This window comes from Martes martes (assembly GCF_963455335.1).
Source record: "Martes martes genome assembly, chromosome: 14".
Taxonomy (NCBI): domain Eukaryota; kingdom Metazoa; phylum Chordata; class Mammalia; order Carnivora; family Mustelidae; genus Martes; species Martes martes.
The window spans coordinates 73082576-73226754 of record NC_137902.1 but is presented as its reverse complement, the minus strand read 5'-3'; the positions used below and the strand labels follow the sequence as shown (position 1 = coordinate 73226754).

The window sequence follows — 144179 nt, the reverse complement described above, 5'->3', positions numbered from 1 at the left end:
TTTTGTGACTCATACATGTAACCTAGACATTTGAGACTGGGATTTTCCATATGTGATCGCTAATGTTGTTGTCCCCCGTTTACGGATTCAGAAACTGAGGGCCCCTCGGTTAGTGGCCTGTCCCACGGCTACAGAGTTCCCACACGGAGAGAAGTGGGGGTCACATACTGTTGACCAGAGGGGCTCCTTTCCTGACCTCATACTTTCTCAGAGATCTCCTCGACTCATTCAAGGTCAGAGAAATTGTGAATTCTCACTATAATGCCATTTTCGTGTTCTGAGCCTCTTCCCTTTTTATGACTGAAAACACACTCTACCCTGTCGTTGTTGAAGCACAGGTACGGGGCCGGCTGGGATGACTCAGAAGGGGCCCCACTTACCCAGCCATGAATGTCAGCTGGGGCGTCAGGCCTCAGGAAACCTCGGTAGCGGCAACGGAGAGCCCTTCACGCTCCTTTGGCCAGCCCACCCTGAGACAGTCAGCACCGCCCCCCCCCCTTCATTCTCAGCATCCTCACGGCACTCTACTGTTAGCTCTGCTTAGAACGTTCCTTCTTCAGGTTCTTGAGTCCCCGGGGGGCTGGCTTGGTGTGTCGGGCCCCTGAGACCCCCGCTGCGCCTGCAGAGTCCCATAACTGAGTGCCCTCTGTTTCCCTCTGCTCCCCTGTGTTTCCAGGTCCATCATCAGCAGAAGATTCTTCTGCATCGTTGGCACGCTCTACCTGTACCGCTGTATCACCATGTATGTGACCACCCTCCCGGTGCCCGGCATGCATTTCAACTGCTCTCCGAAGGTAAACCGGGCCCTTGTCCATGTGTCCTGTTGCCCAAGGGGCCTCCGACTAAGGTCAGAGGAGACCATTGCCTTGGAATGTCCTCCAAGCCCTGCATCCTTACTCGGGAATGTTACGGAGTCACATGGAGGGCACACGCGCACCCCCCCTTCTGGGACTCTCCACGCCCACCAGTGCACCCCAGCTGGGAGTGTACATGGTCCCTTAGTGTCCTGGAGGCAGGGAGGCCCCATGTGTGGGTGTAGCTCTCTGGTTTCATGCCAGACGTTTGAGATATTGTTCCCTTGACACAGATCCAGGAGCTTTTAGATGCTTTTTGCTGCTCTTGGACAGAAAGTTTGGCTTCCTGTGGTAGGTCTCCCTTCCTTCTATTAATCCCGCGGTGGGGATCTGCAGAGCCAGAGACACTGTCCCTGTTCCCTTGCACCCTCCCCCACCCAGGCAGGGTCCCTGTTCCCTGGGGGTACATTTTGCCCTGTCGATCTTCTCAGGTAGCACAGAGACCTGCCCTTAAAAGAAACCCCAGTCCTCTCTCATTGACTCTGTCCGTCAGGTCCACAAAATGCTCCTGACCCCCTAACCTAGTTGTGATGCTTCCAACTAGGGAGACCACCGGGACTTTTGAAATAGTTAGCTATTGATACAGAAGATTGATTCAGTTTTACAAATGTTTCCGGCCACTAAGATCTGACGCGGGAAGAATGGCAAGAGGCTGGCTTCCTTGACCAGGTCGGGAGGATGCAGGGGACGCTGTGGTGCGTTGGGAATCATTTCTTTGCGTCGGTAAAACACCCATGTGCTTTCATTTCTTCCCTTTAACTTTTGTTCTTTCTGGAAGAGTCTGTCTGCTAGAACTGGGAAAGAGAGTGGAAAAATTCACCAGGTTTTCAAAGTGGTGTCTTTATCATTTGAAATTTCGGATGCCTCTAGGTTACAGGCTTCACTGCGTCTCCTTCTTTCTTAGACTGAGGTGTGTGCTCAGGAAGGTGGCTTCAAACTCTTCACTGAACTCTGGAGAAGCCGCATGGAGAATGAGTGGTCCCACGATCTCTATCTGCAGCCTCCCAACCCACCCTGCGCATCCCATCTTGCTCCCTCTTCCTCCAAAGAAGCAGCCTCACGTCTTCTCCAGCCTCTGCGAGAACTCTCGAGCGCTGCCTTGGCTGCTGGGTTGTAGGAAATGTCTTCTGATCAGTGAGGGTCCAGTAATGGAGACTCTTGGCGGGAGCCTGGCTTGATAAGCCGCGTGTTCTCAGTAGTCGGTGGACAGTTTCCAGTGTTTGTCCAAGTTGAGTTGAACTCCTTAAAGGAGTCTGTGCATGGGGAAGTTTCTCCACCAGGGAACACGGCATGCTGGGCCCAGCCCACAGTCGGGTGTGACGTGGAGGGGTTGTGCCGTGTGGACGATCTCCTGAGGACCTCTCTCTGCCACTCCATCGAGTGGCCGGCCATCCCAAGCTTGGTTAGCATTGGCGCTCAGAGAGCCCTCCTGAGTCACCGGCAAATCCAGCCAAGGTCCTGTGGCTATAAATAGTTGTGGTTTTTCTTGGTAAAGACAGAGGTCACAGCGGGAACTGTGCAAGAAAAGCCAGACTGAACATGCCACTTGTGTATGTGTGGTGTTGCCAGAAATCCCGCCCTGGGCCATCCTTACATGATGGTCATTTGGAAATTGGAATTTTTTTTAAGTAGAGGAACACAGGAGGGAATGGAACGTAAGCACAGCTTAGCAAAAACAGGGACTTGTTAAATCTAATTACTTCTTTTGTAGAACAGGCTCTTGGAAGAAAGGATTCAGAAAACAATTTATATTCTGAAAACGTTCACATGTATCTCTCGGAGTAGAGACGCTTGTGTGGGGAGCCTGTGTACGCCCAACACCCAGATCCAGGAGCTCTCAACACTTGGCTGCATTTGCTTCATCTCTTTTTTTTTTTTTTTGGAACTATTTTAAAACAAATGTCAGACAATGTCATCTGATGGTTATGTGCTTGAGTAGGCATCTGAATATTTGGGGCGTTTTATGGATAACTCTGATGCTGTTGGTATAGTCAAACATGGGCGATTCCCAGTTCATGGAATAGCTTGATTGTTTTAAAAATGCCTTTTCAAAAGAAGGGTTTGTATAAGTTAGTAGGAGTCAAGGTTTTTATGTTTCCTTGCTGTGTCTCTTCAGTCTCTAATTCTAGGGCAGCCCTTTCTCTTTCTTTTCTTCTCCCCATCTGTGGCTCGCAGATATCAGATGGGTGGTTCTGTGTCATAGCCCACGTTCTGGATTTTCCTGTTTGATTCTTTGTCGTGCCGATTAGTGTTTTTCTCTGCTCCATTTCCTCTCTAAATAGAAAGTGGGCTCTGGAGACCGCTACGGGCAGGACGACGCCCCAGATGAGACAGGATGATTTCCGAAGCCGGACGGAAGAGGCGGGGGAGGCCGTGGAGGCCGTTGCTGCCCCTGGCCCCGGCGGCCCAAGCCCATGGAATCCAGTGGCCGGTCCGGGCTAGGTCGCCGCCCCGGGAGCCGTGGCGGAGGGAGAGGGAGCACCGGAGAGGGGTCCCAGAGGCCCGGGGCTCACCGGTCAGGACCAAAGGGAGCCTCCCCGAGAGCCATCCCAGCCCAGTGGCTCCCTTCGGGGTCTCCCCACAGCAGCCTCCCCCTTGAACCATTGCCCAGCGAGGGGGCTTCTCAGCCCGTAAAGATACAGGCTGAGTCATGGGAAGAGCAGAGGTCGGAGGCAGGGGCTCACACTGCTGCGGTCCCGCCGTGCGGCACTTGTGTTCGCTGCTCAGGGCCTCTGGGCCTTGGTGGGCGGCACGGCGCTGTCCCAGGGAGTCTGAGAGTGAGGGCGGCCACACGTTGGGGGCTCTGTGGGTGCAGAATGGCACGCAGAGGTCAGAAGAGAAGCTGCTGTCCTCACCGTGCTCCGTCCCCCACGACTGACCTGCCCTGTGACCGTTCGCGTCCCAGTCCTGCGTGGCGAGTTGGGCAGCACAGACCTTTGCGGTCGAACGCGCTCGGTGAACTGCCGTCCCGTTAGGCCCTGTCGTGGGCGTGCGTCATTCCTCCCTGGACGCCGGGCTCTCGCCGTGCGGCCGCGATGGGCCGGGGCCGGCAGGCCGGTCGAGGAGCCCTGCAGGTCGCTCCCGTTGTTCGTTCTCTGGCTGGCACCGCGCTTCACCCAACATCCTGTTGCGGTTGTGAGAACTGAGGAGGGAGGAGAGTGGGGCCTCCTCCCAGCTTCGCTCCCGCCCCAGAGACGAGCCACGGGGTGGCGGGCGCACTCGCTTCCCATGGGAGCTTCTGGGCCGCGCTTGTCCTGTGGCCTGGGGACGCGGGACGGGCCTCCAGCGGGGGCTGCCGGGCTCTGTGGCGGGGGTTCGCCTGTTCGGCTCGCCGGAGCTTCCCTGTGGGGAGCACGTGCCCAAACCAGAGCGCGCGCTCGTCGTCCTGCTCCTGCTCTTCAGGATTCACTTAAAAAAGAGCCTAAGAAAACAGAAACCACAGAAGTATTTGAGAATTCGTCAGTGTCCTTAGCTTCCTGCAAGAAAGTTTTTTCTGTTGTAGCAAACTCCAAAAGGGGAGAAAAAACAAACCACTTACCCTGGGCCTGGATCCAAACAGCCTGAGGCCGACGGGGGAAAGAACTTTGGCTGTTTCCAGCTCTCATCTCCGTAGCTGCAGCAGTTAATCCGCAGCTCAGTTTAGAGTGAGGTTCTGTGGTCTCCATGGCGACCGTAGGTTTGCAAACCTTGGAACAGAGGGGGTTTCATCAGAGCAGGACACGCTGTTTTTTGTGCCTTCTTCTTGAGCTGGGAAGAGCCCCCGGATGACAAGGGCTGTGTTTGGGCGGCCTCTGGGGTAACGGTTCGGCGGGACAGGAAAGCACCAAGTGAGGACAGAAGGGCCTTGTTGCCTCTCTTGCTGTCAGTCGTCCTGTGTCACCTGCACAGGAGCGGTCAGGCCTATCCTGCACCCTGCAGCTGAGTGGTGCTGGTCCCCAGCCTCCTGGGCCTCCTCTTGGGCCTCCTCTCTGGCACCAGTGCAGGCTCCAGGGGGCGGGGCAGGGGGGAGGAAGGCCACACAGTCTTGGGAACCACGCGAGCTCTCTGGTGCATTCTCAGGCTCTCCAGGTGCAGCGAGTGGGGCAAGCTGCCCTCCACGCTCTTGGGGTTGTGATCAGCTCCCACCCTTATCAGCACTTTTTTTTTTGAAGATTTTGTTTATTTATTTGACAGACAGAGATCACAAGTAGGCAGAAAAGCAGGCAGAGAGTGGGGCGGGGAAGCAGGCTTCCCACCAAGCAGAGAGCCCGATGTGGGGCTTGATCCCAGGACCCTGAGATCATGACCTGAGCTGAAGGTAGAGGCTTAACCCACCGGTTAAGGGCGCGCCGTTAACCTGGGTGGCTGCGAGCCACCCTGGCGCCCCCTTATCAGCACTTCTGTTGCCAGAACAGCTTCATGTCATCCCGTTCAAGTGTGTGGAACCTAAGTGTTCTGTGCCTGATTTGACCTCATTTTCTGCGCACCTCCCCGTTTCTTACTGTCAGCATAACCTGCCCTTTTGTTTGTTCTCACTTCTGTTTCTTGCACAAAACTTCCTGAGCCTTCCCCATCCCAGACTCTTCTTCACCTTCCTCTGTCTCTCTCCACGATTCTCTTCCCTTTTTCAGGGGCAAAAATAAATAGAAATATGCTAAATCATTTTTTCTCTCTTAAAAAGATTATTTTTTCCATTTTAAAGAAAGTACACATTTATTATAGATACCGTGAAAAAATATAAAAAAAGGAAAATTTTTACCGTCACTCCTGGCCCTGTTTACTGTTGATGCTTCTGTATATTCGTTCTCCGTGTGTATTTGTCTTACATGTTTCTGATCGTGCTGTTTGTACGGTTATTCCTGTTTCCTTATAGTTTACACTTGATACATGCAGTTTTACCTGATTTTATAAACCTTCAACTTCCTAAATTTTTTTTTCTAAATTTTTTTTAAGATTTTATTTATTCATTTGAGAGAGAGACAGAGACGGAGAGAGCTATAGGGGGGAAGCAGGCTCCCCACTGAGCAGAGAGCCCGATGTGGGGCTCGATCCCAGGACCCTGAGATCATGACCCGAGCAGAGGGCAGAGGCTTTAACCCACTGAGCCACCCAGGCACCCCAACTTTCTAAATGTTTTTTTGTTTTGTTTTTTTCCTGACTCAGGCTCCATGCCCAGCGCGGCGCCTGATGCAGGGCTCGATCTCCTGACCCGGAGGTCATGACCTGAGCTGAAGGCAAGAGTCTGATGCTTAACCATCTGAGCCACCCTGGCGCCCCCAAATGGTTATACTGAAGGGCCATCACCAGGGGACTCACTCTCCCAGACTGTGAGGCAGGGAGATTGTAGATGATGCCCAAGCAGGTCGATTATTTCCTGAGCGAGTATTTCTAGAGAACTTGCCCTGTGTGGGGTCAGTTTTGAGGATCCACAGATTTTGATACCACAGGTGTCCCCGTCCTGGGCACCCAGATGTCGTGACAGACCCGTGACCCAGCAGATCGCTCTGACTTGCCGAGCCCTGCCCATGGCCGCATGTGGCACCTCCAGAAAGTGGCAGACACTGCTGGGTGTCGGCTGTGCCAACGGGATGCCCTCTGAGCCAGATCTTAGAGGGACGAGCAGGAGTTTGCCGGGGGAGTTGAGCAGAGGAGTGGGGAGAACAGGAAGGGTGTGGAGGGGGTCGAGGGGAAGGAGTGACCCTGGTGTGGGACCCTGTGGCGAGTGGTCAGAGCTAAAGCCAGAGGGGGACGTGTGGGCAAACCTGAGAGGGACGTGTGCGCAAACCTGAAAGGGTCTTGTCACCCTTAGTAAGATGTAGGCTGCAGGAAGCCAGGAGCGATTGGAGGAGAAGGAGGAGGAGGTTGGGGTCTCATGTGTCCTTTAGAAGGACCCCCGCACATTACGGGAAGGACACTGGAGGGAGGATGGAGGACCCACAGTGATGCCAAATCCTGTGTCCCTGTTCCCTGCCACACGTGATCCCTGTTGCACTGTTGGATTCAGTCCTCCCGAGGGAGCCAGGGTGGGAGGGGGAGATGGCAGTCGGTTCAGGGATGCTCCACCGGCCCGTTGCCCCCCAGGTACCACGGGTTCTCAAGCAGTGCGGCAAGGAGCTGGGCTGCTTCTCTGTTGTGTGTGTGAGGGAGGCAGGTGAGGCTGCACTGGCGTGGGGGTGTGGGCAGGGCAGAGAGGGCCGTGTCTGGGGGACATGGGGCAGGGGACGGAGGTTTCCAACATGGCGGCAACCATCGCGTGTGAGGAGGTCACCAGAGTCAGCAAGCATCCAGAAGGTATTCAGAAGCCTCAGAGACGGCGGTGTGGATGTCTCCATGAAACATTACCCATGTGTGACCCGCAGGTGGGTGGACGGTGGGACTTGCATCCTGAGGGAGGGGCGCTGGAGCTGCCTGGACACCACCGGCCAAAGCGTTTGCCCAGAAGCCATATTTCCTCCTGGGCAGGTTCCCACCGGCCAGCTTTGAGATGGTTGGAGGATCCGAGTAAGATAATGGCAGTAATTGATTATAATACATTAGTAAAAACCCTTTTAGAAATTAGCATTAAGGGCAGCTCCTAGATGGAAAAGAAATACTAGAAACAGAAAATTACCATTTGCAGCGACTACGGTAGTAATTCCAGCAGGAACCAAGAATGGGTGCCGAGGCCACTGAGTCAAAGGTTGGAGGCATCATATTTACGTACATTAAGAAAAACACAAATTAGGGTGCCTGGGTGGCTCAGTGGGTTAAAGCCTCTGCCTTCAGCTCAGGTCATGATCTCAGGGTCCTGGGATTGAGCCCTGCATTGGGCTCTCTGCTCAGCAGGAAACCTGCTTCCCCCTCTCTCTCTCTGCCTGCCTCTCTGCCTACTTGTGCTCTCTGTCAAATAAATAAATAAAATCTTAAAAACACACACACACACACAAATTGCTGATTAATTATAGAGGGACAGATGTGTATTCAGTGGGGAAATCTGGCAGGCACTCCCACAGCCAAGTGACCAAACCAGTCGCAGGCAAATGGTATCAGATGCTTTTCAGTGCGATGTGCTAAAGGAGGACACACCATTTCTGTAATAGTCTTGCCAGTCACATCAACTTGGCCTTGAGCACAAAGAAACAATCCAGTGGAACCAAATCAAGGGGCATTCTAAAGGAAACTAGACTGGACTCTTCAGAAATATCTCTGTCTAAAAGCAAAGGCGATGTCAGGGAGCCCTGAGATGTGTTCTCTGGCTGGACCCTGGATCGGGGCGTAGATGCTTTGAAGGATGCACTGAGACCTTCGGGAGCCTGAGTCAGGATATCTGCAGACTGTGGTCCTCTTGCCTCCTTGTTACACGTTTAGGCCTGTGGCCATGGAAGACGACGTCCTTGCTTTTACATATGGGATGAAGCATCCTGGTATATCCAGCTTGTCCTCACCTGGTCCAGGAGAGAGGAGAAGGGGAAAAAAAAAGCCAACGTGACAAAATGCTGATAATTGATGAGTCCAAGTGAAGGGTCTGGGGCTGTTCGTTGCACAGACAATGCCCGCCCACAGTGGCTCCATGCTTGCCATGCTGGGAAAGCCATGCGCCTTCAGTGGAAGCCGTGCCTCCGCTTACGTGAAATGCATGTCATTTCCTAGGCTAGCAGTCCTTTCTGGTGAGGCTGGAGCCACGGCGCCTGGGCAGCCGCTCTGCATCTTGCCGGGGGACCGTCCTCAGTGTCATGCGTGAGGCAGTCAACACTTGGTCATAAACTGGGCTTCACGTTAGATGGTTTTGCCCAACTGTAGGCTAACATGAGCGTTTTGAGCATGTTTAAAGTCAGCAGGGCGGGGTGCCGGGGGGCTCGGTCGGTGAAGCATCTGCCTTCAGCTCACGTCACGATCCTGGGGTCCGAGGATCGAGTCCCACGTCGGACTCCCTGCTCAGTGGGGTGTCTGCTTCTCCCTCTCCCCCTTCCTCCCTCTCGTTCTCTATCTCTAATTAATTAATACAAAAAAAAATTAAACTGAATCTAAAATAAAGTCAGCAAGGCTGAGCCATGAGCTTTACTGGGTTGGTTATGTAATTTATTTTTGACTTAGGTTATTTTCAACTCACTATAGGTTTATTGGGCTTTGACACCATCAAGTCGAGGAAGATCTGTACCCTGTAGATCTAGAAGTTTCCTAACAAAAATCTGAGGGAGTTCTTTTAAATTTTTTAAATTAAACTTAAATTTAAATTTTTAAAAAGATCTTTACTTCACAAACAGGTAGGGTGAAAGGATCTCAACACTTGCAGCAAAGATAATTTTCTTAAAGAGGTAATCATGCCTTTCTGCAATGCTGGATTTCTTTAATGGGACAGGTAGGAATTTCGGTGAATGGAAATCCATAGCCAACTTTGAGATTTCATGAAGCTTTGATAAGTCACCTTACGAGAGGCCATGAAAAAAATAGTGAAGTTTTACTCAGGGGGGTGAGGGGAAGGGAGGCTGGTTGGGGATTAGTGTTTCATGGCTGATAATTATAGAGACATCCCTCCCCCAAAATAAAAAAGCCAGCCTAGTAGAAGAGTGAGTAGATGCATTTGATAATGGAGAGATTACAGGGAGCTAAATCCTTCAGGGCTTAATGGAGGGAAAAGTCATTTTTAAAGTTGCATATATGAGTTCTAAGAGGATGTCTACGGTGAAATCTCTGTACTTCAGACCAGTCAGACGTGAATACGATATTTGTGGGTGAGACAAAATCTTCCCAGGAATGAAGTAGTTCCCACGTGGAGGAGGAGTTCAGAAAAGCTTCTCGTGACCCCGGGTGAGAATCCGGGAGGGCCGCGTGTTCGGGGAGCACGTCCCGGTTTCCCGTGCTGCCGCCAGCTGGGGTAACACTTGATGATGTCAGCGGTCACTTCGGGCGGTGAGGGCTGAGGGCGAGGAAGGGGGCTTCTTGCCACCCCCTAGGTGGGAGAAATGGGAAGCTAAAATGGGCAGAGTGTTTGTCCAGAGCCCCTGGACGCTCTAGCCTGACCTGGGTCTTGGGTGGGCTGTGCGCTCCTCGCTGCTCCCCGACAGCAGACTCGGAGGCACTTGGAGCACTTAGAGCGTCGCTCTAAGAGCAGAGCAAGAGCAAGCAGAGTTCAAGTCCAGGTGGGAGCACCTTGTTTGAGGAGGCGGGAAATGCACTATCAGTGCAGGAAAGAGTTCCCTGAGGATAACTTCTGTAGGAATGGGGAAGTTTTTTAAAAGGAAAAAAAACATTCGGTGGTTGGGTCGTGGGGGGATCATTACCGAATACTGGTATGCACCTGTGTCTCAGTGATGTGTGTGAAGCTGATGGATTTCGTGAGAATGGCAGCAGCCTGGAGATACCTTCGGCCTCTGTCACTTGGCGAGGTGTTTGCAGCAACAACGGGCTCTCTGTTGGGACGCAGAGGCAGGCGTACTGGGGTGAGAGGAAGGATGTGGATCTGATCCCGGGCGACTCACTGCGTGAAATGGAGAAAGAGCCTCTCTGTTTATTTGCCTATCTGTAAAATGGACATAACTTCTGCACCAACCACCTGCCAGCCGGGGGAGGAGAGGACGAGAGAATTCATGGGAAAACTCTGTGGTAAAGTTGGAGTCTCTGTACCGGAGAAAGCTGGTACGTCTTCTTACGGAAAACCACCCCACCACTCCCTGTCAGGCGAGAGTGAGGAGGTCTGAGAGCTGGTGAGGGGCTCAGGTATGAATGATGAGGCCGCTGTGGTCCCCAGAGCATCCATCGGGCTCGTGGGTGCGCTCCCCATCCCGGGAGGGCAGCGTGTGCCTCTCCGTAGCAGGCTGCCCAGGACGGGCTGGACGTGGGGTTCCACGTGTCCCTCTGTTCCTCGAGGCTGGGTTCCTTAGCGGGTGCGGACTGCCGCCTGCCTGTTTCCGAGCAGCTCTCTGCGCACAGATAGATTTCTGTGTGGCGGTGAGGTTGTTCTTCAGGAATAAGACAAAGTTCCTTGCCCTGGTGATAGCAGGTGGATTCACTGAGTGAATGAATGCGTAGTTGGGGAGAGAGCTGCCTGGTCGTGACTGTCGAGTGGGCATGACAGCAGGATGTCACCTCTGTGAGGTCCCGGGCTGCTCCAGGAAAAGTTACTTCATGTAGATCCAGGTCCTGGTTGGTGCAAGCTGGGGAGATGGGGGTGGCCCGGCAGGGTGTGGGTGGGGTGCAGTGTTCCAGAGGGTTCGCAGACGGTGTCCAGGACCTTGGGCCCCCTTCCCAGCCCCAGCTCTGAGCAGCCGGGGAATGGGACCTGCTGTGCTGACCTCCCAGGGCTGTTGGAGAAGGGGCGGGGAGGGCACATGGAAAGTGTCCGCTCCACGGCTCACTTTTAACCCTTCATCACAGTTGTACCAAAGCCACTGATCTATGCTGCGTGGTTGGATGGGATTTGGCTCCAGGTTTCCCCTCTTGGGCCAGTAGGGGGTGAAGCCTGGTGCGTGTCGCTGCTCTCCACGTGCAGTCCACGGGGCCGTCTGCAAACCAAGTTACTGTCAGAGCGCTGTGTTACTCGGCACTGAAAAGAACACTGGGTGTTTGTGGGGTTTTTGCGTTTTTGTTTGTTTGTTTTTACAAACCAAAGGCTCCCTGGTTTCTAACTGGGCTGGAGTGGTCTGTGTTGGAAGGAAGGCTCTCCCGCCTGGGCATTCTTTCATTGCCTTGTTCTTGCTTAAGCATTTGGCCAGTTTACTTAATTTGTGAGCCATTCATTAGATACTGAGGAAAATGGCTTGATTTTTACCAAAAACGGACCTTCCTGTGTCCCTAGGAGACCATGATTCATGTAGTGTGTAGATCTGAGACCTCCTTTCACAGCTTTGTAGTGCCCACTGAGAAGGTGATCGTGTGACTGTCCCGCCGAACGTCTCTGCTTTCAAAAGTGAACATTCAGAAGCCTCTCATGGGGAGGAGGGGTTATAGCCAGACCCGTGGGGGCACACACTCCACGCTGTTCCCCCTGAATCCAAGTCAAAACCACTAAGCAGAGTGTACAGAGCAGTGTTTTGAGGACTCTGGAAGATAGTAGCAGGCAGATTGGGGAAGGAAACCAAAATGAGAAGTGGGAGAGATAAGCCATGAGTTTCCTGTTTTTTTCCCTCCCATATGTCCCGCCCGCACCCCGAGGCCACCTGAACCGCAGAATGGCAGACTTCCAAAACAGTCCCTCTCTTTCCAGCCCAAGGAGCAGCAGTGGAAGTCCCTTGGGGACAAAGAGTGGGAGGAATCGTACCATCTTCCCTGCAAACCCTGTGAACGTATGGAATGTACATTCTAGATTTTCTAAAAAAAACATAGTTGATTATCCCAAATGTGTTATGCTGCCCTCAATAGAAGAAGATGTTTGTGAAATACACTTACTGCACAGGCATTGTAAACTTACTCTTTCATAATTTATTAAGCAGTTACAGGGGTGCCTGGGTGGCTCAGTCCCTTGAGCGTCTGCCTTCTGCTTAGGTCATGATCCCAGGGTCCTCGGATCAAGCCCCGCTCAGCGGGGAGTCTGCTGCTCCCTATCCCTGTGCCTGCCGCTTCTGCTCGTGCGTGCGCTCCCTCGCTCTCAGATGAAAAATAAAAGATCTTTAAAAAAAAAAGCAGGTACAGCCTAGTTCAGTGTCTTTGAGTCCCTGTAGTGCGAGCGCAGTGCATCCCTGGAGATTCTGTACATTTCCGTATATCCCAGAGTTATTTCCTGGGACTCCCGGTGTTTTCAGAACGGGCGGGGCCTGGGCTTGGACTAACCAGGGGGACAGCTAGTTAATAGCTTTTACTGGGTGGATTATTTCCAGTTCGTTGCTTTTATAAATAGTAGCACAGTGTTTGTGGGTAAAGCTTTCTCTCCTGTTTGGGGTCAGTCTTGGAGGCAGACTCATAGAAGCCGTGTACAGGGGTCCCAGGCCGTGCCATTCAGGTTGCTGGTCGATAGGATGATGAGTTTTGCGGGGGACTTCGCCAATCGTAATAAAGCTGTGAGTCCCGTGCTCGCTTTGGCAGCACATATACTAAAATTGGAAAGCTGTGAGTCCCCAGGCTGTAGGTAAGGAGGTTGTGGCTTAGACTGGTCCAGCCCCTGGGGCTCACACCGCTGAGTGGTGGGCGAGCCCCGTCTGCCTGCTCCCGTGAGCCCCTGGCAGCCCCAGCCAGCGTGTCCCCTCCTCCTCACCCACCCATCTGAGATGGGTGACCCTGTGCCTGCCCCCACAGTGGCCGGCTTCTGTGAGCTTTGCTAACTTGACACAGGGACAGTGAGCTCCCATTAACGTCCATTTGTATTTCTGCTTGTTTGACAGACTTATCTGCCTCCAGTGGCTCATACCCCTTTGTCCACTGATAAACTGTGTTTCCCACCGGTCTGATTCTCACTTGATTTATGTGTGTGATGCACAGAGAAAAGATGGTAACTTGTTTCTGCTGCCATCGTTTTGCAATTTGTTTTTTAGTTTGTTTGCTTTTTTAAACATCATTAAAATTTTTTACGTGGCTGTAACCATCTGTCTTCTTTTCCTGTTGCCCACCAAGCTTAAAGAGACTACCCCTCTCGCAGAGATTTGACCGACGTGGAAAGATAGTTATAAAAGAAAGCCTAGGAGTTTTAAGGGCACTTATAAGAAATGCACATTAATTTTGGGTTTTTTTTTTTCTTGGTGTTATGTTTTACTTAGAACATCTCCCTCTTCCCTACACGTACAGGTTCCCCACGAATATTTTCATGCTAAAACGGGAGGGCACGTTATGGGGTGATGGTACCTGAGAACAGGATTTCTAGTGTAGCAAACAGAGTTTTAGAAGGACGGCCTAAAGTAATATAAGATGAAAAGCTTCCTAAGCTTCTTTGGCCATCATTCTCCTCCTTATCCATTGTTGCGACAGAACTGGGCCAAATTTTCAATCAAAACATTGAAAAAAGTGTCAGCACGTTTATACATGTATACAGTCTAAACTATAAAATGGTTGTGCAGAAGTTGTTAGGAAAAACATTAGCCGCCCCCCCCCGCAACCCCCCAACTCCAGCCCGTGTTCCTAACGCACTTCCAGCTCTTTTAACTGAACCTGGTAGTGGTTACCTTCATATTTTTTTCACTCTTACAGGTGCGTGTGTGTGAGTGTGTGTGTGTGTGTAGGTGACACGGCAGTTCTGTTTATTTTCCGGTGGCGATCTTACTGATGGACGGGGAGGCCGGGACTGAGGTTCCTCGGGGCCCCAGCCCCAGTTCGGCGCCTTTCCTGCCCTGCCCCCACACAGGCCATCACACTTCTGTCCCCTCTTCCCTGTCTAGTTTTCTCTTCTTCTTTTTTTTTCCTTTTTTTTTTTAAATTATTTATTTGACAGAGAGAGATCACAGGTAGGCAGAGAGGCAGGCAGAGAGAGAGGAAGGGAAGCAGGCTTCCCTGCTGAGCAGAGAGCCCGATGTGGGGCTCGATCCCAGGACCCTGAGATCATGACCTGAGCCGAAGGCAGAGGCTTTAACCCACTGAGCCACCCAGGCGCCCCTCGTTTTCTCTTCCAATTTAGCTCCCTGCTCACTCGGTGCTTGCACTGTTAGTGTGTAAATGCTCTTTGTCGCCAACTCATGCGGTTCCTGTAATTACTTTTCTGCCCACTTTCTGTTCACTGTAGTGTTACCAATTGTCTTGCTTCTTGTTTTCTTAGTGGTCTGTGTGCACTGTCTTTGCCACGTGGGGGCTCTTCATTCAGGGCTGTCGGAGGCAGGAGGCTCTGCTGGTGTCGCCTCCCCGAGGACGACCCCCCCCCCCCGCCTCCCAACACACCCCCTGCGCTGTCCATGCTCACCGCCCCTCAGCTCTCCCTTCATTGGCGTTCCAGCAGGTCCCGTCTCTTCTTTTTTCTGCGTTTACTCCTTTGCTTTACGGAGCATATCTTTGTAATTCCCTGAAAACAAGAGTCCATAGGTGGTAGATACTGTGAAATCTTGTGTGTGCATAAATGGCTTTGATTTATCCTTCACTGTAAGGCAGTTAATAATGTGGCTGGGTATAGGATTCTAAGTTGGAAATCATTGTCCCCCAGAATTTGGGGGCATTCTTCCAGAGCATTCTGTTCTCCAGTATTGTTTTTGAAAAAGCCTGACTCCTGGTGCTTGGTTGAAGCTTATTTTTAACTTCTGGAGGCGTTAGGGTCTCCTGCGGTAGGTCTGTTTGTTGCTGTTGAGCTGCGCGTTCACTGACCTTCTGGACATGGAAATCCATACCTTCTGTGTGGTGTGTTCGACCTGTCCTCCTAACTCGAAATCTGGATACATGTTGTTAAAGGGAAATTGTAATAAAACACATATTTCCCAAAGCCTGGAATACCATCAGTGAGATGCTGGAAGGGATCATGGTGATTAAATTGGGCAACTAACCAGACTTTAAAAGTGTGCTGACAAGCATAAAATACAGACAGGCACACATTTAATTTGACAGAGCAAATAAAAATTGCAATGAGCGAGTCGTTGAAGCCACTGAGGACTCCCGTGTGTGGCCCAGACGTGTGCCGGAGACGGGTGGGTTATGTACGAACTCTTCTCACTCTTACGGAAAGGGAAGAACATGCAGTTCTACTCACGTTATGTGAGAAGACTGAAGGCACGTCCACCTCAGTCCCTTGTCTCCATTCGGCCGCCGAGGATCGTAAACCAAAGTCTTCTCGCATGTGAAGGCTCCAGTCTCCAGCGCTCCCGCTAAGTGAGCGGAACAGTTGTCCCCAAGCCGAGTACCGAAGTTTTCCCAGATGTTTTTGGTAGTATATCCATCAGTGACTCTCCCTCTATAAGTGTGATTTTGAAAGTTGGGTTAGTGTCTGCTGAAGTGTGCTGTAGAAAGTGCTAGTAGCTTCTAAGGAATGTTCTGAAGCCACTTGCTTCATCACAAGGCCCGTACCCCTCCTGAGCGCTGTCCGAAGAACAGCGGACGTTGAGCTGCAGACTTCACGGGAGGTTTCGTGTCCCCTCGGTGTGAGCTCCTGAAGGCAGGACGCTGCTGGGCGAGACTGTGCTCAGCACCCACACCGGCCACTTCTGTGACCAGAGGTGGCGGAATGAATGCTGAAGCTGCCTCCCTGGGGTTAGCATCAGGTCCCAGAGGCTCAGGGCTCCGTGTCACACTGACTGTCCCCGCCTCCTGCTTCAGACACCCGTCCCAAGTCTGGGTTGTCCCTAGGGCTTCTGACCCCCCAGCTATAAATTGGAGGTTCCGGGGACCCTGTCCTCCAGTTTGATTAATTTGCTAAACGTTGCTCACAGAACTCAGGAAAACATGTTAACTTACCAGATTTCCAGTGTGTTCTAAGAGGATGTGACTTAGGACGCTCTGGGCGAGGTGTATGGGAAGGGGTTCAGAGCTTCTGCACTCTGTCTGGATGCACCTCTCCCCCCAAGGCCCCGTGTCTTAACTCTTCACCAACCTGAAAACTCTCTGAACCATCATCTTCTGGGTTTTTGTGGAGGCTTCATTCTGTAAGCAGGGTGGAGGAGGCCATTGGCCATGGGTGACCACCTCCGCCTCCAGCCCCTCCCCTCTCCTTGGAGGTCCAGCCCCCTGGTGGTCTGGTCGGCTCTCCTGGCATCCAGCCCCCATTCTTGGGGGCTTGGAGTCACCCCGTTGACGTGCACGCTGATGTGCTGAAAGGGGCTTGCGGGGAGTCACTGAAGAAGGACACCTTGATGTCAGGAAATTCCCAAGGTTGTGCCAGGAGAACAAAGTCAGAGACCACATCTGTATTTCTGACTAGAAGTCACCGTGTCACAAAGCCTAATTCCTGACAGTAGCGATCATGGCGCGCTTCCATGCAGACCAGTAACGAGTCTTGTTTTCTCTTCTCCTACCAGCTTTTTGGAGACTGGGAAGCCCAGCTGCGGAGAATCATGAAGCTCATCGCCGGCGGCGGCCTGTCCATCACCGGCTCCCACAACATGTGTGGGGACTACCTGTACAGCGGGCACACGGTCATGCTCACGCTCACCTACTTATTTATCAAAGAGTGTAAGTCATGACACCTGTCTCCCCCGTTCTCTGTGGAGTTTCCTGTGAGGGGCCAGCCCCTCGTGTCCCCACAGTGGCCCCCAGAGTGACCTGTGTGTGGTGGGGGAGGTGACTTGATCCCTCAGGTGTCAGAGTAGCGTTGGGGGTGCATTGGAGCTGCTGGAAGGAGCCAGAAGGATATCTCCTGGGACCACGGGCAGCCGGTGTCGGGCCGGGTTGGATGTTCTCAAGCTCCTGGCTCCCCGCTAAGCACAGGGACAGGAGGGGCACAGTGACGTCCCTCATAGAAGCCGTGGGCTCGGGACACTAACTGAGGCAGGCACTGAATGAGAAATTCCCTTTAAAAAATGTACTTAAGGGATGCCTGGGTGGCTCAGTTAGTTGAGCGGCTGCCTTCGGCTCAAGTCGTGATCCCAGGGTACTGGGATCGAGTCCCACATCGGGCTCCTTGCTCGGCGGGGAGCCTGCTTCTCCCTCTGCCTCTGTCTGCTTGTGCTCACTCTCTCTGACAAATAAATAAAATCTTTAAAAAAAAATGTACTTAAAATATTTTATTATGAGACATAGAAAAAATAATACTAAATATGCCCCTGTCCACTGCTCAGGCTTAATAAACAGTGGCATTTGCCATTTCTGTTCGTTTAACCCATTAAAAAGCCAATAGAAGGTAACTAGGTGATGGAGGCCTCTCATTCCTTCCCCTCCTGTTTTCCTCTGTCGTTTCCATCATGTTTTAGTGCTTTCGCATCATGGTTTGATGGTTTGTCAGATCTGCTTCATGGTATTATGTTCTCTCTGGTCTTTCTCCATTTGTCTTCGCTGCGATGATGCAGGTGGGACAGGCTCTGGCTCATCATAACGAACCACGGGCTGTTTATTTTTCTCCTTGTAGAAACTGCAGGTGTTCTCAATATTTTACTGTTAAAAACTGTCTTTCGATGAGCATGAGGCAGTTTCCACGAAGAGTAGTGAGGAGACCCGGGCTGCCAGACCTCGGAGGAGGGATGCACGCATTGCAGTCTGGATGTGTCTTGGGAGTGAGCGTGTGGCACCGTTCAGAGCGTTGGTGTGGTTGGAATTCAGAGCAGTGGTAGTAGTGAGAAGCCACAGATGAACCGATCAGTAGGAATCAGATCACGGAATGTACCTTGAACCCCGAGAAGGAGTCTGAACTTTGGTTCTCTCCCACGCAGAGGCCATGCCTTCCCATTTCCTCCTCAGAGAATGAGGATCCCCTGCTGGGACGGGTGCAGGGTGGGTGGAGGGGGCTGGGCTGGAGAGCAGGGCGGGAGTGGGGCACTGGCTGCTGCTGTAATCCAGGGAAGACGTGAACCCCATTGGCGTTGGTGTTGGTGAGATGTGGAGGGAATGGAGAAAGGTCAGCGGAGAGCAAGGTTGGCTGGGAGCGTGGGGGACCACTGAAGAGGCAAGGCTTGAGAGCCCAGTTTGGGTCTTTTTTTTTTTAAGATTTTATTTATTCATGAGAGAGAGCGTGCACAAGCAGGGGGAGCAGCAGGCAGAGTGGCAGAGGGAGAAGCAGGCTCCCCCTCCCAGCAAGGAACCTGACATGGGGCTGGATCCCAGGACCTGGAATTGTGACCTGAGCCGAAGGCAGACGCTTCTCCACCTGAGCCGCCCAGGTGCCCTAGGCCAGCTTTGGTCTTAAACTGAGATAGGGAAGACAGGAGAAGAGGAGATGTGCTTCAGGGCACTGGGAGAGGGAACGTAGGTGTACTTCTGCTTACTCTTGGCACATGACCAATTCTCACAGCTTCTGTTCTGAACGCTCAAGGCGCCATCTTGCCCTTGTGCAGGGATGAGCTGGCCTTGGGAGTGGGGGCCGGCAGGCCTGGTATAAGCACTTGTGTGGGCACTTCTGCCCCCTGCTGGTTGTACTGCAGTAGAGGCTAAGCCTTATCCTTGAAGGAAACCCAGGGTGCCATGTTGGGAGACTGGGAAGACTGGGGTCACAATCACAGATTTTGAGTCCTGGTGCTATCATGAGCTCTGTGACCTTGCGGCCCACCTTTGACCTCTCTAAGGCTTGGTTCCCTCAATTTTAGAATGAACTGCTGGCAGCCACTCTCTGGCTGAGGGAGAGGAGAGGTGGTAGGAATGAAGACAGGCAGCATACACGGACTACAGCAGAGTTGCGTGAGGAATTGTTGTGTTGTTAGAGTGCAAATACAGATTCTCCTGGGACTGGACTATAGAGCCCCCGCCCCTGCCCAGCCACTCCCTTTAAAGCCACAAACCTCCCTTCCCCTTCTCTGCTTCTGATCCTGCTTCTCCTGTTTAGCTTTTTAATTTTTTCTTGGCATTTAACACCTTCTAACATAGCGTATAATTTACTTATTTACTGTAATTAATTTGTATCATCTCTTCTCCATACTGGGAAGGGATCTGCCCACGGGGCAGGTTCTTTGCCTGTTTTGTTTGTTTATCTCAATAGCTAGAGCATCTCCCGTCCCGTCCAGAGCACATAGGAGGTGCTTGGTAAATAGTGGTTAAATGGAGGACTAGTTCGTGGACCCCTTAAGAATCCAGTAAATGTGAACTTTCTCCCCCTGGGTTGGGAGGATGGATCACATGCAGATGATGTTCGTGCATAAAACGTCAGACCCTCTTCAGCCCATGCTTCGAGAATACAAGGTGGGAAGGCCTGCACTCATAGAGATATTGATGCTTCCGCCAGGGGGCTTCCAAATCGGGGTATGGACAGGTGTTTATCTGACCCTGCCCTGCCTTGAAGGCACTTGGACCCAAATCCCCAGGCATCTGGATCCTTTCTTATTCCCATTTGAGAAATGGAAATCTCAAAGACCTCCAGGTTAGGGGATGGTCCCAGAGCTTGGAAAGCAGATAAGACAGTTCTGTCAATCATGACTGCCTAGTCCCCTTATAAGGGTGTCTGGACCAATGGTATTGATTTTTGTTGAGAGCGTTAATTCCAAATTATTCACAAGTAAATTGACTTAAATGTCGGTTGCCTTTTTTTTTTCTTTTTTTGGATAGAGCATGATGTATCGTCCTGTCTGTTGTCCTTTTAAACTGTCTTTATGATAATATAAAGCAAGCGCTAACCCGACAGAAATTACAGTCTGATCAAATCATGAAATACGCGTCTGCCATTCTTGCCTTGGTTACGGAGAAGCAAAAACCCTTAGATTTGCTGCCACATGACGTGTTTCCAGAAGGAGAGGTCTACATTGCTGGGTAGTGGGGTGGGTCCCCTTAGCGGTGCTGGGACAACGGGGCCACCGTGAATGTCTTGTCTTCGCAGACTCCCCGCGACGACTCTGGTGGTACCACTGGATCTGCTGGCTTCTCAGCGTGGTTGGGATCTTCTGCATCCTCTTGGCGCACGACCACTACACTGTGGACGTGGTGGTGGCCTACTACATCACCACGAGACTCTTCTGGTGGTACCACACAATGGCCAATCAGCAAGTGAGTGTCCCTTCTCACAGGGTCGCAGCCCCTCTGCCCACCCCCCAGGCCCAGTGGTGCACGCACCATCCACAGACAGTGTTGGTTTCTCTCCGAGGGGTCGGCATCTCGGGTGGGGTTGTCCTTCGTGATGCCAGCCCACTGGAGAATAAAAAGTGACCAGGGAAGGTGTGGGTGCAGCACCACAGACATGGCGTCCTCCCTGCACAAGTGCCCCATCTTCCCCCCACCCCGGACTAATGGCTCAGCTGTGCCCATCCAGTCTCCATCCCCCCGCCAGCTGAGTACGGAACGTCCATCACAGGGAAGTCACCGAAACCCTGACTGGAGGATACACTGATGGCTGCGAGATGGCGTGAGGCCCGGGATGTCCGTGCGCTCGCAGAATTGGCGTTGTTTTCCTGCTGGGCTGGGGCCCAGTTAGCAGAGTGCACGTGACAACGTGCGTGTATCACCAGGCACGTGGGGGCGGCTCTGGGGTCCTTTGCGACCTGAAAAGGGACCGTCCGGACTCCAGGTGGAGGGTGGTTAGCTGAGCGTGCGTGTTCCTCTTGGGGCTGGGGCAGTGGCGCGTGCCCCCTGACTTGGTTTTCCTGTCCTTCTCCCAGGTGCTAAAAGAAGCTACCCAGATGAACCTCCTGGCTAGGGTGTGGTGGTACAGGCCGTTCCAGTACTTTGAAAAGAATGTCCAAGGAATCGTGCCTCGCTCGTACCATTGGCCCTTCCCCTGGCCGGTTGTCCACCTCGGCAGGCAAGTCAAGTACAGCCGCTTGGTGAGCGACACGTAACGGCCGTAGAAGGCGGGCGAGCAGGCGAGGAGCTGTCCAAAGTGCTAGAACTGCACAAGAGAAGATGCCATGAACACACCTCCCTGACCCCGTTCTCCTTCAGCAGTTCCCTTGACTTAACCTATTGAGTTACCTGGTCAGCACTGTGATCTTTTTTTCTCTCCAAAGGACCTGCGTTGGACAACAATAAAGAAAATCTAACCTATCATGCACTGTACACATCTTCCTGTTCATAAGTTTGGGATTTCCATAACCTGCGACCACCATGTTCCTTTGTATATGATGCAACAGCATAAATGTAAGCTTTTATATCATCAGTTCTGGTCTTTCCAGGCACATCTGGAAATAAAGCGTATTATTTTCTTGGGAAAACATACTTTTCATATCTCTTGCCCCAAAGATTGGGCTGTAAGCCATTTTCTAGCAAATGTCTCTATGAAGGTTTCTAAGTACCTGAATGGGGTTCGATTCTGAAATCTTTCTACCTGTTGCACCGATATTCAAATAAAAATGACAGACACAGAAAGGTTCGGTAACTTTGGGTTTTGTAAAAATCAGCAGAGAGAGTGTGTCAAAAAGTGCAAAAAAAAAAAAAAGATTCTGTTATAAAGTGATTTTCTAAGTATTTCCTAACTTTATTTTTCAAAATAATGTTATGAAAACCAAATTTAAAGATTTTTACATGTCGGAGAGAAGAGAGTTAAAATTTAAAAATGCTTCTTGGGAGAGAAATTTGTCTATGTTTATAGTGCCTTTCTTGTCTTGATTGTATGGTCAGTAGGCAATCTTAAATGTTTTTATTTAAAATAAAATATTCCATGGAAATATAAATGTATGTATACACTACTAAATTTTGCATTTATAGCTAAATTAAATCAGAAGACTGCTTATGGTTTTTAAATCGCTATGAATTAGAGAATGGGGGAGTTAATTAGAAGGTCAGAGCCTGTTCCCATATTGTGAGCAGGTGGCAATGACACGTACCACTTAAATTATTTTATCATCTATTTGGTAGTTCGATTTTAACTATACAATGAAAACAGCCATGAATACTTTGTTTTTAAAAAGAGAGTTTTGAAAATGATCACTTAACTAAAACTTGAAAGCTCTAAATTAGTTATCCGTACTCTCATGACAATTTTGTTGGTGAACAACAAAACAGAGATCTATTTCTTTAAAATATATTTGTGCAGAAACTGCATGTAACTCGAAGTTTTACTCCCAACATGAGTATGTTTGGGGAAGTATTCTCTTCTATACTTGCCAATGTGGAGAACAAAATAGTTTTTTAAGAATGAAGAAGTATATATATCCATTCTGTATTTTACGCGGCAGAATTATCTTCCGTAGGGTTTTTTTGTGAATTCACAAGGTGATATTTGTATTGTAAAACAATAATGGTGAAGGAAATAAAAAAGGCTTTTAAAATTTTGTTTGTTTTAAATATTTGTAAAGTTATTATTCCAGAGAGTACACTGATATCTTAACGGCTTACCTAGATCATAAATTAATCAAAATGCACTTTTTAATAAAACCTGATACTTAAAATAAATGGCTGTTATTTCTAATGTGTTCACATCCTTCCTGGAAGTCGTCAACAGAGTCATTAAAGAAGACATAAAACGCTGCGTTTTGGATCTAGGGTTTATTCTGAGACAGGGCCTGTGGCAATTCTGTTTCTATCCCCTTAAGGTTTCTGAAAGCATACAAGTGTCTTTGCAAACATACGTAGACAGAATGGAAGGTGAGTTAAATTCGAGCTGCAGCCTGCCTTGGCTAGAGACGTCAAGCTGGTGAGGTTTCCTGCGTGGGGCTCTGGTCGTGTGTCTCCGTCCGAATGCAGGATGGCCTCTGGGGAGGCCTTTTGACCAGAATTCTGGGATGGGTCTTTCGCTGGTACAGCCTTTCCCTGACCTTGACTGTCAAGCAGGTGCGGCGCATCGAAGGGGCAGGAAACTTAGGAATGAAAATGAAGTATTGGGACATGTTAAAAATTGGATCTTTTCTTCCTGAATCAAGTAGTTAAAAAAAAATGACCACAGGTTTGCATCCTACCTATGTACTAAAGAACTTCATGCCTGACCGCCCTGGGTTCATGAATGGATGTATCCCGTGGCTCCCCGATCTGCAGATCCAGGAAGGACAGAGAAATCTCGTGTTCTAGAGGATCATAGTCCACTTGATCATGCCTGTCGGGTTGTAGACATGCGCGTTTTTGTCCTTCCATTTGCTAAGACGAAGCCCTGGACAGTAGCTCCTTTGTTTGGCTCCCTTTACGAGGAGGACATTTTACGTGTATTATCTTGTTAACCCCAACAAAAACCATGAGGTAAGTAGTTACTACCCCATCTTGCAGGAGGGGACTGATCGGAGTTCGGTTTCCACCTTCTCCCCAGCACCCTGTGCTCCCCCAAATACTGTGAGTGTTCATAAATTCTATAGGGTCAGGATCAGCAGTGAGAGAATCGGTGCTTATCCTGGTAAAGCCAAGTGGGACGGACGCCTCTTACTATGAACCACATCGTAAGAAATCCACGTCACAAGCTGAGAGACTAATTTGCCAATTTCTTAACTGCTAAATGTTTTATTTGAATCCCAAATACCTAATTGATAAATGTGATCAATAGCTCATAAACTTTATAAGATAAAATGAGGATCCCTGTTAGCTTTCATTTGACCTTCATTATACAGAAAGTCAACCAGGAGGGCGCCTGGGTGGCTCAGTGGGTTAATCCACTGCCTTCAGCTCAGGTCATGATCTCAGGGTCCTGGGATCGAGCCCCGCATCGGGCTCTCTGCTCAGCAGGGAGTCTGCTTCCCCCTCTCTCTCTGCCTGCCTCTCTGCCTACTTGTGATCTCTCTCTCTCTCTGTCAAATAAATAAAATCTTTTAAAAAAAGTGTCAACTGGGTATTGGCATAACTAGGGTATAGAGTATGCTACTTGGATCACTTGGATGCTGATATTCTTTCTTTTTTTTTTCTTAAGATTATTTTAGAGAAAAAGTGTGCAGTGAAGAGGGGCAGAGGGAGAGAGAATCTCGAGCAGACCCCCCACTGAGCGTGGAAGCCAATGCAGGGCTTGATCTCAATACCCCGAGATCACAACCTAAACCAAAACCAAGAGTCGGACGCTGATGCTGACTGATAATCTTTTTTTTTTTTTTTTCTCTCCCTTTGGTCAGGAAACTTAACTTGAACAAATCCAGACTTGATATTCTGCTTATCAGGACCTTAAACTTCTCCTCTGTCTGCTGGCTCAGTAGAAGTCACAAGAGAATTAAACAACCTGCTAGATCCAGACTCCAGCCCGCTGAGGTCAGAGATGGGTATGATCCGTGAGTGACCCACTTAGTGAAGGGAGGTTGCAGGAAACTGAAAGGAGGGAGCAAGAAGGTCAGGATCGAGGGGAGAGTGTCATAAGGACAGTGGCAGGCGGCCATGGCTCACCATTGGTGAAGACAGGAAGGGAGGATTTATCACAAGAGCTAATGTGTGTGTTGCATGTGTGGGAAATCCTTTGCGTTCTCTAGTGTTGGCCTGGCACTAGTGTCGTTGAGCATCTAGCAACTGAGAAGATGCACGCGACGGAATTAGAGATGCCCTTGAGATTTTCTGGTTTACCATTCACAGTGTACGTATCCCATCCGATCAGCAGGAATAGTACTCAGCCATTCATTATTCCATCAATGCGTCATGGTTGGTGAGTGCCAAGGTTTGAGAGTCTCTTGAGAATTCTTGGGACAGGTTTACTAAAGATTTGAAGACAGAGGGGCGCCTGGGTGGCTCAGTGGGTTGAAGCCTCTGCCTTCGGCTCAGGTCATGATCCCAGGGTTCTGGGATTGAGCCCCGCATCAGGTTCTCTGCTCCACAGGGAGCCTGCTTCCTCCCTTCTCTCTCTGCCTGCCTCTCTGCCTACTTGTGATCTCTGCCTGTCAAATAAATAAATAAAAATCTTTGTTAAAAAAAAAAAAAGATTTGAAGACAGAGATTGACGAGATAGATGTACTCCCATGTTTTTCAAAGCTAAAGAAGTAGAGGGTCCAAATTCAGAGGCCTACGCTACCTCCTGTGTCCTGGTTCCTGTGTCAAAGGATGTCTAGGGAGTGGCTTGGGGGCCAAAATGGCATCCCAGGCGAGGACAAAGGAAGGCTCAGACACCCAGGAGGGACTGGCCTAGAGTCCCCTCCCAGCCCCATGGTGGCCTAGAAGCTCGTGTGTTGTGACGCTCTCTTGTTAGATGTATATACATTAAAGTTGCTGTGTTTTCTTGGAGGATTGACCCCTTTATCGCTCTGTCCTATTCTTAATAATATTCCTTGTTGTGGAGTCTGCTTTGTCTGAAATTAAAATAATGACCCCAGCTTTCTTCTGATGAGTGTTCAGCATGGTATCTATCTTTCTCCACCCCTTTATTTTTAATCTCTCTGGATCTTTCAAACTGGGTTTCCTATAGACAGAATATATAGCAGATAACCAGCCTCCTGTTTTTAATCTACGCTGACAGTCTCTGTCTTTTTAATTGGATATTTAGACCTGTCACATTTAAAGTATAATTGATAACACAGTTGACCCTTGAACAATAGGGGTTTGGACTGAGCAGGTTCCGTGGATTTTTTTTTCAATCAATTACTGTAAATGTACTTTATGATTTTCCTAATATTTTTTTCTCCAGCTTTATTCTAAGAATACAGTATATAATACATAGACAAAATATGTGTTCATCAGTTGTTCATTATTGGTAGGGCCTCTGGTCAACAGTAGGCTATTAGACAAATTTGGGGGGAGTCCAAATTTTTATGAAGATTTTTGACTCCTGCCTGCCCCTCCCCCCTTCACAATAGTCCATCTGAGTTACCGTGTCAGTGTTTTTAGTAATTTATGTCTTCAGTGGCTTCGGCCCCATGTAAGCAGATCCCAGCTGTGACTCTGGATACTCCTGTCTCTCCAGATTTGGGGAGTGGCGGTTGGCTCTGTTGGCCCCAGTCCTCTGATGGCTCCAAAAAGAAGTCATGTTTTGCAAAGTTCGTCCAGCCTTTTGTAGTTGTAAGGATGGGAGTGGTGACGTGACTCCAAAGCTCTTTGCTTGTTGAAGATGAAACCAGAAGCCCTTGGTGACCCAGTTTTTGTTGTCAAATCAATTTGGAAGACAACGAGTAAGCTGTTGTCTGAGGAGGGCCTTTAACGTCTGGACATAGAAATTTGTGTCCTAATGACAACTGAAGAATTAAAAATAGAAACGGCAGTTTGAGGCTGCCTTAATGACTTCCAACTCTCAACACACAGAGTGTCCAGAAGAACATGAAGGCAACTGACACTGGATTGGGGAACGTCGGGGGTACATTCAGGTACCTGCACTGCGAGCTTACTTGCCAGAGCCCTTCACGTGCTCCACTGCCCCTGCCCCCCACCAGCCCAGAGGACCTGGGACGCACCAAGCGCTAAAGCAGACCCAGAATCTGGAGGAACATGAATGACTTTCTCTCCTTCTTTCTAAAGAACGCTCTTGTGGTTCATTGTCTGAGAGTGCTGTGGCCTGTCCCGGGCTGGTACCTGGGAAAGATCTGGTTAGTAACAAGTAAACTGTTATTAGCAACAAATATAATCGCTTACGAGGAGCATCAGAATGTTCCGAGAAAGTGTCAGGTGCCTACAGTCCAGAATGCTTGGTCTCTTTTTGCCAGAGGGTTTACAGTATGTTCTGTTGAGTTAGTCAATTTCTTTCTTCTCTCTCTATCTTTTTGACTTGGACTAAGATAAGTTCTAAATAGCTTAACTTGGTGGCTCAAAGCATTTTTTCAGTGTGAGCAGGAAATAGGGCAAGTGGTGGTGTTCTTATACCTGTTCTTACAGTTCTTACAGCTGTCCCGGTCTGTAGTCTACCAAGAACTTCAACCAAGGTATTGTATGTACTTTATTTCACACCAAGGGCTTTGTCCAACTCTTCTCTCAGGAGTTGGCTTCAGGGCGCCTGGGTGGCTCAGTCGTTAAGCGGCTGCCTTCGGCTCAGGTCATGATCCCAGGTCCTGGGGTTGAACCCCGCGTCTGTCTCCCTGTTCAATGGGGAGCCTGCTTCTCCCTCTCCCACTCCCCCCTGCTTGTGTTCCCTCTCTCGCTGTGTCTCTCCCTGTCAAATAAATAGATAAAATCTTTAAAAAAAGAGTTGGCGTCTAAGCTGCACTAGTGCTCAGGGAGACGTAACAAGTCACGGTCACATAGCCGGGGCACTTCCTGAAAGAACATGAATCATGAGGCCATGACTGCAGGTGACCCATGTGGCAGTGTGACGTAGGGTGACGGGGGGCACGCAGACAAGTTCTGTGCTCAGTAAACAGCCACTAGTGTTACACGGAGGGAAGTGAGCTGGAGACATGAAGATGAAGCCCCTGGGAGCCTTGGTAGAAGTCCCAGTCGATGGAGAGACTGGCCGCAGCCAGAGAGGGAGCTGGACCATGTGTGAAACCAAACCGAGACTCAGCCTTTGTTTAAACTTCTGGGGACATTATCAGGAGCCTGAAGCCATTCACGGCGTACATCTTTGGTAAGATCCTTGCTTCACTGTCCTGAGCATCTGATGGGGTGCACTGCGGTTGCGGGATGACTGGTGGACTCTTGACATGGCACAACACAGCCTGGGTAAGGAGCGAGGGGAGAACGAAGCACAAATGTGGGTCTAGCTCCAGGGTTGATTGGCGCTTAGATCTGCTCCCCTGGCCGGCTCTGTGTTGTCCCACCGAGGAGCTGGTGGTGTTTTCATGGCTTCCTGCTGGTAGTATCCACAGGGGGCTTTGGCAAAGCATTCTCTTGAATAACGATCCTGTGGCCATGGAAAGGCACACAGTGGGTTTTCCACTTGGGATGTGTGGCCATGCTCCCTGATATCTTGGGATTTTCAGGGGAAGAAATAACTTGGGAAAAAGCATGATCTGTTACAATGAACGTTTGTTTGGAAGTCTCTGAAATCCTTGGCTTTGAGTTGCAAGAGGCCATGGCCAGTCATTGCCAGGTTGATGGGAAGCACGTTCATTGCCAGCCCGAGTCGTCCGGGAGCCTTCTGACCTCCGGCTGTGGTGAGCCGTGGGCTTCCTCTCTGCAGATGCTCCATGGAGCCGAGCAGGCTCGGTCCAGCCCGGAGGCGGGCAGACACACTGGCAGGCGAGGGCTAGCGGCATTGCTCTGCGAGTTCCTGGGGTGAGCGTGAAAAGCAAATGACACCAAGACGGGCTGGTTCCTGTTAGTGCTGCAGGCACCTGTCTGCCTGGAAGTGTCACCAGCCCGGGGGCATGGGTGCCCATTGCTGTGCTCAGGAGCTGACCCCAGCTGATCCCAGAGCTTAATCTCTGCCCTGGGGGCTTGCAGGGACCGCTTCGAACCCTGGGGCCAAGAGGCTGCCTAATGAGGTTTCCCTGGGGCTCCTGGTTGCTGGGCAGAGCGAAGCAACTGCAGGAGGGCAGAGAGATCCAAGCAGGGGTAGGGCCACAAGTCCTGCTTGTGTTCGTGCGAAATCCCTGGTCCTCATCGCACCCAGCACACAGCAAAAGGGGTCGGGGTGGGGGCTGGGGACGGAGCAGCGGCATCGTACCTCCTTCGGGAGAGAAAATGTCAATGTATTCAGCACACAGAACCCCCACATACTATTAACATTCACTGAGTGTGAATTCAAACAAAAAGTCACCGAAATTAGATGGGAACGTATCCGAAATGTCACTTTAACACATGCCAAGTATGAAGAACGGTGACAAATGGGCTTCCGGTAGATCCCGGCTATCGAAACTGGCTTAATTTCTCAAGATATTCAGGGTTTAATCTCCAATTAAAATCAGAAAAACAATGAATTCGTGCAGGCCCCAGGAAATTCACTTTCCTCCCGGGAAGGAAGAGGGCCCTGGTCCAAGTCTTTTTCATTTGGCAAAACTGAGGAGGAACGGCTGGCAATCTTCCCAACCGCCAAAGGAGGTCAGAGGAGGAAAGGCAAGCAGGGCTCACAGCGGAGGCCTGCTGCTTTCTGTTCCGGTTTCCAGCAGGAATGTGCTTGCTGGCGGGTGCGGAAGCCCGGACCCCGGAGGGCAGGTCAGCCTTAGGTCCCGTGGAACACCAGCTTCTCTGTCTCACAGGTTGCTCTTCCAGGGATGTTTGCTTTCGATGGAGGGAGGGAGTGGGATCTAAGTTCGGGTTTAGACACACACACACGCACATGAATTTAGCATTCATATCAGCATATTTCAAGCTGTAACAAATCTTCCCTTAGAGAAACATCCTTAGATTACGTGAAACTAGTATTTGGCAAATTTATGTGGCCTTAAAACCCATTCCATAGGGGCGCCTGGGTGGCTCAGTGGGTTAAAGCCTCTGCCTTCAGCTCAGGTCATGATCCCAGGGTCCTGGGATCGAGCCCCACATCAGGCTCTCTGCTCAGCCCCTGCCTGCCTCTCTGCCTACTTGTGATCTCTGTCAGATAAATAAATAAAATCTTAAAAAAAAAAACAAAACCTTCTATTTTATCATGAAAAATTCTTTTTTTTTAAATTTTTTTAATTTATTATTTTCATTAACATATAATGTATTATTTGCCCCAGGGGTACAGGTCTGTGAATCATCAGGTTTACACACTTTACAGCACTCACCATAGCACATACCCTCCCCAATGTCCATAACCCAACCACCCTCTCCATACCCTCCCTACCCCCAGCAATCCCCAGTCTGTTTTGTGAGATTAAGAATCTGTTATGGTCTGTCTCCGTCCCGGTCCCATCCTGTTTCATTTTTTCCTTCCCTACCCCCGACTCTGCCTCTCAAATTCCTCATATCAGGGAGATCATATGAAAATTGTCTCTGTTTGACTTATTTTGCTCAGCATAATACCCTCTAGTTCCATCCACATTGTTGCAAATGGCAAGATTTCATTTCTTTTGATGGCTGCATAGCATTCCATTGTGTATATATATCCCACATCTTCTTTAGCCATTCATCTGTTGATGGACATCTAGGTTCTTTCCATAGTTTGGCTATTGTGGACACTGCTGCTATAAACATTGGGGTGCACATGCCCCTTCGGATCACTACATTTGTATCTTTAGGGTAAATACCCGGTAGTGCGATTGCTGGGTCATAGGGTAGCTCTGTTTTCAACTCTTTGAGGAACCTCCATGCTGTTTTCCAGAGTGGCTGCACCAGCTTGCATTCCCACCAACAGTGTAGTAGGATTCCCCTTTCTCGGCATCCTCGCCAGCATCTGTCATTTCCTGACTTGTTAATTTTAGCCATTCTGACTGGTGTGAGATGGTATCTCATTGTGGTTTTGATTTGTATTTCCCTGATGCCGAGTGATGTGGAGCACTTTTTCATGTGTCTGTTGGCCATCTGGATGTCTTCTTTGCAGAAATGTCTGTTCATGTCCTCTGCTCATTTCTTGATTGGATTGTTTGTTCTTTGGGTGTTGAGTTTGATAAGGTCTTTTTAGATTTTGGATACTAGTCCTTTATCTGATATGTCATTTGCAAATATCTTCTCCCATTCTGTCGGTTGTCTTTTGGTTTTGTCTGTTGTTTCCTTTCTGTGCAAAAGCTTTTGAACTCAATGAAGTCCCAATAGTTCATTTTTGCCCTTGCTTCCGTTGCCTTTGGCGATGTTTCTAGGAAGACGTTGCTGTGGCTGAGGTCGAAGAGGTTGCTGCTTGTGTTCTCCTCAAGGATTTTGATGGATTCCTGTCTCACATTTAGGTCTTTCATCCATTTTGAGTCTATTTTTGTGTGTGGTGTAAGGAAATGGTCCAGTTTTATTCTTCTGCATGTGGCTGTCCAGTTTTCCCAACATCATTTGTTGAAGAGGCTGTCCTTTTTCCATTGGACATTCTTTCCTGCCTTGTTGAAGATTAGTTGACCATAGAGTTAAGGGTCTATTTCTGGGCTCTTTATTCTGTTCCATTGATCTATGTGCCTATTTTTGTGCCAGTACCATACTATCTTGATGATGACAGCTTTGCAATAGAGCTTGAAGTCTGGAATTGTGATGCCACCAACTCTGGCTTTCTTTTTCAACATTCCTCTGGCTATTTGGGGTCTTTTCTGGTTCCGTATAAATTTTAGGATTATTTGTTCTGTTTCTTTGAAAAAAATTGATGGTATTTTGATAGGGATTGCATTAAATGTGTAGATTGCTTTAGGTAGCATAGAGATTTTCACAATATTTGTTCTTCCAATCCATGAGCATGGAACGTTTTTCCATTTCTTTGTGTCTTCCTTAATTTCTTTCACAAGTACTTTATAGTTTTCTGAATACAGATTCTTTGTCTCTTTGTTTAGGTTTATTCCTAGGTATCTTATTGTTTTGGGTGCAATTGCAAATGGGATCGACTCTTTAATTTCTCTTTCTTCTGTCTTCTTGTTGGTATATAGAAATGCAACTGATTTCTGTGCATTGATTTTATATCCTGACATTTTACTGAATTCCTTTACAAGTTTTAACAGTTTTGGAGTGGTATTTTGGGTTTTCCACATAAAATATCATATCATCTGCAAAGAGTGATAGTTTGACTTCTTCTTTGCTGATTTGGATACCTTTAATTTCCTTTTGTTGTCTGATTGCTGAGGCTAGGACTTCTAGTACTATGTTGAATATCAGTGGTGATAGTGGACATCCCTGCCATGTTCCTGACCTTAGGGGAAAAGCTCTCAGTTTTTCCCCATTAAGAATGATATTCGCTGTGAGTTTTTCATAGATGGCTTTGGAGATAATGAGGAATGTACCCTCTCTCCCTACACTCCGAAGAGTTTTGATCTAGAAAGGATGCTGTACTTTGTCAAATGCTTTTTCAGCATCTATTGAGAGTATCATGTGGTTCTTGTTCTTTCTTTTATTAATGTATTGTATCACACTGATTGATTTGTGGATGTTGAACCAACCTTGCAGCCCAGGAATCAATCCCACTTGGTCATGGTGAATAATCCTTTTAATGTACTGTTGGATCATATTAGCTAGTATTTTGGTGAGAATTTTTGCATCCGTGTTCATCAGGGATATTGTTCTGTAATTCTCCTTTTTGGTGGGGTCTCTTTGGTTTTGGGATCAAGGTAATGCTGGCCTCATAAAATGAGTTTGGAAGTTTTCCTTCCATTTCTATTTTTTGGAACAGTTTCAGGAGAATAGGTATTAATTCTTCTTTAAAAGTTTGGTAGAATTCCCCTGGGAAGCCGTCTGGCCCTGAGCTCTTGTTAGTTGGGAAATTTTTGATGACTGCTTCAATCTCCTTACTGGTTATGGGTTTTTTCGGGTTTTCTAGTTCTTCCTGGTTCAGTTTTGGTAGTTTATGTGTCTTTAGGAATGCTTCCATTTCTTCCAGATTGTCAAATTTGCTAGCGTGTAGTTGTTTATAATATGTTCTTATAATTGTATTTCTTTGGTGTTGGTTGTGATCTCTCCTCTTTCATTCATGATTTTATTTATTTGGGTCCTTTCTTTCTCTTTTCTTTTTAATAGGTCTGGCCATGGGTTTATCAGTCTTATTAATTCTTTCAAAGAACTAGCTCCTAGTTTTGTTGATTTGTTCTGCTGTTCTTTTGGTTCCTATTTCATTGATTTCTCCTCTGATCTTTATGATTTCTCGTCTCCTGCTGGGTTTAGGCTTTCTATGCTGTTCTTTTCCAGCTCCTTCAGGTGTAGGGTTAGGTTGTGTACTTGAGACCTTTCTTGTTTCTTGAGAAAGGCTTGTATGACTATATATTTACCTCTCAGGACTGCCTTTGCTGTGTCTCACAGATTTTGAACAGTTGTATTCTCATTTTCATTTGGTTCCATGAGTTTTTTCAATTCTTCTTTAATTTCCTGGTTGACCCATTCATTAATTTCCTGGTTGAGCATCCTTTAGTAGGATGCTCTTTAACCTCCATGTATTTGGGTTCTTTCCAACTTCCCTCTTGTGATTGAGTTCTAGCTTCAGAGCATTGTGGTCTGAAAATATGCAGGGAATGGTCCCAATCTTTTGGTACCAGTTGAGACCTGATTTGTGACCCAGGATATGATCTGTTCTGGAGAATGTTCCATGTGCACTAGAGAAGAATGTGTATTTTGTTGCTTTTGGATGGAATGTTCTGAATATATCTGTGTTGTCCATCTGGTCTAGTGTGTCATTTAAGGCCTTTATTTCCTTGTTGATCTTTTGCTTGGATGATCTGTCCATTTCAGTGAGGGGGGGGTTTTAAAGTTCCCTACTATTATTGTATTATTGTTGATGTGTTTCTTTGATTTTGTTATTAATTGGTTTATATAGTTGGCTGCTCCCATGTTAGGGACATAGATATTTAAAATTGTTAGAGCTTCTTGTTGGACAGACCCTTTGAATATAATATAGTATCCTTCCTCATCTCTTATTATAGTTGTTGGCTTAAAATCTAAATTATCTGATATGAGTATTGCCACCCCAGCTTTCTTTTGATGTCCATTAGCATGGTAATTTGTTTTCCACCCCCTCACTTTAAATCTGGAGGTCTCTTTCTGTAAAATGAGTTTCTTGCAGACAGCATATTGATGGGTTTTGTTTTTTAATCCATTCTGATACCCTGTGTATTTTGACTTGGGCATTTAGCCCATTTACATTCAGGGTAACTATTGAAAGATGAATTTGGTGCCATTTTATTGCCAGTAAGGTGACTGTTACTGTATATTGTCTCTGTTCCTTTCTGGTCTACTACTTTTAGGCTCTCTCTTTGCTTAGAGGAGGCCCCTTTCAATATTTCCTGTAGGGCTGATTTGGTGTTTTCAAATTCTTTTAATTTGTGTTTGTCCTGGAAGCTTTTTATCTCTTCTTCTATTTTCGATGATAGCCTAGCTGGATATAGTGTTCTTGGCTGCATATTTTTCTCATTTAGCGCTCTGAATATATCATGCCAGTTCTTTCTGGCCTGTCAGGTCTCTGTGGGTAAGTCCGCTGCCAATCTAATATTTCTACCATTGTATGTTAGAGACTTCTTGTCCCGAGCTGCTTTCAGGATTTTCTCTTTGTCACTAAAACTAGTAAGTTTTACTATTTGATGGCATGTGGGCCTATATTTATTGATTTTGAGGGGGGTTCTCTGTGCCTCCTGGATTTTGATGTTTGTTCCCTTTGCCATATTAGGGAAATTCTCTAATATAATTTGCACCAATATACCTTCTGCCCCTCTCTCTCTTTCTTCTTCTTCTGGGATCCCTATTATTCTGATAATTGTTTCATATTATGGTATCATTTATCTCTTGAATTCTCCCCTCTTGGTCCAGTAGTTGTTTGTCTCTCTTTTGCTCAGCTTCTTTATTTTCTGTCATTTGGTCTTCTATATCACTAATTCTCTCTTCTGCCTCATTTATCCTAGCAGTAAGAGCCTCCATTCTTTATTGCACCTCATTAATTCCTTTTTTAATTTCAGCTTGGTTAGATCTTAGTACTTTTATTTCTCTAGAAAGGGATTTTATTTCTCCAGACAGGGTTTCTCTAATACCCTCCATGCCTTTTTCGAGCCCGGCTAGAACCTTGAGAATCATCATTCTGAACTCTAGATCTGACATATTACCAATGTCTTTATTGATTAGGTTCCTAACCGTTGGTACTGACTGCCTCTTGTTCTTTTTTTTTTGTGGTGAGTTTTTCCACCTTGTCATTTTATCCAAATAAGAATATATGAATGAGAGAATAATATACTGAAAGGGTGGCAAAGACCCCAGAAAAAAATGTATGCTAACCAAATCAGAGAAGACCCCAAACCAGGGAGAGAAGAAAGGGGATAAAAAGAAATTATACACACACACACACACACACACACACACACACACACACACATATATATATATATATATATATATATATATATTAGACTAGTGAGTAGAACAGAACCACCCATTTGATTTTGGGTGTATTTTGGTCTCTTAGAAGAAACTACCTCCCAAAATTTTAAAGAAAGAAAAACTTATATATACAAAAATAAGGGTAAACACGATGAAGGGATGGAATATGACTGTAAAGATGAAAATTTAAAAAAAAATTCTAAAAACAGAATTGATAAGTTGGTTGGAAAAAGAAAGAAGAAAAAAAAGGGGGGGCTGGTAGAGAATGTGCTCAGGCTGGAGACTAGAACAAAGCCCTGTGCTAGATTTAGGGTATATTTTGATCTATTAGAAGAAACTGGGGATGCCTGGGTGGCTCAGTGGGTTGAGCCTCTGCCTTCAGTTCAGGTCATGGTCTCAGGGTCCTGGGATTGAGCCCCATGTCAGGCTCTCTGCTCAGCAGGGAGCCTGCTGCCCCCCACCCCTGCCTCGGATTCACTTCTCCGCACATCATACCTTTCAGAAGGTTGTCGATTTTCTGTTCCTAGAATTGCTGCTCTGCTCTTCTATCTCTTATTGAGTTTGTAGGTGTTCAGAATGGTTTGGTAACTCTCTATCTGGACTCCTGCGACCTGATGTCATTTCAGTCTGCTACTCCTCTGCCATCTTCTGTCACTTCATGAAAAATTCTTTTTAAAAATTTTATTTGTTTATTTGATGGAGAGATAGAGAGAGAACAGAAGCAGGGGGAGGGGCAGAAAGAGAGGGAGAAACAGGCTCCCTGCTGAGCAGGGAACCCAACTTGGGACTCGATCCCAGAACCTTGGGATCATGCTCTGAGCAGAAGGCGGATGCTTAACCAACTGAGCCACCCAGGCACCCCTGAATCAGAGATTCTTAAAAAAAAAACAACATAGATTTGTGCTCGCTTTGCCAGCACATATACTAAAAATTGGAATGAAACAGAGAAGATTAGGATGGCCCCTGAGCAAGGATGACAAGCACATTCTCAAAGGGTTCCATATTTGGGGGTGAGCACCGGGTGTTGTATGGAAGTGGTAAATCACTGAATTCTACTCCAAAAACCAATATCACACTGTTTGTTAACTGACAAAATTTAAATTAAAAAATGTAGAGAGTAAAAATATTTTTAGAAACTCTACTGAAGTATCACATACATACAGAAAAGGGCATATAGAATAATTCCCACAAACCAGATAGAGGTTGGTCACCAGGCTCCAGATGGAGGGATGGGTGACCTGTAACAGGGCAGCCTCCAGGAAATGGGCCATATCACAGGCTATCCAAATTACACGTGCACACCTAACAGTTGAGGCCAAGTTGAATTCAGTGGGGTTTCCCACCAAACATGTAAGGAGTACCCCGCACAAAGGAAGTCAGACTTCCCCATTAGAAAGCCCCCCTCTTCTCCCCTGGTTTCCCTGAGACCCACACCTCCTCCTGCAGCCACTCCGTCCACATGGGTCTTGCTCCCATAGTCTCTCTCCAAATCCCCCTCCGCTTACCCAGGTCGCTGTGTGAGGCCGAGCCCCCACATTGGCTGAAACAGCCACCACCAAGGGTCCCTCAGTGTGTCCTGGGTGATGGGGGTCACCCGCTGTCACAGAGTCGCCCCACCGTGTGCCCCTGGTTCCCACGTGACGGACTGAAATGGGAGAGACCAGGAAATAAGCTGTGTGACTTTGGGCGCAGTTACTTGGGCCTTGGATGTTATTTTATTTGTGTAATGGGTAGAATAATGGTAGCTACTTCCTAGCGAGGTTGTTGGGGTGGACTGTAAAGGGCTCCCATGGATTAAGGGGGCTCGTGTTCTGGGGTTTATGGGATAGCGTCTTTCCAGTTTCCACCCTACGCGGGAAGGAATGCTTCCCACCGAGCACTGTCAGCGGAAGCACGAAGATCGCCCGTGTCCCCGGAGCCAGGGGCAGACCCAGAGGGGGCCACCTGCTGGGTCCCCACCCAGAGCTGCCTGCAGCCCTCAGCTGTCCCAACACGGGGCATCAAGGCAACAAGTGGCCTTGCACAGGGTTTATGAGGGAAAGCATAGTCTCCTCCAGACATCAATACAATTGTAAGAACTCCAATTAGAATAAAGTTTGAACAACTACGTAGGAACTCAGAGTGAGAATAAGCAACAAATGCTATTTCTGGTTTTTAGTGTAGGACGCAGCACCGGTTGGTAGACCTCAGGTCGAAATAAAAATGTGGGGGGAGGGGTGCGTCACAGAGACCTGAAGACAGCTAGTCAGCTGGAGGTGAAGAAAAATTTGGACAAATCAGAACAGAGTCAATAGCTAAGGCTTCTCTTCTCAGAAACTGACCTTTGGAGATACTTTAATTATTGGGATATTACATCAAACACCAGTGTTTCCCAAAGCTCATCCATTAGTGCATAGCAGACATGATTTTTCCCCATAACTATTTCAATTGTACTATTTTGTTTTAAAGATTTTATTTATTTATTTGACAGAGAGAGGCAGGCAGAGAGGAGGAAGCAGGCTCCCCGCTGAGCAGAGAGCCGGATGTGGGGCTCGATCCCAAGACCCTGAGATCATGACCTGAGCCAAAGGCAGAGGCTTTAACCCACTGAGACGCCCAGGTGCCCCTCAATTGTACTATTTTTAATTAGTATTTTTCCTTCAATGAGTTCCTTTAAAAAAAAAATGGCTTTAGCCTCACTCTGTAATGTGTATTTCTAATTGGCATCAAAGCCACTATGTAATATGTAACCATCAAAAGAAAAAATGTCCACTCTGGGCCACTGAAAACCTGTCACCCTTTGAAGTATATTTTCTCCTGTCATTGACTTTGCAGATCGTGGGTCACTCCCAGCCGATCTCAGCAAGCTCACTTCATAACGTCCTGAGCTAGAGAATGTCTCCAGAGACATTTTTCAGAAAAACCCAACACTTGGTTCTCATGAACCAAACCCACGTCCCTCACAGGGTTCCCCTCTCAGCCAAGGTCGATGGCGCTCTAGCAGGTCTTCAACCTAGAAGACAGTGGAATCACTCTTGCCTCCTCCTGTCTTTCTCCCACCCTTCTGAGCCCGACACGGAATCCTGTTGGGAACAGATTCCGTGTTGGCCTTCACACACGTTCCTGGTCTGACCGCTTCGCCTCGTCTGCACCTCCAGTCCCCGTCCAAACCTCTTGGTTGGGTGTCATGAAACCCTCTACCTCGTCTCAGTGTCTCCAACTCACCTCTCAGCGTGCATTCCCAATGGAGCCTGGGCCATGGATGCACCCGATGGTGCCACCCCTCCGCCCTCGGATGTCTGACGACTTCCCGCCAAAGCCAGAGCAACATCCGAAGTCCTTCAGCCCTTCCTGACCGCCACGCCCTGCCCGTCCACGCCACGCATCTTGGCCCCACGCCCAGCGGCTCCTCTCTCTTGGTCGCTGCGCTCAGGGCACCCTGGCCATCTTCTCCTTCAGCCCAGCAAGCACATTCTTGTCTGGGGAGCTTTATGGTTGCCCCTCCTTTTTCCAGGAATGCTTCTCCTCTGGCGTAAACATGGCTTTATACTTTCTCCCGCTTCTTCAGGTGTCTATTAGAATATTACCTCATCAGAGAGGACTCCTCTGATGTTACCGTGTTCAACAACATTCGCTCACCCTTTATGCTGCTTTCTTCTTAGCACGTATCACCGAACAGATGACATTTAATTTCATTTTTTGTCTGTCTCCCCCCATTTAGAACGGAAGCATCATGAGAAGATGCTTAGGACTTTGTTCTGGCCTGAAAAAGTAGACTTGGTAGATAGTTGGCATTTAATAAATCCATGAATAAATATTGGGCTGCATAGATACTATCTGACCATTATGGGCAAGGGTCTGGGGCCCAGAAAGAGCAGAATCGGGTTGGGAGCCCCACCTGCCCCAGCTCCCGTTCCTTTGTCCTAGAGTTGTACATAAGCTTCCCATTATATGGGCAACGTTCTTCCTGATTCATATGTTCATTCATTATTATGTAACCATATTACATGGTGCTCCTTTCTCTGCTGCATGGGCTGCTGCCCACTACATGAATCACTGAATAAAGCCAGTAAGATCTTCAAAGTGGGCTCAGTTGAATTTTGGGTTTTTGTTTGTTTTTTTTTTTTTTAACAGTTTCAAGAGCATGCGCTCCAGGACACATAGAAGTGATGCCTGGCCTTTGTGACCCAGACTTGGAAGTCACATGGCAGAGTTTCCATGTTGTCTGTTGTCCTTTTGGGTGGTCACAACCCTACCCAGCTTTCAGCAGGGAGATGACACAGATCCCCACTTTTCCACCAACGGAGCGTCAAAGAATTTGCAGCTATGTTTTTGGAGCTGCCTCAAGCGGGTATGACTCAGTTCAGAGGGGAGTAGTTGGGGAAGTATTTTGAGGACAAAACTTTGAGCGGGGTGAGGGGTGGGATGGGGCAAGTACGTTTCAGAGCCACCAAGAGACCCAGATGCCAGTGTGGGAGACAATGGGAAATGCCAAAGGCTTGGGCGAGGGGAGTTTGAACACCTGCTTCAGGAGTCTCGTCTTTGTTGTGTAGACAAGCGGTGTCTACACTGTCTTGCTTACGTATCCCTAAGGGAATTTCGAAATACACGTTTTTGGGTTCATATCCACTTCCCCCCCATAATTTAAAAGTAATCGCAAAGGTCAACAGCAAAGGTTTTCCACCTTCTTTCTGTGACAGCCACGGTCCCTGCGGCTATCTCCCTCCAAGTCTGTGCTGGAGACTGGAGGAGCTCCCGTGGGGAGGCGTTTTGGGCCAAGAACACATGTGTGCGGGGCACGTCTGCTCACTCTGCCTGGGCCAGACCTCGGTGAGTGGCCACTCCGGGCTGTGGGGGCGCCAGGACAGAGCGAGGTGGGCAGCCGGCGGAAGAGCTGGCCGGCCTCGCTGCAGAGCGTCTGTGCGCACAGCCCTCAGCCCATCCGCCGACATTCGGGAAGCATTCCACAGCGGGGCTGCTGCTATTGTTAGCATTGTTGTTGTTGTTGTTGTTGTTGTTGTTGTTGTTACCCATTCAGTCTGCAGGCTGTGTTCTGTGCACGCATGGGTGTGCATGCCCTGCGCTGGAGCTCAGAGGCCCCCAAGGTCGAGGCACTTTAGGTAACGGAGGCCCCAGAGTCTTTTAGCCTTTTAGCCAATTAGAAGCTAATAAACTCAGCCGGCAACTCGGGCGCCCAGGTCGGTGGGCTGCGGACGGAGGCTGTGCTGAGCCCTGCACGGCTCCCCGCGTGACTGTCCATCCACCCCCACCCTCCAGGGACCCCAGGGTGGACCCCGTGATGCCTGAAGAAAGCCAGGGACTTTCCCTGGCCCGAGAGGCAAGCTTCTGTCCCCGTAGCTGCTGCTCCAAGCGTCCCCAACAATCACTAGAAAGTGGCCTCAGCTTTAAGAAGTCGAGGCGTTTGCTTGCTGTGCGGGGACATGGGTGGATGGTCGCCGACTTCCAAGAATGGATCGAACATTCGAAACCTTTGCTTTCTTTTTCCAGGGATTCTAGAAGCCACGGAGACTAAAACAGAGGCCATACTGCAGGAAATAAGTTTGGTTTTGTCCTGGGAAGGCCACGGGGGCTTCCCTAAACTCCCAGACTGAAACGCCTACTACCGATTTTTTTATGTAGTTACAACCCTTCCAGGCAAGTGGGCCCTCCTCCGGGCCCAGAGCATAGCTCCCTCATTCAGAATGAATCTAACTCCCATCTCCGGGGGACTCTGGTCTGCGGAGTCTCCCCTGGGTGCTGGGTGTTGGGTGCGGTGGAGACCAAACGTACTCTTTCCCAAATCAGACAGGAGAAGCAGGTGTGCCCGAGTGAGTGCATGCCTCCTCCCCACGTGTGTGCATGCACGCGTGCCACGTGCAAAGTAACGAGCTCCAGGTGTGACTCCTGGGGCTGGGGCCGGGTTTTTCCACCAGCAGGCTCGGCCGGGGCGCCTTCTGCTCGGGCGTGAGTCAGCACACAAGTAGTTAAGTTGACAGCTGGACTCCCCGGGCTAGCGCGCAGTCGGCCTCCTCCGGGACTTAGTCTGCAGCACTGCTCAGCAGGGGCAGAGCCGGGTCCTGACCCCCGGGCTCTCCAGGAGGACTGACTGATGAGCTGCCTGGGAACAAAACAGCAGCAGGTCTAGGTACGTAGCGGGGCTTTGATGAATGGTGTTTTGCCTTCTCCCCGGAGGGTGGAGCAATGGGAGTTCCTGGTTGCCAACAGACTCGGGTGTTTATTGAGCCCCCTGTTTCTTGGGGCTAATAAGTCATAGATGGGGAGGGGGGAGGGGAGCAGAGTCTTCATCCTCAATTATGTTTCCCTGGCCCAGGCTGTAGCCCTGGCAGGTTTCCTTAATTCTGTCTGCATTCCTGGGCTGGGAGATCAGGTCATTTGAATGTCAGCATTAGAGGTGGGAAGTCAAAAGGACTCTTTCTTGTGTTTTTTTTTCCGTCAGTCTTCAGATCTACATTCAGAGATAGGGATCTGGTTTCAAGAGTTGTTTGCTGAGTTGGTGAAGTCGAGGGGCAGAAACCCCACTTTCCTGGCCTGTTTTGGATGGCACGATTTCTATCAGCAGTCTTAAGAAGCAAACTTCTCCGAATTTTTTAAAAAGATTTTATTTATTTATTTGACAGATGGAGATCACAAGTAGACAGAGAAGCAGGCAGAGAGAGAGGGGGAAGCAGGTTCCCTGCTGAGCAGAGAGCCCGATGCAGGGCTCGATTCCAGGACCCTGAGATCACGACCTGAGCTGAAAGTAGAGGCTTTAACCCACTGAGCCACCCAGGCACCCCCAAACTTCTCCAAATTTACCTGAGTGAGAACATGTTCTCGGAGGTGCCCCTTGTCTTGCTTACAGCCTAACCTCTGCTGCCTCAGGTGTCTGCAGTGTGACCTGAAATCACTTTGAGGATCCCAGTTCTTGTAGTGAGCCTACTCGCCTGGTTCACCCCGGTGTTCCCACCCCTTTAGATGACTCTGTTCTGTCGCTCATAAAATAGCTGGAATTCTCAGTAGATGGGAACTACCCTCGAAAACTTGGTTTGGAATGAAATTTCCAAGGATATAGGGACTTAAGCAACGTTTGTGCGGATCTCATTCCATCTCCGATTTTTTTTTAAAGAGGTGGGGTGGAGCAGAGGAAGAGGGAGAGAGAGAATCTTAAGCTGGGTATGGAGCCTGACATGGGGTTCGATCCCATGATCCTGAGATCATGATCTCAGCTGGAATCAAGAATCAGAAGCTTAACGAACTGAGCCACCCAGGTGCCATCCTTCCTCATTTTTTTTAAAAACTGGATTACCAGTTTATTATAAAAGGATATAATTCAGGAACAGACAGAGGTATGGGGAAGGGGTGCAGAGCCTCCCTGCCCTCTCCAGGCACACCACTTCCCCGAATCTCCACAAGGTTCACCAACCTAGGAGCTCTGCAAACCCCATCCTTTGGGATTTTTATGGAGGCTTCATTACAGAGGCATGATTGATTAAATCCTCATTCCATGTCTGTCCTGTCGCTGTGCATCAGCCACCAATAACTGACATCGATGACCTTGATGATCAGGGTGACGTGTTCACTGCAGCCGGTGTCAACAGATGTGAGTTCAAATCCCCTGTCTGCAATGCATTAGCTCTTCAAACGTCCTTGAGCATTTGCTTCATTTGTGAATTTGGGATCCGGTGTGTAACTATCTGGACTGACGCTGGTGCTCCAGAGAGACACACAATAGGCTCTGACCCCAAATCTAGTGGAGAGATATGCACTCGTCATTACACAGTAAGTACCAGCATGGGAGAATGTATGCAGTTTCAGAGGCATAAATGGGTTAAGCCATTCCCTCTATGAGGGGGATCGCTGTTCCGAGAATTAGCATCTTTTCAGCACTGCAGTTTTCACGGCAGTATCACACTTGCTCTCTCTGTTGCCTTCACAATCCTGTCAACTGGGAGGATGGGGAGGGGCGTGCCCCCAGCGCCGTCACCTTTGCCAAAAGGAAATCATTACTGCTGTGAGGTGACACCTGGAAACCTTGCCTCGTGGGTTACAACAGAGATGCCGGAGCTGGCTTTCAATGTTCTTCCAAATAGGCACCTTTCCAAGGCCTTTCTGCAGGGAGAACTTTGCCAGTCTCTTCCCTTGCCTCTCTGAGAAAGAAGCTCTTCCTTCTCTGCTGAGGCGACTACAAGGTCAAGAGTAGGCGAGGAAAATGGAGAACTTACCCAATCTCTAGGGCAAATACTCTGTCTGGAGGGAGAGGGAGGAAACCAAGCCAATCAGGACCACTTCTCAGGGCGGGCACCAGGAGGTCTGCTAGCACCAGGGTGGAATGGGGAGTTTGGGGAAAATGGAACAAAAACTTAGAGTTTGAGTTACCCGGGCTTAGGACCGAGACTGTTAAACAGGAGGTGAAGAACCACCTCGAATCCCTAGATCTGAATGTCAAGGGTCACCCTGCAGGGAAGGAACGCCGATGCCCAGACTTCCTGCACCAAGGGACCCCTGAGGCTGTGACTCTAAGTCGTCCCACTCACCTATTTTCCCATTCAGCATGTGGGAATTTTGTGTCAAATTTCTCCAAAGAAGTGGGGTCCAATTACCCATGTATCCATGGGCAGGCGGCTTCTCCTTACACCTTACCAAGGACAGCTTCAGTGACACGAACACACTTGAGAAGAAGGGGACAGTGTGGTCCGGAAGTAGTCACCCACCTCTAGATGACGCCGCCATTGAAACCACTAGAGGGCAGTGCAGAGACTCCTACTGGTGACCATGCGGGAGAATTTTCATATCTGCCAATGAGCTTCTTAGGATTCTGCCAAGGAATGAGGTCCCTCGGGGCCTCGGAGAATCCCCGGGCACCTGTTTTGCTTATTGTTGTTATTGCCATCCATATTCCCCGATCGCTTTTGCAGATGGGCCTGGTCTGGGAAGGGCAGCTAACATAAACACACCAAGGCGTATTTATGATTATTTCCGATACAAAACAGCAGCCTGTGCCAGCCGCATATGCTTTCCTCCACCACCTGGAATATCCAGTTCCTGCTCCCCACGGCCTCCCTGGCTCCAAGGACAACACTGTCATCCTAAACGATACTTACGAAATGTCTCCTCGGTAGCTTATGAGGTGTTTGGCGCAGTGACGATTGAATGTTAAGGAAGGTTCATGCTGGTTCATTGGAGCCCGCTGTGCAGAGACCGCCCAACCTCACTTTTCAGTGACTTCTTCAGTAGCTGATGGTTGATTAGCCATGGTGAGAGTATTTACTTCAGAGAGTTTGGCAAATGGCATGACACACCCGGGGACCTGGGTTTTTTACTCCTGGAAAGCAGGTTGTTATAAACAGTTAGCAACACACTACTGCCCATACTTGTGGCAGAAAAGTCTTTGATAAAGAAATGATGTGCTGGTTTAAGATATTAGGAGAAAAAAAGATAGGGAATGCTACTACCATCCAACATGCTCAGACCCCTGAACTACGTTAATTGAATCCCATAGCGCCATGTTTATGTCACTATAGGAATAAGAGGAAGAATTTATAAGGAAATCTTTGCAGCTGAAGTGTACGACTACTCTAATCCTTTTGCAGCTCATGTACCTTTGGGGGTTAGTACAAGTAGAAACAAGAAAGTTTCCAAGCCCTGATGTGGAAGATCATTTGTTGAAGTTCATCTCCCTAACTTCATATCCACGGAGCCTGAGTACGACTGGCACTCCCCACTGATGACCTCTATGGCCGGGCTGACTTCAGATCTTCTCAGAGAGCAGGGAAGCTGCTGAGAACGTCCTCTACAGGGGCATTCATTCATTGATAGGTCTTGAAGTCTCTCCTGGTCATGCTAAACCAAAGGAAATTTAGAAAATGAGAACTTCCCATGGGTGATACCACCAAACAAGGGGAATTATTCATTAGCACTTAACAGGTGTCTATACTGAATAAAGAACTAAAGGGAATTGTGAAGCAATCAGATTTAATCACTAAGTACACCTGACCTGTACTTCTCTGTGAATCCTCACAACCACGGGAAGAGACGGCAAGGAGGAGCATCTCCAATTTAAAGATGAAAAAATCAATGCATCGGTGAGGCATTGCTGGGATTTGAACCCAAGAAATCTTAATCTAGAATCCAACCTCCTTTTTTTTTTTTTTTAAAGATTTGATTTATTCATTTGAGAGAGAGACCGAGGGAAAGAGAGAGAGCACGAGGGGGGGCGGGGAAGAGGAGGCAGAGGGAGAAGCAAACTCTCCACGGAGCAGGGAGCCCAATGCGGGACTCGATCCCAGGACCCCAGGATCATGACGTGAGCTGAAGGCAGATGCTTCACGGACTGAGCCACTCAGGCACCCCTAGAACCCATTCTCTTAAGCCACCCTTTTTTACCCTCTCCCTGCAAAACAAGTGACTATATATTCAGCTCCTCTCCTCTGAACATGGACCCCCAGTTTTGTTGCATGAAAAACGATCTCAATTTTGAGACAGCAGAACGACAGCTCTCATAATTTGATCAAGTTTGCTACATTCATGAAGCCAGGACTCCGTTCAGACATTAAGCGGAGGTTGAAGGAGGGAGCCCCGAAGTTCAAGTTTTGACAGGTGCAGCTGTGGCCAGTACCCAGGAGTCATTCTTTCCAAATCTTCTTTATGCAAAAGAAAAACAAAACTCTTGCAAACCAATTTTTCACCTCTCCTCCTCTTCTGGGTTCCACTAGGAACCTTGAACAATGTTGCAACATTCTTAGAAGAAACAAGAAGCGAGCTTCTCTCCCACACGTCCTCTTCCAATGTTGCTGGAATCTTGGAAGAAAGGCCACATTCATGACATTTTCGTTTTGTGTTGTCGTTACAAGCATTAGCCTCAGGTTCGCCCTGATGCTTTCGAGCCTTGGTGTTTATCCCCACGACTCAAACTGAATCCATTCTCTACCCCACTGCACAGTTTCCTAGCTTTCTTCTTTTGGTGCATGGCGCCACAAGTCTCTCCCAGCCTGAAAACATTGGAGTGATGTTTAATTTCCCCTCTTCTTCTTTTCAAACCACCTTGACCAAACCGAGTGGCAAATCCCAGGGGGATAACCCACACTTCTTTAACGTTGTCCTCCTTTCTACATTTCCACTGTGACCCCCAGAATACCACCTTGGCTCTGGTTCCCTCCCAAGTGGGGTCTCCCCTCTTCAAGGGCTGCCTGTCTCCAACCCCATGGTGGCCATTAGGTTCCAGTGCTTACCAGCTCCACCTTCCTCCACAGTGCTAGAGCCCTAAGCAGGGACAGATTTGGAGCGTCCCAAGAGGATGTCCTTTGGTCGGTTCATGATGTCAGCTCTGACCGGGGGATGAGGATGGTGAATCCTCTTTGAGCCTCATCCTGCTCATTTTCCACCATTTTGTTAGCGACTATTGGCAAATTGCAGCTCTCTTTATGTTTTTATCTTATTCAAAAACATGCAGGGACCCTTTCTTGCATTCTAAGTTAAGATTTCCCCAACCTGGCATTTTATTTATTTTATTTTTTTAAAGATCTTATTTATTTATTGGAGAGAGAGAGAGCACAAGCAGGGAGCAGGGACACAGGGAGTGGGAGAAGCAGACCCCCTGCAGAGCAGGGAGCCCGACACAGGACTTGATCCCAGGTCCCTGGGATCATGACCTGAGCTAAAGGCAGATGCTCAACCCACTGAGCCACCCAGGCGCCCCAGAACCCGATATTTTAGAGCCTCCAGTAACTTATCCCCTCTGCTGCCTCTTTCATTGCTCTCCGACAAAGCCTGCATTAGTGGGTCTCAAGGTCAGTGTCACAGTGGACCCGTGGGCAAGAGAGGCTGGGTGGGCCATCTTGTGTACCACTTATCCTGTCCTACCTCTGGCATGCCCGGGGTATGAATGTGGGAGTGTCACACGGGAACATCATGTTCCAGAAGGTTAAGGTAGAAAAGGATTGCGAATGGCTGTCCTCGATGTAGCCAAACCACTCTGCTGACTATCACACGTATTCGGGGCTTCCCTTCCCCTGCACTGGGATGAACACTGATACGTCAACATCCACACCGCTACCTGGGAAAATCTGTTTTGTTCTTCAAAGTTCAGCTGCCAGTCCATCTCCTTCATGAAGCCTTTCTTGATTTTTATCAAACTAGTTATGATCTAACCTTTTTGCAAGTCCCCAGAACATTTTATTTCATATGCTTATGTTCAAACCTTGCATTGTATTTATTCTGCATTTGTCTTGTATTCCCCGTATAACCAGCAGAGAGAATGATTTTTTAAATCCAATTTTTATTTTTTTTAATTAAAAAAAATCTTCCTATTCCCCTGGGCTGCATCCGAGGTAGGACCTTCACGGACTGGCCTCTCTGACCACCCTGGTCATGTCTTTCCTTCGTACCCCCTTCGCCTTCTCCGCTCCCGTGACGGCAGACAGCTTCACACATGCCATGCCTTCTAATGAGGTGAAGCAGCTTGCCAGAATGGCCACGGCCCTCCACCCTTCCCTGAATCCACACCTTCGCAGACGTGACTTCTTGTCAAGAGGTGGAGACCGTTTCTCCTCCCCTTGAGGCTGGGCTGGCCCCGAGACTTGCCTCGGTGAGTACGATGGGGCGGAAGTTACAACAGGCCGGCTGGGAGCCTGGCTTGCATGTTGCCACTCGTCTTCTTGGAAACTGGCCCAGCTGCCCTGTGAACCACCCTGGGCTAGCCTGTAGGAGGATGAGAGACCGTGTGGAACAGAGACGGGCTGTCCCGTGGAGGCCACCCTAAAGCGGCAGCTCCAGTCAAATCCAAGCCCACCCAGCAGCTCCCCAGGTGAGCGGAGCTGCCCGCTGGCCCAGCCACGTGGCTAGCACACAGAGTCGTGAGGCACACACAGCCCAGTTTTATAATGACTTGGCAATCCTCTCTAGCTTACGTGAGACTGTAAGATTTTTGAAGGCAGGAATTACGTCTTCGGAATTTTATCCTTCCCGTCCTGCACAGTACCTGGGACTTGGTAGATGCCTGAGGAATATAATTAAATGAAGGAAGCGGTGGAGTCAACCACAAGCTGCACCTGGTGGCCTGCACGTGTTCGATTTGTCCCACATAGAGTGAAAGACAAATATGTCGCCTACATTTGGACAATCAAGAAATTTAAGATAAGCCCCACATTACTAACGTTTCACTAAAAGAAACAGAAAGAGCCGTCGATACTGGACCTTCGCTTCCTCGTGGCGCCAACGAGTGGTGCCTGTCCCCTTGAGACGAGCGCATGCTTCTGGCTGTGACAGTCCCCACCGATCCCTACCTACATGTCCTTTATCACCGAATCTGTGCCGTTCTGCTGTGTCTGCGAGTTTCGCTCAGCTGCTCACCTGCTCTAAAGCACTCAGCACTTAGGGAAGCTGCTGGTAAATGTGTCCGCTCCCCGAGTTCTGCCTGCAGGATGGGTGTGATGGGAGGCAACTTCTGTCTTCCAGGGCAAGATCTGAAGCATTGCTCATAATCTCATTTTTCTCCTCTATGAGTTGAGTTTGTTACAGTCTCCCTCTGAAAGGCTTTCAAGGGTAATTTGGCTTATAACCCGCCTCAGCTAGAGCAAGATGTTTTCTTTCATCTCATAATTCTGTTCCATTTGGCTGGAGGTAGCGTCCTCACCCAGCGATGCTGGAACATGCCAGTTTTCTGATGTTTTTCCCCTTTAATGGGGAAAACCCCCTATTCCTGGTCTGTCTCTTTCCTATTGGATGGCGGAGCCTTGTTTATTTATTTGTTTATTGATTGATTGATTTCTTACTCTATTTACGAGGCTTAGGACTCATGGATGTTCAGCAGGAATGCACTGCTGTAGGTACACTAGTTGTTTACCCCAGCACCTGTTCTAATTGGTCAGGGCTCGGGCTGAACCGGGAGTTAAATCTTTTGAACATATCAACCCTGAACTTAACACATTGGAATGGAAAACATGCTAGTCTCCAATTATGCCTTTACCTTTGGACTCATCTGTGAGGCAATAGGCTTAAGAACGTGGTCACAGTGCTATGCCCCTTGGTGGTATCAGTTCTCTTATGTAAACACCAACTGAATTATCTAATTCAGAAGAAACTTTATCTCTTATGGTGCATCCAAAGTTCAGTTTACCAGGGCAGGCAAGGCAGCTCAGCCTGTTTTCCGATTAGTGAAATGAATAAGCAGGTAGAACTCGCTCTGGCCCATTAGTCCTGATGAAATTAGTTGTTGCTTCATTATTTATAAAAGTCCTTTGGGATCAGACAACTGACTTATGAGTTCAACCAAGATGGAGGCTGAAGGGGACACAATCTCCCTCATAAAGCCAAGAGAAGGAACAGGAACTCTATTTTTTGTGTTGGTTATTCTTCATTTAAGAGTATCCAAGAATAGGGGCGCCTGGGTGGCTCGGTGGGTTAAGTCTCTGCCTTCGGCTCAGGTCATCATCTCAGGGTCCTGGGATCGAGTCCTGCATCGGGCTTTCTGCTCAGCAGGGAACCTACTTCCCCCACCCCGTCGCCTCTCTGCCTGCCTCCCTGCCTACTTGTGATCTCTGTCTGTCTAATAAATAAAATCTTGAAAAAAAAAAGAATATCTAAGGATAGACTAGCAGAGTTGACAACTCCTTTTTCAGCCTCATTGGAAATTAGGTTACTCTATGGGAATTTTTCACATCTTGTATTCACCCACTGGGGAAAAAAAAATACTTTTGTATCACAAAACTAAAACATAATCATTGCAAAACATTTTAATAGCGTTAAGCAAAATCCTGATACAATTAAATAAATAATATAAATATATAAATAAAAAGTTCCCTCAAATCACAATAGCATTTCAAAATGGATTAGTCTAATTATCTCTTTGTCTCTCTCTCTCTGTCTCTATATTTTTGACAGCTTTACAACTTGGAACTGCTTTGATTTAAACCCCAAGCTTAAAAAAAAAGTCTCAAAGGGAATGTTTTCAAATCTGTTGCACATTCTCCTGCTGTCTTAGATATTGTTAAGCGAAAATGACTCAGGTTGTTGGTCTGACTACTGATCATTGCCACGGCTGAGTCATTGTCTCTACAACCTCCTTTACTTGGTACTCTTACTACCTGTGTGCCTGCTTCTAGAGACCCAGAGTTTTCCAGTTTTCTGCAGAAGAAAAAACATAGTTGGTAAGAATTGTTTGTTCATTAAAAGTCAACAAGTTCTGCACAGGTAAAATGCAGACTTCATTTCAGAAGTTCCTGTGGCCTGGAGACATCTTCTATCTGTTTCCCATTTGTAATTATGTCTTGGAGCTGAGACTGCATGAAATGTGATGTCTGAATTAGAGAGATTTTATTATATTTTGAAATGTAACATTGAGCATCTTTTCATGTATGTTTCATCATTTCGATGTCTTCTTTGGAAAAAATGTCTGGTTCTTCTGCCCATTTTTAAATTGGAGTGTTTGGTGTTTTGCTATTGAGTTACAGGGGTTCTTTTATATATTTTGGATGAATCCCTTATCGGACATATGGTTTGCAAATGTTTTCTCCCACTCTGTAGGTTGCCCTCTCATGTTGTCAGTGGTTTCCTTTGTTGTGCGGAAGCTTCGTCTGATGTAATCCCACCTGTTAATTCCTGCTCATGCTGCTTGTGCTTTTTATGTCGTAGCCACAAAAATCATTGCCAAGGCTAATGTTAAGGAGCTTCTTCCCTGACATTTCCTGTAGAAGTTTATGGTTTCAGGTCTCATGTTTAAGTCTTTAATCCATTTTGAGTTAATTTCAGTGAATGGTGTAAGATAGGGGTCAAATTTCATTTGTCTTTATGTGGTCATCCAGGAATAAAACTGTTTGATTTTTTTAAAATTTAATTTCAATTAGCCAACATATCATTAGTTTTTGATATAATGTTCAATGATTCGTTAGTTGCGTATAACACCCGGGGCCCATCCCATCATGTGCCCTCCTTGATGCCCGTCACCCAGTTGCCCCATGCCACTCCCCCTCCTTCCGCAACCCTCAGCGTGTTTCCCGGAGTCAAGAGTCTCATAGGGTTTGTCTCCCCTCTCTGATCTGTGGCACTTACTGGACTTACATGTAAGACACTTACATGTCTCTCAAGACATGTTCAAGAAGACTTAAGATGTAGCTAGGGAGTCCTCTTCATGAAGCTGGTGTTCATGATGTCTATGTTAATCAAAATGGGTTGGGGGGGCTTGCTGTGGGACAATCATTGCTTAAGAGAGAAGCATTCGTTTCTTGCTTATGCTAAGTGCGCTCCTGGTCTGAAGACTCTCAGGAGCAGATGGCTTCCAGGTGGTGACTCAGGGATCGTGTAACCTGTCATCTGGAACAGGCAGTTATCAAGGTCATCAGAGCAGAGGAAGGGAGATCATGGAGAACCCACACCCCCTCTAAATGCCTCTGCACTAAATAAATCAATCTGCAAGTGACACATGTCATTGCTACTCACAGCCCATTGACCAGTGACTACCAGGGACCCGGAGAGCATAACCTCCCTGTGTCCCCACAAAGGAGCAGAAGGCCAGATACGGACGACGGCTTCAAGGCTCCATCACCATGACCTTGGGCAAGTATTGGCATTTCTCTCTCTGGTGGGGGGCCACCATGGACCCCTAACCTCTTCCCACCATGCTGAGTCTAAATCTCTGGTTTCTTCTTAGCTTTGTGAATTTGATTGCTTTATAGACACTATGTCACTGTCCCTCTAAGAATATCGGACAACAACAAGTACGGGACAGATGCTTGGTTATACTGGCAATGTAACCTTTGGCTATTTGTTTCACTTCTCTTGGACTCTTTATTTTTTCTTTTTAATTGGAGTGTAGAGTTGGGGGGTAGGACCAGTGCCATCCTCAAAATATGGCCGTGGATACTCAAGGAGGCAACTCATGTCGTGTTTTAGAGTAGGGTGTGGAGCCTTATTACAAGATCAGTACACTCATGTTATTTTATTTTTTATTTCTTTAATTTTTATTTTTAAAAGGTGACTGTCCCCCTTGCCCTGGCTTGGTAAGTGTCTACCTAGTAACAGCTCCATACACTGGTGGTGTCCTTGGTGTCCTGGCGTGACTAGTCAGCCTAATCCATGCAAGTCTCTTTCATCTCCTGACCCGTGAAGTAGTGGCATGAACTCTGCAGGAGATCTGGGTCTTTTCCAAGACCATCGACCCCCTTGCAGGTGTGTCTTACCCGCTTTAGCTCCCACTCCATTGCTGCCTGGCTCTTTCTTGGCTCTGTCGTTCAGGTGGATCCTGCCTTTAGCTCCCACAAGCTCAAGATCCCCTTCTGTCTTCCCCATCATTGAGCTCTGGCTTTCTCTCCTAGACGTACGAGAGAGGTCGGGGCTGGCCTCTTGCGTTTCTGGAGTGCTCCCTTCCCTCAGGGGGGCAGCTGCCCACCCTAAACTCAGCCCCTCAGAACCCAAACCCTGCCTTAGCTTCTGGTTCTCACAGGGGCTTGGTTTCTGGCCTCCACACAGCGGAGGGTATATGAGACACCCCCTCTCCTCTAGTGAAAGGCGTGGGCATTTCTGGTGCCATCTAACCCTTATCACCATCCTAAACCCGTGAAAACCCAGGATGTTAAGGCCCCCTCAGGCATTATCCCTCTAGGTGGGTACATGTGAGCAAGAAGTTTTTCTTCCTTCCTCCCTGGATCTTATGTAGATTGTCCTTGGGAATGAGCCAGACAAATCCCAGCAAGAGGAAACGTGAGAAATGGCGTGAATTCACTCTCCAGCATGGGGGTGGTCCAGGTCCCTTCCCCACCAGCTTTTCGGCTAGTCTGAGGGGGGGCAGGCTGTGAATGGTTGCCAGTGTATTTGTTCTGGGCAGGGGAGAAAGCAATTTTCACCAGGCAGGGTTCCCCCTCAGGCTTGGTTCTGCCCAAAACAAGAAAGAAAATGCTTTCATGTCAACGTCCACTTGGGTTGTCCTTTTCCCCGTTGGCTGGAGAGAACACTGAGTCAGGCTAGACTTTTTTTTTTTTTTTTAAAGATTGTATTTATTTATTTGACAGAGAGAGATCACAAGTAGGCAGAGAGGCAGGCAGAGAGAGAGGAGGAAGCAGGCTCCTCGTTGAGCAGAGAGCCCGATGTGGGGCTCGATCCCAGGACCCCGAGATCATGACCTGAGCTGAAGGCAGAGGCTTAACCCACTGAGCCACCCAGGCACCCCAGGCTAGACTTTGATATAAGCAAACTTTCTGCTTCTCTTGGTCCTTCCCCCAACAAGTTCTATCAAAGGGCAATATGAGTTTTTTTTTTTCCTGTACATCCCCCCCACCTCCCTCCCCTCTGGTAACCAGTTTGATCTCTGTACTTATGAGCTGGTTTCTTGGTTTGTTTGTCTCTCTCTTTCTTCCCCCCTCTTCGTTTTGTTTCTTTAATTCCTCATATGAGTGGAATCAGGTGGTATTTGTCTGTCTCTGACTGACTTATTTTGCTTAGCATGATACTCTCTAGGTCCATCCACATTGCTGCAAATGGCAAAATTAGTTTTAATGGATGAATGATATTCCGTTGCATATATATATACCCCATCTCCTTTATCCATTCATTTATTGATGGACACTTAGTCTGCATCCATAATTCAGCTATTCTAAATAACGCATCAATAAACATAGAGGTACATGTATTCCTTTGGATTAGTGTTTTTACATTTTGGGGGGTAAATACCCAGTAGTGCGTTTCCTGAATTGTAGGGTAATTCTATTTCCAACTTTTTGAGGAACCTCCACACTGTTTTCCGTGATGGTGCACCAGTTTGCATTCCCACCTACAGTGCAAGAGGCTTCCTTTTTCTCCACATCCTCGCCAACATTTGCTGTTTCTTGTGTTTTTATTTTAGCCATTCTGAGGTGTGAGGTGATAGCTCATTGTGGTTTCTGATTTGTATCTCCCTGATGATGAGTGATGTTGAGTGTCTTTTCATGTGTCTGTTGGCGAGCTGGATGTCTTCTTTGGAGAAATGTCTATTCATGTTTTCTACCCATTTTTAATTGGATTATGTGGTTTTTGGGTGGCTCAGTTGTAGAAGTTCTTTTATATTTTGGGTAATAACCCTTTATCAGATATGTCATTGGCTAATATCTTCTCCCATTCCTTAGGTTGCCTTTTAGTTTTGTTGTTGTTGTTTTTTTCCTTTGCTGTGCAAAAGCTTTCTATTTTGATGTAGTCACAATAATTCATTTTTACTTTTATTTCCTTGCCTCAGTAGACCTATCTAGAAAACCTTCACCACAGCCACCAATGCCTGTGTCCTCTTCTAGGATTTTTGTGGTTTTAGGTCTCACATTTGAGTCTTTAATCCATTTTGAGTTGATTTCTTGTATATGGTAAAAGAAAATGGTCCAGTTTCATTCTTTTGCATATTGCCATCCAGTTTTCCTAACACCATTTATTGAAGAGGGCGTCTTTTTCCCATCAGATATTTATTTCTCCTTTGTTGAAGATTAATTGACCATATAATTATATGTCTACTTCTGGGTTTTCTATTCTGTTTCATTGATCTGTGTGTCTGTTTTTGTGCCAGTACCATGCTGTCTTGATGATCACAGCTTTGTAATAGGGCTTGAACTCCGGAACTGTGATGCCTCCAGTTTAGTTTTTCTTTTTCAATATTGCCTTGGCTATTAGGGGTCTTTTGTGGCTCCACACAAACTTTAGGACTGTTTTTTCTAGTTCCGTGAGAAATGCTATTGATATTTTGATAGGGATTGAATTAAATCTGTAGATTGCTTTGGGTAGTACAGACATTCTATCAATATCTGTTCTTTGAATTCGTGAGATGGAATGTCTTTCCATTTTTTGTATCTTGTCTTTAATTTCTTTCATCGGCATCTTACCGTTTTTAGAGCTCAGGTTTTTCATCTCTTTCGATAAGTTTACTCCTAGATATTTTATTATTTTTGGTGCAATTGTAAATAGGATTGTTTTCTTAATTTCTCTTTCTGTTACTTCATTATTAGTGTATAAGAATGCAACAGGTTTCTGAACACTGATTTTGTGTCCTGTGACTTTACTGAATTCATTTATCAGTTGTAGTAGGTTTTTTTTTTTTAATGACAGTTATACTTTATTTGGATTTTAGAAAGGCAGTTAAATTTTTACGTGTTATTCTTTTTTACATAAAATTATTTTTATTATAAATCCAATTAGTTAACATACAGTGTATTATTAGTTTCAGAGGTAGAGGTCAGTGATTCATCAGTCTTATATAATACCCAGTGCTCATTACATCATGTGTCCTCCTTAATGCCCATCCCCCAGTTACCCCATCCCTCCACCCACCTCCCCTCCAGCAGCCCTCAGTTTGTTTCCTCTAATTAAGAGTCTCTTGTGGTTTGTTTCCCTCTCTGATTTCATCTTGTTTGTTTTTGCCTCCCTTCCCCTATGATCCTCTGTTTTGTTTCTTTAATTCCACGTATGAATGAGATCGTATGATGATTGTCTTTCTCTGATTGACTTAGTTCAATTTACATAATACCCTCCAGTTTCATCCACATGGTTGCAAATGGCAAGATTTCATTTTTTTGATGGCTAAGTAGTGTTCCATTGTGTAGACACACCACATCATCTTTATCCATTCATCTGTCAATGGCCATCTAGGCTCTTTCCATAGTTTGCTATTGTGGACACTGCTGCTATAAACATTCATGAGCATGTGCCCCTTTGGATCACTATATTTGTATCTTTGGGGTAAATACCCAGTAGCATGATTGTTGGGTCATAGGACAGCTCTATTTTCAACTTTTTGAGGAGCCTCCATACTGTTTTCCAGAGTGGGTGCACCAGCTTGCATTCCCACCCCCACCAACAGTGTAGGAGGGTTCCCCTTTCTCCACATCCTTGCCAACACCTGTCATTTCCTGACTTGTTAATTTTAGCCATTCTGACTGGTGTGAGGTGGTATCTCATTGTGGTTTTGATTTGTATTTCCCTGATGCCGAGTGATGTTGAGCACTTTTTTCATCCGTCTGTTGGCCATTTGGATATCTTCTTTGGAGAAATATATGTTCATGTCCTCTGCCCATTTCTTGATTGGATTATTTGTTCTTTGGGTGCTGAGTTTGATAAGTCCTTTATAGATTTTGGATACTAGCCTTTTATCTGATAAGACATTTGCAAATATCTTCTTCCATTCTGTCAGTCGTCTTATGGTTTTGTCTATTGTTTCCTTTGCTGTGCAAAAGCTTCTGATCTTGATGAAGTTCCAATTGCTCATTTTTGCCTTTGTTTCCCTTGTCTTTAGAGACGTGTCTAGCAAGAAGTTGCTGTGGCTGAGGTCAAAGAGGGTGCTGCCTGTGTTCTCCTCTAGGATTTTGATGAATTCCTGTCTCGCATTTAGGTCTTTCATCCATTTTGAGTCTATTTTTGTGTGTGGTATAAGAAAATGGTCCAGTTTCATTCTTCTCTATGTTACTGCCCAGTTTTCCCAACACCATTTGTTGAAGAGACTGTCTTTTTTCCATTGTACATTCTTTCCTGCTTTGTTGAAGATTAGTTGACCATAGAGTTGAGGGTCCATTTCTGAGTTCTCTCTTCTGCTTTGATCTATGTGTCTGTTTCTGTGCCAGTACCGTACTATCTTGATGATGAAAGCTTTGTAATAGAGCTTGAAGTCTGGAATTGTGATGCCACCAACTTTGTTTTTGTTATTTTTTTTGTCAACATTCCTCTGGCTGTTGGGGGTCTTTTCTGGTTCTATACAAATTTTAGGATTATTTGTTCCAGCTCAGTGAAAAAAGTTGATGGTATTTTGATAGGGATTGCATTATATGTGCAGATTGCTTTAGGCAGCATAGACATTTTCACAATATGTGTTCTTCTAATCCATGAGAACGGAACATTTTCCATTTCTTTGTGTCATCCTCAATTTCTTTCATGAGCATTCTCCAGTTTTTTGAGTACAGATCCTTTATCTCTTTGGATAGGTATATTCACAGGTATTTTATGGTCTTTGAAGCAACTGTAAATGAGATTGACTCTTTTTTTAAATATTTAATTTATTTATTTGTCAGATAGAGATCACAGGTAGGCAGAGAGGCAGGCAGAGAGAGAGAGAGGAGGAAGCAGGCTCCCTGCTGAGCAGAGAGCCCCATGTGGGGCCCAATCCCAGGACCCTGGGATCATGACCCAAGCCGAAGGCAGAGACTTAACCCAGTGAGCCACCCAGGCAGCCCGAGATTGACAACTTAATTTCTCTTTCTTCTGTCTCATTGTCAGTGTATAGAAATGCAACTGAGTTCTGTGTATTGATCTTATATCCTGCCACATTGCTAAATTCCTGTATGAGTTCTAGCAGTTTTCAGGTGTAGTCTTTTGGGTTTTCCACAGGGTATCATGTCATCTGTGAAGAGTGAGTATTTGACTTCTTTGCGTATTTAAATCCCTCTTTTTTTTGTTGTTGTTGTTGTTGTCTGGCTGCCAAGGCTAGGACTTCTAGTGCTATGTTGAACAATTGTGATGATAGTGGACATACCTGTCGTGTTCCTGACATTAGGGGAAATGCTCTCAATTTGTCCCCACTGAGAATGATATTTGCTGTGGGTTTTTCGTATATGGCTTTTATGATATTGAAGTACCCTACACTGTGAAGAGTTTTAATCAAGAAAGGATGCTGTACTTTGTCAAATGCTTTTTCTGCATCTATTGAGAGGATCATGTTGTTCTTGTCCTTTCTTTTATTAATGTAGTGTATCACATTGATTGATTTGTGGTTGTTGAATCACTCTTGCAGCCCAGGAATAAATCCCACTTGGTCATGGTGAATAATCCTTTTAATGTACTGTTGGATCCTATTGGCTAGTATCTTGATGAGACTTTTTTCACCAGGGATATTGGTCTGTAATTCTCCTTTTTGGTGGGGTATTTGTCTGTTTTGGGATCAAGGTAATGCTGGCCTCATAGAAAGAGTTTGTAAGTTTTCCTTGTTTCAGGAAGGTTTCCTGTTTTCTTGGAACAGCTTCAGAAGAATAGGTATTCATTCTTATTTGAATGTTTGGTAGAATTCCCCTGGGAAGCCATCCGGCCCTGGACTCTTGTAAGAATGTATTATGAGCAACTATATGCCAACAAATTAGGCAATCTGGAAGAAATGGATGCATTCCTAGAGATATATAAATTACCAAAACGGAAATAGGAAGAAACAGAAAACCTGAGCAGACCCATAACCAGCAAGGAAATTGAAGCAGTCTTCAAAAATCTCCCAACAAACAAGAGTTCTAGTAGTTTTTTAGTGGAGTTGTTAGGGTTTTCTATATATAGTATCATATCATCTGCAAATAGTGAGAATTTTTTACTTCCTCCTTACCAATTTGGATACTTTTAATCTCTTTTTGCTGTCTGATTGCTGTGACTAGGACTTCTAGTACTATGTTGAATTAAAGTGGTAAGAGTGGACATCCTTGTCTTGTTCTTGACCTTAGGGGGAAAGCATTCAGTTTTTCCCTATCAAGGATGATGTTTTCTGTAGGTTTTTCATATATGGCCTTTGTTATATTGAAATATGTTTCCTCTAGAACCTACTTTGTTGAGGGTTTTCATCATGAATGGATGCTGGACTTTGTCAAATGCTTTTTCTGCATTTACTGTAATGATCATATGGTTTCTATCCTTTCTCTTATTGAAGTGACATACCATGATGATTGTTTTGTGAATATTGAACCACGCTTGCATCCTAGAAATACATTCCACTTGATCGTGGTATATGATTTTTTTAAAAAAATGTGTTGTTGGATTCAGTTATTGCTAATATTTTGTTGAGGATTTTTGGATTTGGGTTCATTAGAGATATTGACCAGTAGTTCTCTTTTTTGGTGTGATGTCTTTACTTGATTTTGGTAACAGGGTAATATTTGCCTAATAGAATGAATTTGGAAGTTATCCTTCCTTTTCTATTTTTTGGAATAGTTCAGAAAAATAGGTATTAATCCTTCTTTAAATGTTTGGTAGAATTCACATGTGAAGCCATCTAGTCCTGGACTTCTGTTTGTTGGGAGTTTTTTGATTACTGATTTAATTTCATTGCTGGAAATTAGTCTGTTCAAGTTTTCTATTTCTTCCTGCTTCAATTTTGGTAGATTATATGTTTCTAGGAATTTACCCTTTTCTTCTAGGTTGTCCAGTTTGTTGGCATACAATTTTTCATAATCTCACATAATTCTTTGTATTACTATGGTATTAGTTGTTTATTTTTCCTCTTTCACTTATGATTTTATTTATTTGAGTCCTCTCACTCTTTTTTTTATGTGTCTAGCTAGATGTTTATCAATTTCATTGATCTTTTCAGAGAATCAGTTCCTGGTTTCATTGCTCTGTTCTATTGATTTATTATTTATTTATTATTTTTTAAAGATTTTATTTATTTATATGACAGAGAATGAGACAGCGAGAGAGGGAGCACAAGTGGGGTGGGGGGCGAGAGAGGGAGAAGCAGGCTTCCCACCAAGCAGAGAGCCCAGTGGAGGGCTTGATCCCAGGACCATGGGATCATGACCTGAGCCGAAGGCAGAAGCTTAATGACTGAGCCACCCAGGCACCCCTGTTCTATTGATTTTATAGTTTTGATATCATTTATTGCTGCTCTAATCTTTATTATTTCCTTCCTTTTGCTAGTTTGGGGTTTTGTTTGTTCTTCTGGCTCCTTTAAGTGTAAGGTTAGGTTGTTTATTTGAGGTTTTTCTTGCTTCTTGAGGTAAACCTGTTTGTCATATACTTCCCTCTTAGAACAACTTTTGCTGCATCCCAAAGGTTTTGAACTGCTGTGTTTTCATTTGCATTTGTTTCCATGTAGTTTTCAATTTCTTCTTTGGTTTTTTTTGGTTGACTCATTCATTGTTTAGTAGCATGTCATTTAACCTCCATGTATTTGTGGTCCTTCCAATATTTTCTTGTCATTGATTTCTAGTCTCATAAACTGTGGTCAGAAAAGATGTGTGGTATGACTCCCTTATTTTTCAATTTGTTGAGACTTGTTTTATGGCCTAGCATGTGATCTCTTCTGGAGAATGTTCTGTGTAAACTTGAAAAGCATGTGTGTTCTGCTGTTTTAAAATGGAATGTTCTGAGTATATCTGTTAAATCCATTTGGTCCAGTGTGTCATTCAAAGTCACTGTTTCTTAGTGGATTTGCTCTTTGGATGATCTGTCCACCAACGTAATTGGGGTATTAAGTTCCCCTAGTATTATTGTATTACTATCAATTATTTCCTTTATGCTTGTTATTAACTGTTTTATATATTTGGGTGCTCCCGTCTTGGGCACACATATTTATAATTATTATATCTTCTTGTTGGAATGTCCCCTTTATGATTGTATAGTGCCCTTTTTTGTCTCTTTTTACAGTCTTTGTTTTACAGTCTTTTTTGTCTGATATAAGTATTGCTACTTCTGCTTTCTTTTGATAACCCTTTGCAAGATAACTATTTCTCTATCTGCTCACTTTCAATCTGTAGGTGTCTTTAGGTCTGAAATAACTCTCTTGTAGATAGCATATAGATGGGGTCTAGTTTTTATTTTTTTTTTACCCATTTTGTCACCTTTGTCTTTTGATTGGAGAGTTTAGTCCATTTATAGTCAAGTAATTATTGATAGATACATATTTATTGCCATTTTGTTACTTGTTTGTGGTTGTTTATGTCATTTTTCTCTGGTCTTTCCTTCTCTTGCTTTCTTTCATGGTTTGTTGGTGTTCTTTAATGATACACTTTGGTTTCTTTCTCTTTATTCTTTGCATATTTATGATTTTGCATTTTGATTTGTGTTTACCATTAAATTTGTATATAGCTTCTGTATATAGATAGCCATCTATAGTAAGTTGATGGTCATTTAAATTTGAACCCATTTTTACTCCTGTCCTCCCCATGTTTTAGGTTTGTGCTGCCATATTTTACATCCTTTTATTTTATGAATCCCTTGTCTGATTTTTATAGAAATACTTATTTTTACTGCCTTTGTGTTTTTTACTTTTCATACTCTCACTTATTTCTTTCCTCTCCACTCACAGTGTTCCCTGTAATATTTCTTATAGGGCTGGTTTAGTGATCATGAACTCCTTTAATTTTTGTTTGTCTGAGAAACTTTGTTTCTTTTTTTTTTGAGAAACTCTTTATCCCTCCTTCTATTCTAAATGACGGCCTTGCTGAATAGAGTATTCTTGGCTGCACATTTTTCCTTTTCAGCACTTTGAATATACCATGCCACTCCCTTTTGGCCTGCCAAGTGCTGGAAAATCTGCTGATAACCATATGGGATTTCCCTTATACGTAACTGTCTTCTTTCCTCTTGCTGCTTTTAAAATCCTTTTTTTTTTTAAATCACATTTGTCATTTTGATTACCTTGTCTTGTTGTGGACCTCCTTGGGTTGATTTTGGAGAGGAGGGTCTCTGTGCTTCCTGGATCTAGACTTTGATTTCCTCCCCCAGATTAGGGAAGTTTTCAGCTATTATTTCTTTAAATTAATTTTCTGCCCCTCCCTTTCTTCTGTCTTCTTCTGGGATCCCTATAATATGAACAATATGGTATTTTTTTCCATGGTTGCACCATGCTGGGTGGGGTATGCTAAGCCTCTGAGGTTTATGTAGAAGGAATTACATCAAAAGATCACCTTGTCCCTGAAATGAAGATAAATGCAACTGCAGCCTGTTTTCCCCCCAAACTGCCTTCATAATCTTGTATGGCAAGCAGGTCAAATTTGTCACTTGTATGGCAAGCAGGTCAAATGCAATAAATCCATATCCATGGTTTTGGAAAAAGATAACTCACCAGAGAATAATTTCCAAATACTCTGCAAAGGTTATATAGACCCATGGTGGTTTTCTAGCAGTAGGACAATTGGGAAATTTTTCAGTTCCATTCTTATCTACATTTCAAACCCTCTGCATGTTTTGAAAACAGCAAAGACACCCCTTCTTCCCAAGGCTGAGTCTGTCAGACTCTAAAGGGGAGATCATGAGTGCCGCCCAAGAGGAATACACCAAGAAAAGAACTGTGCTGTAAGGTTTAACTGCATGGAACCCACCACTCTTGGGCATCCACATTCAGCCTAATTAATATAATAACTCACTCACATCACGCTGTAGGGTTAGCAAAGGACTTTAAAAAAATATCATCTATGTGAACCTTGTAGCAAAGTAGGTTTTTGTTAGTCTCTATTTTTCTAATAAGAAAATGAAACAGAGGGATTAAGGTCACTGCAAAAAAAGTCTCAATCTTCAGATTTCAAATTCCACTCCTTCTCACATACTCAATCTTTAGCCTTTATCTTTTGCTCTTTGTATTGAAGGCAGGACTGAGTAAGTTTGGGGTGAGAAAATCTGCAGCCTTGGGAGAGTGTATCTGTTTTTTTCTATGAGAAAACCAGGACAACATTTCTGGGAACAAAAGCTTTGTGAACCCCCCCAGGGACGGAGAGCCACAGTGTACTACTCTGTGACATACCATCTTCTTCCTGTGCTCTGCCACTATGGTCAGAGCTGTGACTTCCCTCCCAGAAGGAAACTGGACTCTTCACTGCAGTGAAGTACATCCATTAGTCTCATTCTCAAGTTCAATGTATGACAGGTGCAGAAGGGGTTTAATATAAAACAGTCTCTCCAATATGGAACTGAAAAGACCTCTTTTCTATTGCTTGAGTTTTGAGGTCGACATTCAACACAGCCAAGTATAAAGGTGAATCTATAAATAGCATCTGATAATGGGGCTACTTTGAGGTTCAGTGAGACTTTCCCTTCCTTTGCAAACTGTATAAGATGGTAAGGTTCCAGTATGGCAGCCCTGTGTACTTAAAACTAATTTCTTTTCTGACCTAATGAAGAATTCATTGTGTCAAACTGCTCAGCACTTTTAACTTTGAAAATGTTCCCAGAGGCAGCTTGACATACAGTTTCCAGTGATTAGAATGCATATGTTCTCCAAAGGGAGGTCCAGTGCTCACTTTCATGAGATTTTTCTTGGGCAGGTTCTCAGAGGTAACAGAATCTACATCAGCTAGCTCAAGAGGAACAGGATTTATTAGGGGATAGAGATAACTTGCCCAATTATTGTGAAGGATCAAAACAGAGAATTGGGGTTGAACTTCCAGGAAAAACTCTCCAACTTAAATATAGACCTGAGCTGCTGAGGGAAGGGGTGCTTTGGTAGTGGTCCTAGAATAAGGAAGTGGCTACAGCCTTTAGAAGAAGCCACCATACTGCTTTCTCAGAGCCATGTCACCACGGTCCCAACCAACAACAAAGCAGATGTGTGATACAGAGAGTGTCTCTTCCCATGTGGCTCAGTTCTGAATCAAATTCTCACCCTAGTGCATCTGAAAGGCAGAACTGAGGCTGCATCTTGAACTCTAAGCAAGTGAGCATCTGGCGTTGGCATGCCAGCTGCGTTTAGAAAGGGTGTTAAGAGAAGCCCTCTATAAAGCCAATAGTGTTTTAAACTGCAGCTCTTCCCTCCACTTGCATACCAAAGAGCAAAGCTTACTTCCCATACATCTAGCCTCCTACCTCTCTCTTTATCAATCACTAACCCATTTATCCAACCATACATGTATCTATCCATTCATCCATCTACCCATCCACCATCCATCTATCCACCCACCAATCCATCCATCCATCCATCCAATTTTTGAACTTTTGGTATTATTTCTTTTTTTAAAATAATCTGTTTCAGATTCTTTAAAATCTGTGTCTAAAAGATAAGGACTGTTTAAAAGCTCTGACTATAATACCATTAGCGTGCTGACATTTTTAACAATAACCCCTTAAGATCATCAAATATCTAGTCAGGGTTCAAATTTTCACAATTACCTCCTAATTTTCAAAACCCATTTGTTCGAATCAGGTTCTAAATAATGAGGGTCTCACAGCATGAATTGATGGGCACATCTCCCAGACTCTTTTCATCTACAGTTTAGAGTGCTTCAGGAGAACACAACACCCCGAGGCTTGCAATATTCATTTGTCTATCTTTGGGTGACTTATGTAAGCATCCAGTCATGATCATTGTCTCGCTCCATCACTTCCCTAGGCATTTGCAAAGCATGGAGTTTCTTGGTTTGTCATTCTTTCCTCGTTTATTGGCTGGAATGTTTCAAGTGTGTGAAACCATCCCCTATCAATAATTTGGCTTCCAAGATAAATTTACATAGGAAAAGTAGAATACATTCTTGATCTCCCCCCTTTTTTCTTATCCGTTTTCAGAAAAGCAAAATGGAATTCATTATTTTAAAGGTGGCATCTTTTACAGGTAATTGAACTTTTTAAAAGTATTATTATGATATCATAGATTTAAGCAAATTTGGTGTGCATCAATCTACTGCAATTTTTTTTTAAGATTTTATTTATTTATTTGACAGACAGAGATTACAAGTAGGCAGAGAGGCAGGCAGGGAGAGAGGAGGAAGCAGGCTGCCTGCTGAGCAGAGAGTCCGATGCGGGGCTCGATTCCAGGACCCTGGGATCATGACCTGAGCCGAAGGCAGAGGCTTTAACCCACTGAGCCACCCAGGTGCTCCTCTACTGCAATTAAAAAAAAAAAAAACCTGATGTCCAAGTTGAGTGATTTGAGAGGAAACCTCTAATTCTTTTTATACAATTCTGATTTTCTTGATCATCACCTTGGCTGCCTTGATTCCTGGTGTGAAAACATGCTGCAGGTTTCATTCATGTATTTCTTGTCCCAGATGTAGAATCAGCCATTTCTTCAAGGATCTCTTGATCCTTGAAACAGTATTAAGAGAGCACAATCTATGAAATAATCGCTTCTCGGCCTTTTGGCTAAGATCAAATATGGATGCTCTATGAAACAATATATGTTTCTAAAAAGTAATTTATTCCACGGGGTGCCTGGGTGGCTCGGTGAGTTAAAGCCTCTGCCTTCAGCTCAGGTCATGATCCCAGGGTCCTGGGATGGAGGCCCACATTGGGCTCTCTGCTCAGCGGGGAGCATGCTTCCCCCTCTCTCTCTGCCTGCCTCTCTGCCTACTTGTGATCACTCTCTCTCTGTCAAATAAATAAATAAAATCTTAAAAAAAAAAGAATTTGGTGAGTGGCAAGAGACCTCGTCGAGAAGTCCGGAGACTTGGGTTCACATCCTGCAGTAAGAATTGCTCAACCACGCTCACTTTGAACCATCCTTTCCTGTTCTGGAAGCCATGTCACCCTTTTGTGTGTGTTTCCTCATCTGTACAATGGGTGGAATATGAGCACATGTCCTGGGGTAACGCATAGAGTAGGACAGTCACCCTTATCCTAGCAAACAAGATTTATCTGAGGACCATTCAGACAGAAATCAAATCTATGTAGACGTGAAATGACTGGCAGTGATTTTATCTTCTCCTCACCCCCCCATGGTTCTGACTACAGGAACCAGCTGGTCTGAAGTCTACTGCTGGTCCCCTTGGCCCAACATCACTTCTCCACTGGCTTTGCCCCAGTGCTTAGCAGTCCCTTGATTCCCACCCCTTGGTATTTAGGGATGGTTCTTCAAATGTTGTCTGGGAGAGATGATATATGATCTACTAAGCCCTGGTTAAAATGATCTTACCGGACTAGACTGCAGGCTACCTGCTAAGTCTTGGTGAGAATGAGTATGGCAGGGCTCCTTTTCTTGGGGCAGAAAGTGGTGGAGAGGTATGGAGGGGACAGTGGGGGGCTCCATTGTAAGGGAGAAGGGCGGGAGACAGAAGTCTGGTGACAAGTCACTATTGGGTGTCTATGGTTTTTATCTGCCTGGATTTCATTCTGGAGAATTACCCTTCCGGTCTGTTGAGAGGTCTGTTTAAGTATCTCCTCGAGGGAAAGGATATGTCTATGCTCTGAGCTGGGCCAGTCAGATGCTGTCTCTCAGGACCTGAATCTTGAGTAGCGAGACATAAAGACCTAAAGCATTTCCATGGCAGTCACTCCTACCACCTAGATCTGTCCAGATCTCTGGCCTTCCAGAGCCTAGATTTTCAACTTCTTTTGCTGCCTTTCAGTGAATTTACCTCTCTCTCTTTCCTCCTCTGCTTAAGTTAGCTGGATTTGGCTTCTGCTCCTTGACACCAAGAATTCTAACATCAATGCATGCAAAACAAACAAACAAACAAACAAACAAAAAAAAACCCCAAACTGGTTTAATACCATAATTTAACCTACTCCCTGCTGTGTCGCAGAGAAGTAGCTAAGCCGTATTACTGAATGCACTACTGGGAGGCACTTATAGATCTAATATCTCCAGTGCACTTTGGGGGCTATTCTCTTTTAAACCTGCAAGGAATAAAGTGCCCTATGTGTTCTTCAAACTGCTTCCCGGACAGCTTGGATTTGGAAGGGGAAAAAAGTGGTATATGGAGGGGAGAAGTTTGGCCTATTTCTTCCTCTCTTTGTCTCTTGTGTGCCATTATTTAACGTCATGCTGTTATCAGTATACGTTCTTCAAGAGGAGGTAAAACATTTTATCTCCCCCCCTTACAAAAATGCACAAAACTCAAAAATGAGTTTTGAAAACAAAACTCATAATCTTACCACCAGATGACTTCTTAACATTTTGCTGTGATTTCTTTCTTTCTTTCTTTTTTTAAGATTTTATTTATTTATTTGTCAGAGAGAGAGAGAGTGCAAGAGAGCAAGCACAAGCAAGGAGAACATCAGGCAGAGCTAGAAGCAGTCTCTCTGCTGAGCAAGGAGCCTGATGTAGGCACTCAGTCCCAGGACCCTGGGAACATGACCAGAGCTAAAGGCAGACGCTTAACTGACTGAGCCACCCAGGCGTCCCTGCTGTGATTTCTTATAGTTTTTATGACCACACACATATAAATAAATTCTACTTTTAAAAAAATAGGATTATAATGTCTTTTAAGCTTAAAGTAACTTAATACAGTAATTTTCTTAGGTCATTAAATTATTTCATGGTTGCACAACGTTCTTGCCCTGTTGTATACTCATAATTCACATTCTTAGTTCATCTAAAACTTCGCATTCTTTTTATGTACAAAAACCTGAGAGTTCAGAATCACTTTTCTTATCTGAAATTGGTGTACTCATTGCGAACGTAGCTCAATGTGAGCCAGAGCCCACGCTAATGTCCAGCACGCATCATTGGTCCCTCTTGGTCACTTGTTGAGTGACCAGTGGGAAATAAAGCAGGTGCTGTTTTCTGGTGACCCAGGCAGTAGACCTTGCACGGAACTTGCTGTGCTGGAGAGGCGTGTAAAGGCTGAAATCCATGACCTTCAGCCCAGCAGATCTTCTCTACCTCAGTATCAGTCCATGCCAGGGGAGAGTTTGCTAGAAGGTTCTTGTTATCAACACACTTTAATCTCATCCTGCACCAAGCCCACAATGGTATGCTAATGAGAACTCTACTCTCCTGGGCATGACAGTGAACATTTTTCCTCAGTAGGTTTCAGAACATGCTGAGGAATCTTGGCTGAGCGACAGGAAAGGGGAAAGAAACGAGATTCTGGACTGTCATTTACTTTACTGGGATGCAGGATTTCTTTTGATTGGCTGAATAAGGTAAGATTACCTGTGCGGTCCTCTAGCGGGAGGGAGGGATCTTGAATCATCTCTCTGTCTTAGAGATCCTTACAAAATCCTAAAAGCTTCCCTCCATTTTCTTAGCCTTGGAAACCCATTTTGCGAAATTATCACCTTTTACTCTCACAGTCTCGAAAAACTGAGACCTCAGCATGGTAGAGATGTAGCAAGTGGCTTGCTGTGGTGTCACAGAGCCTCATCACTGAACTTGCAGAGTTGTGCCAGAAGAAGTGAGAACCAGTGGGAAGTGTCAAATCTTTTACAACCATTAGCTCAGCTCTCCGTGGTGCATTCTGAAGGCAGACGAGGCATTTGCTTTCACATCCGACTTCAGATTATAGTCATCAGTGAAAAATAAAGAGTGCTAAGTGGTTAAAAAGGAGGAGTAATAACATTGGCAGTAATTCTGGCAACAGAGCAGTGAACCCTGTGAAGTACATCACTGAAATCTGAGTTAGAGCCGGACACGCTAATGTTAAATCAAGTGTCTTGTTGACTTGTATGAAAGGCTGGTGTGGTAACCAGTTCAACAGAATAAAACTGGCAAAAGAAGAAAGAAAGAAAAAGAACAGTATGATTTTGAACCATGTCTGTTTGTTGTGTAGGCTTCTACCACGAGGTCACATTTACACACACAATGTGTGTGTGGACACCCTGGGGTTGGGAAGTCCCCCTGTCGGTCCGCCATGTTTCGTTGTTCTACTGGGACAGGACTAGTAAGCTTCGTTGGATCATCAAAGTTTCAGAGGCTTATCTTAGATGGATCTCCTGATTCCTGGGGGCTGACAGTGGATGTTGGGACCAAGATCAGAACTAATTTGTTTGGCCTTAAAATTGTCCCTGATAGTGGCAGTGAGAGTGATCATGGTGGTGGTAAATGGATAAGGAAATCCTCCTACTATCCAAGAAGTTTGGAAAGATGGGCCAGTCTCTGATCCCTTCCAGTTCAGCCCTGCCTCTGACATGTTTGCTGTTAGACCGCTTTTTAAACTCTAGTCCAGCGATTGCAAAATAATCTAACTGCAAAGACCAGGTAGTGGAAAAGATGGAAAAGGTCCGCTGGGAAGAGTCTGTGGTGGGTGGGAGAACGCGTGCCCCATCTGAAGGAACAGCAGCAATGGAGTTCTACCAAACTCCTGGTACGGAGGAAGGCTGACTCAATGTTGCTGTGGATTATCAGAGATTTTGGAAGAAAACTTGAGGGTTTAGATTCGTAAATGTAGACTCTTTTTACAGATGAACTGTGAGCTCTTCTATCTTGTCAACTAAATCAAGTTGAAATGAAACATTGGGCCAGGCTAAGCACACTTTCTTGTAGCCGATTTGTAACTCTTGGGGACAGTAACATCTAAGCCATGTATTACCCGGAGGCAAGTCCTGAGACTTCCATCTCATTGTCCTGGCTTCCTGCAGTACAGGTTAAGAAAATGGGCTCTGAAGTTCCTACCTGTGATTCCAATAATTCTTTAATGCTCACTTCGTATAAATTCCCTTTGAGGACAGTGAGGAGCAGAGTCTGCTGTTTTGCAACCTAATGATAAATGCAAACATGTTCAACACCTGTTGTGTTCTATGGGATGAAAGAATTATTACTCTCATCTCATTTTTATAAGAACTCTCTAAGATAGGGACTAAAATTGTCATCATCATCACATTCCTACTTACAGATGGGGAAACTGAGGCTTGGGGTTGGGAAGGATTTCCCAAAGTCGCCCAGTAAGCGGCAGCAGTGAGATTTGGACTCTGGAGTCAGAAGGCAGAATCCAATTTTTTACCACCATATTATGCCTTCTCCTACTGCATTATGTGGATTTTTAGCTTCTGTAGTCTCACTGAGTGATGACAACTCCTACTCCCAAAATAGCTTAAGGAGTCTGTAAGGACACTTTTCTGTTTTTGTAGAGCACAGGGGCATTGTCTTTGTCCCCATCCTTTGACAGGGTTTGCAGAATGTGTGGGATCCTTCTGATGACAGAAGAGGGAGATTTTCTTAATGCCTGGCTTGAGACCTGAAGTGCCATTCCCTCTTCCATATTGTTTTCTATTAGGTATTAACTGGAGATTAGCAAACGGAGTTTCAAGGTCAAAATTGTGAGTTTTACTTCCTTATAGACAAGGTAGTCTTTCTTAGGCCATGACCACAGAGGACAGCCCTAACCAAGGGCAATCATCGCTATTGACGGAAGTGCTCCAAACTCAACCTGTGTACAGATAACATCACCACCATAAATGAAAGCGGTATGATGCAGCCAAGGAGTACACATAGATTTTGGCTTAGATGCTAATGCCAAATGATGGGTGGTGGCTTTTAGAATGAGCACTGTGCCAAGAAGGCTTTGGAAACCACATGTGAGTTCACCAAAGAGTGCTATGATTGATTGGTCTTGTCTGCCTTGGCTCGGGATAGGGAAGCAGTGGCAGGTATGCTGGGCTTGCCATTCCTGGTGTAGTCTATTCGGATGGAAGAACTAAGACATCTAAGGCTTGGGCAGCTCAAAGCATATACGTTTTAACTTGTGATTCTGTCTTTTTCTGCCTCTTCCATTTTTGCTTTTTCTCAGGAGAGATGGCCAAACGCACCTTCTCCATGCTAGAGACGTTCCTGATCTTCCTCCTCGTGTTGATGACCGCTATCACGGTAGCCCTTCTCAGCCTCCTGTTTATCACCAGTGGGACCATCGAAAATCACAAAGGCAAGTTGTCATGGGCTCTCTTGGATGCTCTTCCTAGCCTGTGGGAAATTTCCTGATTACCGGGGACGCCAAGGCAAAGAACAGTGTCTGCTGATAATGCTGATAATAGGGCAGTTCAACGTGTACTTAAGCAGCTGGGATGGCCGTCTAACCTTTACATTAATTGCCCTTTCTGCATCGATAGCAATTTTTATCAAGCTTACCTTTGTCCACAAATAGCCAGTTGATGGGCACTATGAGATGCGTTTATTCGTCTCTCACTTTTCCACTGACCTAAGCCCAGTTCAGAATTCTTCAAGGCCCAGTAATGTGAGCATTTGCCCCAAACCTTCTCTCTTTCTCTTTGCCTTTTCTCAGGCATCATCTCCTCTTGGGGACAAAAGGAGAATGACAGGCGCACTGGATATTAATGAGTCTGTGGAAAGCTTTAGAGAAGGGAGCGTTGAACTCAACTTCTTAGGAGGGCCACTCAAGTTCTGTAAATGAGGTGGAGTGGGGAGGTGGGTGGAGTGGGTAGTTCTCATGGTGTCACATGGACGCAGATCTCCAGAGTTTTCAAGAGAAGCTGGAATGGATGATTTAGGCTTCTCCTGATGTATTAATGTTGGAAATTAATTTAGTTTTGGAAAACAATGTAGGCTACATTACAGGCAATATTGGGCCCCTGGGTCTTTGATGATCCCTGCTTTGGTGGTGGGTCATACACTGGTAAACAAGTAGAGAAGAAAGGTGGGGGTTGAACACTTTGACCGAAGTAAAGGGAGAGCTGGCTTTAGACCAAACAGAGAAGGAGCCCAAAATTTTTACCTCCGTTTTCTCTCTTATGGCCTCTTCCTTCCAGTATATTCTTTACCATGACCCTGTGCTTTGAACTTCCTGCAGAGGGACAGAGATCCTCTGCTCCAGCAGTGCACAGAGTAGGGGCATGGACTGCTAGAAAGGAAAGCATCCATAGGACTTCCTTAGTTTTAGCTCTTAAATGTGGAGAATCCAGAGGCTGAGATTCACGGGGTGATCAACAATTATGGTAACTATTCTCATAGTAGGAGCTGCTGTTTGTTGAGTGGTTGCTTTGTGTCAAGCGCTATGGTCAAGAGTTTACTTCCTTTTCCTCTTTAATTCTCATAAAACTTCTATAAAGGTAGGTGCTGGTCTTAGTACCATTTTCCAGATGTAGAACCTGAGACTCTGAGATCCCAAAGGAATCGTCCTTGGCCATTGGACATGGTTTGCCTTTGGCCGGCACCCCATTCCTACATGGGTATCAATAAAGAAAAAGAGCCTGCCTCCTTCCTTGCGATAATTGATGTCTTGTAGCAGATGGAGGCTTGCGATTGGGAAAATATGGATTCTGACTTCATGTTGAATATGGATGAAAGAGCATCAGACCCTGAGTCAGAGGATCTGGGCTGGGCACCGGCTTCATCTCATATTGTCCCTGAAATTGTATTTCCATCGCTTCTCTGGGCTTCGGTTTTATTATATGTAACACTGAAGAGATGAGAGCCCCCCAACTCTGGGATCTCAGGGGAGTCAGCAGCCAGTCTCTTGACTAAGTACTTTCCTAGCACTAATGCCTGTGACAGTGGCATCTGTCGCCTTGGCCACCCTGGCTGTTGTCTGGGGTGGAAACAAACAAGCAAATAACAAGCATAGGTAACATATCTCAGTATATAAATAGAACCAAAGCTATATGCCGGCAATTAGTCTAAATTTATTGTTCAAAACAACCCTCAGGAGTAGAGTATTATCACCTCTATTTTATAGGTGGGAATAATTGGGGTAGAACAGGGTAAGTGACTTGGTCAGCTAGTAGGTGGTAGAATCAGTTTTCAAACCCAGGCTATTTGGTTCTGCTACTTGCTCATATAGTCTCTGTGCCATTCTGCCTCCCTTGATACTGTGTGTGTGTGTGTGTGTGTGTGTGGTCACATAGGACATGTGTGTGTACATGCACATACGCAGATGGTGATATAAGTAAAATAAGGTGGCACTATGCCAAGCAGACAGTGGTCTGGTGGGCATTCCAAATAAAAGACTTGAGAATGGAGAAGAGGGGGCAGTGTAGAGACAGTGGGGGTGGCATCCCTGGACACAAGGGTTGGGCTGCCTCAGAGTGTGACGGAAACAAACCAACTCAGAAGGGAGCTGTGGGGCTTAGTTGGCGGAGCAGAGAGGAGGACGGTCTCTGGATGGAGAGAAGGGTGGAGACCAGTCCCCGGAGGCTATGGTTAGCAGGCTGTGCGCCAGGAACCTGGCACCTGGTTTGTTTGGCTGGAGGAGGAGAGCAGGGCGAGTGAGTGCAGAGCCTTGCGTTTGACAGGGAATGGCTTGTGATGAGAAGTTGAAGGACGTTTAACGCAGGCTTTGATTATTAGTCAGAAGTGTCTCCAGTTCAAGAGAAAGACCCTCCTTAGGATTATTATCTATAACAAGTTCCTGAGATATTCCTTACCATATATTTTAGTTTGTGTTTTTATTTTTTTTAAAGATTTTATTTATTTATTTGTGAGAGAGCATGAGTGGGGTGGGGGTAGGGGCTGAGGGAGAGGGAGAAGCAGGCTCCCCGCTGAGCAGGGAGCCCAACATGGGGCTCGATCCCAGGACCCTGAGATCATGACCTGAGCCGAAGGCAGATGCTTAACCCACTGAGACACCCAGACACCCCTTTACCATACATTTTAAATATAAGAGAATATATAGATTTTTCCTTAGGAACCTGAACCTATGTGTTCTAATTGATGCCAACAAGTAAGTAGACTGAGACGTTATCCCTTAAATACTTTATTCTGCTTTTAGATTCAGGTTTCCCATCCACCCAGAGCTCCCCGGCCACCGTGGGCTCCACACCCAGTCAAGGCCCAGCACACACCAATGGCGCTACAACCACGCAGGCCCCTCCCGTGGTTAGCACTCCAGAGCCTCCTCTCTTCCAGAACTTCAGTGGCTACCATATTGGTGTTGGGCGAGCTGACTGCACGGGACAAGTAGCAGATATCAACTTGGTAGGTCAATCATGGGCTCCTCAGGGAGGATGAAACGGGTAACGTTATTCCTCGCATCCTACACTTATTCCAGATTATTACATCATCATCATCATCTTCTTCTTCTCACTTTTTCATTGACTTCACTGCTGTCTAACAGTACGAATATTGTACAATAACGAGGAGCCATGTGTTCAATGGCATTTCCTTTGTAAAGTCAACTGGCCGTTTTTTTTATGAACGGCGGGGGCAGGGCTGGCAAACTCACATACCACGGGGTACTGTAAATGACAGAAGCAGGCCAGTGTAAGCTGATAAGTGTCTAGTGAATCCTCAGTTTGGGGGGCAGTGGGAAGTTGGGGGTACAGCTGGAAAGTGCATGGTGTTAGCAATCGTTGCCATGTAGGGCTTCCCTATCTTAAAGGTTTTTCAAGAGAAGCTGGTCACCTCTGGATCAGAGACTGAGGATCTAAATCTCTCAGTTGGGAAATAAAGGCAACTCTAGTTAAAACTGGAAACCTAGTGTGGGCCACCACTGCGTAAGCCAAGGAAGAGGCTTCTGTGGGTCCAGGGTGGCCTTTCGGCTGCTGGACTGCAAATTCTTGATTGTGACGCTGGGTGTATTCATTCATAGCTTCCATAGGAAGACAGAACATGGCGTTGTTTGATGAGATTTTTCTCATTCCTACCAAATAATCTTCAGATTCTAGGAGTTGTTTCCCATTGTCTGTTCTGAGAAATAGCTCTGGAATGAGGACCCTAAGTCACACGACTCCTGTGAGGGGTGAAGCAAGCAGTAGAGGGAGCGTGCTGAAGACTTCACGGGTGGGCTTTAGGACGTGGTGAGAAGGGGGGTTTGCGATGGGTACATTGGGACTGACTTAACTGAGGGATGGCCAACAAGGTAAAAGCCAGCATGAGGTACCCTCAGTGAAGACTATTTAATCACAAGGAAACCATTTTCTTAAGAAAAAGAAAGAAAGAACATCACACACCAATCAACCAAAGGGAGGGATTCTTCGGTCTTCAGGACATTCTGGGAATGTGGGATGATGGTAGGGGAACTACTTCCTTCCGTAGTAGCTCAGGCAGGAGAAAAGAATTGAAAATCCTGGAAGGTCGCTGAGATGGTAATGGAATTCCAGAGCCAAGCCAACCCCTTCCTTGCCCATAGGCCTGTGAATGTCTCCTGCCAACTGATGGTTACTTTGCATTTTTCCACACAGAAGAGTAAAGCCTCTCTCATGATGTTGGCTTTATTCTTGAAAACACATATTATTATCCCAGGCAGAATCACAGTGTCCCATGGACTGTGCTGTACTTCACCTTTCCTAAGCGGTCTCGTCCTGTGTGGTCGTACCCGGCTCTGGTGGCGGGGGAGTGAGGCACAGTGGCTCTGACTCTCTCTCCTCCTCTCTAGATGGGCTACAGTAAGACTGGCCAGAATGCACGTGGCATCCTCACCAGGCTGTACAGTCGAGCTTTCGTCATCGCAGAGCCCGATGGGTTAAATCGAATGGTGTTTGTCAGCGTCGACATAGGCATGGTATCCCAACGCCTCAGACTGGAGGTAAGTGGCTGAGGTGATGATGAAAGGACATGTTTAAAAGAAAAGCTCTGAGTGGATGTGACAGGAGCTAAGCCCTCCTGGCTTCTCATCCGGTGAGTTTCTACTCTGTAGAAGCCTTTGGACAATCGGTCTGCGAACGATTTTGGTGTCAGTCACCTTGGTCAAACTTGCAAACTTGACAATGACGGCTCATCATCGCTGTTACTGTGTTTTGCAAGCTCATTATGTTCAAGGCAACCTTCACATCCATTCTCTTATTTAACCCTCCTCGTTAGAAGTCAGAGAGCTCTGACTCCAACTCAGTAATCCTTCCCTCAAGTTTTTAGACAATTGAGATGCAAGAGGCCAGATGAGAAGTAAAACACAACATTGAAATGAGGTTGGCCATAAATGGCTGGAGTTGCGTGAGAGGGAGATGGGGGTCTCCTTATGCAATTCCGATGATTTTTGTACATGTTTTAAAATTCCCGTAATAAAATTTAAAAAGAATATAATGTTAGCTTTCTTACTCTTTAAGCTCTATTGTAGGCAATGGTGGGCTCTTTTGTGATTTTCCCAGAATTGAGACCATATTACCCCCTCTGTGGGGAAGGTTGGGTTTAGCAGAAGGGGCCCGTGGGTTCTGGGCAGGCAGCAGTAAGATACGCAGAGGGAGAGGGACACATGCGGGGACAGGTGCGGCCTTCCAGCTCTGTCTTTCTAAGCCAGGTTCTTGGCCTTGACTCAGTTGTGTTTTCTGCGTGGCATCAGGTCACAGGAAGAGAACGTGCTCTTTCAGTTCTGCTCCCATATTGATGAAGGTGAGGAAGAAGAGAGTCTGGAGCACCCAGGAAAGTGAGCGTTAAAGGTCCGCTATTCGGGGTCACGTTCGGTCAGCCTCTCTTAAACACTGTTCTTCCTGTGGTGTGAAGCGGCCAGTGACAAGGTTGACAAGGGGGGCCTCGGACCGTTTCTCCAATGTCACCTCCCCCATCTCTGGACACCCAAGGAGCAGGGGATCACTTGTTCTCCCCGCTCCTACACTTACAACAAAACTATGAGATGGGTTTTTGTTATCCCCACTTTATGGATAAAATAATGGAGTCGAAGAGGCGAGGAACTTTCCCAAGTTCACACAGTTAGCGAATGGTAGAGCTGGGTTCTGAACACACGTAGGCCTGATACCAGAGCCCTCGTTCTTAAAAGTGACATTATTCTATTATCGTGGAGGGAAAAATGCATTGACCACCTGCTTTTTGCACGGTACTTTGCTGGTCACTTAGGGGGCACATAACCTGAGTCATAACCCACATTTCCTACGAGCTCACTACCCAGTTGTAGAGAGAAGGAAGGGCTGTGATAGAAAAACACAGTCTCTGTAACTCACTGGAGTAATGTACGGTGGTGTGTTCATTATCTTTTACCAAGTAACAAATAGTCCCAGAATACAATGGCTTAAAACAATAGACATCATCGCGCATTCTCTTGGTCAGGAAATCAGGACTGGTTTAGATGTGTGGTTCTGGCTTAGGGTGTCTTGGAATCGAGGCATTGACAAAGGCCACAGTCATTGGAAGCCTTGACTAATCCACCTCTAAGCCTTGCACGGCTGGTGGCCAAAGGCCTCTATTCCCCACTTTCTGTATCGTCGAAGCCCAGAGCAGCTGCTCTCCCCAGAGTTGCTACCTCAGGGGGGAAGCCACAGTGCTCCTCCTAACCTGGGTCAGAAGTTGCACTTCTAGCCCATTCTGTCCATTGGAAGCGAGTCACCAAGTCACACCGAGGGAGGGGAAAGAAAACAAAGCGTCCCCTCTGAAAGGGAGGGCTAGCAAGGGACTTGTGTACACACAGAGGTTTAAAACCACCACAAGGGGACTGGGAAGCAGGGAATAATCTCATGGCGGACGTGACGTGTGAATGGGCAGGATTTCATTTTATTTCAATTTCAGAATAGTTAACAGTATTGTTATATTAGTTTCAGGAGTAAAAATACAGTGCTTCCACAATTCTGCACATGACTCGGTGTGCGCCATGGTGAGTGGGCTGTTCGTGGCCTTGACCTAGGCCACCCCTCACCCTCTGCGAACCCTCTGTTTGCTCTCTATAGTTAGGCGTCTGTTTTTTGGTTTGTCCTTTTTTTCCTCAGTGTGTGTTTGTTTTGTTTCTTCCATTTCACCCACGAGTGAACTCATGTGGTCTTCCTCTTTCTCTGACTAACTTATTCCACTGAGCATTACGCCTTCTAGATCCATCCGTGTTGTCGCTGACGGCAAGATTGCATTTTCTTATGGAATATTATATATATAATGTAATATATGATGTACACATATGCATCTAAAGGTATATTATATCCCTATATATAATGGAATATTGTATATATTATATACATATGTATATATGTACACCACATCTTCTTTATCTGAATGGGAAGCATTTTAAATGGCTAACATGGGGAGAGAGAGCTATCAAATGGAGAGATGGTGTGACAACACGGAGACACAGGGAGGAATGTAGACTGTCCTTTGCAGGGACAGGGACTGCTGCCATTAGGACACATGTGTGCATGTAATTGGGAATACACCTGGGATGTATGCTGCTCATAACTGTAGAGGGCCTGGGATGCCAGCTTATTTTGACTCCGGTAAGCACTGGGGATTCTTTGAAAACTTCTGAGTGGAGGAGTAACACAAACCCAATTTTGCTCCAGGATGATGCATCAGGGATGTTGGATGCCAGACTGGGGCTGGAGGTGAGGACACAAAGTGGCAGTTCGGTTCCACGAATGCCGAGGCTATACCGGTGAGGGTCCGTGTGGGAAACCGGCAATCACGCTCAGTGTTTCAAACGCAGGAGGTGGAACCCGCGGGAGCACTCCGGTGCGTCGGAAGGCTGAGCGAACTAGAAAGGGAAACTCGGGTGGCAGGAAGGATTTCAACTCTGCCTGGAAATTTCTCCTGTGCCGCATGAGGCTGGCACAAAGGTCTTAAATCAATGGGTGGCAGCGAGACTCCATGGCAGTAGGAGGTCACATTAAATGCTAGTGACATTCAGAAGTGAATAGAAATAAAAGCTGACACTTGCATAGTCCCCACGATGAGTCACGCACTGATTACTTCATATGTATGAATGGGTTTAATCCTCCAAACACCCAAATGAGGGAGGTGCTACCATCATGTCATTGGACGGATTGGGAAAGCGAGCTGCAGGGGATCGAGTAACCCGTGCACGGACAGCCAGCTAGGAAGTGGCTGGGCAGGGTGCACCCACGGCCCTGGGCGTCAGCACCCACACTCGCTACCACTACGCTTCCTGCTTTCCCGGGGCGTCAGCCGTGCTTCTGACGGGGAAACGGTGGGGTCATGAGAAGAAATGGGAGACTCAAAGGTGGACTTTGGGGGTGGAGTGTGGCGGGGAGAGAGGATGAATGGGTTGGTTTGCAGAGGCTGTGAAGACAGCAGTCCGCCCAGCATTTGTCAATCTCTTCCAATTTCTACTTCCCCACGCGATCTGAGACCCCACCGGGAAGGCCTTGCAATGAACCCACTTCTCTCACCCAGATGAACCCAAGGGCAGGTGTGAAAAATAAATGTAGCGAAACAGGTGCTCTTAGGCTGCTTTAGAACACCTGGTTTTAGGCAGCTTCTCAGTCTCAGCTGTAAGGACTGATGAAATTTCCAGCATGGAACGAAGGTTCGGGAAGATCCCTGAGGATTGAGGCGGGACAGGAGAACAGAGCGGCTTGCCAGATCTTTCCGCGGCAGGAACTCAGGTGTATCAGTATCAGGAAACTGAGCACAGGGGGGTGAGCTGTAGACCCTCGGGCAATTTCTTCACTCTGTTTGGACCCTCTCCTCTCCTGACGTAGGGAACCTACTAATTATAATGGTTACCCGCAGGGATTGTCATTAGATGATTGAGTTTTTCTTCCCTTCTTCTTGAAGTCCCATGTGTTGGACTTCATATTGGAGAGTGTAGTTTAGGATACAATGGCTGTGAGCTGTTTGTAGTCTTTTTTTTAAAACACGAGAGCCATAATTTCTTTTTTTTTAAAAGATTTTGTTTATTTAATTAACACAGAGAAAGAGAGAGAGAGAGAGATCACAAGTAGGCAGAAAGGCAGGCAAAGACAGGGGGAATCAGGATCCCCACTGAGCAGAGAGCCCAATGTGGGGCTTGATCTCAGGACCCTGAGATCATGACATGAGCTAAAAGCAGAGGCTTAACCCAGTGAGCCACCCAAATGCCCCGAGAGCCATAATTTCTATCTACTTAAAGACTTGATTCCTGAGAGAATAAGGAGATGTACACTGACTTCTATAATCCTAACATCATAGTTCTCTGGGAATAAAAATGGGCGTAGTGCCAGGGGACAGCAGCTTGTAGTGAGTTTCGTGGTACCCCCTCAGTGACCTTTCCGCCCGCTCCCAACAGACACCTCTTCCTTGTGAGTGTCGTCATCACTGTGTAGAAGAAGGTAAAAGAGCAATGAAACATGTGGGCTGGATTTGGGTTCCAGAGAAGCAACATGGAAACTTCTTGGGATGGAGAATGTGGGCTACTTGGTCAGAGGGAGTTAGTCTGGTCATGTCCTATTTCCTCTCCACATTGGCTTGCAATAACCTAGCAATCAGTGTTTGGGGCCTGGATTGGTTCACGAGGCAGGATGGTTCGTAAGTTCTTCCTCATTCAATGGCCACGTGAGTGGATGAGGGTGTGTAGCTCTTCACCTAAAACAGAAGAGGTTGGATGGATGTGTTTATGTGTGTTGGGTATATGGTACCGAAGTTCCCGCCACTCCCTTTTGTTCTGGGGTGTTGTTGGAACTGGCTTGGACCAGCTCATGAGGGCTGACTGTTAAATGTTCAGGAACTTGCTAAGCTCGTTGTTAGATTTTGGTAGCTTGAAATGGACTGTGGTGGGGTTATTTATACGTCAGAAACTGGTGAACAATTCGAAGGGGGGGCTTTCGTTTCTGTCTGCGTGACAGCGTCTCAGCACACTGCCATCTGTGCCATTCTCGAGGTAGACAGGGTTGCGAATCAAAAAAGGCCTTCTGGTTTTGCTAAGCCCAGATTTGGATTCAGAATCCTCCTCAACACATTGCGTCTGAGAGCAGCTACCAGTAAGTAGGACTGGGTCTGCAAGTAAGCAGTATTCACCGTCCCTGCCTAAGGGAGCCTTTGTCACTGTGCCTGGTATTAGGTGATAGTGTCCTATGTCGAGGAAGGTTGGTTTGGGTTTGACACTTTAAAAAAAAAATTATGTATTTATTTATTTGAGAGAGAGCGAGTGAGCAGGGGGTGGGGAAGAGGGAGAGAATCTTCAAGCAGACTCCCTGTCGAGCGTGGAGCCCAACGAGGGGCTCTATCCCAGGACCCTGAGATCATGACCGGAGCCGAAACCAAGCGTTGGACGCTGAACTGACAGGTGCCCCATGGGATCATTTTAATGATTTTTGGCATAAAAAAAGTCAGAACATCTTTCTCAGGGAAGCCACGATAATACCAACTTTCAGATTGGAGCTGATGAAAGCAGAGTCAGAAACAGGTGCCCGGCACCATCAGGGATTTCTCTCTGTCGTTTTCTCGACGGGTCTATGCCCCACAAGCACACGTTATCACGCGTGATGAGATGTTCACGGGCTGATGAGTTCAGTGAGCACTCCCCGGTCTCTCTGTGTGCGTTATCTCCTGCTTCACAGCGAGTCATCTGGAAAACTCAGGGGTCTGTTCACGCTCTGTTCACTTTTCCCCGTGCATTGCCTGACCAGCTTGGGCTCTTCGTTTTAAGCCTCTGATGGAAGATGACATCTTTGAAAGGCGGTTTTCCTCGCTGACACCCATCACTCTCTCTTTCCCTACCCAGAAACATTTTTCTTCACGGCACTCACCACTGCATGATCTAATGTAATATCACACACCTCTCTGTTTGCTCATTTCTCTCCCCTTAAGAAAAAAAGCTTCGTCAGGGTAGGAACCTCACCTATCCCTAGTGCTCAGACCAGCGCCTGGACGCTAACACTACGTGTGGAATAATGAATAGGAAAGTGCGCTCTTTCTATGGAGACGCGGGTCTGGATTGTGGCCCCGCTACGTATTAGAGCGGCGGGCATGGTATTTATCTTCTGGACGCTTCCGTGTTCTCAACTGGAAGCTTAAAAATACCTACCTGTTGGGGTTGTTACAAAGATTCTGAAACAACATAATGCGTGCGATACCCAACCCAGTGCTTGCACAGAGCGAGGAGCCATGAAACGTCAGCCTTGGCAGGGACCCTTGGTGGTGACGTTGTTACCATGGCAACGCGCTCCCGCCTAGAGGGAAGGGCCGCCCGCCAGGGATGTCATTGATAGGGACTGGCGAGGAGACTCTCCCGAGGCTTTTCCATAGTGTGTTGTTCTGTCATCCCTCTTCTTAGTTCTAATTTCTTTTTTCTTTTCTCCTGTAGGTCCTGAACAGACTGCAGAGTAAATACGGCTCCCTGTACAGGAGAGACAATGTCGTCCTGAGTGGCACTCACACTCACTCGGGGCCAGCGGGATTTTTCCAGTACACTGTATTTGTCATCGCCAGCGAAGGGTTCAGCAATCGAACTTTTGAATACATGGTCACTGGCATCGTGAAGGTAGGCGCAGAGTGTTCAGGAGTGGTTTGCTGTGATCCGGACAGAGTCCTTCTAGGATCTCGGGCTGCGCATCTTTGCTCCTACCTCGCCCCGTTCCTGACTCTCATGTAGCTTCTGGTCTCCCAGGCACCGACCGATGGAGAGAGGACAGTTCTCTGCAGGAAGCCTCATGCCGTTGTCTAAAGGGACGGTCATAACCCTTGTAACGCAGAGGGCCCCACGCGGTCTGTTCTCTGCACTAAGTCACACGGAAAGGAACCCATCAAGGAACCTAAAGTAATTACGAATCATCGTCATCTTGCCTCCTATTTCCCAGACAGCATGACGGGGATCCTGTTTCCACACACACCCTCAGTGCTCGTCCACATCCTCAGTGGTCGCTGCAGATGACATGGTGCTCCTTCCAGAACGCCCAGACCCCCTGCTGTTGCTGGCTTGGGTGCCTCTTACTCCTCCCTCCCCAGCTGTCACACAGGATCCTTTCTAGTGTTCTCCTCGTGCTTTTGCTTTTGAAATGTAGTCTCTCTACTTTTTCTCATGAAGCTACTCTCTAAGCCTGGCAATCTAGTTGGCAAAAGCAGACGTGTCTTTTATTTATTTATTTATTTATTTATTTATTTATTTAATTGAGAGAGAGAGTAAGTGAGAGAGAGATCATGAGCAGGGGGAATGAGTAGAGGGAGAAGCAGGCGCCCTGCAGAGCAGGGAGCCCGATGTGGGCCTTGATCCCAGGACCCTGCAATCGCCTGAGCCGAAGGCGGACGCTTAGCTGACTGAGCCACGCAGGCGCCCCCAGACATGTCTTCACAACAGCGCTTTCCAGATTCTGCCCGGCAGTTCATGACTGGCTGCGTGAAATCAACTTCGTGGGTTGCGGATACGCCCTGAGATCAGAGATCAGATCAGAGAGTATCATGGTGCCAAACACATAAGGATGTAGTTCATCTTGTGGACGTCCGTTTTGGGACACAGACGTCGAGGGATATTAAGCTGTGATGAAGAATATATTGCTTATTGTGGTTTTGAGTTAGAAAAGTTCCAAAAAACTTTGCCTCAGAGGGTGGGGTGGATGGAGTAGGTATGGAGGGGAAGCACCTACATGTTACCAATTCTGGTCCAGTGTTGGGGGAGTCACTCCCAGTTTGGGCCCCTGAACCTGAGGACGGTGCCTGACACGAGCGCCCCAGGACACTCAGGCGCCCATCAGTGCAAGCTCCCTGGTACCCAGCAATTCTGTGTCTCAGCCCCAAGGCCAACTGCGCACCCCCCGAGCGACCAACCCTCCCTAGCAGGGGCAGCTTAGAGACCAAGGAAACTGTCCCCAGCACCCTTCTCTTTAGACTAAGTCTGTACCCCGCCAGGATCTCTAAATTCACAAGTCTCTCGCGCTCTCTCTCTTTAACCCACAGAGCATCGAGATGGCGCACAGAAATATGAAACCAGGCAAAATCTTTATCAACAAAGGAATTGTGGAAGGTGCCCAGATCAACCGGAGCCCTTCTTCCTACCTTCAGAATCCGGAGTCAGAGCGAGCCAGGTGAGGGGATGATTGGAATCAGATCATGGGTTTCCTTTAGCCGTCGGCCACAAAATCTAAGAACACAGTTGTTCCTCAGGGAATGGGGCGGGATCCTGAAGGAGTATTAAAACTCCTTAAATTTGAAGCATGCTTAGAGTTTAAGAGTGGCAGAAATGCCAAGTCAGCACCTGCACACAAGTCTGGGTGCTTTGCTGGCTGTTGGGGGAGGGCAGGTGCCAATGCCAATGTCGGAAGGACTCCCAGCTTTGAAATCGGGCACGACTCTGGTCTCATCTCAGCTTGATCTCTTCCTAACCGTGTGACCTTTGGTTATTTACTTGTTCCTAATCTATGGGCTCTCAGCCTCTTCTGTAAAGTGGAGACAAAAATGTGTGTGACATGTGTTTGTTAAATTAATGAATAGCTCCTTTTATTATGTCATTCAGAAGAAATCATCTCCGTCCAGGAGACTGTGGCAAGAGAAAGGACATAAAAGGATAAAGAAACTGGAATGAAAAGCAAGAAATAAAACTAGTGGAATTGAATGGAACAACTAAGGGAGATAGTTATTTTGTCTTTTTTTTTTTTTTTTTTAACGTGCTGAACCAGGTCTGCAACAGACGAGAAGCACTTGCCTACTACAGAGTAGGAAAAGAATATTTCCGTTTTGATTTGACCGCTTAACCTTTTACATTTGTCTGTGTACTTTTCAGTAGATTTCAAAGGAGCTGATTTTTAGAAAACATAATCTGACACCCCTTGAAAGGACATGAAAGAACCACTTTACACTGCAGGTCATGAATGCTTTTGATTTTGCATAGTCCCCGCTATTTTTAAGAGATGCCATTAGAATTTAATCTGAGTAGAAATTTCAAAGGCAGATCCTTTTTGTAAGAAATACCGGTATGTTATCGAAGATCACGTGTACGACATAGAGATGTACACGTCACCTCTCGTTGGCTGGCCTGATGCCTCTGACTCTGGCGGCGTTTGCAAACCATTTCTTCAGCCAAGGAATGGGGTCCCGGGTGTGGTTCGTGAGACGGTCAGCCTGTTAGGGCACCTGGCTTATGGAAAGGCATTTTGGTTTCTGCGTCAGCTTCTACTGCTGGTCACGCAGGAAGGCCAGGCTCTGATATAGTAGTGACTGAGTTTCTTTGTTTGGCTGACTAGGTATTCTTCAAATACTGACAAAGAAATGGTCATCCTAAAAATGCAAGATTTGAATGGAGCTGAACTGGGCCTCCTCAGGTACTCTGTTCACCTTTTTTTTCTTTTTGGTTTGCATTCTGTCTGGATAACTTTCCTGAATCCTGCGGAGGGGATGAGGGGAGGGAGAGACTGGAATCGTGGCAGAAGGGGTTGAGAATCTGTTGAGTGGTTAAGAGTCCAGACTTGGGAATCAGACCCATCTGGGATCCAGCCGTGGACCCCAGGGCAAGATTCTCAGCCTCCCAGGGCTCAGTTCTGCAGCAGGAAAACAGGGTTAATTAAAGGATGATGTAAATGAGGGAACTGGGTGCAGAAGGCTGCATAGCATCTGGCGTATGATGTAAGAATTCAGTCAATGCTAGTGCTTGTTCCTCTCTCATGACGTCATATACGGGATTTCCCACCCATAATGAGTCGCACCACTCTCACTGGGTAAAATGAGAAAATGCTCTGACAGACCAGGCAAGGGATGGTGGGTTCGAGATGATTTATCTGTGTTTTCCTACAAGAAAGAAGTGACGTCTAACGTAGGACAATGCTAATAGTGATGGAAGGAGAACCGAAGGCAAAACTACAGCTTGGCACAGATTTGAGTTCCGTTTAATATGTAAGAAAACGTGGATTTTATTTTCTTCAAAAAGAAGGCATTTGCATTCATGTGTGAATTTGGTCCCTGCGATCAGACAGTCTCGGTTACTGGATGGGTAACAGTGCTGATGCCTTGATATGTGGATTCCAAGTGATCGAGGGTGCCCAGTGGGAGCACAAGATGGCGCATGGGCCCTGCGGTTAAGTGGGTTGGGGTCACTCTGGGTTCTCATTGTGATGAGCTCTGTGACTTTGGCTAAGTTGCTTAACTGCTCTAAGTCTTGATTTTGTTACTTTCAAAATGAGGGATAAGGTGAGCCCTTGAAATGTTGCTAATAAGTGTTGGTCAATGCAGTAGGAGCTTATCAGGTAGAATTACGAAATCTTTATGTGAAAGTTTATATGGAAGTCAAATTCACAGTTAATTAAAAGTAATAAGAGGTGAATGAAAACATGAAAAACAATGACCAGGACTGGCCCTATAACTAGTCGGGGGGGGGGGGCAGCCTGGTGGTGAAGTATTCTAGTGTTCATGTAGGTTTTAGGACTTGAGTTCAAATCCTAAACTTCTACTTACTAACCCTGAGGCTTGGGGGAAGTAACTTACCTACTTACACCTCAGCCATTCCATTTGAGACTGGGAATTCCATTGAAACTCATAGGATCGTTTGAAGACTGAATGAGATAATACATGCAAAGAATGCCATTACTGGTTTCTCAGAGTGCTGGACGTTCTTAGCGTTGGAGTTGCTTCTTTGGGTTTCAGGTGAGGTCACTAGAACGTCCCTGATAAAATAGTCTTTATTTTCCAGGCTGACATAATAGGAGTCATCCATCCGTTAATGATGAATTCATCTACTGATCAGTGCCCCTGGCCTGGTGTTTCACTCAATAGACTTTCTAAATGTCAGGGCTGCGACTGTGTGCTGGTGGTATGAGTAAGGCATGGTTCCTCTCTTGAAGGGTCTTACCGACCAGTGGGATGATTGGGGCAGGGGTCAGAGACAGACAGACAAGGAATCATAACATAAATCACATGGTCACGAATGTTACCACCTGGGCATATAAATGCTGTGGGCATTTGAAGGAGCTGGTACTGATGCGGGAGCAGCGTGGAAGGCTTCATAGAGAAAACGACATTCACACTGGATCTGAAGGACCCGGGGGATTTCTCATAGAGTCCTGAAAACACAGTGAGCTGTGAGGCCAGAGTATGGGTGACTGTCAGACAGGGGGCTAGGGATGAACCTGAAAAGGTGAGCTAGTTCCAGACTGTGAGTCACGCTGGTGGGACATTTGGTGCAGAGACCATCAGGACACAAGGGTATCATCTGTGACTAGTTAGAGAATTCCACATTTATTGGGAGAAGAAGGGCCATTATTCCTTATCGTTTCTGCCTAACTCTTGGCTGGATGACTGAGACTGTTCATGATTCCCTTTTGTTTCCAAATCATTTAACAATGCCAACGGAAAGCTAAAACATGTTATCCTTTTGCCAGATGTTCTTTGTTTCCTTGCATATGACTATATAACATATCTAGAAGTCTCAGGGTCAACTGTCAAGGTTATAACAGCTCTCCTCCATCTGCTAGGCGTAACACAGTGCAATAACTTTCTATTGTTTTTGTAGCTGCCATATGTTCTCCGTGATGTAATTGCTCCTGCAATTGCCTCTTGTTGCATAGTGATAATTGGTCTTTGAATGCATTAAAAATGATCCAAAGCATAAAGTCAAGTCTGGGCTGCTCAGTAACTCAGCCGCCACATGTAGGTGCCTGCTGTCAGGCAGACTCCCAAGGGAGGATGAGTCTGAATCTCTGATTTGCAGAGCACGGGCATCATCGAGTTCAAAGGTCAGCTATGGCCTAGAAAGGGATGCGATCTGTCCAATATCATGGCCGAGACTGTTCTCTTCGCACTGAAAATCATATTGAAGCCCACAATTGATTCTTTGTTACTTTCATTTTTGTTTTCATTTCTTCATTCCCTAAGTCTTCCCTGGGTACCTACTATGTGGCATGCAGGACTCCCCGGTCCTTGGAATGGTGCATTTCCTGACTGTGAAATCAGGAATCAAATACCTCGGAACCAAATCCCCATGCCTGTGCTCCTTGAGCAAATCCTTTAAATTCTCAGATACTTAATTTCCATATTTCTCAAATGTGGATCGAATATCTTCAGGCTATTAGTCACTCATTCATTCACTAAATATTGTGGAGTATGTATGTCCTGAACTCAGCTAGCACTACAGATACACTGATGTGCAGAAATAGATGGGAATTGTTGCCCTTACAGAATTTATAATCTCCTGGTAGAGACAAAAGGTATCAAATAGTCATACAAATAATTAATAATTGGGTTATAACTGTATGATTGTATAATTATAATTGGGTTAAGTGTTATGAAAGGAAGGTATGTGCAGCTCTCTTAAAGGGACTTGACCTGGTCGGGGAGACTGGGAAAAGATTCCTCAAGAAAGTGACAATGGAGCTAAAAACCAAAGGAAGGGTGAGAATTAAAGTGCAAAATGGGGGAGGTGGCTGCAGGTGGTGGTGGTGAAAAGGAACATTTAGCATAGATGGAGAAGCATGTGCAAAAGTCCTGTGGTCCATTTGAGGAGCTGATAGAAGGTCTGTGTGGCTGGAGTGTGGGGGAGAGAGTGTTGTGAGTTAAAGCGAGTAGTAGAGATTAAATGCTATGATAACGGTTTTGGTCTTTACACCAGGAGGAAGGAATCATTAAAGTGTTTTAAGTTGGGGTTGGGAGATGGAGGCTCTTGAAGGGTTAGGAAGAGTGGTGACCTGAAAAATGGGATAGAATTATATGTGTGAACCTATTGCACAAGTCGTTGAGTTCTTTGCATTCATGAGGGCACCATTTGCTTCGGTTGGCCTATCTATGCCAGGAAAGTGTTTCTTTTTGCCTGACGCTATCTCATGCAGAAACAGTAAATGATTTGTTTCCAGATGTGGAGGACATGTTTGGGACATTCTGAATTCTAAATTAATATGGAAGCTGGGTGGCATTCACAAAATCCACTTTGGGGCAGCTCTGGAAGGCACCCCAAAGAAGGAGTCTGTCCTCCAATGGAATACACAACATTAAATCTTGAGAGATCCTGTTGGAACAGGACATCATGGGCGAGAGGGAACTCTGAAGGGAGAAAACAAGCTGAGGTTTCAAATGTCTACACTCGTAGGAAAGTCATAAGGGTGGGCAGATAATCTGAAGGGCAGCTCTGGTTGGTGGCAAGCCACTTCTCCCAGTAGCCCTCGCTCCTGAGGCTCTGGGTGTTTGCGGGGCGGGGTCTTGGGGTGTGTGGGGGTCCAGACTCATTTTCCTCAAGCTCCAGGCACCAGCACAGGCTCGGTCTCCCTGCTCTTCCCTCTCTCCCCTGTCGGGTTCTCCTCCTTCAGCTTGTAGGAGGGCCACGGACTCTCCTCTTCCTTTTCTTGTCAGCCCTGTTGGGCTCTGTCCAGCATGGCTTCTCGTCACCAGAGCTGTGAGGAAGGTCTAAGCAAATTTCTGAATGATTGCTCAACTCCCTTGTGTTTTATACACTGAAGACCCTCTTATTCTTGCAGAAAGGGGTGGTGTGAGGGGGTTCTTTCTAAAGTGGTGTTTTTTTGTTTGTTTGTTTGTTTGTTTGTTTTGGACAGGGAGAGAGATCACAGGTAGGCAGAGAGGCAGGCAGAGAGAGAGGGGGGTTGTAGGCTCCCTGCCGAGCAGAAAGCCTGACTTGGGGCTCGATCCCAGGATCCCGGGGTCATGACCTGAGCCGAAGGTAGAGGCTTTAACCCACTGAGCCACCCAGGCGCCCCGAGGGGGTTCTTTCAAGGTGTATGTTACAAAACAACAGGATGATTTGCTCATCCCATTTGAATAATTGGTGTACGCACTTAGAGAAGCCCAATTGATGACATTAAGCTAATTTATTTGGATGATGGTGACTTATAGAACTTGGTTGTGGGGTGTGTGTGTGTGTGTGTGTAAATCTTCTCTACCATCTGTGAGCATGACTTCTTGAACGATCAGGTCTGTCTGTTCTGCCTCTGTGTTCGCCCGTCAGTCTCCTCACCCCACTCACGGGGCCAACATGGAACGCTCAGTGACTGCCCTTCACCAGCCATTCCGGACTTCTCTTTCTCCACTTCCTCTCATCTTTGTTGGCAGAAAAACCATCTCCATTAGCATCAACTCTGGTTGGTGAAACCCTGCTCTCTATTTCTACGTCCTGAATTTCTTCTTCCTGTTCCGCCTCATCCATGTTGATGCCGTCTTTTTGCTCCAACTTCCTGTCAGCGCACTTGTGCTGTTCCTCTCTTGGTAGAGGATAGGCCTAGGGCGGTGTGGTGAGTAATTGTCCTGCATCTGGTTTGTCCCTGTTTAAAGCGAAGCTCCCTACTAAGCACTCTTTGATGACAAGGGTGATGACAGCTGACCGGTGCCAGAGATAAATCATGCTTGTTAATTTGAATTGTTAAATTTAAAAGATTAAAAACCAAAAGTTTATAGGGGTGCCTGGGTGGCTCAGTCAGTTAAGTGGTTAAGCATTCAACTCTTGATTTTGGCTCAATTCATGATCTCGAGGTCATACGATCAAGTCCCGTGTTGGGCTCCACACTGGGCATGGAGTCTGCTTAAAGAGTCTCTGCTGCCCCTCTCTCTTCCCCTCCTCCCCGCCCCCACTCACATGCGTGTGTGCCCCCCCCCAATAAATAAATAAATAAATAAATAAATAAATCTTTTAAAAAAGAAAGTTTACAAAATTTAGAAACCAAGGCCCATAAAACCAGTTGTCATAACCGGCAGAAGGCATTGGACTTACTTGACTCTTGGATTTCTGGAATGTTCCTAACCCGAAGAAATTTGGGAGGCTATTCCTTTTTTACTACAAGTATACTTTTTTTAAGTATAAAAATAATATACACTCACCATGGAAAAATAAAAAAATAAAAAATATATAGGCAAGTAGAAAGAGAGAAAAATTAACTCCAAGTTTTACTTCCCAAAGTCAATCATGGCTCATATTCAGGTACATTTTCTTCTGCCCAATTCCCAGCATAGAACATAAAATAAAAAACAAGCTTGTCTAAAAGTCATTCTGGGGGCACCTGTGTGGCTCAGTCATTAAGTGTCTGCCTTTGGCTCAGTTCATGATCCCAGGTCCTGGGATCGAGCCCCCGCATTGGGCTCCCTGCTCAGCAGGAGGCCTGCTTCTCCCTCCTCCACTCCCCCTGCTTGTGTTCCCTCTCTCGCTGTCTCTCTCTCTCTGTCAAATAAAATCTTTAAAAAAAAAATAAAAGGTCATTATGTAAAAAGTAGATACTTGGTTCCACTTACTCTGGGCACTAGAAGTTTTAAAATAGTGTGAGAAATACTAACAATGTCTCTCCATGGGCTACTGTGTGTGCGCGCGCGTGTGTGTTTTGTAGTGATCCTCTTTACATCTAATAACGTTTTATTTTTGTCTCAAAATCTTTGTATTCTCATGTTAGCATCACTAACTCAGCTTTCTGCAGGTTAGAATTTGCAGGTGTATTTTTCTATCATTTTCTTTCAACTCTTATTTGTTCTTACATTTTAGAAGGGTCCCTTATGAGTATTGTATAGCTTTATTTATTTCTTACTTTGACAATCTTCATCATTTCGCAAGTGAGTTTAGTCTATTTTTAGGAATTGTGATTATTACATATCTACACTTTGGGGATATCTTTTCACTTTGTGCCATTTGTCTCTCTTTTTCAGTGTCTTTTCTCCCTCTCTTATCCTTTTAAGATTGATAGAGATTTAAAAAATATCTTTGAGTGGAAGATTATAGGGGCACCTGTGGGGCTTAGTCGGTTAAGTGTCTGCCTTTGGCTCAGGTCATGATCTCAAGGTGCTGGGATCAAGGCCTGCGTCAGGCTCCCTGCTGGTAGGGGAGCCTGTTTCTCCCTCCCCTGGTCCCCCTGCTTGTGCTCTCTCTCTTTCTGTATCAAATAAGTAAATAAAATCTTTTTTAAAAATAATGGAATATAATAATTTCCAAGGATGGCGGCAACAAAAACTCTTATCACATGTATTCTATACAAAGTGACCTCGATAGGACCCATGAAAACACGGAGAGGCTTTCTCCAGCCCTTGAATCTTGCCTGGCCGTGGGATCGTTTTGCCTAATAGACGGTAGCAGGGGGTACCCTGTTGCAGGGTTGGGATAACTTTTTGCCTTTTAATGGGCTTTATTTTTTAGGCCAGTTTTAGGGTCCCGACAAAACAAAGCAGACAGTGCAGAGATTTTTCCATATACCATCAGCCTGTCCTTTCCCCCATCAACATCTGGGACCAGAGGGCTATACATCATAAATTCAGTGAACTACGTGGATACATCATTATCACCCAAAGTCCATAGTCTACATCAGACTTCACCCTTGGGGTGGTATCAAGTTGTTTTTATTTTTTATTTTATTTTATTTTTTTAAAGATTTTATTCATTTATTTGACAGACAGAGATCACAAGTAGGCAGAGAGACAGGCAGAGAGAGAGAGAGAGAGAGGAGGAAGCAGGCTCCCCGCCCAGCAGAGAGCCCAATGCGGGACTCAGTCCCAGGACCCTGAGATCACGACCTGAGCCGAAGGCAGAGGCTTTAACCCACTGAGCCACCCAGGCGTCCCTCAAGTGGTTTTTAAAATCTCCTCTCTTTTGTTCATGTATTTAAAAATATTTCAACAATAAACAAGAAACAAAAAGGAGAAGAAAATTTAAAATCCCCTGGTAATTCTGGGACAGGATAGCTTCTATTACCATTTTGTTACATAGCTTGTTAGATCTTTTCCTAATCATATCCATACATTTTTTTATTTGAAAAAGTGAGACTTTATATACCATTGGTAGCTTTTTCATCTAGAAGCACCTTATGAGTACCTTTCAATGCTACTAAGTATTTTTTAAAGTCACCATGTTAAATGGCTGTGTGGTATCCCATTGTATGTATGACAAGGTACTGAATAAATCAGCAATCATTTGATACTTAGTTTACAGTTTTTGCCTTCATAAATGCAATATGATAAACATTCCAGAACAGATCTCTTGTATATTTGCCAGTGATTTCCTTAAGCTTGAATTCCTAGAAGTGTGAGTGCTGGGCTCAAAAGGACTAGTGGTTACTACCCCTTTTCTTATAAGTGGCCAAACGGCCCTCTGGAAGGTTTCTTTCTGCTAGTTTTCACTCCTGCTACCCAAACACGAGTCGGGTGTTGTTCTCCGTGTTTTTGTCCATCTTCGTATTATCCTGCTCTCCGATTATTCTGAATAATAGATCCCAAAAGCCAAATCACTTCTGTCTTCCTCTCAGTTCCTGGTTCATGAGGCTGGATTTTAGAAGATACTCTCTGGGCCATTTCTTGTTCTACCTTTGTTGATTGCTTCATCATGCCATTTAGGATATAAGAATTTTGATTGCAGTGACTTACTGGGACCACCCAAAACTAGCTATCTCCCCAAAAACATTATTGAGAGGGTCATCTGGGACTTTTGAATGAAAGTCCCAGATGACAATAAAAATATTAAAATATATTAAAATAAAAATATAAAAAATACAATAAAAATAGCTGAGAATGAAAGAGAGATGGTAGAAAGATTTTTCAGGGATGCTGGCCACCGAGTTCACCTGTAACTTCAAAAGGGCTCCCCTTGCTATAGCTCCTGGTCTTCCTTTCATCTGAACAGTCTGGTTTGTATTCACTGTGTTTGCTTGTTTAAAAATTCAACTCGTCCTTTGGGTCCTACTGGTATAAAGCAATGAAACACTCTTTCCTCTCCTTCCCCAGATACTTTGTAGTGGGGCAGGGTGACTGTAAGGGAGGGGAAAAGGGGTATGTGGTTTAGGGTAATTCGCGCTAGGAGCCACAGCAGACAGACCATGAAATTCTAGTGGCTAAACCTGTTAAAGACTCGAAATGTGCACATTTCCCCCTCACGCGAAGTCCCATAAAAATTGGGTGGTCCTTTTGCTTCTGTGTGATTGGCCAGAGCTCTTCACAAGTCCTATCCTGCTAGTGAGATGGGGAAGTAGACGACTCTGGGGATTTGGTAAGCCCTTACGTTTCTGCCACAGGAGGGCAAGGTTTCTTCCTTTCATTAGTTCATGTGCGTATGATGTGGGTTGAATATACTCAGGTTCACATGCCCCCTATGTTTTAGTGTTGTCTTAATCTCATCATTAAACGCAGAGCTTTGCATCTCTTTCCCCCTTCTCGTGACCATCATCGTCATCAGCTACAGCAGCGGGGTCAGGATTAGAACCATCCTTCTCATCATAGCGGTAATCCATTCCATTCTTAGTGGAGATCATTGGTTGTGTTAAGCACTTTAGACGTGCTTACTTGTTCCTTTGGTTGTCAAATGGGTGGCAAATACTACGGTTATCATTATCCTACAGAAATGAACACTGAGGTTCCACTAGATTAAGCAATTTGTGTCTGAGTCTCGAGCTAGTACTCTAGCTGCTAAAACATAGGGCCTCTGTAGCACTTTCTTAAGGAGGTCACATTGTTATAGTCTGACTGGCTTAAAACAACAGAAATTGATTCTCTCGCATGTCAAGAGGCCAGAAATCCAAAATCAGGTGGCAGGGTTGGTTTCCCCTGGATGCTCTCAGGGAGAGTCTGTTCCATGTGTCCCCCAGCTTCTGTTGTAGACCCATCACCGCACTCTCTACCCTCCTCTTCACATCGCCTACTTCTCGATGTCTTAGGGCATCTCTCTGTTCCTTTCCTCTTGGTATGAGGACACCAGTCACTGGCTATAAGACCCAACCCAGGCCAATATGATTTCATTTGCTCTTTCCCTTGTTTATATCTCTAAAGACTATTTCCACATAAGGTCACGTTCTGAGGATCTGATGGGCGTGAATATGGTGGGGGGACACTGTTCAACCCACTACAGCTTCCTATATTGTATTTACCCCACAGGATCCCATACTATTACATATCTTCGTGAACACTACCTTTGAATGGATGTACAATATTCTCCTTCCCCATTGGTGGACGTTTAGGTTGGAGAGGGCTGCCATTAGCGCATAAGACCTTCGTGCACAGCATACACAGGCGCTCCCTTCTCTGGGCTGACTGAGGTGCCGAGCTCCGTGAGCTGAGCAAGGACTGGATTTCAGCCTCTGTTTACCCCTTTGGAACACATTCCTATGTAAGGCACAACCTTCATGCTGGACGTGGTGGCCCAGGTTGGAGAGAATGAAACTTGGGGCGGGTTTGTTACTGTTTTAGAATACGGAAGCAGCTCCATTTTCGCACCTGGCTTTTCTAATTCTGTTTTGGAGTAAGAAGCACAGAGTGTCTGAATTAAAAGAGGCCCTAGAAAATGCCTCAGTTACCCAGGAGGAGAGAACACTTAGAATAGTCTATATTAATTTGCTCTGTATTGAGTCACAAAGCGTAGTCAAAATTTATTACTGTTCAGTCTTAGGAAACAGAGACCCAGAAATTTTAACTAACTGTGCTACAGACTGGGATAAAATCTCAATCTCTGGCCTTCACTGGTACTTGATTATATCCTGCTAACCCCAGAAAGCCCTGCTTTAGCTGTGACCTAATCATTATTTAGAAGTGTTTATTTTATTTTATTAAAGATTTTATTTATGTGTTTGAGAGAGAGAGAGAGAGAGCATGAGCAGGGGGAGCAGCAGGCAGAGGGAAGCAGACTCCCCACCGAGCAGGGAGCCCGAGGCAGGGCTCGATCCCAGGACCCCGGGATCATGATCTGAGCTGGAGGAAGATGCTTAATGACTGAGCCACCAAGATGCCCCTTTAGGGTTTATTAATCGGGGCATATATATCCTTTTATATCCATATTCTAACTTCTTTTGAAACCACTTTTACCTTTCTTTCTCTCTTTTGAACTCTGCTTTGAAGAACGTTTTTTTGACCAGATAAAATAAATTGTGCATGCAGCTTTCTTAAACTAAGAATGATTGCTTTTCTGTGTATCTTTATAAATATTCATCTATTGCCATAGTACTTTGGTTGCTGTGACAAGCCTGATATTTTAATAGCACATATTCTAAAGGCCAGAGGAGGAAATATATCGCATCTTCTTATTCTGAAATATCAAATAACTTTTTCAAATACTTATTTTTTTCAGTTTCGTAGAGAAAAAAATTCTGTTAATTTTCTAAGGCCTAAAATAAATGAAAGCAAACACATGAAATCAATAAGAATTCAAATCTTTAGTCTAACTAACAGATCACAATTTTCAGCATTTGCTTTCTCTCCAGATATTATTGTTCCTTGATGGTAGGGGACGTACCTGATTCCTCTCTGTGTTCATTGGGGTTTAACACAATCCAACCACGTGCTTGGCTACTAATAAATTCATGCCGATTGAATGAATAGAACAATTGCCATGTCATGTCTCCCTGCCCTTATCCATCCTGCTGTGGCCAGCTTAACTATCCATCCTCCAAACCCACTATGCCCCTTCCCATCCCCATGCCTTTGCTACTAATGAGTTTCCCCCAGTGATCCCCTTGCCAAGTTCCTACCCATCTTTGAAGACCCAGCTCAGATGTCCCCTCTGCTGGGAAGCGTTCCTCCAGACAAGATGATGCCTTGTTCACCTCCATGTCTCCAGTGCCTGGCACAGAATCAAAGTTAATGAAATGTGTACTCAATGAGCCAGTGAATGAAACAAAGGAACAGAGCCAGTATCCCATGACAGATAAGAACTTGGGCTTTGTGATCTGACAAACCTGGATATTCACGGACCTGTTTCTTGACTTACAACGGTGCGACCTTGGTCAGATTACCGCCTCGTTCGGAGAGGTCACTTCCTTAGCTGTACAATAAGGACAACGATAGCATCTGACTCAAAGCATCCTTGTTAGAATGAAATGAGATCCTGAGCATAAAATCCTTCACCTAATCCGTGCTAAATGATAGCCAGTGTTGACAAAATTGTTCTACAGGTTTCCTTCACACTGGAGAGGTTGCAGTCTGGCCGAATGTGGCTGACCCCGCAGTCCTATCAGACGCAAGTATTTTGGTCCAGGAGCCGAGGAACTGTCATGGCCTCCACCTCCTTTTCCTTCCAAACTAGATGGAGTAACACTGCAAAAACAGACTCCCAGCTACCTGGAAAACACGAGTTGACTAGAATTTTCTCTGGCACTTGAGTTTTAGGAGAAAGAGACAAACCACACACACACACCCCAAAGAAACTAGGGCAAGGATTTTTTTTTTTTTTTGAAATATAGAAACTCTGCAAGTAACTTCTAGGAGATGATCTTAGAATTCCTGTTAGCCTAAATTTCCGTCCCTTTACATCATAGCAAATATATACCTTGGGGATTGAATTTTGCTTATAGACTGGTGATTTGGCTTAACGTTGTTTAAAAAAAAATTTTAAATGGATGTCAACATGAAAAAAAAAACTATTATGGAAATTTTCAAATATATGCCAGTTTAGCATAATTAGCCTAATGAATCTCCATGCCACTCTTATTCTGCTTCAGTAATTAGCAATTCTCTGCCACTCTGTTCCATCCCTCCTCTACTTCTGGTTTGTTTTTTAAAAGACTTTTAAAAGCAAATACCAGGGGGCACCTCATGGTTCAGTGGGTAAAGCCCCTGCCTTCAGCTCAGGTCATGATCCCAGGATTCTGGAATCGAGCCCCGCATCGGGCTTTCTCATCAGCAGGGAGCCTGCTTCCCCTTCTCTCTCTCTGCCTGTCTCTCTGCCTACTTGTGATCTCTGTCTGTCAAATAAATAAATAAAATCCTAAAAAAAAAAAAAAGCAAATACCAGATATCAAGTCATTTCACTCATAAATATTTCAGTGTGTAGCTCTATCCGGTAAAAACATAAAAACAGTATAACTACAATCCCCTATCATAACCAACAAGATTAGCAATAATTTCTTAACATGATCTCAAACCCAGTCTATATTCAGTTTTCCCTGTTTGTACCAATAAAGAGTTTTCACAGTCCTTTTATTTGAATCGGAATCCAAAGAGTTCACAAACTACATTTGCTGCCTATGTGTCTGAAGGTTCTTCTCTGGTAACCATTCCTCTCCTTTTATCCTATGCTATTTACTTTTCTTCTTTTTTTTCAATTTCAACTTTTTTTTAATTTGAGCATAGTTGACACACAATATTACATTAATTTTAGATATACAATGAAGTGATGCCATGTACAATTTCTGTATGCCATGTGCTATGCCCACGACAAGTGTGACTCCCATCTGTCACCATACAACACTGTTACAGAGCCATGGACTCTATTTCCTGTGCTGTGCCTTTCGTACTGATGACTGATTTATGCCATGACTGGAATCCTGTGTCTTCTACTCCCTTTCCCCCATTTTGCACAGCCCCCCATTCCTTCCCTCTCATGCCCTTTACTTCTTTAAGTGTTCTTCAATTGATAAACAGTTCACAAAAACATGGATGTAGGCAAGATCTGGTGGCATTTGCTTAGACCCTCATAAGCAGCCTGGTAGAGGTCACGGTCTTCCAACCATGCCTCCAGTTATCCACAGTTCATGCCAGTCCCCATTCCATCAACCAGCTTAACCTATCCGTGTTGCCTGCCGAGCTCCCATGGGCGTGGTGCTGACCGTCTCTGACCTACATATACATCAGTTGGGCAATGAGGACTGAATCCTGAATGACCGCCTTGAGGTTTAGAAACATCCCTAGTCATTAAGTAAATGTTCAGCTTTGAGCGCTATTACTTAGGTAGGAATGTAAGCTGAAATGCTTAAAAAGCTTTCAGCAAGGACTTACATCAACAAAGGATTTTTTTTTTTTTTTTAACAAACCTTAAATTGGCCTGAGACTTTAGGAATGGGTGTCTCTCTTCTCTTGAACATTCATTCTAGTGAATTTGCTTTATAGCCCTCCATTCTGTAGGTCTCTTTTTCACCTGTGTGGAGGTTTGATCCTACAAAGGCCACTGGGCAAGGTGTCCTGAGACGTGAACTTCAGTCTTGGTCCTCGATGACCCACGGGCTGCCATTTTGCATCTCTGAGACACCTTGGAGTGGAGGGAATGACTGTCTAGCTCTCAGGGTTGTTGTGAAGTTCAAGTAAGGTAACAGATGTGAAATTAGTTGGTAAACTGTGTAGCTCTACACTTAAACGAGGTATTACTATGCACAAGGATACATCAAATTATGTGTAATAGCCTCTTTCACACCTCTCTGCGCTTTCTTTGTCGTGCCTTTCCCCTGGAATGCCCTTAAGAATTAATTGCTAGTCATCTGCAGTCCCCAAACACTTTATGCCTATCTCTTTATAACATTTGCCACACTGTATTAAAGCCATTTGTTTACATTTTTGTCTTCTGCAAGATTCTGAGCATAAACTGAGTTTATTCTGTGCTTGGCACACAGCAGAACCTCAGTAAATGTCTACGGAATTAGATAGGATTGATTTTAATAATTATTATGTGCACCTGTCTTAAAAGACAGTCTGTGCCTATATAGTGTTTTAGCTATATCGTCTGGTCACTGACCAGTCTTGGGTCTTGTTAAATCTTGTGATATTGAGGACGATGATGAGGATGATGATGATGATGACACAGTTATAAAAATAGAGCTTTGTATTTTTAATTTCAGTAAATGATCAGACTTCTGGAGTATATGACTAGTCATTTGGGCTCCCCAACAATGGAAGAACCTAAATGCAGACTGCCTCTCATTAAAACGAATTTCCTTTCCTGCTGGGGAAAACATAAGCTCCCAGTCATTGTTTCTGCCCCCATTGTCTGGCTCCTTGTTCTTTTTGCAGCTGGTTTGCCATCCACCCGGTCAGCATGAACAACAGCAATCATCTTGTCAATAGTGACAATGTGGGCTATGCCTCATACCTTTTTGAGCAAGAGAAGAACAAAGGGTATCTACCTGGACAGGTGAGAATTTGGGTCATTGGAAGCATCTTCTTCACCCACTTATCACCATTCATGCAATGCTCAGAATAGCTGATTCAACTAATGAATCATTGAACATTACATCAAGAGCTAGTCATGTACTATACAGTGGCTAACTGAACATAATAATAATAATATTAATAACAATAATAATAATAACGAATAGCTGATTCAAATCCTCAGTGTCAAGTGTTATCATGGACATCACATATTCACATGCTTGGAGAAGAAGATTTCTCCATCCTCCCTGATGGGGAAAGAGAAATTAAAATTGTCTAATTGTGTCAAATACTACTTCTATGGATGGTTTCAGGTTGGATAAGGAAGGACAAGTTCAGAATTTTGGCAATACGGAATAGTTTTTGACCAACTTGGAAATAGGATAAGTTGTGTTGATGTTTACTTCTGTTTTCAGAGCTATAGAGGTATTAAGCACCTTCTGAATAGTGCTAAGAACCCAACTGAGGGCAAGGTGATGCATCTTTTTCACTGGTTCGGATTTCCCTGTTAATGGCGAAATTCCTTTCAAGGAGTTTGTCTTACTTTCCTTCACTAAGGCCAAAGTCAGAGACAGCCCTAATGCCCCAGACTTGTTTTTTTAACTTTGAAATGCAATGAAGGCTGGAATTAGAGAGGGGACCAAAACTCAGTCCGTGTACTTCAGAAAGCTCTGTGTAAATTACCGACTATAGACAACTAAGTGGTGGTAGGGGGACCCTGTTCTGTTTGACCCTGGTGTCCAAGTCCCAAATGCAGAAGAATAGAAGAGGATGAGAGCCCCAGGCCCTTGAGTAGAATAAATATCTAAAAGGTGTATAATGACATAAAAATTATTGGTTCCATGTACATTTGATCTGATCTTTTAGCTCTTTGTTGACTTAATACTACCTTTTTTTTTTTTTTTTTCATTTGAGCTTGAGTTTTAGGGAAAAGAAAGGAAGTCCCATTTATGATCACTGGGTGCTAGGCAATTTGAGATAGGTTATCTTTTTGGTATAAAAAGAGACGTATGATCTCTGATACCTATTTTTCTCTCTCCCTAAGAAAACTGAAGACACTGAAAGTGGAATGGTAGACCAGTTAGCTGGATTGAGATTAGCGTTTTGCACCACTCAGAAACGTTCTGTGTTGTTACTTCAGGTTGAAGGGATAAGAGAAAAGCTACACAAAGGGAGATCTGGGTGGTGGATGCTATATTTAGGTTCAATGTTGCCAAAGGAAGATCTAGATTCACTATACTGTTTTTAAGCCAGTAGGATATTTATTTTTCAAGGAAAATGTCTGAGCTCCAGATACCATATGAGAATAGCTTGATGAGTCAGCATTTTATAATTTGTTGTTGTTGTAGGCTGCGTTCCTTGTCAAAAATGTTTCTGTTGTGGCACAGGTTTGAAACTCTCCTACTTGAAATAGCTTTATTGATCATTGGAATATCATGGGTAATAATATGTATGTGGACTGCCGTGTGAATTTTTTTCAGAAATTTTCTCAGAATGTTATACCTCCTTCTTTTAACTGTCTGCAAATGATTTTGAACAGTTCACCAGAGTGAACTGAATGTCTGCATTTTTAATGAACATCATTACGGGAAATAAGAAGAAATAAAAGACACTTGGATGTTTCTTTTGGCAGGGGCCATATGTAGCAGCCTTCGCTTCATCAAACCTGGGAGACGTGTCACCCAATGTTCTTGGCCCACGTTGCATCAACACAGGAGAGTCCTGTGATAATGCCAATAGCTCTTGTCCCATTGGCGGGGTAGGTAATCGTGACATGAAATCTTTGTTTTTGCATCTCATGTGCATTTTATGCTTAAATATCCACCATTAACTAATAATTATGTTTTCCTCAAGTGTACACAGGCCTTCCGAAGGCTAGCTCTAGCTCTTCTCAGGAGCACCCACTAAATTATGATTGGGTAAAATTCTAGTTTCCCATTGGACCAACCAGTAAGTTTTTGAACGGTGAGACAGTTAGCCAATGTCAGAGATGCAATACCCTTCCCCAAACTTGGATAGTCTGGAACATTTCACCTTGGCATTTCTGATCTTCTGAGTCAGTACCGAAATTGCCTGCCCGAGATGTTTTTCACTGATGATAAAGTCTACCAGATTTTAAGAAAAATATAAGATTGACATTTTAAAAAATTTTCTTTAAAATCACAAACAAAAAATCTTGCTGTAAAAACTCACACGACATGGAAAACACAGACAGCAGTAGGAAGTGAGTCCTGTTCACTTCCTTCCCTGCCCCCCTCCATGAGGAGTTAAGACTGCCACACCTCTTCCCATGTACTCCTCTAAGTATTCATGGATGAAATTTTGTAACTTATTTATTGATTTTTTTATTGGTCTGGGATTTGAGTTTTCCACCTCATAGGTCTTGAAAATCTTCTTATGACCCTATATAGGTCTGTGTGGTATATTTTTAAGACAACAAGAACGAGGGATGCCTGGGTGGCTCAGTCATTAAGTGTCTGCCTCCAGCTGAGGTGATGATCTCTGGGCCCCAAGACCAAGTCCTGCATTGGGTTCCCTGTTCAGTGGGAAGCCGGCTTCTCCCTCTCCGACTCCCCCTGTTTGTGTTCCTTCTTTTGCTGTCTCTCTCTGCCAAATAGATGAATAAGATCTTATAGAAAAATGTAAAGACAACAAGAACGCATGTATGTACCCTCATTTATTTAACTGTTTCCTTGCCATGTTCATTTACAGGTTTTTGTTTTTGTTTTTTGTTTTTTGGCTTTGACATGAGGAGAAGATGCTATTCTTTGTGTCTATAGAACATGTCACTGTGATATTCCTTTCATTAAATATCACTTCTGGTCCATTTCTTCTATTCTAGTCAATGCCACCCAATGAGTAGTATGGTTTTAACAATTACACTTTTTTATTATATATTACCATTTTTATATAGAAAGTCTGGCTTTGTTATTCTTCATTTGCAGAATTTCCACATATTATTAATTCACATTAGACTTAAAGATTACTTGTTAAATTCCAAAACTCAGAGATGCAATTCTTAAATAAATTCTGAGATCTATTTGCAATAGAATATTATGCATCAACTCAGTGTGTTGGGTTGGAATAGTTAATGTGGGAAAAAGCTCATAGTACATGATGTTGATTAAGAAAATCAGCATTTAATATTGCATATTCATTATGATTGTAGTTTTGAAAATAAATGGGTCCTAGTAAAAAGATGAAGTGAAACACACTGAATTGTTAACCCTGGTTTTTCTCTCTTTGGCATTATTACAGGGAGTGTTTATTCTGCTTATCTTATTTATTGTTTTAATTCAATTTAACACATTCATATTTTTTTCTACCATGAGCATACTTTGTAATCATAAAAAATTACAACAAAATCACACCCTCTCCCACAACAGAATTCTCTTTCTCTCTGTTCTGTTCCATCTGCTAGATTGACTTCCCTCATGTTTGCAAGATGGCAATCAGCACTAAGGAAAGAGTATCCTTTTCTCACCACATCTATGGCAGAAGAGAAAACCTCTCTTCTAACCATGGAATAAAAGTTCTTTTTGGTTTCAATTGAGTCAATGGAGGTACATACCCATTCCTGGACCAAAGCACTTGCTGGGGAAATGGTATGTGTTGATTGGCTTGAACTGGGGTTTCTGCCCAGTCTTCGGCAAGGCCTAGGGAACAGCCATGATCACCTTAGACTTATCTGGAACTGAAAACAGAATCATTGACTGTTAAAGAAGAGACAGCTTTCTGAAAGAAATCGTGATTCACTTAAGAAACTGAAAGAGGAAAAAAATAAAAAAAATTAAAAAAATACAGAAACTGAAAGAGGGCAATGTTGCAATGTCTTTTGCTTTAACGCTGCTTCTTCAAGCAGATTTTTTCTTTAACTTTAGAAACTAGCTTTGATGTAAAAAAAAAAAAAAAGATATATGCTTGTTAAAAATTCAAGTAATACTGAAAAATTCAGAAAGCAAAACAGGTAAACGAGAAGCCCCTAACACAGCCAACACAATTAACCTGTTAAAAATTTAATGACCGTCCTCACAGACAGCATTTTCTGTGTCCAGGCACTTATCTGCACATAGAGTTGTTTATAAATGAGGTCCTACCATAATGCTGTTCTGGAACCTGCTTTCTTGTTTCCAGTGAATATACGTGAAAACATCACTTGAACGAACGCCATAGTTTTCAGCCATAAATGAGTCCGCCAGTCCCATACCAATGAGAACATTCTTTCCTCCCTCTCTTCCTTCACACCCTTTTCCCCTTCTTTTTCTTCCTTCCGTCACATAAATATGCTCTGGTCACTACGTGTGTTGTGTGTCGTACATATTTTCACATGCCTATGAGTCTCACTTAAGACAAATTCTTTTTTTTTTTTTTAAGATTTATTTATTTATTAGGAAGGGGCAGAGGGAGAGAGAGAGACTCTCTAGCAGACTCCCCTCTGAGCACGGAGCCTGATGTGGGGCTCTGGGGCTCGATCCCACCACCCTGAGCTGAAACCAAGAGCCAAAGTTTAACCTAATGAGCCACCCAGGTGCCCCTAGGACAAAGTCTTAGAAGTGAATTTGTTGTCAAAAAGAAAGACAGCACAGCTCCCAGGGGGTACCCATCAGTCCCTTCCCCCCCAACCCCCACCGCAGAGCGTGAGTGACAGTTTCCCCAAACCCTCAATGATACTCGGTTTATCAGCCTTTCAGTCTTTGCCAACATAACATGCCAAGAATTCTCTCTTTGTAGTTTAAATTTATATTTCATTATTCATGAAATTGAATATATTTTAATGTTGAATGACCATTTGTACTTCTTTTTTGCAAATTACCTATTTTTTAAAAGATTTTATTTATTTATTTGACAGACAGAGATCACAAGTAGGTAGAGAGGCAGGCAGAGAGAGGGGGAAGCAAGCTTCCTGCTGAGCAGAGAGCCCAATGTGGGGCTCGATCCCAGGACCCTGGGATCATAACCTGAGCCAAAGGCGGAGGTTTTAACCCACTGAGCCACCCAGGAGACCCAAATTACCTATTTCATCTATATTCCATTGTGTATCCATTAGAATTTTTTTTTTTTTGCTTTTTTCCCTCCCAGCTCTTTTGAGATGTAACGTGATATACAACATTGTATAATTTTAAGGTGTACAATGTGATAATTTTGCCACACATATAGGATGCTTTTGACTGCAAATAAGAGAAAAACCCAACTCAATATGGATGAATCAAAAGGTATTAAGAAGGTAGTCATCCATATTATCTATTAAAAGATTAAAAGTATTAAAGTATTAAAACTTTTTAATTTTCAATTATAATATTTAGTTATCTGGTCCATTTAAAAATTATCTGGTATAAGAAGTGAAGTAGAGAGCCAGATTTATGTACTGATTTTTCGCAAAAGATCATATCGTTGTTCCAATATAGTTTTAACTGAGTTTCAATTTAAGGCAATCATGAACCATAGGCAAGAACAAACAGGTAGGAAGATGTGCAGCCAGTGGGGAACTTGGCTTTAGGTCTTAACTCAGCTATTAGCTACTTGTACCATCCCTGACAAATCATCCGACCCACCTGAGCCTCAGTTTCCTAATCTGTAAAAATAAGGTACTGCTTGTTTATGGATAAAGAAGAGGTGGTTCATACTTACAATGAAATATTACTCAGCCATCAGAAAGGATGAATACCCAACTTTTGCATCAACATGGGTGGGACTGGAGGGGATTATGCTGAGGGAAATAAGTCAAGCAGAGAAAGTCAGAAGTATCATATGGTTTCACTTACTTGTGGAGCATAAGGAATAACACAGAGGACATTAGAAGAAGGAAAGGAAAAGAGTTGGGGGAAATCAGAGGGGGAGACGAACCATGAGAGACTGTGGACTCTGAGAAACAAACAGAGGGTTTTAGAGGGGAAAGGGGTGGGGGAGTGGGCGAGCCTGGTGAAGGGTACTAAGGAGGGCACGCATTGCACGGAGCACTGGGTGTTATATGCAGACCATGAATCATGGAACATGACATCAAAAACTAATGATGTACTGCATGGGGACTAACTGAACATAATAAAAAAATTTTTTTTAATTTTAAAAAGTAACAAAAAAAGTTGCTACAATAGGTGATTTCAGAAGACTTTCCCCGCTCCAATGCCATGAATGATTTTGCTTTTCATAATCTGTAAATGGAGAGACTCTCTGACCAGAAGTGCTAGCATGTGGCTTAGAAACTCCACTGACTTAGCCCTCCTTGCAATGCCGCCCTGCTCGGACCCTCGGCTACCTCACCGCCCGTCTGTCTTGTCTCCTTGTCTCGCAGCCCAGCATGTGCGTCGCTATGGGACCCGGACAGGACATGCTCCACAGCACGCAGATTATAGGACGGATCATCTATCAGAGAGCGAAGGTCAGACGTGGGCCCCCCTTCTTTCACCTTCATTTAACGTTGTTCTTTAAAATCCGCCGACAGCATTCACGATGAAGTCTTTAATGGTAAGAGGCAGCGAGAGCTCGTGCTGGCCATGGAGTCGGCTGGCACCGGCCCTCTAGGAAGGCTGCTTCCAACCGCATGCAGGCACCTCTCTCTGAAGACTCATCTTTCTTACAGGAAGTCTTTCCTGATGGACTCAGGAAAACATCCTGTTTCCATCCAGGTGCCTGCCTCAGACGGCACGGTGATAGACAGTGTAAGGATTTCAGCTAACATGGCGTCCGCCATGACCGGGCTGATCCAGATTCCCTTGGCTTTCGCTGCCCTGTCGCCTGACTGTTCTTAACGTCTTCGGTGACAAGGACACACTGAGCAGGACAACTCCCTGTGCCTGCAATCTGCCTTCAAATTAGTTCCTAGTCTTCAGTATGCCCCAACTGTCCATCTTCTATTTTCTTCTCTTCTCTTTTTAAGACATTTTTTGATGAGGAGTGAATCTGGTCTGCAGTGAGATTATGACGAGTTGCTCTCTGCTTCTCCCTCTGTGAAATTGTGGCCCCATATTTTGCCTCCACTCTTCTGGAGACAGATTTCTGACTGAAAAGCTGGAGGGTGACCTCAAGCTAAGATCTCTCCCGTAGTTGTGATGAAGTTCTAGAACCTAGGTGAGGTTCGGTGGGGTGAGGTCCGGAGCCGACAGCTAAGAAAGAATTCTTAAGACGTCTCTGGTGCAAAAAGGTGGTTTATTAAAGCTCGGGGACAGGACCCGTGGGCAGACGGAGATGCTGCCCCGGGGATGTGAGGTAGGTGAGGTAGGTGAGGTAGGTGAGGTAGGTGAGGTAGGTGAGGGCAAAGGGGGTGTTCAGAAGGGCTATCGGGGTAAAGAGGACTGTCAGGATATTGGAAGCCTGGTTACTATCAAGCCAAGGCCGTTTTTCCTCTAATGCGGCACTAGCATGAAGACAATTGGGAGTTTCCTGGTGGAATGCCACATTTCTGCTATCAGGCGTCCTTGTTAGTGAGATTTAGGTTTAGAAGAAATTTAACTTTATTTACATTTCCTTCTACCTCAGCCTCCTTCAGTTTTGTTTATGGAGGGGAGGGTGATGTTAGGGCTTGAGGAACTGAGTTATGTGCCTCTGGAAATTGGGCTATTGATAAGTTAACTTCTTTGTGGTAAATCTCAAGGACATTTGTAAACCTAGGGAGACTCCTGCCTTGCAGGATTGTGATCTCTGCAAGTTAACTATTTGTTTTTCTTTTAGGATAGCCAGGGGTGCCTGAGGAATGTCACACATACTACCGAGGGGAGGGAGCGGGTGGAGAGGGGGTGCAAGGTGCCAGCTTTTGCTTTGTCCTCAGCCAGCCTCCTGCTCCCTCATCAGTTGGATCTCTCTTCCTTTGCGTGGCTAACTCGTACCTTTGTTGCATGTGTGTGAGCCCGTGCATATGTTTCAGTAAATATTTTGCTCCAGGGGTCCTGACATATTTCAGGAGCAATGAAGGAAGAACTAAAGCACCCTTAAAAATGTGAGGCACCAGCCAGCCTTATTGCTACAGTTTCTTTTTAATTACTGTGGTATTATCAGTGGATGGTTCTAGATTAATAGATTCTATTTAGCGTGTGCCCCCATGACACAGTTTGGTATCAGAAATGTTGTTACTGTTCTGGGCCTGGGAGTCACAGGGATTTGTCCCACATTCCAGATTCTCTTCTCAGTAAGGCACAACCTCGCTCCTTACCAGGGAGGCAGCTGGTGTTACTGACAGCTTGCTCCAAGAGCCCCCACTTGGCTGTTGAATTGGGGGTGGGAGACAGGTAGGTGTCAGGAAAAGGGACATGTGGTGAGGTAGGACAGATCAACACAAGCCAATGTTTCCAAAACGCTGACTCATATTTCCCATGAGATGGAAAAAGCATCAATTAACCCTACAGGAAAAAAAGAAAAAAAAAAAAAAGGAGGAACCTCAAAGGGTGGATGGTGGAGGAGTGGGGAGTCTTTCTGGCCACCCTTTCGTGCCAGCCCTGTCAGAGGACTCCCCACTTCTGAGGGAGAATCCCTGAGGTTATGCTCTCATTCTGGCAAAGACAGCCTCTTCCTCATCTTAAATTTTCTTGACTGTCTTTCAAGGGAGGACATGTGCCACAGCCTGTATGACTAGACTGTCCCGTATGTGGGGGAGTGGACACAGGTCCAGGTCTCAGGGACTCTAGGCATCTGGGAAGCAATGAGGGTGGGCAGAGAGAGCCGTGTGGGTAGTGGCCATTTCTAAGCAGCCAACAAAACAAAACATGGCGGACAGATGCTTCTCCAAATGGTACTTATTGGGCACAGTTGGTACTATTCATTTCAGCTCTTTTGCTACTATCAGTAAGCCTGTGTGGGTTTTCTAGGAACTGTATGACTCCGCCTCCCAGGAGGTCACTGGACCACTGGTTGCGGCTCATCAGTGGGTGAATATGACGGATGTCACCGTCCAGCTCAACTCCACACACACAGTAAGTATCGCTGAGTCACGCGATGATGACCCAGGGGTAAAGCTGTGGTCTGATCTCATGACTTACTGGAAGATTAACTTCTTCTTGTTTGTGTTTACTTGGTATTTTTGTGTTGTTTTAAAACTCTCAACCTTTAGGCAAAAACGTGTAAACCTGCCCTGGGCTACAGTTTTGCGGCTGGGACCATCGATGGATTCGGGAGCCTCAATTTTACGCAGGGTAAGGTGCCATTGGGTGAAATCTGTGCTTCCGGGTTCTGAAGCTAAAGGGTTTGGAAGGGTCTAATGGTCGCCATGCATTTATGATTTTTCACTGTTATCTTTAGATGTGGGGGTGTGCGTGCTTTCCAGGTGTGTCCGTGGCATCCAGATTTCCCAGGGATGCGTGTCTCCTGGAACTTAGCTTCCACTGATTCAAACGGAATCGGAGACAACTTCTCCTTGCTTTCAGTCTACAGATGGATGGTTTTTAGGGGTCTGGGACGAGGGTGGAGTTGGGAGGCGTACAGAGCGGGATTGTCATTGTACCTTCAACGATAGGAGTTCGCTCTGCCGTCTGCTAATGGAGGCCTTTACTGAAGCCCAGAGTCCTCCAGGCAGAGGTCTTCAGGAGCCCAAACACAGGCTGCCAAGTCCTCTTCCTATGTGCATTTCCACAAATTTATAACTGAGGATTGTAGGCTTTGTACTTTCATCCTGATCATCTCCGTAGTAACATGCGCTGTGAAGTAGAGAAGATGGAAAAATATTTGAGTCTCACCTGTAGGAAACATTTCGGCTTCTTTCATTCCTGCTTTCTATATATTGTGTTTTGGAACTGTTCATTGACAAATTGATGAATACAGTTTCAATTTGAGATATTTACCTCATCTTTCCTGGTAATATTTCATCCTGGGTGGTCTAATTTCCTAGAACAATAATTTTTAACAGCTTTATTGAGATGTATTCACATACCATACAATGTACCATTTAAAGTGTACAACTCCATGGTTCTTAGTATATTTGCAGATGTAGGTAACCATCCCCACGGCCAATTTTAGAGGTTTTCTTCACCTCAAAAGGCAACCCCAGACTCTTTAGCTCTCACAACCCCCATCCTTCATCTCCCCCAGAACTAAGCAATCCCTGATCATTCTGTCTCTCTGATTTCCTATTCTGGACATTTCCTGTAAGTAGAATCATAAAAAATGTGGCATTTGTTAACTCTTGCTTTCGAGGTTCATCTGTGTCATACAATTTATCAGTAGTTCATTCCTTTCTGTGGCTAAACCCTTTGACCTGGGTACAAATCTCATCTTCTTCACACCCTAACCCCTGACAAACCGTCATTTTACTCTCATTTCTACGATTTTGGCCATGTAGAAGTAAGAACCGCCAGTATTTGTTTTTCTCCATCTGGTGATTTTACTGTTGCTTTCCGATTTCAATGCCTTTTCTTTCTTTTTCTTGCCGTATTGCTCTGGCTATGACTTTTTTGAAAATGGGGATTCAGGGGTGCTGACCAGTTAACAGGGAGATACACTATCATTCCTCAGAAGTCCTACTGAATAGGACCACTGTATTCTTCTGAGAGAAACTGTTGTTTTCGACCAGAGAAATGTGCAGAGACCTCTCTCCCTAAAACATGGCTCATGTTAAGATGTTACTCTCTGGGGGCACCTGGGTGGCTCAGTGGGTTAAGCCGCTGCCTTCGGCTCAGGTCATGATCTCAGGGTCCTGGGATCAAGTCCCGCATCGGGCTCTCTGCTCAGCAGGGAGCCTGCTTCCCTCTCTCTCTCTCTGCCTGCCTCTGTCTACTGTGATCTCTGTCAAATAAATAAATAAATCTTTAAAAAAAAAAAAAGATGTTACTCTCTGGGAAGGGCCCCCAGTCTTGGCAAACATGCCCAAACATGCCCTGCCTGCTATGTTCCTTTGCAAGGAGTAGAATCTTATACATAAGGTAGAAAGGGCTTGAGACAGGCCCACTTTTTACCCTATAAACACCTTATACTAAAAGGGGGAGGGGAAGAAAGCACAAATGAGAGTTTAAGATATTCGAGTCCAGGTTTTTCAAATATGAAGGATTTTTAACCAATTTAAATTTTAAAATTCTTCACATTATAGAACTGGAATTTATTAACATCTATTCTTAGCTTTCTTTGTGACAAACAAAATTCAAGAGCCAAAAATCCAAAGCGAAACGAAAAACAGGGAAAAGCTTGTAAAACTAAATATGGATCCCAACATTAATGGCTAAACAGAGAACACTGGTTTTTAAAATTTTAAGTGGTGGAGAAGTTGTATACTACACTGAACAGGAGTGGTGAGAGTGGGCACTCTTGTCTTGCTCCTAATCTCAGTGGGGAAACTTTCAACCTCTCACTGTTGAGCGTGGGATTGTCATATATGACCTTTATTATATGACACCTAATATGTCCAGTTTTTAACATGGAAGGAGGTTCAATTTTGTCAAGTGCTTTTTCTATACCTACAGAATTGGTCATATGATTTTTATCTTGAACTCTACTAATAGGGTGTGTCATATTTATTTATTTGCATATTTTGAACTACCCAGATCACTTGATCATGGCATGTGATCCTCTAAATCCGCTGTTAAATTCAGTTTGCTAGTATTTTTTTGGGATTTTTCTTCTATAATCCTCAGGGATATCATCCTAAAATTTTCTTTTTTTGTAGTGTCTTACCTGGCTTTGGTATCAGGATAATGCTGGCCTTGCAAAACAAGTTGTGGAGTAGTCTCTCCTATCCAATTTTTGGAAGGAGTTTGAGAAGGATTGGCACTAATTCTTCTTTAAATATTTGGTTGAAATCACCAGTAAAACCAGCTGGTCCCAGGTCTTTCTTTGGAGGCTTTTGATTACTTGTTCAATTTCCTTACTCATTTGCTTGCTAAAATTTTCTGGTTTTTTTTTTCATGATTTTTAGTCTTGGTGGTTTGTATGTTTCTAAGAATTTATCCATTTCTTCTAGGTTTTCCAATTTGGTGGTGTAAAATAGCTCAAGGTTTTCTCTCAAGATCCGTTGTATTTCTGTGACAGCAAATGCAATATCTTGTCTTTCATTTCCGACTTTTTTTAAAGGTTTTTTTTTTTTTTTTTTGACAGACAGCTCACAAGTAGGCAGAGAGGCAGGCAAAGAGAGAGAGGGGGAAGCAGGCTCCCCGCTGAGCAGAGAGCCCAATGCAGGGCTCCGTCCCAGGACCCTGGGATCATGACCTGAGCTGAAGGCAGAGGCTTTAACCCACTGAGCCACCCCTCATTTATTTTTCTTTTTTTTTAAATTTTTTATTTTAATAAACATATAATGTATTTTTAGCCCCAGGGGTACAGGTCTGTGAATCGCCAGGTTTACACATTTCACAGCACTCATCATAGCACATACCCTCCCCAGTCACCCCTCATTTCTGATAATTTTTGAATCTTCTTCTTTCCTTAGTCTAACTAAAGGTTTGTCAATTTCATTTATCTTCAAATAAAAACAGCTCTTGGGTTTTTTTTTTTCTTAAAGATTTTATTTATTTATTTGACACAGAGAGAGAGAGAGAGAGAGAGAGAGAGATCACAAGTAGGCAGAGAGGCAGGCAGAGAGAGGGGGCAGGCTCCCCACTGAGCAGAGAGCCCAATGTGGGTCTTGATTCCAGGACCCTGAGATTATGACCTGAGCCAAAGGCAGAGGCTTAACCCACTGAGCCACACAGGCACCCCCCAGCTCTTAGTTTTATTAATTGTTTCAATTGTTTTTCTGGTCTCTATTTTATTTATTTCTTCTCTGATCTTTGTTATTTCCTTCCTTCTCTTAACTTTGGGTTTTGTTTGTTTTTCTAGTTCCCTGAGGTGTAAAGTTAGGTGGCTTATTTACTATCTTTCTTTTTTCTCTTCTTTTTAAAAAAAGATGTATTTATTCATATTAGGGAGAGAGAGAGAGAGTCAAGCATGGGGGGAGAAGCAGAGGGAGAGGGAGAGGAGGAATCTCAAGCAGACTCTTCACTGAGCCCAGAGCCTGACATGCGGCTTGATCTCATGAGCCTGAGATCACAACTTGAGCTGAAACCAAGAGCTGGACACTTAACTGACTGCCACCCAGGTGCCCCTCTGTTTTTCTTAATGTAAGGGTTTATCATTATAAATTGTCCTCTCAGAACTTCTTTTCCTGGACCCCATAAGTTTAGGTATGTTGTGTTTCTAATTTTATTAGTTTTGAGTTATTTGTCATTTCCCTTTCGATTTCTTCGCTGACCCATTAGTTCTTCAGTAGTGTCTTGTTTAATTTCCACATATTGGTGAAGTTTCTAGTTGTCCTCCTATTATTGATTTCTAGTTTCATCAGCAAAAACAGCTGGTATTATTTCAGTCTTCTAAATTTGCTAAGGTTTGTTTTGTTACCTAACGTATGATCTCTCAGACGGAGAGCGTTGTGTGCACTTGAGAAAAATACGTATTCTGCTGCTGTTGGATGAAATGTTCTGTATATGTCTGTTGGGTTCATTTGGTCTAAGGTGTGGTTCAAGTCCAGTGTTACATTGTTGATTTTCTGTCAGGATGATCTCTCTATTGTTAAAAGTGGGGCAAAAAGATCCCTACTATTTTTGTATTGTTCATTTCTCCCTTCATATCCTTTAATCTTTGTTTTATATATTTTTAGGTGTTCTAACATTGAGTGCAGAAATATTTACAATTGTCATATCACCTTGATGAATTGACCCTTTATTGTTATATAATGACCTTCTTTGTCTCTTGTGACAGTTTTTTATTTAAAGTCTGTTTTGTCAGATATAAGGATGCTTCTGCTCAGTTTTGGTTTCCATTTGTATGGAATATATTAATCCAATCCTTCACTTTAAGCCTATGTGTATTCTTTTTTTTTTTTTTTTAAGACTTTATTTCTTTATTTGACAGAGAGGGAGCAAGAGAGGGAACACAGCAGGGGGAGTGGGAGAGGGAGAAGCAGACTCCCCGCCGAGCAGGGAGCCCGATGTGGGGCTTGATCCCAGGACCCTGGGATCATGACCTGAACCGAAGGCAGATGCTTAAAGACTGAGCCACCCAGGCGCCCCAAGCCTATGTGTATTCTTAAAGCTGAAGTGAACTCCTGTAGGCTGCATAAGGTTGGGTCTTCCCCCCACCCCATTCAATCACTCTATACCTTTTGTATGGAGAATTTAATCCATTTCCATTTAAGGTAGTTATTTAAAGGGTAGTACTTACTAACCCCATCTTATTAATTGTTTTCTGGCTGTTTTGTAGTTCCCTTGTTCCTTTCTTCCTCTCCTGCTGTCTTCCTTTATGATTTGATGATTTTCAGTAGCACTGTGCTTTGATTCTTTATGGTTTGCATATCTACTATAGGTATTTGCTTTTTGGTGACCATGAGGTTTACATAAAACATCCTGTAGTTATGACACTCTATTTTAAGCTGATAACATAACTTTGATTGCATGCAAAAGCTATCCTTTTATTTCCTCTTCTCATATCTTATGTTTTTTGATGTCATGATTTGCATCTTTTTACATTATATATCCATTAACAGATTATTATAGCTTTAGTTATTTACTTTTTTATTTTTTATTTTAAAAAATATTTGTATTTATTTTTTGACAGAGAGAGTGACAGCAAGAGAGGGAACACAAGCAGGGGGAGTGGGAGAGGGAGAAGCAGCCTTCCTGCCAAGCAGGGAACGCAATGTGGTGCTCAGTATGGTACCCTGGGATCAATACCCGAGCCAAAGGCAGACACATAATGACTGAGCCACCCAGGTGCCCATAGCTTTAGTTATTTTTAATAATTTTGTCTTTTAACCTTCATACTTGAGTTTATTGATTTATATACTACATTAAAGTACTACAGTATTCTTAATTTAATTATGTACTTACCTTTACCAGTGAGTTTTATACTTTCATATCTTTTATGTACTATTAATATCCTTGCATTCTAGTTTGAAGAACTCCCTTTAGCATTTTCTGTTCCATAATTCATGGAACAAGGCTTCCTTCACTCTTTTTTATTTTTATTTTCTTCCTCTGATTGGGTAATTTCAAATAACTTGTCTTTGAATTGACAGATTATTTCTTCTGCTTGATCAAATCGGCTGTTGGTGCACCTTACTGTGTTGTCATTTCATTCACTATATTCTTCAGCTTCAGAATTTCTATTATTTTTAATGATATTTTTGTCTCTCTATTGAACTTCTCATTTTGTTCATATATTATTTTCTTGGTTTTGTTGTCTAACTTGTTCTCTTCTAGTTGTTGAGCTTTCTTAAAAAAAAAAAAATTCAAGGGGCACGTGGGTGGTTCAGTCTGTTAAGCCTCTGCCTTCAGCTCAGGTCACAATCTCAGGGTCCTGGGATCGAGCCTCCCATCAGTCTTCCGGCTCAGTGGGAAGTCTGCTTCTCCCTCTCCCTCTGCTCCTTTCCCCTGCTTGTACTCTCTCTCTCTCTCAAATAAATAAGTAAAATCTTTTGAAAATTTATTTCAAATTACTTGTCATAGATCTCCATTTCTTTGGGATCCATTGTTGGAAAACTATTGTGTTCCAATGGTGGTGTCGTTTCCTTGATTTTTGCTGTTTCTCGGACAATTGAATTTTGTCTGTATATTGGACAAAGCCACCTCTTTTAGACTTTGCAGACTGGCTGTTGGGGGAAGATCTTTACCCACAGGGGTGTGCAGGGATATAGGATGGGCGAGCCATGGTAGTTCCAGATCCAGGGTAGGCCAAGTGGTGTAATGTCCATGCAGTCCTTTTTAGCTTAAGTCAGCACCAGTGAAGATTACGTGGGTCCTCAAATGCCAAGGCCGTGGGTGTCTGCAGCTGCCATCCGTGCTCTTGGGATCTCCAGGCTGCTGCTGAAATCCTCCTGATCTCTTTCCCCACTGGAGGGTGTCATGGCCGAGGAGCTCTCTCTTGGGGTTCGGTCACGCTTGTGGGTGCCCTCACAGTAGTGGAGGCACTGAGGGCTGGTGCCCATGGGTCGGTGACAGGTCTGCGATCTGGAGCAGAGGCGCTCATAGAGCAGGGGCAGCTCCAGGGTCCGGGCCGTGGGCTCTCCAGCAGCAGTAGAGGCTCCGCGCCCGAGTTGGGGGTACATGTGGAGCAGCCATGCAGCTGGGGATTGGAGCGCAGGAGCTTTCCGAGGACAGTGGCTCGGGGTCCAGGATAGCCCTCAGCGGTGGCTCCGGTGCCCACGATTCAGGTACATACCGAGCAGCTCCTGATCCAGGGTCTGGAGCACAGGCACATGTGGTGCTCCCGCGACGTTGGGTTCTGACATGGGTGTGGATGGAGCAGGTGGAGCTCTGCAAACAGGGGCACTTAGGGGTGGGGGCCGCAAACCTGTTCCCAGGGTGGTGCATAGAAGCTCCTTATGGGTGAAGAAGCAGCAGCTCATCCCCTGGGGGGGCCAGTCCATGGTGGTGGTGATAGCGGTGGTGGCTCTTGGTGAACTCAGTCGTGAAAGTTGCCGGTGTCCTTCGTGGAGCAGGCTGCTGGGGTCTGTGTTTGTCGTGGGGGCTGTTGAGTGGCGGGGGCTGCTGGGGTCCTCCATGGAGCAGCCACTGGGCACTGGGATGGCGTCAACCATGTGGCTGAGACCTAGAATCTCTGCACTGCTTCTTTGTTCCTCACTATTTCAGCTAAGTTAATCCTTCCAGGGGTCCTTTCTGGGTGATTATTCCATGTTTTGCTCTATAGGTTCTTAATTGGACTCTGGAGCCCTCCTGGGACTATTTTCATTTGTGAGTCTCTAATTGTGGTTTTTCTGTGGGTGACAAAGGCTGATATTTTCTACTTTCCCTTCTTGCTAGGTCCCTATCCCCTTTTTTCTTAATATGGGTATTAACACTATAAATTTCCCTCTAAGCACTTCTTTTGCTGCCTCCCATAAGTCTTGGTATATGGTGTCTTCCTTTGTATTCATTTGTATTTCTCCAAAAGTGTTTTCATAGTTTCTTTTAATTTCTTCCTTGACCACTATCTATGATCATGTTGCTTAATTTCCACATATTTGTGAGTTTCCTAAATTTTCTTCTGTTATTTATTCCTAATTTCATTACTTTGTGGTTGGAAAATGTACTTTGTATGATTTGTACCCTTTAAAGTTCATTGGGGTTTTTTCATGGCTGGTCGGTCGGTTGGTCGGTCGGTCCCAGGCAGTGTTCTGTATGCACTTAAGAAGAGTCTATTATGTTCTTGTTGCGTGGAAGGATGTACGAGCATGTACCTGGTACATCCACTTGGTTTCTCATGTTGCTCGCGTTTTCATGGTGGATCTTCTGACTGGTTGTCCCATCTGTTACTGCAAGTGGGTTGTTAATGCTCTAACCTTGACTGTTGAGTATCTCTTTCTCCCTCCATCTCTGTTAGTTTTGCTTCATGTATTTTGGTGCTCTGTTGTTAAGTCATGCATGTTTATAATTGTTATATTTCCCTAATGGATTATAGATTCTAAGTTCATAGATTTCAGAGTTAACATAACTTCCCCCCCGATTGTGGCATTTAAGTGTGATTTTCGTGTAGATAAATAAGTGGGGAGTTAAGAGAGGCTCTTCTTGTGACCACAAGCCAAGCAATCAGTACTTCAAGCCGGAGGTGTCATTTTTAGTTTTTCAAACAGGGGGAAAAGTGATTTCATTCATAGATCTACAGTTAGTTACAGTGTATTATTTTCCTTTGCAACATGGATGAGGAAGAGCAATGGAAACAAAACTTCAAGGACATTGAACAAAATACTCTCTTTTATTCTATCAGCCACAACAGGGATCTAATTCAATAATGACTCCTATTTTAGGATGCACAGGAAATTTTACCTCTTCTATTATTCATACTGTTTGGAATGATTGAGCAACAACCTTAATAAAATCTTTGCAATAAAAGCATTGCCGTACATTTGTCAAAGTGATGGCATTGTTCAGAGGGTTGGAATCACACTAATCCTAACATTCCTAAATAGGGACAACAGTAGGGGATCCATTTTGGGACACTCTTCGGGATCAAATCCTGGGCAAGCCATCTGAAGAAATCAAAGAGTGTCATAAACCAAAGCCAATCCTCCTTCACACTGGAGAGGTAATGCGTTTTGACTATCATGGTAGAATTAGTATACTGTTGTTTTAAAACATGACTTGTCAGAGACAAATGATAGATCTTATAGACAGAGTTCTTATTTAGATATTCCCACATCAAATTTTTAATATTAAAAATATGCACATTAAGAATCTAAGGCATAAGAGGTGTGATTATTAAATGTTATGACTTAATATTTATGATAAATAACTAGAATGGTGAAAACAGTGGTAAAGGAAGAGTTCGATCAACATCTATCTTATTCAGGATTCATTCTTGTTTACTCCAGGACAGAAGTTCACATACAATTCTCTGCAGAGAAAAACATCCTCAGGTCATAGAAAAAGGGACATGTTCATATCTCAATTTTCTCAAAACTCAGACAACACGATCAACTAAAGCAATATTCTTTTAATACTCCCTTTGGACCACAGAGTTTTACATTCTAAACATCAACAGCTCATGTCAGTTTTTGTAATATAAATTACTGATGTAGAAAATGTTTTTGAAAAAAGTTTTTCCCCCTAACATTCAGTTAAAATTCTTCAGGAAAAAGAAAGAGGAAAGGAAGGAATAGAGGGAGAGCTTCTACACTAATCTGACTATGGAAAAGGGTAGATTGTCTTGGAGAAAACTTGGGAGAGTAAGGCAAGACTTGGTAACCACAAATTTTTAAAGTGCTATGAGAACACAAAGAGTAATGATTAAGCTGCTCCAAATGTAGAATTATATATCCATCTTGCCAAGGATGGTCACCACGGTGCTTTAAGAGAACCCTTGGTTACCTGTTACACATTGTGATTCTAGGACGCCAGATCCACCAACAACAACCTCACTGATGAGGAAGGAAGTCAGGTGAATGCATCTGAGATCCTTATGTTATGACCTGTTGGAGTATGTCATACTACCTCATTCATTAGATAGAAGATCTGTGCCGATGGGCTAAAGCACCCAAAGCAGCTGAACACGTTGTCAATTCTTTATCCATAAAGGGACTTGTTTGAGCATCTTCTGTCTTTTTCCCATAGAAAGAACAACATCCCTAACACAGTTTTCATGTTTTGGGTTTTTTAGTTGACAAAACCTCACCCCTGGCACCCAGATATTGTTGATGTTCAGATTGTCACGATTGGGTACTTGGCCATAACCGCCATCCCTGGGGAGTTTACGTAAGTCTCCTTTGTTATTTTGTAGTTAAAAACGTAATCATAGTGTATGTGTTTCTGTTGGAATCGCTTCTTCTCATAGGCCATAATTCTGAACTGACTCCTTTGTATCTCACGCTGCCATTTTGGCAACAGTGACAAATATCTCAGCCCTCTCTCGGTGTGCCTCTGAAGAGTAAAGCTTTCACTGTGTATTTCTAGTGGGTAAATTGTAGCAAACAAACATTTGAAAAACTGCTTGCAAATGTAAATGATGTGCATTACTATGTCAGCAGAAAGACTTGAAATAGTATCAAAATACAGATACTGGAAACAGTTGAAGTATTAGAAGCAGGAAAGATTGAAATCTGCTCCTTAAGCAGTCTTCTCTGTTTTAGTAAGTAGCCCTTTTATATCTTCCTAAACTTGGGAGTCATCGCTGAATTCTCTTGCTTTTCAATTTCTCCCACTTTCAGTGTCACAGCAAATTCTGCACATTCCGCCCAGCCACCATTCGCTCTCCCCTAGATTACCGCCATAACCTCCCGTCTCACCCGCTTGCTTTCTCCCTTTACTCCTCTATAGCCTTTTCTCAATACTACAGTCAGGGAAATCCCTTGAAAACCCAAGTTTAGCCAGGGCTCAGAATCTTCCAATGGCTTCCCATCTCACTCTGGGTAAATTCTTAAACCCTTACAACATCCTGCAAGGGCCCCGTTGAGATTTTCCCTGTGCAACCTCTCTGATCTGATTCCATACCTGTCTCCCCCTTACTCACCCCTCCTTCAGCCACCTTGGCTTCATTGCACCACTTCAAGCATGCTCCTGTTTTAGGGCTTATGAACTTCTGCTTCCTTCTGCCCGAAACACTTACCCTCCTTTCGTCACCACAGCCAGCTCTTCTATTCCTTCGGTTCTCTGCTCGGATCTCTAACAGAGATGCTCGTCGTACTGACATAGGACACTGTCCTCACCACCGTCACCACCACCACAATTACCACCGCCACGGCCATATCCCCACAGCATTAGCACCGGCCTCATCGTCACAAGAACAACCACCATCCCCTGTCATCCTTACCCTGCCTTACATTCCCCATAGCACCTGCTGTCCTCTCTTGTATTTGCTTGCTGACTTCTTCCTCTCTGGAATGTAAGTTTCCTCCTGTTGAATCCTTAGCATTTCGAAGTGGGCCTCTTCTGTAGTAAGTGCTCTGTTTTATTGAAGGTTTTGATGAAGGAAAGAAATGATACATTCTTCCTAGGCAGGAGCGATGCACTCTCTACCTGCCTCAGTTCTTACTAACATAGAACACGAACAGTATACTTCTGCTGAAACAAAGAATGGAAAACGAGTGTGGTCTTTGCCAGTGATATTCATTGATTCCCTTTCCCTCCTACAAGTTGTCTGTTTTCAGTTTGGGATTTATTTTCAAGATAGGACAGTTAGGGACAAAAAGCTCAATTTTTACTTGAGAGCTCCTGTGTGCCGTAGAGCTCCTGTGAAACTTACCATATTGTATTATGAACCAGGATCACACCCGTCTCTCACTCTGAGTTTTTCCTGTATTTTTTGCATATGATCGGAGTAGGGAAACACTTAGATAAATCTGTTTTCTTGACTCAGGACCATGTCTGGACGGAGACTTCGAGAGGCAGTTCAAGCAGTAAGTTAAAAATGAAATTAAATGTCTATGCATTTATATTTGATGAAGAGAAAAGAATTCCCTATTCCTGTGATCTGTTACCTTTTAAATTAATCTTTGCTGAGATGACCAGAGTTTCACAGTTCCTGAAAGTAATACCTAGGGGTGAATAGGAAATATTAGTGGTATAAGAACAAGCTTAAAGATTATAAGGGAACTAGAATCAGGTTTAAATAGTTTATTGCTCTTTATATATTAACAATTTAGAAATTGATGATGGTTTTATGGATTAAATACCATATCACTGTAAGTACCTTAGTATCATGAAGTCCTGTCTAAATAAAATCTAACACATGTTAAGAGTTCTATATCTTATCTCTACTTGTATTCAGGAAACATTGCAAATGGTTCTAGAATGACATAATCAACAGAGGTCTTATTACTTGGAGTTGAAAATAACTACAATGGTTAGTTAGTATCCATTTAGGAAATGGATAAAATATCTGTCGTTCAGTAATAAGAAGATTCTCCACCTGCAAATGTAATCACTAAGATGTTCATAGGTCCATTGATTTGCTCAACTGTAGTGTAGTTATGGCTCTAACTTTTCCTCAAGGACTCACTGTACTTCTACATTCGCGGGCAGTTCCGATCATTATGAGTGATGTTAGGAGAGACACCCTCCACCACCACTGCTCACATTTAGGATCATATGTTAAGTTTAACTGGGCTGATAATATACATTACAATGGAGAGTAATTTTATTGGGCTCTACTATTCCCCCACTAGGAATTTGCAACCAATGGGATGCAGAATATGACCATCGTGATTTCGGGTCTGTGCAATGTGTACACACATTACATTACCACCTTTGAAGAATACCAGGTAAAGTGGAACGTTCTCGGTGTTTAAATGAGCTACCCCCTCATCAAGATTCTTGTGTCAAATGCAGGTTTTCCTTCTAGACTTCCTTAATGGTGTTTTTGAGAGATGCTTTTGTTTTGGGAAAGAGGAGAGGATGATAAGCCAGAGGTTGTATTGGGGCGTTCTAGGTTTGCCCTTTCCAAGTTTAAGTCAGAATTTGAGTCTCACTGACATCGACTTTTTCTGAAATAAAGTATTTCTTCAGGGGTACTGGTGATCAGCCTGGGTGGTGACACACAACCTTCCTAACTCTGTCCATAGTGCTTTTGGTGCCTGAAGCAAGGAAAACTCCCACTGATAGCTACTATTTATTGAATGTACTAGCTCAGCACTTTGCAAGTATTGTCTTCAGTCACCTTTACAACAAGCTCCGGGGGAGGGTTTTATTATATCCATGACATAAATTAAGAAATAACGTCTTGGAGAATTGAGGAGAGGTGATGTTTCTTTGATTGCAAATAATGCAGACAGTAGCTCAAGTACTTTTTTTAAAAAAAGATTTTATTTATGTATTTGGCAGAGAGAGAGAGAGAGAGAGAGATCACAAGTAGGCAGAGAGGCAGGCAGAGGGAGAGGGGGAAGCAGGCTCCTGGCTGAGCAGAGAGCCCGATGCGGGGCTCGATTCCAGAACCCTGGGATCATGACCTGAGCCGAAGGCAGAGGCTTAACCTGCTGAGCCACCCAGGTGCCCCCAAGTACTTTTGAACAGTAGTTGTCAGAAGCAAGGGAACCATCTAGATTGCCACAATTCATGTTTGCTGATATATCTGCTTGAATCTCTTGGCAGTCCAGACAGAGGCATACAATCTACTTTTTTACAAATGTCCCATGATGCCAACAGTGGCATCTGCCCTGCGGCCCTCTGTTGACTTTCCTGAAACTCTCTGCCTTCTAGGAAATTCTCTTGAACAAAGGTTCTTAATTGAGGCAAACTTGGATGAGAATACTTTTCATTTATCCATTTTTTCATTTCTCTGTAACTGTTATGTAGAATTTCCTTCAATTAGGAAAGTAGGTAACAAATGACAATACTATTAACAGTAGCTCTGACTTTGTCACCAACAGGAACCACAGATACTTTTTATATCACAGAGAGTTATTGCAGATTTGGAAACAACTCCCCTCTCATCACTATTTTAAAATCATAATAGTTATTAGATCTGCTACTAGATCTTGTTACTCAGTAAAGAAACACAAACATTACTTCTTGTTCAGTAAAGAAGGACAAACATTATTCTTCAAACATTATCTTATCACAAACACGGTTTATTTTTCCTTGATTAAATATATTTCAGTCTGATTCATTTCCTTTGTCAACAATGTATTTCATTTTATACATTTAGAAACATTTACTCTGAGAGGGGTGCACAGGCCCCACAGACTGCCGCAGGAGTCCAGGGCACAAATAAGGTTAGGAACGCCTACAGCTTCTCTCAGGGATGTGTTACTTCAAGGATTAACATTAATTTATTCCCTAATTCATCCAACAGACATGGGTTGAGACAGATACTGTACTGGGCACTATCTGGGCATAACATAACAGTAAAAATCCGCCCCTACCCTCAAGAGTACTAGGATTTAGGATCTAGTGAAAGGCAGAACAAGTAATCTCATTGCTATAAAAGGGATGCATAAGGTAATGGGAAAAGAAAGAGAAAGTGCACTAGTCTTTATTGGGTATTTGAGAATGGAGACTGGCAGATTTGGGGGAAGATGTAACCCTTGTCTAAGTTCTTGAGAATGAGTAGGACTAGTTAGGGAGGAATCCCATAAGGAGGAAGCTAGACATGCAGTGGTCTGGGGTGCTGAGTTAGTACGTTTGAGGGGCCATGATTAGTTGAGAGTAGGGAGATGAGAGCTGGTTGATGGGGAGGTTTTCGTTGGTAGGGCATCTTTTATGCTCTGCTACAAAGCTTGACCTCAATAAGGAAGGAGGCCGTTTTGGAAAACGGCAGTAGAATTCCAAGGAAGGAGTGTTCTGTACAAATTGTGATTTAAAAAGGTCACTAGGATGACAGTGTTGAAAAACAAATTAGAAGGGCAAGTGTGGGGGCTGAGAACTGATTAGGAAGTTGTCTTTATTATCTGGTTGAGAGCCAAGAGTTTGGCCACAGTAAGATCAGGAGAGACAGAGGAAAATGAAAGAATTCAAGCGGTTCCAAGTAATGGTCACTTGGAGACTTCCAGGATATAGGATGAGGGAGCGGGAAGAGTCTAAGATGGTGGAAGGTTGGCATTCGCTGGGATGACGGACGTCGCAGGGAGAGCAGGTGTCTGGAGTGATGGGTTCCAGTTTAGATTTGATGAGTCTGGGATTCCCGTGGAACAAGAGGCTTGTTGTTCAGCGGAAGGAGATGTGTCTTGTTCCGTTTTATAGCTGTGTGATGGTTAAATGTCCTTCTCCAGACAGTACAATCAATGCCCAATGTCCCCAGGAGTTACTGAGACCATCACTTCCCTTATTTTTTCCCTCTTGCTTTGCTCCTTGAAGGCCAGCATTTATATTTTAAGATAGACTTAAGATAGACTTAAGCTAAGAGCTATTACCCTCTCTCAGATTAGATGGACTGACAGTCCAAATGGTATAAACCAAGAGAACCCATTGTCCTTAGCAGTTAATGGGAACCATTTGTTGTAGCTGGTAAGTGGAAATGTCCAACCTCACATCCCTCACACCCCTCGTCTAAGACGTTGCACCTCTGTGAATGCACGGAGATACACAGAATGGTGTAAGACTCAGTCCTGTGTCTCCTGCAGGCTCAGCGGTATGAGGCAGCATCTACAATTTATGGACCACACACTCTGTCCGCTTACATCCAGCTCTTCCGAGGCCTTGCTAAGGCCATTGCTACGGTAATCAAAACTCGTATGCATGTGTGTCTTGGGAGCAGGGAGATGCAGAGTGAAACAGAAGAAAACCTGAGCTTCCAATGTTCAATTTCTTTCAAACCCTTTGTATTTAAAAAGTTTGTAGCTACAAAGTATCTCTAAGAAACAAAACCGTTAGTGAATTCCGATGCCGCTAGCATCTCGTGGTAGCGACAGCTTTGTTCACATATATGATCTCATATTATCATCGTGATCATCCTGTGAAAGTATGGAGGTATCATTTTCTCCCCATCTTTCAGATGAGTGAAGTGGTTTGGAGATGTGAGTCATTGGGCTTATTCTAACTGTACCCGGGGGCTGGACCAGTGTTCTCCAGTCCTGGCCAGAGTCTCTCCAATCACTTCACGAGTTGAGCAGGTCATTCTTCTGAGAGGCCCATTTCCCATAGTGCAGCATCTCTGAAACAAGGATGCATCTTCCCATCAGAGGAAATTTATGATTATAATCAGTGACATGTTTTTACTTTCTTGGTGGCTCGAAAATTACGCAGTTGCTGTGATCACTAGAGGCTGAGAGATGATGGAGTGAAACTGTGGAATGCGTACGCTTTGCATTGATCTAGAATACATACACCTCAACACGTTGAATTAGAAGCACCCCACCTGTGGACCTCTTTCTCTGGAGGTGCAGGTATCAATGAAGTTGACTCTGGCCTCAGCAGATGAGCCAGTAGGCAGGATAAAGGGCTTAAAATCATTGGCAGATCTTTATATAATACCCTGTAAGCCCCAGTAAAGCCTGGGACACGATTGCCGCATAGCAAAGACAACAAAGCCCTTTCAGAGAAAGAGCTTGGTTAGATCGAGTGGAAATAAATGATACAGCTGCTTCTGTGGATTGAAACAATGGAATATTGGCAATTCCATATGCTTCCACCTAATTGCTGACCATAGGAAATTTCACTACAGGGTATCTACTGAAGATGTATTTTAATTGTCTGATGATTGTTTTATTATAGCATTCCTCTCCATTTTAGGTCTGATCCTTTTTTTTTTTTTTTTAACTGAAGTAGAACTGCTTTAATTTTCACCATGAGAGCTGTAACTCCTCCTAGAATATTGTGATTACACAGTAAAGTATAAACCTATAACCCATCCCAAGGGATAGGCTCAGATTTTACTTGCATTATGACTGTATGTCTACAGTTCCTCCCACAGAAATAGTCTTTAAGTTTTATAGTGACACGTAGGGAGAAAGTGTGATTCATTTTGTAGAAATTTGTGTCACAGCCAGTGTTATGGTTCTCTCTCTAAGATTAGCTATGAGATTTCGAAAAAAAAATACTAAGTATCTCCCAGCTTACGTTCCCATTTGTGGAAAGGGAAGGCCAGCAAATCGATGTTATAGCTGTTGAAAAGATTAAATTATTAAAGTAAGGATTGGTGTCCATTATGAAGGATTCCCTAAAATTTGAGATTAATGTTGTGATGACACCATTAAAGATCACAAATTTTGTGGAAAACATAGATTAAACCAGTCAGGGCATACGCAGATCTTAACTTTTAAGTTAAAAGTATATTTATTATATATATTTTTAATTAGCACAGAGAAGGATCTAGGGGGAAATAAAGCTTGGTATTGACTCTGGGTAAGAGTCAGCATATTTAAAAAATTAAAAGAATAATCACGATGTCATGGTACGGAGGCTTACCATGTGTTAGGCTCCTATCCAGAGTCACATAGTTGAAAAATGACTTTCCCAGAATCTAAACTTGTATAGTATTTACACTCCGATCTCAGGACTGCATGGTCTGGGGGAGTGAAAGTGTTGTCTATGACCTAAACTTTCCTCTAGTGACAAAATTTGAATTGTGGACATCTAGACTCACACTTTAGCAAAGTTGCCCCACATTTTGTTAAAGCTGTTATCTCTTAGAGAGAGGCTGTGTGTGTGTGTGCATGTTTCCTTTAATGAAGGCATTTCTGGGAGTTAGGGGCCTGGGGAAAGGGGCTTTGACTCTACATTGTGTGGTCCTTAAGCAAATGCTCTCTGTTCTAGGATACAGTCGCCAACCTGAGCAGAGGTCCAGAGCCTCCATTTTTCAAACAACTGATAGCCTCCTTAATTCCTAATATTGCGGATAGAACGCCGATAGGCAAAAATTTTGGGGATGTTCTGCAGCCCGCGCAACCTACATACAGAGTGGTAAGACTCCCCAAGAGATCTTGAATCTTCCAGAAGCCTGTGTCTGAGGATGGGAAAAAGACACTGTCTAATGTCAACCCCTGCTTCTAATCATGCTGTAGACAATGATAAGTTGTTGTTAGCAATGATAAGTTCTAACAATTTGATAATGGTTGTTCTTGACACTGCAGAGCTCTGCAGGTGTGGAAATGAGGAAATAATTATTTTCCAGGTGGTGATGATGTAAAATCAAATTTCTAAAATCCAAGTGCTTCTTTTAGTCTCAAATAGTTGGCTGTGGAACCATTTGCTAGAGCTCAGAAAGGTCTCTTATATCAAGGACAGGAAGAGCACGTAGCAATGAGGCAGGACTTGAACTACCACAATTGTATGTTGACCTTGTGTCCTTCCACTTTGCTAAATCATTTATTAGTCCTATGAGATTTTGGGTGGGGGATGTGGATTCCTTAGAAATTCCTACGTACACTATCACGTCGTCTGCGAATAAAAGCAAGCTTACTTGCTTCTTTGTGGATTTCTTTTCTGGAGGCTTTTAATTTTTGTTTCCTTAATGCACTGGAGTCTACAGTACAGTGTAGAAGACATGTTGTGAGACTGGGCGTCCTTCTCTTGTTTCTAATCAGGAGGAAGAGGACTCAGTTGTTAAGTACGATGTTTCCTTTAGGATTTTTATAAATGACTTCAATCAGTCAAGTTGAGAAAGTTCCCTTGTATGCCAAGTTTTGTTTTGTCTTTGTTTTGTTTTGTTTTGGTTTGGTTTTTTAAATGAAGTATGGGTGGATTTGTTCCAAATGCTTTCATGTCTGCTCAAGTGATCATGTAGGATTTTGTCTTTTGTTCTATTAAGATAGTGTATTGCATTAGTTGATTTTCAGATACTAAATAAATACCCTTTCTTAATGGTATAGAATCTTTTTTATCTGTTGTTGAATTGGGTTTGTTAATATTTTGCTGAAGTTTTATACTCATGCCCACGAGGGACATTTGCGGTCTTCTTTTCGTGTGTTCTTTTTGTTGCCCTTGGTGTCAGGATAATACTCGGATCAAAGAATGAGTTAGCAAGTGTTTCCTCCTGTGTTTTCTGGAGGTTCATGGAAAATACTGGTGTTATTTCTTCTTTAAATATTCAATCAGATTTATCAGCAAAGCCACATGGACCTATGCTTGTCTTTCTGGCAAATTTTTTTTTTATTTACTGTTCCAATTTCTTTGCTTATCATAAGCCTAGTCAGACTTTCTGTTTTTTTTTTTTTTCTTGAGTCAATTATGTATCTCTCCTGGCATTTAGTTTGTCTTGAGGAATCTGCATATTCCTAAAAATTTACATCTTCCTAGGAAGTTGCTTGCTTTATGTAAGTTGTCTAATTTGTTTGGATAAAGTTCACAATATGTTCTTACAGTCCTTTTCATTTCTATAGGGTCAACAACAATGACCCTTCTTTCTTCATGATTTTGACAATTTGTGTCTCCAGAGAGCTGGCTTTTAGCTTCCTTGATTTTATCTATCATTTTTCTCCTTCGATTGCAATCATTTTTGCTCTGGTGTTTTATATCGTTTCTTCTGACTGCCTAGATTTTATTTTCCTCGTCTTATTTCTTAAAGTGGAAGCTTAGATTCTTTTTACGTGTTAGTGTACCTTTTTTATTCTTCTGTTGATTTTTTTTTTTTTTACTCTACATATTTTTGATTATTTTCCTAGTAGTTGTATTAGGGACTTGAAAAGGAGGAAGAATTCTAAATTTCCTCTCCGCATTCCCTACTTTCAGTACTTCTGACAGCAGCGGCGCTGTGTGGTCATTTCCTCCACACACAGAATTCTCCAATTCTCTGCAGACGTCAACTTGGTGTCCTAGAGTTCAGTTCAACTCCGACACTATCTACTTGGCGTTGGCATTTACTTCACAGGTTAAGAGCTCGGTCCCACAAGACCGTATCCCTCCACTCCCACCTCCTCACACAATTCAGATGCCGGTGGCGAATCCAAATTGTCACCTCTGCTCCTGACTGATTGGCTACAAATTGGAGATTCCCAGGAGCCCGACCTTGGGCTAAATAACTTGCTGGAACAGGTTGACAGAACTCAGGAAAACAGTTTACTTACTAGGTTATTGATTTATTATTCACGGATTACAACTCAGGAACAGCCCGTTGGAAGAGAAGCAGGAGGGCAGGTATGGGGGAAGGAAGGCCAAGTTTCCATGACCTCTCCAGGGAGGCCACCCTCCCCAAATCTTCATGCATTCACCCATCCAGAAGCTCTCTGAACCCGAGACTTTAGGGACTTTCATGCAGGCTTCATTATATAGGCACGATTGATCAGCTCATTGGCTATTGATGATTAACTCAACCCTCAGTCTCTTTTCCCTCCCTGGAGATCAGGGGGTTGGACTTGATAATTCCAACCCTCTAATCACAAGGTTGATTTCCCTGACAACTAGCCTCCATCCCGACGTTACCCAGAAACCCTCAGCCACTGGTCATCTCATTACATACAAAAAGACACACTACTTCTGGAATTCCAAGAGTTTTAGGAGCTGTGTACCAGGAGATGAAGACAGAGACTATCTATCTATCTATCTAGTCCATATATATATATATATATATATATATATATATATATATAAATGTATATATTTTATCATAGGTCTATAATATACATCTCAACTACTTCAATATAATACTAACAATTCCAAAAAACATAAAAAGATGGTTCCAATATATCTGTTTTCCTTTCCCATCCTTTGTGATATTGTCACATATGTCGAATCTATGTATACATGCAATACTACAGTGTTGTAGCTAATTGTCTTATACAACCTCATACCTTCTAAAGAGATTAAGAGAAGATATGGAAAAGCATAGTCACAGAATATTTTATTTTTATTTTTTATTTTTTTAGATTTTATTTATTTTGTGACAGAGATCACAAGTAGGCAGAGAGGCAGGCAGAGAGAGAGGGGGAAGCAGGCTCCCCGCTGAGCAGAGAGCCCGATGTGGGGCTTGATCCCAGGATCCTGGGATCATGACCTGAGCCGAAGGCAGAGGCTTTAACCCACTGAGCCACCCAGGCGCCCCATCACAGAATATTTTAAACAGCCCACGTATTTACCATTCTGATGATCGTTATTGTTCCTTAGGACTTTGAACTACTATTACCATCTAACATCATTTCCTTTCAGCACGAAGAACTTCCCTTAGTTCTTTTTGGAGGACAGCTCTGCTAACAACAAATTCTCTCCGGCTTTATTCAGCTGCAATGGCTTTATTCTCCCTTTATCTTTGAAGGATAGTTTTGCTACCTCTTCGTGGAGAAACGTTTTTCTTTTATCACTTTGGGTATGTTCTCTTGTCGCCACAGTTCTTCACTGTCTAACGAGAAGTCAATTGCTGATTTTATTGGCGTTTCCCTGTATGTAATGCATCATTTTTCTCTTACTGCTTTCAAGATTCTCTATTTGTCTCTGCCTGCCCCCAGTTTGCTACAATGTATCTAAATGAGAAGCACTCTGTGATTATCCTACTTGGGATTTGTTGAGTTCCTTGGGTCAGCAGGGTAATATTTATCAAGTTTGGAAAGTATTCATCTGTTATTTCTTCCAAATTTGTTTGTTTGTTTGTTTGTTTGTTTCTCTCTGCCCTCGAATTCTGGGACTTGTGGTTTGTGAATGTTGGTATACTTGATGTCCTGTTTGTTTCTGAGGTCCTAGCAATTTTTCTTCAGGTTTTTCTGTCCATTCTTTGGATCAAATAATTGATTTTTATTTTTATTTTTTAATTGTGTTATGGTAGTCACCATACAGTGCATCGTTAGTTTCTGATGTAGTGTTCCATGATTCATTGTCTGTGTATAATAACACCCAGGGCTCCTTCCAGTCTGTGCCCTCCTTAATACCCATCATCAGGCTAATAATTTATATTGATAAATTCTTGTTCACTTATCCTTTCTTCTGTCATCTCATATGTGCCATTACATTCTTCTAGTGAATTTCTCATGTCCATTGTGACTTTCGGCTCTAGAACATCCAATCCATTTTTAACAAGTCTCTTCACTGAGGTTCTTTTTATGTTAAGTCATTATCATCAGGCTTTTATTTTTTTCTTTAAAAAAGAAATTTATAATGTTTTATAATGTTATAATTTATAATGTTTAATTTATAAATGTTATAATTTATAATGTTTTATAATGATTTATAATATTCTTAGAACACCTTTACAACAGCTGCTTTGAAGTTTTTGTCTGTTAACTACAACATCCGGGGACACAGAAGGGCAGTTTTGACTGGGCTTTTTTCCCTTAGTATGAGTGACCTGTTCACGTATGCACATCCCATCATTTTTTTTGTTGTTGAATACTGGGTGTGTTTTGGTACATTGTAGCAATTCTGGATCCTAGCCTCCCCTCCCCACCCCAGAGTTATCAGTTTTTGTTTGTTTGCTCCCTGAAAACTAGACTGGACCAAGGCAGTCAAGTCTACCTCTCTTGCAATGTGTGGCTACTGGGTCTTCCCTGTTTCTTTTGTTGTTCTTGATTTTACATTCAAGTCTGGCTCTCAAGATGTTGTCCCTATGGTTAAATAACTTAATGTCCAGCCAACTATTGACCAGAGTGTGTGCTTAGATGCTTCAGGGAGGAAGAATCTCAGTCTGCTAAAAGGTTCTTTTCCTGGCTTCGGTGGTCCTCTTCTCTGCACGCAGAGTTGAGGGGAACCTTCTGCAGATCTCCAGAGCGCTCCCTCTGTATGTAGCTCTCCTCTCTCTGGTATGCTCTTCTCTCTATGACTCGACCTTGTCAATGTGAGACAATTTGGCCTTCACGGACTCCCACATCTGTTCCTTAACTTAGAACAGCTTCCTGGTTTTGCTTAAGCTCTGCCTCCTCACGCCGTACTTGTGCTCTGAGGGCATTAGGCTGGGGCAATGGCCGGGCTCCTTTTGTCTGTTTTCTGTCACCCCAGGATCACTGTTTTCATCGTTTGATTGCTTTCATTGCTCTGCTGTCTGTAGAGCCGTGGTTTAATATGTATTTGCCCAGGTTCGTTTGTTGTTTCAGGTGGGGAGGGAGGTACACATCCTGCCATTCCACTTTGTACCTCACACGAGCCAGCGTCAGTGCAAGTGTAAGTCATTCAGGGAAAGTGTCGACTGCTTTGATTTGAGTCAGTCCACTTCCTGTAGGTGTGTCAGAGGGAAGTGTGAGACAACATCAAAGGCTGAAGAAGCCATTTTTAATGCATTGTCTTCATCTCTATCTGAATGTACTAAAAGCGAATTCATTGGTGAAAAATTCTTGAGTAATTTCTCGGCCCCAAATTCCCATGTCCATGATTGCAAAGGTATGTTCTCTAATATTCTCCGAAGATAACTCACTTGGTTAAGTAGGATAGAATCTGCACGGGTGCCCAGCATCCTCGAACATTTCATAAATCATGGCCCAAATATGAGCATAGTAAAGAACAAACTCATAAGATGAGTTTTTATCTTCAGGGAGAAGTTGCTGAAGTTACCTTCGTAGGCGCTAACCCGAAGAATTCAGCAGAAAACCAGGTAAGCATCAATGATTCTTTTGACAGATTTAAATCCACTTTTTAGTCTTCATTCAAATAGCCTTATGGAGATTAATGACATAATGATAAAATGCTCCAATTTGCTTTTCATCGTATTTTTTAGGTGTGGGGAAATTTTCAGTAGGAAGAGTAGTGTGGAATTCAGTCTGGGGGGAAAAAGCACAGGAAACATTTAATCGGATCTGCTCAGAATCATGTATTATACAAGGTATCAAGAGTTACACTTCCCTGGAGAGGATAGAAATTTGAACACAATCTCATTTATGTATTCCAATTTAGAAACTCTACTAAATTGGGTAAAATAAGCAAAGGGCCAAGAATGAAGTGTATCCTTGGTTCCTTCCCACCCCAATTCTGCCTCCCCTCTTACTCCAGCACAGTAGCCTCTGGTCCCACCTCCGGAGTGATCATGGGCCCCTGCGGGGGGGCTCCACAGCTTGGGGCCCTGGCCCGGGAGCTTTATCTTGCATCTGCCCTTTCCTGACCCTTGACTGCAGCACTGATGGGCTATTTATTTATTAATCTTGAAAAAAATGACACAAGAAATACATGTTTGATGTGAAAACAGACCATATAGAAGAGCTTTTTTTTTTTAAAGATCTTATTTATTTATTTGACAGACAGAGATCACAAGTAGGCAGAGAGACAGGCAGGGGCGGGGGGAAGCAGGCTCCCCACTGAGCAGGGAGCCCGATGCGGGGCTCAATCCCAGGACCCTGAGATCATGACCTGAGCTGAAGGCAGAGGCTTTAACCCACTGAGCCACCCAGGCGCCCCTAGAAGAGCTTTAAAATAGAATGTGAAAGTGCCTCTCTTTCCATAAACCTTTTCAGAGGTAATAACTGTTCATAGTTTGTTATGTATCAATTCATACTTCACTGTTTTAATCATATATAAAGTATACATATGTAACATAGCTATTAATAAAATGAATCAATTTTGCTCCTCTGTAACTCCTTTACAAGGTTCTTATAACTGGGGTTCCTGGGTGGGCTCAGTCACGTAAGCAACCTACTCTTGATTTTGGCTCTGGTCATGATCTCAGGGTCATGGGCTCGAGCTCAGCGTCAGGCTCCCTGCTGAGTGTGGAGTCTGCGTAAGAGTCTCTTTCCCACCCCCTCTGCCCCTCCCCCCACTCTCTCTCAAAAAAGAAAAAAAGAATGTTCTTATAACTCCACAAGATAACTAGGCATATTCTGGTTGTAAAAACTCAAACAATAAAGAGATATGTAGACGAAAAAGAAAGTATACAAAAGTGATTTCAAGGTCAGATTTTTTAGTGTGGCAGAGGCTGCTTTTACTGTATCCATGAGCCATTCTTCCCAGGCACCACTGTTACTTAGAACCCCAAACACCCTTCTCCCAAACGATCCTTCCATTTCTGTTGAAATGGAATATCCTTATTCCATTGAAATATCCTTATTGCTCTGATAACAATTGTGTCAATATGACATTGTCAAATATGATACTGGGGAAAAATGTTCTCCTGCTTGGAAAGTCAACTTGCACCTGTTGGAAATAATTTCTCTAGGCAGTCAAACTGTGCCATAATATTTGCATGTTTATAGCATTGTTTCCTGAAGATATCAAAGCATTATGGCAAAACTGCAGGATTAGCTGTCCTTTGATACCCTTAGGCTGGAGAAATACCATCATCGTTATTGCCTTGGAGAAACAGGAGAACAAAATGCTTAAAGCACTATAACAAGAATAGCATTGGCTTCTAAGAATCCTCTGGGACTCGGCATACAATAATTTTTATTCCCTTTTATGTTAGTGATCCTCACCACTATTCATCAAGGTTTACTCTTTGTAGCCACCAGGTAAAACGCTTTACATACATTATTACATCAATCTCATTTAATCCTCTGTACTATCCACTGGCTTACATTTTATTGTCCCCATTTTACCAATGAGGAAACTGAGGCCAGAAAGATTAAGTAACTAGGATTAACTAATAGTGTTTCAGGTAGAGATTAGGATTGGGAAGGGGAAAGGATAGCCACATAGTTCACATATGCGGTAGTCTAGACTCATTCTGTGGTCTACACTCTACACCTGTTCATGAGGTTTCACCCAATCTCCTACTCCATCCACAGCCTCTCCAATGTCCCTCTGCCCTAAATGGCCAGAGACCCTTCTCTTTACAAGTCACCATCATCATGAAAACTTTATTGAATATAACCTATCAGTTGAGTAATTTAAGTTTTAAATAATCCCACGGCCCAGGTGTAAGTAATGAAAAGTATAAAACTTTTCATTCAGCAAAGTTTTATACCTGTAAGGGACAGATATAAAGGGCTTTAATGGGTAAAAGGGAGTCAGACACAAGTCCTGCCCTTAAGGGCCCGCAATCTAAAGATTTTTGAGGAAAATTGGAGATTTATGGCCTCTGTATCTTTTAATTTGTTATATTATTCAAATCTGTGCTTTACTTGACACAGAATTCTTGGTCTGAACTGAATTATTATAGCTATTTTCCAATGGGAAAAATACAACCTGCTTTTGATGTGCTTTCTAGCAATCCATTATGACAAAGTATAGGGATTGCTTTTAGCACCCTAGGACGGGGAAGATTTATGCATCCTTTTCAGTTCTTTCACTCAGGAGGTGTATTTACTCATAATTCATTTACCCAGAGAAGGAAAGATGAAGAAACTCTCCCATTTTCCCTCCCAAGTCTTGAGGTAACTAGAGAAAGTCTTGGAATATAGATCAATAAACATGTCTTGAGAAGGTTTGACTTATGCCTTTCTTAAAATGTCAAGTTTTTTTCTATCTCTTCTCCACCCCCATTTGCAAAATTTGCTATCAACTCTAACATTAAGATCACCCAGTTTTCTAAGGACATTAGGAGAAGGAAAGGCAAAGTGAAGGGGGGAAATCAGAGAGAGAGAGACGAACCATGAGAGAGTGTGGACTCCGGGAATCAAACTGAGGGTTTGGGGGGGAGAATGGGGGGATGGGTGAGCCTGGTGATGGGTATTAAGGACGGCGTGTATTGCACAGAACACTGGGTGTTGTATGTAAACGATGAATCATGGAACACTACATCAAAAACTAATGATGTACTGTATAGGGACTAACATAGCACAATAAAAAAAATAAAATTAAAAAAGTCGTGGTGTGTAATAGCCTGGATAAATGAACATTCCAAAGACATTACCTGGAATGTAAAGAGAAACACCTAGGAATTTGGATGGAATTCTACTACATCTTCACACACGATATTGGCAGGTGTGCCTGCAGGCCACAAGGGACATATTTGCAGACAAGTTCCTTCCATGGCCGTGCAGGGTCTTACCAGTTAAACTAATTCACATTTCAGACTCATGAGACCTTCCTCACTGTCGAGAAGTACGAGGCCGCCTCAACATCATGGCGGACAGTGCATAACGACGCCTCCTGGGAGACTCGGTGAGCACGTCTGTTGGATATTTTGTCTTTCAAGCCTTGACAACAGTTGGTTAGTAATGCAGGGAAGACAAACGGGAAGCCTGGCTCCAGGCACGATATTAATGATATCAAAGTCCCAAGGATCCTTCTGGCCATATTTAGTTGATTTATTAGACTTCATTTGGATTCTGTTTTTCTGCAAAATATGGTGGTGTGTGCTTCTGGCAGATTAGGTGCTAATGAGGTTATGGCCTCCATCTTTGTAAACATCTGTTGTTTGGTTTCCTTCCGCGGCCGCGGACATTGCCCCTGCAGACTGCCCAGCCTTCCTGCAGACTGGCCGAAAGGCACAGGGGGTGGGCTGTAGCTTCACAGAGCCTGATGCTCCTTCTGGGACAATCACGAGTCTACACGCAAAGGGTGTTGTCTGTATATACCTGCCCAAGGAGCCTTCATTTGAACCAAAGGCGTATTTTGAAGATTTGCAAAATGTGTCCGAAGTAAGAGAATGTTTCTTCTCCCAGTTGTCTACATTTCACACTGCACAAGTGGTCAGAGGTTTTGGGAATTTGTGTTGAATTCAGATCGCCTTCAGCTAAGCGACGGGTTGCATGTTGGTTTCCTTCCCACGGTTAACCGGAAATCCAAGTTTGACCACACTGTCGCCCCTTTGATAATCACCCATAAATATGGGCAGACATTTTCCTCTGATCTTTAGGACTCTGGGGCATAGGTCATTTTTAAACTAATAATAAATACATATTTATGGTTAAAAGAAGACTATACAGTTAATAAAAATGATTTTGTTTTTTGAAAAGCCCCAAATCAGAATAGCAGTGAACACTGAGGACACGGGTAGGCTTCCGTCCTGTCCACCAGCAGCAGTATCGTCGCCCCTGCTGTGAGAGCACTGGGCCCATCCCTGAAAAACACGGACCGTTGAGAACACCCTCTCTGCCCAGAGCACTCACTCGGCACACAGCTGGGGACCTCAGTCAGTTAGCCGGTCGTAACTCACTAGCAGGGTTATCTGAGCTCCGTGTTGTGGTCTGCACGGACCCATGTGAGCTGACTCCGTCTGTTTCTGCAAACCCAGCCACTGTGCCACACCTCACCACGCTCTGATCCTACCAGAGGGTTCTGTTCCTCTACTGTACCCCCTGCTTTCCCGCTGAAGCCACTTTGCCTCTTGGTTCCTTTTGCCTGGAATGTCTTTCCTCCGGGCGTTGTGCGTTCAGTTTAAATAACATCTCCATAGAGATACCTCTGCCTTACTTGCTTCATTTACTTACTTGCTTACTACTTACTTGCTTCATTGCCTAGCACTTTTAAAATCATTTGTCGATTTCTGGTTTATTTCCTTTTCTTCCCCCACCTGGCCCCAGGGGGAAGACGCTCCGTGGAACTTTGGGCCATGCCTGTCTTGCTCACTACTGTATCCTCAGACCTAGAATAGTCTGGCACAGGCAGTCATTAAATATACACTTTTAACAAATGAATCTAGATGGGAGTTTCAGTGTCAGTTGACACAGGATGACAAGGGCAAAGAGAATGTTCTAGCAGTTCTCACACAAGAGATGTCCTATATTCTGAGTATCAGGCAAGGGAGGCTCCTTGGGATGGATAGTGTTTGGGTAGTTAGAAAAGTAGAACAAGTGGAGCTATTTCTACAAATGAATATTTCCTAAAAGGTCCCTTCCAGGAAGTCAGTATTTGTCCCTGTTTTGTTCTTTGCTCTACTCCCAATACCTGGGCTAATGCCTTGGTTAGGCTAAGTTGTCCCTGAGCGTTCATTCATTTTTCGAATCACACATTTTTAAGAGTAAACCTTGGTTGGCTTCTTTGTTTTCTACCAACAGTTTCTATTGGCACAAGGGGCTGCTGGGTCACAGCAATGCCACGATACAGTGGCACATTCCAGACACCGCCCAGCCTGGAATCTACAGAATAAGATACTTCGGACACAGTCGGAAGCAGGAATTTCTCAAGCCGGCGGTCATCCTTCCATTTGAAAGTGCTTCCTCTGCCTTTGAAGTAGTAACTGCTTGGTGAACAGTTGAGAGGTCATTGGAACAGCAGCTACACTCGCTGATTTATAAAAATGATTTCACATGAATGTACACTGTGATGATGACTTCGATAATTGTCCCTATTGGGGGACAGGTAGTTAACGGCGAGTGGGACCGAGGGGGGTGGTGTGTGAGGGTCCCGTTCATTTTGCTCTAGGAGCTTTGCACGCCTGATGGTCTAACCCTAATGCATGAGCTCCCTTACGGCTGTTTGAAGGAACATGTCCCCTCAGTAGGAAGCCTCTGAAAAGTGAGGGAGAGTGCTTGCAGATGTGTGAGCAATGGTACAACTATTTATGTACAGAATTGTTGACTGTTAGTGCTGGGGAAGATTAAAGAGGTTGGGGATTTTGATTCTTTCTTTTGCAGATGGGAGCAATGAAGTTTTGCTGATTTAAGATTATCAGAGTGTCCAGGCCCTCCCCCCCACCACTTGCCCCCATCACGCTTAAAAATATATAAACACTGACCATCAGTGTATAGGCCCAATTAGAGAAAATTAGTGTGGAAATGAGCATGCCACCTCTTCTGTCTTGAGCATAGCCTCTCAAAGACATTATCCTGGAGCCGGTGTGCCTGATCTGGGACTCGTAATTCTGGTAAATTACTTCTGGCATTGCCTTCTGAGGCCAGTCACGAGAAAGTCAGACCTATAATATTTTGTTCATATCTTGTGTTTCCCTCACTGCCCTTATCCCTTCGAGTTGTGTCTCCTATTCCCAAGACTGGTTCTAAGGGATTTTGACTGTTTTCACTAATCACGTTCACCCCCCAAACACAAGATTTGCCATTAGTGGAGATATTTAAAACAAAAGTGTTACTGGATTGGAAGGGGGTCCTTAAAAGGCAAGCTCTAAATTCATTTATCTGTTCTTTTGTCACGCACTTACTCATGGACCTGTTCAATCACAGGATATTTACTAAGATCTACATACCCAGTATTGTACTAGTGCCCGGCCTTGACAATTATTGTGATCATGCTTGGGATGAAGGTGTAAGTGTCAAAAGGGGACTGTTTCAATGGAGAACGTTTAGTATATAAATTCAATACACTCAATTCAGTATATAAATTCTGGAAGACATTTAAAAAACAGTAATCTCCAAGTGCTATCTTACATATAATCTGGATACTCTCATTTAGGGGGAAAGAGGCTCCTGACAACATGGAAAAAGCTATTTTCGTAGTTATTTGGGGGCATTATGAAATACCCAGCCCAGTGTCTGGAAGAATGAGATATGACAATCTGATATTGATCGCCCAGAAGTACCGATTCCGTTTAAAATTACCCAAGTTAATGAGAAGCTGGCTCCCAGGCTACCAAGTAAATTTCCAAAAACTAAGTCATGCTTTTTATGTATATAAAAGCTTTAGAATTTTACGGGGGAAAAACACCCTCTATTTCAAAAACAAACTTTAGGGCTTGAAAATAGTCCTGATACTAAGAACCATAATCCTGGTGTTCACTGATATATGACCGAACACATTGTATCGCATTGGAGTGGACCTGGGACAGTCTGATGGGCCAGGGTTCTGGTTCTGTGGGGGCTCCCTGCTGGAGAATTAGCTAATTGGGATTCCAAAGAATAGCGGTCATTTCCCCTAAGCACACACGGTGTTTAGTATAAACAGTTCAGAGGTTTTGAGAAGCAGGGAATTCTGAAAGTAGTTGATCTTAGACAGATAAATGACATTAGAACGGATGATAAGATTTTGAAAAGCATTTCTTATGATTCAGAAGAGCTTTTGAATTATTTTTCACTACCTCCATGCCTCCCACTGACGCTCCCCAGTGGGTCTGTGATTGCCTGTTGATGACTTGCAACGGTGCCAAGCCAGACACGGCACTGCTTTGGTGCTGAACCTTCCGCACCCATCCTCTGTCCACCAGGACCCCTGGCCCCAAACAACCCACAGAAACGTGTTTGCTCACTAGCTGCCATCTCTTCCAAGCCACACAGTCCTAGCTCTGCGGTTTGTGTAGGAAAATAAGACCAGATCCTGCATGATCAAAACCATAGCTATTCACGCCTGCATTAAGCAACACCACAAAGAGGCAGATTCGATCTGTGAATATATAGAAACCTACATCCCAGCTGTTTTGTGGCTGCTGCTGGGAGTGGCTCTTTGGAACCAAACCATGTGGCAAAACCTCCTGAAATTGCTGGGGAACATGGGGAAAAAAGGAGTATTGTTGGTGGGAGAAGGTGTCTGCGGAAGGTGTTGTGTCTCATGTCAATGTATCTGTGTTCTGTTTGCTGTAATCTGTCCTCTCTGGTTTGAAGGAGGCTGTGACTTCCTTAGAAAGTACTGAATGATGTCTCTATATTTTTCAATGAGTATTGTGTCAAATTGCTAATATGCAATATCATATTTAATAATAAATTAGTAAGTACAATTGGGAAAGTATGTTCTGTTGAGAAGTGGTGCAGACAAATGAACACTGTTTTTCCTAAGAGCTGGAATGAATGGGGCTGGATTCCACGGAGGTCAGGTGGGAAAGCGATATGAATGGCGTCTGTAAGTAACCACCCAAACATAAGGGGTCCCCTTCATTGGTTCCTTCCTGCCCTCCAAAGATTTATTGTTGGAAAAATACATACGGTTTCTGAACATTTTTTTTTACTACCGGACAACTGAGAGTTTCCTAGGCAGGTAGTTATCCATAAAATCGTTTCATGAGCCTGTTAGGGTCCGTGATCAAAGGAACAAGACCGATGCAAAGCGAAAGTCAAGCGAAGCTTTATTCCGTGCCAAGCATCGAAAATCAAATTGACTGGTAGGGGCCATCTCTTACGAAGAGATGGTGACGACGACCCCGACGAGGCTGCTCCGGACGAGGCCGCTCCCCGGACAGGCCGCTCCCCGGACGAGGCTGCTCCCGACGAGGAAGAGGCAATGACGACTACGAGGACGACAGCCCTGATGACGCAGACTCTGCTCCCCATGACGCTGCTGCCCACGAGGCCACTCCCCAGACGAGGCCACTCCCCGGAGGGAGGCTGCTCTGGGAAGGCCACTCCTGACAACTCTAACAGCTCTTACTAACAGCTCTTACTGCTCCGGCGAGACCGCTCCCGACGAGGCTTACAGCTCTTACGGCCCCTACTAGCCTCGCAAACTAACTTTTATAGAGGCACTTTCAGCCGGGCTATACACAGGTAGCCAATGAGATTGCAATACACAGAGAAAACTGCACAGTCATGCTAGATCTGCCACACACACAAAAAACTGCTAGGTTACACACGGGCGGCCAATTGAATTTCAATTTACCCTAGTAGATATATGTGTGCCCCTCTGATTGGATGTCTTCACCTGGCCTGACCCGCCCTTGGATCTAGGCTTTGCAAGGAAGTTCCTCTGGGAGGGGCAGGGTCAATCTAAGTTCACTGCAACAATAGGGCTCCCTCTGATTAAGTAGGCCCTTACAGAGCCAATTCCGAATAAAGAGGCCAAGAATATTATAGGCGGGTATCCTTCTCTGATCTACCCTCTCATGCTTCTCCTCCAATGTAGACAAACACACTGTCCTTCTCTAATAGGAGCACACGGTTTTCATCTTTAGCCAAAAGATTTCATCATTAGATGATCCTTTCCTGTCTTTAGTTCTTCAAATAATGATTTTGGCTAGTGGCCATCCCAATCCCACCTGCTTGTTTATAACTGGCTTTTGGAATATTGTGTCTTATATGATGCCACTGAGGAAAGTTTGCATGTTCCTTGGTGATATAGTTAGAATGTGTTCATCTGTAAGTCACAAAATATTCCCGATCAACAGGGGTCCAAATGGTAAAGACATTGACAATCAGATGTAGCAGTAATTCTTAAGGTGACAGAGTCAGCTTTCCCACAACCATTCTATGATGTCACTGGCTTTTTTCCCCTTAACATACTAACTTTCCTTCTCAGGCTTGTCATCTCCATCTAAAGAGAGCTCCCTCATGCCTTCCAGCAGCAAGAAGGAAGAGGAGAGTTCCCAGAATTTGTGTTTGGAAGGTGAAAAATATTTAGTAGAATTCCCCTTACATTTCCTTGTCTACAGTTGGGTCACATAGCTTCAGGGGAGCCTGAGAAAGAGAATATTTGGCATTTTCTGCCTCTGGTTGGGAGGCAGGTTCTGATTGCAGGGAGAAAGAGATGGGGCAAGCAGCTGCCGGGCAAGAGGGTCAGCGCAGTCTTTGTGACCCATGCTCCCAGTTACCATGACGGGCAAGCGACACTAGCCACAGCGTCAACTTAATAGCTCTCAGCACTCCTTTTCCCTTAGCAAGTCTGTTTCAGGAAAGAACACACCCTGGAACCTTGATGGCGACAGGACGTGCTCTCTACAGGGCAGAATCCAAGTGTTCATTCAGCAGATTTACACGGAGCCCCTGAACACTTGGTGCGCATCGTGCTAGCCCCTAAGGATATGGTAATGGTCAAGACAGCAAGCTCTTGCCATCAAGGAACTTCAAGTCTTAGCAGAAGATGCAGACAGGTAAGCGGGCAACTCCGTACAGAGTGACCTGGACCGCTGCGGTGAGGCTGTGAGAGGTTCTGGGGATATTGCAGGAGGCGTCCTGGGGAAAATAACATCTAAGCTAAGACCCAAAAGATATTAGCTAGAAGAAAGGTAGTGTGCGCGCGTGTGTGTGTATGCACGTGTGTGTGCGTGTGTGTGTGTGTGTGTGTGTGTGTGTGTTTCCATGCATGGTTGCAGGATGACTACACTTTCCAGGTAAGGGGAATATGAAATAGTTTATCAAGGCTGTAGTTACAGTGCAAGGGAAGAATAGTTGGAGATGTAACCCTGAACTTCACCTTCAAAAAAAGCAATTTGGAGTTGCATTTGCATTAGCATTTTCCCCCTTAAGACCCTTCACTTATAATATGAATGCACTTGAATGTATTTTCCCTTTGCTAAACTAATAAGACACAACTTTTAGAACTCAGGAAACTGATTTTTGGTTCTCAGTCTCCAGTGACATTGGGTATCACCTTTCTGTCTTCATAGGCTGGAACCATTTCTTGGAATTGAATTTATTAAGACTTGTTTTGCTCTGTCCATCTCATGTTTCCAAATCTTGATTTTGTTTTGCTTTTTTATGCCTACTACGTGGGTGAGTGTAGCCAATAAAGACCACTCTCTCCCTTGAGATGGAGTCCAGAGTTCCAGCCTACATCTTGTAAGTACTTCTTACTACCAAAAAGCTGACCCACCCACGTGAACTTCGAAATTACCTTGGTGTGCATAATTTTAAGTTATTGGAGACTGAGCCTGTGTTGGTTTTTTTTTTTTTTTTCTTTTTTGGCTGTGTTTTAGGATAATGAGCTATCAGAAACCTGGGATTTGGCTTAACACTAGCAGGAGAAAATAAATCTCCCACCCCACTCTCTGGATCCCCACTCTCCAGAAAGAGTGACATGACCATATTCCCCACTCTCTTGGAGCTCCCATATTCCATACAAGACCAGGGTAAGCTGAATGAGCATAAGAACTTAACATCCCAGCCATTGTAACTTCAAAAAAGTGTCCAACATGGACCCACAACATTGCTGAGTGAAATTTCAGTCAACTAGCATGTATGATTTTATCAAGTCGGCATCACCACAGTACGGAGAGTAAGCACTTTGAATGTCTTTCTGAAGCTGTGGGTGGTACCCTGCCAGTGTATTGCTACTCTTTGGTAAGTTCCCCTTAGCCTCAAGCCCACAGATGTAAAGTATCTCAGGGAGACTAAGGGGTAGCTTTTAACCATGGGATATAATTGAGAAATTGTATAATGTGAAAGAGAGAACCTAGGTTTTAAAGTTCGGTCAGCTTGGATTGAATTATGTCTGTGCCCTTGGGAAGGTTACTGAACATTCCTGGTTTATAAAATTGTGTAACAATAATGCCTTTCTATGACTGATATTGGGCTGTAGTAATTAATGTTTAAGAGAGGAAACTCATTGGAAACTAATAGGAAACAAATTCTGCAGACCAGTTGGTTTAAATCTTAGTTCTACTATTTATCCAATATCCAACCTGAGTAATTTACTTAATTTCTTAAAGCCACAGGTTCTTAATGGGTCTCAATTTCCTAATATATGAATGAGAAAACACATACAATTTTTATTTGTGAGATTAGAATAAGGTAGAGTTATTGGCGGAGTGTCTGGCATATGGAATATGCTGAATTTATTTATTTAGCTGCTAACTGACTTAGCTGTCACTAAGTATTATGTAAGATTATGCATATAAATATCTAGAAAAAAGTAGGAAATAAAAACGAATCCTCCATTGTGAACTGAATCCATCATTTGCCCGGGAGATATTACGCTTTTCCTGATCTTTTGGCCCTCTGAGGTCAGCATGGGAAGAGTCAGAATGCTTGAAAACTGAGGCTCTGAGATTTGTGTAGACTGAGAGATAGTGGAGGTCAGAAGTGGAACCGGAAGCAGGAATGTGTCAGAACATGGAAGTGTATGAAACTCTACAGTTAAAATGGTCAAGCCTTACTGATGGATGGGATGGGGAGGGGAAGAAAGACAGCTTTAACAATTTAAAATACTAAAATGTCATTTGGGTGACAGTAGCAGTAGAAAGAAACACCATAGTAAAAGGAAGAGGGTTGCAGAGGGATCTGGGTTTGGATGTCTGGGACTTGACAAGGTGTCCAGGAGGCAAAGTCCAATGCACAGTGAGAAATGGGGGAGCTCAGCTTTTGCAGAGAAAGTAGGGTAAAAGAGATATGGGAAGCGTCCATTTTGACCCAATAGCAGAAATCAAGGAAGTTGATGACTTGCAAGAAAGAGGACAAAGAGGTGGAAAGAGCCCTGCAGGCCTGTGGGAAACACATACTTTTAGGAAGGGGGAGGAGAAGGAGAACCAGAAAATAGTATTACTAAGAAGGACAATTAGTAGAATTCATAGAGTAAGAAGAGAACTCCAAGAAGGTCAATTTGGTAAAGGTTGTAGAGAAGCTAAAATGGTTAAGGATTGAGTTAAGTCTTTAATACTTGAGAGGAGCAATTTCTTAAGAATGTGGAAGGCATATACAAGAGATAATGTGATTGGGGCACCTGGGTGGCTCAGTGGGTTAAAGCCTCTGCCTTCGGCTCAGGTCATGATCTCAGGGTCCTGGGATCGAGCCCCGCATCGGGCTGTCTGCTTGACAGGGAGCCTGCTTCCTCCTCTCTCTCTGTCTGCCTCTCTGCCTACTTGTGATCTCTCTCTGTCAAATAAATAAATAAAATCTTTAAAAAAAAAGAGAGAGAGAGATAATGTGATTATCTACAGGGTTGGTGGGATGTGGCAAAGGCAAATAGTGGCCGTTCTGTATCTCCTCTCCCATCCATAGTGAGAGGTTGTGCTGGTCACAGGCAGGGCTCCATTTCTCAGCCTGGGTGTATCCCAGGACTGAATCTGACTGCTGGGAATAACAATCCAACTTAGGTTCTGTTCAGTGGAAAGATAGATGTGGTATGTTCTATTTTCCTACTTGTGCCCTCAGAAGGGGTAGTCTTATACTCCCTTACCCAGTTCCCTTCCTAGTAACGGACAAGGTGGCAAGGGCCGGAGCAGCCATCTTGAGTCTAGAAATGGAAGCTCCATGTCAAGGATGGCAAGTCTATAAAAGATGTCTGGGTCCTTGCTAGTCCCTGAGAGTCAAATCATTCCTTGACTGCTTCATTTCGGATGATTAGCTGAGGGGGACATAAATTCCCATCTCATCTTTTACTATTCACATCATCGCTAGAACAGCAGAAACCTGTATTCTAACTACTACACTGATCGTAGTCTCCACAAAGGCTATGATTGAGAAACTTTCTTCTACAGTGGCTAGAATAAATATCAACATATTTGCATAAAATTAGAAAGCAGATCTCTACTAACTGACCTAGAGAAAATAGCATGGTGACCTCTGTCTGTTTTTTGACTCTCTGGCCATTATGAGTTGGATCATGTCCCCCAAAACAGTGGTTGAAGTTCCTAACCCCTGGTGCTTCAAATGTGGCCTTATTTGGAAATAAGTTCATTGC

General features: G+C 44.6%; 2 protein-coding genes across 4 annotated transcripts in view; both read left to right on the top strand.

The window, feature by feature from the left end:
• Nucleotides 1–22620, top strand: part of SGMS1 (sphingomyelin synthase 1) — a 65481-nt gene extending 42861 nt beyond the window's left edge. For all 3 annotated transcript variants that reach the window (XM_080822687.1, XM_080822686.1, XM_080822685.1), the window contains 4 exons: nt 677–794; nt 16664–16817; nt 20101–20267; nt 20876–22620. In XM_080822687.1, coding sequence (XP_080678813.1) covers nt 677–794; nt 16664–16817; nt 20101–20267; nt 20876–21055 — 619 coding nt within the window. In that variant the 3' untranslated portion in view covers nt 21056–22620. The remainder of the gene's footprint in view (nt 1–676; nt 795–16663; nt 16818–20100; nt 20268–20875) is intronic.
• Nucleotides 22621–69906: 47286 nt separating this feature from the next.
• Nucleotides 69907–136157, top strand: ASAH2 (N-acylsphingosine amidohydrolase 2; the record flags this gene model as incomplete). Its single annotated transcript, XM_080823198.1, has 20 exons — nt 69907–70033; nt 72839–73038; nt 74438–74587; nt 81014–81190; nt 82600–82727; nt 83883–83960; nt 98299–98419; nt 100070–100195; nt 104726–104812; nt 107232–107336; nt 107474–107555; nt 116285–116400; nt 117472–117566; nt 119167–119206; nt 119975–120070; nt 122867–122962; nt 124998–125144; nt 130630–130689; nt 134038–134126; nt 135965–136157. The coding sequence occupies 20 exons, from the start codon at nt 69907–69909 to the stop codon at nt 136155–136157; spliced, it is 2313 nt and encodes a 770-aa protein (XP_080679324.1).
• Between the last annotated feature and the right edge of the window lie 8022 nt (nt 136158–144179).